Source organism: Canis aureus, chromosome 27, assembly GCF_053574225.1.
Source record: "Canis aureus isolate CA01 chromosome 27, VMU_Caureus_v.1.0, whole genome shotgun sequence".
In the NCBI taxonomy this organism is placed as follows: Eukaryota; Metazoa; Chordata; class Mammalia; order Carnivora; family Canidae; genus Canis; species Canis aureus.
The window spans coordinates 33,552,741-33,696,919 of record NC_135637.1 but is presented as its reverse complement, the minus strand read 5'-3'; the positions used below and the strand labels follow the sequence as shown (position 1 = coordinate 33,696,919).

General features: G+C 46.7%; 2 long non-coding RNA genes and 2 pseudogenes across 3 annotated transcripts; all 4 read right to left on the bottom strand.

Moving 5' to 3' along the window:
• Window positions 1-33,308: 33,308 nt before the first annotated feature.
• Window positions 33,309-34,810, bottom strand: LOC144299559 (uncharacterized). 2 transcript variants are annotated; one of them, XR_013366250.1, is made up of 3 exons: window positions 34,731-34,810; window positions 34,351-34,491; window positions 33,309-33,815 (listed from the first exon to the last, which is right to left on the bottom strand). It is a non-coding gene; the product is annotated as an uncharacterized LOC144299559 (long non-coding RNA). The 2 variants fall into 2 exon arrangements; XR_013366251.1 differs by having other exon boundaries at window positions 34,351-34,420.
• Window positions 34,811-46,722: 11,912 nt separating this feature from the next.
• On the bottom strand, window positions 46,723-118,531 carry LOC144299609 (nebulin-like; annotated as a pseudogene).
• Window positions 118,532-120,314: 1,783 nt separating this feature from the next.
• On the bottom strand, window positions 120,315-128,754 carry LOC144299181 (uncharacterized). Its single transcript, XR_013365941.1, has 3 exons — window positions 128,267-128,754; window positions 127,530-127,624; window positions 120,315-120,644 (listed from the first exon to the last, which is right to left on the bottom strand). It is a non-coding gene; the product is annotated as an uncharacterized LOC144299181 (long non-coding RNA).
• LOC144299558 (peroxisomal trans-2-enoyl-CoA reductase pseudogene) lies at window positions 122,820-124,347 on the bottom strand (annotated as a pseudogene).
• Window positions 128,755-144,179: the final 15,425 nt, after the last annotated feature.

The window sequence follows — 144,179 nt, the reverse complement described above, 5'->3', positions numbered from 1 at the left end:
CAGAAACCTGGCACCGGGGAATGTCCACCACTGATTGTCAACCACTGGGTTGCCAGGCCCTCATCAATTTCCCCATCCCCAATTGCCAGTCAATTCCTGTATCCACATCTGATCCTAGAATCTCTTCCACCTATGATCAAGACCCATCCTACCTGCCAAACCTACCCGGTTGAAATCCACGGATGCTGCCCTTATCGCTACTGGAATATTCATCGCCTTGGCCACTTGTGCCGGGACCCTTTCGCCGGCACCTGTGCAACCAGTGACCCATGAGGCCGCTTCTACAGAACACACAGTAACTATAGCCTAACTATTCTGGACCCTTGGGATTCCCACTGGGCGACGGGGGTAACCGCAAAATTGTACCGCTGCCCCTTTTCCTCCTACCCTACCGTCTTCTCTCCCCGCATCGACACGACATACACACGTGCGGGTCTCACTTCCACCAATCCAACCCGACCGAAGGAACCAGACTCCCACCATACGTGCACAGGAGCAACTTCTCCAAACCCACCTACAGGCTACCCCAGCTCAGGCCCGGGGCGGGGCCCCTTCTCCTAGATGAAACTTAGCCAACAAGGCACTTCCTTCCCTCTCCAGCCTTTCAGGCATGGGCAATCTGTCCCACTGTTTTATCTGTGCCGCCTGGGGCAAAGCCCCCCTCTTCCCTGGTGGCCGTTCCCCTCCCTAACGCATTGAACTGCGCCAACCTCACACCCGCACCTCCAGGGCATTGCATTCTCCCTCTCTCCTGGACAATGCCTTATTCACGGACCCTCTCAACCACCACTTCCCTTTGTGTTACTCCACCCTTAGGTCTTCCCTGCGTGTAGTCACCCTGTCAAATGTGACCTCTCATCACGCCCCGATCCGTGGTCTCTCTTGGCGCAACGGGCAGCCTTTCTGAATCTCTAGGTACCTCTGCCTCTCTCCTCTGTCTGCCTGTCTCCCTGGTTCCGCGACGAACTCTCTCTAGTCAGGCAGAAGTAGCCCTCCAGGCCAGCCTCCCGGAGAAGCACAAACGAGTGATCTTTCTCCCCCTACTTATCGGGGTCTCCCCGGCTTCAACCCTGGTGGCCGCCCAAGGACACGTCACTGGCGAGACAGGACCCAGGTAGGAAACCTGAACCATACCTTACTTACCCAGACCCCATAGAAAGGCAGAAGCGCTCATCGCCCCGTACCGCTTCCTCCAGTCACATGCCCCAATGCCTATCAGCCCGTACAGACACGAGCCCTTAGCACGCCCCCTTCAAAAGCCGGCTCCCCCGGCTCTGTTCCCTCTCGGGGCCTGGGAACCTCGCCCCAGATGCACCCACTGAAAGCCTCTTTTGACCCACATTTGCCTGGCCTCTCTAGTTCATTTGCCTACCAGTCGCATGAAACCTGAGATTTGGTGCCGAAACCCGGGAGGAGTTCGAGGTCCCGCTCTGGAGGGAGCCCCTCTCCTCTCACCACCAGGACCTGAACTGAACCCCACGCCTCGAGACGCCGGGTAGGTGCCCCCTGATTCCGTGCCCCTGTCCCGGTGGTCCTGCCGGAAGCCGCGGCCGCGCCAGGGCAACTCCACAGAGCCAGCGGGTGGCTCTCCGGTGCTCCCTGGGGATCAGGAGACGTCCTCATCCTTAGGGCCACCTCTGTTTCTCTGGTGACCCTGGGCTGCAAACGGGGACGCCTGTCTTCAGTCTCTGGGTTACCCGGTGCGAATCATGGAACTGCCCAATCCCAATGGGACCCCGAAACTCCGACGGGTTGTCTACTGTCCAATTTCAAAACCCGGGGCCGGGATCCCTGGGTGGCGCAGCGGTCTGGCGCCTGCCTTTGGCCCAGGGTCCGATCCTGGAGACCCGGCACCGAATCCCACGTCAGGCTCCCGGTGCATGGAGCCTGCTTCTCCCTCTGCTTGTGTCTCTGCCCCCCACCCCCTCTCTCTCTCTGTGTGTGACTATCATAAATAAATAAAAACTTAAAAAAAAAGAAAAGAAAGAAAACCCGGGGCCTTTCCCAGGACCTGAAAAGGCGCCGCCTCAGCCTCATTCATTTCTCTACGGTGGCCTGGCCCCAATATTACCTGGACAATCAGTCTCCATGGCCCCTGAGGGTACTTCTGACTACCAAATTCTCACGGCCCAGGACAATCTCTAGACCTCAGGGCAAGCGGACCAAGGTCCCAGACATGCAGGCTTTCTGGGACCTCCGCTCTCGCCCCTCTCTCTGCTCCCAATGTTCCACCACCCAGGTCCTTTCGGCGCGGGAGCCGCTCCCTCCGCCCCCTCCACCCATTCCCTCAGCTCCAAGAGCCCCCGAATCCTTTCCCCCTTCCCCTGTCTCAGGGTCCCCTGACACCCTGGCCCGAACACCTACTAGGGGAACGCCAGCCCTGCCCCCTGCCCCCTTCTCCTCCTCCTGCCTCCCAACCACACACCTCCTTACCCGTTTCTGACCCCCAACCTTCACCCCCCTACCTCCCCTCCGATCCAGGTGCACAAGATCCCACAAGGTCGCGCCTCCCCTGACCTGGCCGGCCCCCTGCGACAGGTGGTGGGAGCTGAAGGGATCGTTCGGGTCCACGCTTTCTCCCTTCAGGACCTTTCCCACATGGAAAAGGGGGCTGGGCTCTTACTCTGCTAACCCGGGACTGCAGCCAAGAATTCAGTATTTGGCCCAGGCAGAGGGCTTGCTTGACTTGGCAGGATTTGCATGTGGTGCAGACCACCCCCCTTCCACCAGAGGACAGGGAGCGAATGCAGGCTGCCGCCCGACAACACGCCGGCCGGGTCCGTTTCACCGACGGGGCTGTGCCAATCGGTGCTCGGGCGGTTCCCGCCGAGGATCCCGCACGCCCTTAGCAGACGGGCCAGGAGCGGGGGGGCCGCCGCCGCCGCCGCCGCCGCCGCCCCACGTCCACTGTCTCCACGCTGGCACGCGGGCGGTCTCTAACAGGGTTGTCTGTCAACTACGCTAGGGTCCGGCAAGTCGCTCAGAACCCAGATGAGAAGCCTGCTCTTTGCCTTCAGAGGCTCGCTGAGGCTGTAACCCAGTACCCTCGCCTGGACCCTGCCTCCCCGGCCCCGTCCAGGGCTATTGTGGTGGCGACGCGTTTTCTCTCTCAGTCCTCCCCGATACCCGGAAAAAAAAATTCAAGAAGGCCGAAGAGGGTCCCCAAACTCCCATTCCCGACCTGCTGACCATGGCATTGAACGTCTTGAACACCCGAGACGAAGAGCGGCTGAACCGCAGGGGCAGGCCAGACTGCAGCTGCAGCTGCAGGTCCAACTCCACACCCCAGCCTCGCTGGCAGCCCTGCGGCCGGCGGGCTCCGGGAGGCACACAGAGGGGCACCCCACCGCATCCCGCCTGGGGCTTGCGTCAGACGCGGCACCGAGGGACACCGGGCCCGTCAATGTCCCAGGATCACGGAGCCGACGCGGCCAGGCCCGCGATGTCGAGTGACGGGCCACTGGAAATCCGCCTGCCCTGGTCTCGGGGCATCCTCGGCGCCTCCACACGGAGGCAACCCTGAGCCGCAAAGTCCAACCTTCCGACTACTCGGACTGGACCACGACTCGCGGGGCCCAGACTCGGACACCCCCTAACCCAGGCCGAGCCTGCGGTGTGGGACCCAGGGAATTGAACAAAAATCCCCTGCCCCTGGACAAGCGGAGCAGGACTAACTCCATTTTCTGCTGCACCCGCCACCTCCTGCGATGACCCCCACAGGACCTGCTTATTGCTTAAGGCGCTGCCCCACCCTAGTCAAGCCACTGAGCACACCCTTACCCGAAATCAGATCATAAAAATGTAACCCCCGCTTGTGCCCCCCAACACTGCGCGCCAATTCTGACCAGAGTGATAGGCCAGTTCAAACGGTCACCATAGGGAGGGTAAACTGGGAGTCAACTGGCCCCCAGTTGCGGGCGGACTCACATGACTGTGCAACCTTCTGTGTGTGTTACAATCCCGTGGGCCACTGGCCCCCGGAAAGCTGCTACGCCTCTGAGCCCCGGGGTCCAAGTCCCTGCTCCGCCGTGTCGGGTATACTTGGACCCAAGCTCGAGCTTGTAAAGAAACCCTCGTGTGTTTGCATCGGTGTCGGCTCCTGGGGGCTTTCTCGGATTTGCTACCTGGGGCACAACGTGGGGTCCTGCTCCCGGGAGCGGGGAAGTCCGTCTCTTTCCTGCTGGACACGGGGCGACTGGCTCCATTCTGCCTTCCACTCGGGTGCCGGGTTCCCCTCTCCAGTGGTGGTGGTGGTGGGAACTGATGGCACCTCCATCTCCTCCACGGACGGGCTCCCCTCTCACCCTCCTTCCTTAGAACTCCTTCCTGCCCGGCTCCTCTCCTCGGCCGGGAGATCCTACACAAACTCAAGGCCACCGTTCGTCTTTCTCCCTCACTCACTGCCTCTGCTCACCTCGTCTTACCCTTCACTTCTCCTGATCCCTCCACTCCACGCCCCCCGTCTCCCTCTACCCCTTAACCCCCAAGTCTGGGACACCTCTAAACCAATGGTGGCCACTCACCACCCCCCAGTCAAAACCCACTTAAAAGATCAAACCCCCCCGCCTCCTCTCCTTCTCAGCCCCAATTCTCCATTTCGGAAACTCACCGACGGGGACTTAAACCTAGTACAGACCGACTTGGCCAGCACGGCCTCCTTATCCCCAACAGCTCCCCGAGCATCACCCCCATTCTCCCTGCCAGGAAACCTTCTGGAGCCTATCGCCTAGTACAAGGTTGAAGACTCATCAACGAGGCTGCTAGCCCTCTCCACCCGCTGGTGCCCAACCCATACGCCCCACTTTCTACTGTTCCCTCCACCGCTACTCACTTCTCACGCTTAGGCCTCAAAGACGCCTTCTTCATTCACTGCTCCTCCACACCCACATTCATACGTTCTCTTGGCCTTCCCATGGGAAGACCCCGACACACATACCTCAGGACGACTGGCCTGGACGGTCCTGCCTCAGGGACTCCAAGGATAGTCCCCATCTCTTTGGCCAGGCCCTTTCTAGACATCTCCAACAATGCTCTTTCACACAGAGCACGCTCCTCCAAGAAGTCGATGACCTTCCCCTTTGTAGGCCCTCCCGACCTTCCTCACAGGAAGACACTGCTCTCCTCCTCAGCTTCCTTGGTTCTAAAGGGTACCCGGTCACTCCCTCCAAAGCGCAACTTTGCACCCCCACGGTTACCTATCTGGGTATATCCTTAACCCCTACACCTCGAAAACACTCACTGGAGACCGCCTCCGCCTACCACAACGCCAGCATCTCCGGCCTCCCCTCTCCCCGCCAGAACGCCGACAACCTTCTCTCTTTCTTGGCTCTCGTGGGTTTCCTCTGGTACTGGATGCCTGACTCCGCTCTCCTGGCACGACCCCTCCACAGGGCAGCCAAACCAACCCCACGGGGGCCACGGACAGACCCCTCCCCTGTCAAACACCTTTTCTCCAAACGGGAAGACTGCCTTACTTTGGGACCCGTTTCAGCTCTTCCAGATCCCCCAAAGCCTCCCTACTTATTGACTGATGAACGTTCCCGCTCGGCCCCTCGCCTCCTGGTACAGCCAACAGGACCGACGGAGCGGACACGGGCGTACCTCTCACAACAGCTAGATGTCGCCGCTCAGGGCTGGCAACCATGTCTCAGAGCCCTGGCTGGGGCCGCCTCCCTGACAAAGGAGGCCCTTAGACTCACTCTACAAGGCCCCTCACCGTTTTCTCCTCTCACCGCCTGGGACACAGATCTACGGAGCCAGAAATCTGTTTCTCATCTGGACCCCTCTAGACTCCAACTTGATCTTCTCCTCTTCACCGAAAACCCGGACATCTACCACCTACCAACCTCTCGTCTAAATCCTGCTCCCCTCCCGCGGGTGGGTACTCCCCCCGCGACTCACTCAGAACCCTCCCGTTCCTGCCCTCAACTCCTGCAGGGGCTGACTCCTCCACGTCGGGACTTTCCTATCAAGCCCTCCCGAAGCCTGACCGAATCCTCTTTGTGGATGGTAGTTCTCTCATCGCCCCGGACGGCCAGAGAGAGACACGCGGCCTACGCCGTACTTGCTTACCCTCGATGCCGTCCTGGAGGCGGCTGCCCTCCCCCTCGGGACACCACATACACTGCCTCCAAATACGCCTCCCTCATCACACACACACATTCTGTCCTCTGGCAAGAGCGAGGGTGTCTTACCACCAAGGGTACCACCCATAATCAATGGGCACCTCATTTCACAACTACTGGAGACCCTCAGCCCAGACCCTCAGACCCCACAACCTCACTCAAGTAGCCACTGTCCACTGTCGTGGACCGACCCTCCAAGGACCTGGTGTCCCGAGGCAACAACAAAGCCGACTCTCCACTGCCCGACCCACTGCCTTAGACCCCCACCAGCTCCCCTCCGCTTCCTCCACACACCACAGTCCCCCTCTTACACACACCAGGAAACTCACACAGACACCCAAAAGGATGGGAGGAATCGCCAGGGACAAAGGCCGCATCTTCATTCCAAAGAAACTCGCTCTTCCAGACCATTCAGCCCCCATGATCGTTTCAGACATACGGCAGTCCCTACACGTCGGGCCCAAGGCCTTACACCAGTTCCTACAACCCCTTTTCCACCCTCCACATGTGCCACAGGTTACCGGAGAGGCGCCGAAGTCTTGCAAACCCTGCTCCACGGTCAACGCTCGAGGGGGAATTCGCAGGCCCGGCGGGGCCCAATCCCCAGCTCTGCGCACACCAACCTGGCGAGGACTGGCAGCCTGACTTTTCCCACGTGCCACGCCATAAATCCTTTCCCTACCTGTTAGCCTCAGTGGACACCTTTACACGGTGGATAGGGGCTTTCTCCATACCTCGGGACACCGCGGAGGCGGCGGCCACCATAGCCCTCCAACACATCATTCCGAGGTTCGGCCTCCCGCGGACCCTACCATCCGACAACGGCCCGGCCTCATCTCCAGCATCACCCAGCAAGTCTCCGAGAGCCTACATATTACCTGGAAACCCCATATCCCATACCAACCCCAGTCTTCGGGTAAGGGAGAGCGGGCCGACGGCCTTCTCGAGGGACGTCTCACCAAACTGCCCTTGAAGCCCGCCCGTCCTGGCCACCCTCCTCCCGCTGGCTTTAACAAGGCTCAGAGCTTCCCCTAGAGGGCCGTGGGGTCTAAGTCCCTTTCAGCTTCTCGTGGGCGGCCCTTCCTGCTCACTCAAAATCTTCCCGTCACCGCCTCCTCTGCTCCTATCTTGCCTACCTTACCTAACTCTTCTAAGAGCCCTCCTGCGGGCCCATGCGACTCAGTCAGCCCGACTCCAGGGGAACCCACAGCAGATACTCCCCAAGCCCTGGCCCCAGGGGATAGCGTCCTGCTACAAGAACTATACCCAAAAACCTTACAGCCTAAGTGCACCGGTCCCGATACGGTGGCCCTTATGACCCCCACGGCCGCCAAACTCCTAGCACACCACCCGCGGGGTACACAGCTCTAAGTGAAAGCGAGGCCCCTCACGACACGGATGCGCAGGACCACCTTTGGGACCTACTCCAATACTGCTATCGCTCCATCCTCCTCCTCCTGGTCCTACCTCCTGGTCACTCCACCACTGACCCTGGGTTTAGGTGGACGTTTACATGACAGAAACCTGGCACCGGGGAATGTCCACCACTGATTGTCAACCACTGGGTTGCCAGGCCCTCATCAATTTCCCCATCCCCAATTGCCAGTCAATTCCTGTATCCACATCTGATCCTAGAATCTCTTCCACCTATGATCAAGACCCATCCTACCTGCCAAACCTACCCGGTTGAAATCCACGGATGCTGCCCTTATCGCTACTGGAATATTCATCGCCTTGGCCACTTGTGCCGGGACCCTTTCGCCGGCACCTGTGCAACCAGTGACCCATGAGGCCGCTTCTACAGAACACACAGTAACTATAGCCTAACTATTCTGGACCCTTGGGATTCCCACTGGGCGACGGGGGTAACCGCAAAATTGTACCGCTGCCCCTTTTCCTCCTACCCTACCGTCTTCTCTCCCCGCATCGACACGACATACACACGTGCGGGTCTCACTTCCACCAATCCAACCCGACCGAAGGAACCAGACTCCCACCATACGTGCACAGGAGCAACTTCTCCAAACCCACCTACGGGCTACCCCAGCTCAGGCCCGGGGCGGGGCCCCTTCTCCTAGATGAAACTTAGCCAACAAGGCACTTCCTTCCCTCTCCAGCCTTTCAGGCATGGGCAATCTGTCCCACTGTTTTATCTGTGCCGCCTGGGGCAAAGCCCCCCTCTTCCCTGGTGGCCGTTCCCCTCCCTAACGCATTGAACTGCGCCAACCTCACACCCGCACCTCCAGGGCATTGCATTCTCCCTCTCTCCTGGACAATGCCTTATTCACGGACCCTCTCAACCACCACTTCCCTTTGTGTTACTCCACCCTTAGGTCTTCCCTGCGTGTAGTCACCCTGTCAAATGTGACCTCTCATCACGCCCCGATCCGTGGTCTCTCTTGGCGCAACGGGCAGCCTTTCTGAATCTCTAGGTACCTCTGCCTCTCTCCTCTGTCTGCCTGTCTCCCTGGTTCCGCGACGAACTCTCTCTAGTCAGGCAGAAGTAGCCCTCCAGGCCAGCCTCCCGGAGAAGCACAAACGAGTGATCTTTCTCCCACTACTTATCGGGGTCTCCCCGGCTTCAACCCTGGTGGCCGCCCAAGGACACGTCACTGGCGAGACAGGACCCAGGTAGGAAACCTGAACCATACCTTACTTACCCAGACCCCATAGAAAGGCAGAAGCGCTCATCGCCCCGTACCGCTTCCTCCAGTCACATGCCCCAATGCCTATCAGCCCGTACAGACACGAGCCCTTAGCACGCCCCCTTCAAAAGCCGGCTCCCCCGGCTCTGCTCCCTCTCGGGGCCTGGGAACCTCGCCCCAGATGCACCCACTGAAAGCCTCTTTTGACCCACATTTGCCTGGCCTCTCTAGTTCATTTGCCTACCAGTCGCATGAAACCTGAGATTTGGTGCCGAAACCCGGGAGGAGTTCGAGGTCCCGCTCTGGAGGGAGCCCCTCTCCTCTCACCACCAGGACCTGAACTGAACCCCACGCCTCGAGACGCCGGGTAGGTGCCCCCTGATTCCGTGCCCCTGTCCCGGTGGTCCTGCCGGAAGCCGCGGCCGCGCCAGGGCAACTCCACAGAGCCAGCGGGTGGCTCTCCGGTGCTCCCTGGGGATCAGGAGACGTCCTCATCCTTAGGGCCACCTCTGTTTCTCTGGTGACCCTGGGCTGCAAACGGGGACGCCTGTCTTCAGTCTCCGGGTTACCCGGTGCGAATCATGGAACTGCCCAATCCCAATGGGACCCCGAAACTCCGACGGGTTGTCTACTGTCCAATTTCAAAACCCGGGGCCGGGATCCCTGGGTGGCGCAGCGGTCTGGCGCCTGCCTTTGGCCCAGGGTCCGATCCTGGAGACCCGGCACCGAATCCCACGTCAGGCTCCCGGTGCATGGAGCCTGCTTCTCCCTCTGCTTGTGTCTCTGCCCCCCACCCCCTCTCTCTCTCTGTGTGTGACTATCATAAATAAATAAAAACTTAAAAAAAAAGAAAAGAAAGAAAACCCGGGGCCTTTCCCAGGACCTGAAAAGGCGCCGCCTCAGCCTCATTCATTTCTCTACGGTGGCCCGGCCCCAATATTACCTGGACAATCAGTCTCCATGGCCCCTGAGGGTACTTCTGACTACCAAATTCTCACGGCCCAGGACAATCTCTAGACCTCAGGGCAAGCGGACCAAGGTCCCAGACATGCAGGCTTTCTGGGACCTCCGCTCTCGCCCCTCTCTCTGCTCCCAATGTTCCACCACCCAGGTCCTTTCGGCGCGGGAGCCGCTCCCTCCGCCCCCTCCACCCATTCCCTCAGCTCCAAGAGCCCCCGAATCCTTTCCCCCTTCCCCTGTCTCAGGGTCCCCTGACACCCTGGCCCGAACACCTACTAGGGGAACGCCAGCCCTGCCCCCTGCCCCCTTCTCCTCCTCCTGCCTCCCAACCACACACCTCCTTACCCGTTTCTGACCCCCAACCTTCACCCCCCTACCTCCCCTCCGATCCAGGTGCACAAGATCCCACAAGGTCTCGCCTCCCCTGACCTGGCCGGCCCCCTGCGACAGGTGGTGGGAGCTGAAGGGATCGTTCGGGTCCACGCTTTCTCCCTTCAGGACCTTTCCCACATGGAAAAGGGGGCTGGGCTCTTACTCTGCTAACCCGGGACTGCAGCCAAGAATTCAGTATTTGGCCCAGGCAGAGGGCTTGCTTGACTTGGCAGGATTTGCATGTGGTGCAGACCACCCCCCTTCCACCAGAGGACAGGGAGCGAATGCAGGCTGCCGCCCGACAACACGCCGGCCGGGTCCGTTTCACCGACGGGGCTGTGCCAATCGGTGCTCGGGCGCTTCCCGCCGAGGATCCCGCACGCCCTTAGCAGACGGGCCAGGAGCGGGGGGGCCGCCGCCGCCGCCGCCGCCGCCGCCCCACATCCACTGTCTCCACGCTGGCACGCGGGCGGTCTCTAACAGGGCTGTCTGTCAACTACGCTAGGGTCCGGCAAGTCGCTCAGAACCCAGATGAGAAGCCTGCTCTTTGCCTTCAGAGGCTCGCTGAGGCTGTAACCCAGTACCCTCGCCTGGACCCTGCCTCCCCGGCCCCGTCCAGGGCTACTGTGGTGGCGACGCGTTTTCTCTCTCAGTCCTCCCCGATACCCGGAAAAAAAAATTCAAGAAGGCCGAAGAGGGTCCCCAAACTCCCATTCCCGACCTGCTGACCATGGCATTGAACGTCTTGAACACCCGAGACCAAGAGCGGCTGAACCGCAGGGGCAGGCCAGACTGCAGCTGCAGCTGCAGGTGCAACTCCACACCCCAGCCTCGCTGGCAGCCCTGCGGCCGGCGGGCTCCGGGAGGCACACAGAGGGGCACCCCACCGCATCCCGCCTGGGGCTTGCGTCAGACGCGGCACCGAGGGACACCGGGCCCGTCAATGTCCCAGGATCACGGAGCCGACGCGGCCAGGCCCGCGATGTCGAGTGACGGGCCACTGGAAATCCGCCTGCCCTGGTCTCGGGGCATCCTCGGCGCCTCCACACGGAGGCAACCCTGAGCCGCAAAGTCCAACCTTCCGACTACTCGGACTGGACCACGACTCGCGGGGCCCAGACTCGGACACCCCCTAACCCAGGCCGAGCCTGCGGTGTGGGACCCAGGGAATTGAACAAAAATCCCCTGCCCCTGGACAAGCGGAGCAGGACTAACTCCATTTTCTGCTGCACCCGCCACCTCCTGCTATGACCCCCACAGGACCTGCTTATTGCTTAAGGCGCTGCCCCACCCTAGTCAAGCCACTGAGCACACCCTTACCCGAAATCAGATCATAAAAATGTAACCCCCGCTTGTGCCCCCCAACACTGCGCGCCAATTCTGACCAGAGTGATAGGCCAGTTCAAACGGTCACCATAGGGAGGGTAAACTGGGAGTCAACTGGCCCCCAGTTGCGGGCGGACTCACACGACTGTGCAACCTTCTGTGTGTGTTACAATCCCGTGGGCCACTGGCCCCCGTAAAGCTGCTACGCCTCTGAGCCCCGGGGTCCAAGTCCCTGCTCCGCCGTGTCGGGTATACTTGGACCCAAGCTCGAGCTTGTAAAGAAACCCTCGTGTGTTTGCATCGGTGTCGGCTCCTGGGGGCTTTCTCGGATTTGCTACCTGGGGCACAACGTGGGGTCCTGCTCCCGGGAGCGGGGAAGTCCGTCTCTTTCCTGCTGGACACGGGGCGACTGGCTCCATTCTGCCTTCCACTCGGGTGCTGGGTTCCCCTCTCCAGTGGTGGTGGTGGTGGGAACTGATGGCACCTCCATCTACTCCACGGACGGGCTCCCCTCTCACCCTCCTTCCTTAGAACTCCTTCCTGCCCGGCTCCTCTCCTCGGCCGGGATATCCTACACAAACTCAAGGCCACCGTTCGTCTTTCTCCCTCACCCACTGCCTCTGCTCACCTCGTCTTACCCTTCATTTCTCCTGATCCCTCCACTCCACGCCCCCCGTCTCCCTCTACCCCTTAACCCCCAAGTCTGGGACACCTCTAAACCAATGGTGGCCACTCACCACCCCCCAGTCAAAACCCACTTAAAAGATCAAACCCCCCCGCCTCCTCTCCTTCTCAGCCCCAATTCTCCATTTCGGAAACTCACCGACGGGGACTTAAACCTAGTACAGACCGACTTGGCCAGCACGGCCTCCTGATCCCCAACAGCTCCCCGAGCATCACCCCCATTCTCCCTGCCAGGAAACCTTCTGGAGCCTATCGCCTAGTACAAGGTTGAAGACTCATCAACGAGGCTGCTAGCCCTCTCCACCCGCTGGTGCCCAACCCATACGCCCCACTTTCTACTGTTCCCTCCACCGCTACTCACTTCTCACGCTTAGGCCTCAGAGACGCCTTCTTCATTCACTGCTCCTCCACACCCACATTCATACGTTCTCTTGGCCTTCCCATGGGAAGACCCCGACACACATACCTCAGGACGACTGGCCTGGTCGGTCCTGCCTCAGGGACTCCAAGGATAGTCCCCATCTCTTTGGCCAGGCCCTTTCTAGACATTTCCAACAATGCTCTTTCACACAGAGCACGCTCCTCCAAGAAGTCGATGACCTTCCCCTTTGTAGGCCCTCCCGACCTTCCTCACAGGAAGACACTGCTCTCCTCCTCAGCTTCCTTGGTTCTAAAGGGTACCCGGTCACTCCCTCCAAAGCGCAACTTTGCACCCCCACGGTTACCTATCTGGGTATATCCTTAACCCCTACACCTCGAAAACACTCACTGGAGACCGCCTCCGCCTACCACAACGCCAGCATCTCCGGCCTCCCCTCTCCCCGCCAGAACGCCGACAACCTTCTCTCTTTCTTGGCTCTCGTGGGTTTCCTCTGCTACTGGATGCCTGACTTCGCTCTCCTGGCACGACCCCTCCACAGGGCAGCCAAACCAACCCCACGGGGGCCACGGACAGACCCCTCCCCTGTCAAACACCTTTTCTCCAAACGGGAAGACTGCCTTACTTTGGGACCCGTTTCAGCTCTTCCAGATCCCCCAAAACCTCCCTACTTATTGACTGATGAACGTTCCCGCTCGGCCCCTCGCCTCCTGGTACAGCCAACAGGACCGACGGAGCGGACACGGGCGTACCTCTCACAACAGCTAGATGTCGCCGCTCAGGGCTGGCAACCATGTCTCAGAGCCCTGGCTGGGGCCGCCTCCCTGACAAAGGAGGCCCTTAGACTCACTCTACAAGGCCCCTCACCGTTTTCTCCTCTCACCGCCTGGGACACAGATCTACTGAGCCAGAAATCTGTTTCTCATCTGGACCCCTCTAGACTCCAACTTGATCTTCTCCTCTTCACCGAAAACCCGGACATCTACCACCTACCAACCTCTCGTCTAAATCCTGCTCCCCTCCCGCGGGTGGGTACTCCCCCCGCGACTCACTCAGAACCCTCCCGTTCCTGCCCTCAACTCCTGCACGAGCTGACTCCTCCACGTCGGGACTTTCCTATCAAGCCCTCCCGAAGCCTGACCGAATCCTCTTTGTGGATGGTAGTTCTCTCATCGCCCCGGACGGCCAGAGAGAGACACGCGGCCTACGCCGTACTTGCTTACCCTCGATGCCGTCCTGGAGGCGGCTGCCCTCCCCCTCGGGACACCACATACACTGCCTCCAAATACGCCTCCCTCATCACACACACACATTCTGTCCTCTGGCAAGAGCGAGGGTGTCTTACCACCAAGGGTACCACCCATAATCAATGGGCACCTCATTTCACAACTACTGGAGACCCTCAGCCCAGACCCTCAGACCCCACAACCTCACTCAAGTAGCCACTGTCCACTGTCGTGGACCGACCCTCCAAGGACCTGGTGTCCCGAGGCAACAACAAAGCCGACTCTCCACTGCCCGACCCACTGCCTTAGACCCCCACCAGCTCCCCTCCGCTTCCTCCACACACCACAGTCCCCCTCTTACACACACCAGGAAACTCACACAGACACCCAAAAGGATGGGAGGAATCGCCAGGGACAAAGGCCGCATCTTCATTCCAAAGAAACTCGCTCTTCCAGACCATTCAGCCCCCATGATCGTTTCAGACATACGGCAGTCCCTACACGTCGGGCCCAAGGCCTTACACCAGTTCCTACAACCCCTTTTCCACCCTCCACATGTGCCACAGGTTACCGGAGAGGCGCCGAAGTCTTGCAAACCCTGCTCCACGGTCAACGCTCGAGGGGGAATTCGCAGGCCCGGCGGGGCCCAATCCCCAGCTCTGCGCACACCAACCTGGCGAGGACTGGCAGCCTGACTTTTCCCACGTGCCACGCCATAAATCCTTTCCCTACCTGTTAGCCTCAGTGGACACCTTTACACGGTGGATAGGGGCTTTCTCCATACCTCGGGACACTGCGGAGGCGGCGGCCACCATAGCCCTCCAACACATCATTCCGAGGTTCGGCCTCCCGCGGACCCTACCATCCGACAACGGCCCGGCCTCATCTCCAGCATCACCCAGCAAGTCTCCGAGAGCCTACATATTACCTGGAAACCCCATATCCCATACCAACCCCAGTCTTCGGGTAAGGGAGAGCGGGCCGACGGCCTTCTCGAGGGACGTCTCACCAAACTGCCCTTGAAGCCCGCCCGTCCTGGCCACCCTCCTCCCGCTGGCTTTAACAAGGCTCAGAGCTTCCCCTAGAGGGCCGTGGGGTCTAAGTCCCTTTCAGCTTCTCGTGGGCGGCCCTTCCTGCTCACTCAAAATCTTCCCGTCACCGCCTCCTCTGCTCCTATCTTGCCTACCTTACCTAACTCTTCTAAGAGCCCTCCTGCGGGCCCATGCGACTCAGTCAGCCCGACTCCAGGGGAACCCACAGCAGATACTCCCCAAGCCCTGGCCCCAGGGGATAGCGTCCTGCTACAAGAACTATACCCAAAAACCTTACAGCCTAAGTGCACCGGTCCCGATACGGTGGCCCTTACGACCCCCACGGCCGCCAAACTCCTAGCACACCACCCGCGGGGTACACAGCTCTAAGTGAAAGCGAGGCCCCTCACGACACGGATGCGCAGGACCACCTTTGGGACCTACTCCAATACTGCTATCGCTCCATCCTCCTCCTCCTGGTCACTCCACCACTGACCCTGGGTTTAGGTGGACGTTTACATGACAGAAACCTGGCACCGGGGAATGTCCACCACTGATTGTCAACCACTGGGTTGCCAGGCCCTCATCAATTTCCCCATCCCCAATTGCCAGTCAATTCCTGTATCCACATCTGATCCTAGAATCTCTTCCACCTATGATCAAGACCCATCCTACCTGCCAAACCTACCCGGTTGAAATCCACGGATGCTGCCCTTATCGCTACTGGAATATTCATCGCCTTGGCCACTTGTGCCGGGACCCTTTCGCCGGCACCTGTGCAACCAGTGACCCATGAGGCCGCTTCTACAGAACACACAGTAACTATAGCCTAACTATTCTGGACCCTTGGGATTCCCACTGGGCGACGGGGGTAACCGCAAAATTGTACCGCTGCCCCTTTTCCTCCTACCCTACCGTCTTCTCTCCCCGCATCGACACGACATACACACGTGCGGCTCTCACTTCCACCAATCCAACCCGACCGAAGGAACCAGACTCCCACCATACGTGCACAGGAGCAACTTCTCCAAACCCACCTACAGGCTACCCCAGCTCAGGCCCGGGGCGGGGCCCCTTCTCCTAGATGAAACTTAGCCAACAAGGCACTTCCTTCCCTCTCCAGCCTTTCAGGCATGGGCAATCTGTCCCACTGTTTTATCTGTGCCGCCTGGGGCAAAGCCCCCCTCTTCCCTGGTGGCCGTTCCCCTCCCTAACGCATTGAACTGCGCCAACCTCACACCCGCACCTCCAGGGCATTGCATTCTCCCTCTCTCCTGGACAATGCCTTATTCACGGACCCTCTCAACCACCACTTCCCTTTGTGTTACTCCACCCTTAGGTCTTCCCTGCGTGTAGTCACCCTGTCAAATGTGACCTCTCATCACGCCCCGATCCGTGGTCTCTCTTGGCGCAACGGGCAGCCTTTCTGAATCTCTAGGTACCTCTGCCTCTCTCCTCTGTCTGCCTGTCTCCCTGGTTCCGCGACGAACTCTCTCTAGTCAGGCAGAAGTAGCCCTCCAGGCCAGCCTCCCGGAGAAGCACAAACGAGTGATCTTTCTCCCCCTACTTATCGGGGTCTCCCCGGCTTCAACCCTGGTGGCCGCCCAAGGACACGTCACTGGCGAGACAGGACCCAGGTAGGAAACCTGAACCATACCTTACTTACCCAGACCCCATAGAAAGGCAGAAGCGCTCATCGCCCCGTACCGCTTCCTCCAGTCACATGCCCCAATGCCTATCAGCCCGTACAGACACGAGCCCTTAGCACGCCCCCTTCAAAAGCCGGCTCCCCCGGCTCTGTTCCCTCTCGGGGCCTGGGAACCTCGCCCCAGATGCACCCACTGAAAGCCTCTTTTGACCCACATTTGCCTGGCCTCTCTAGTTCATTTGCCTACCAGTCGCATGAAACCTGAGATTTGGTGCCGAAACCCGGGAGGAGTTCGAGGTCCCGCTCTGGAGGGAGCCCCTCTCCTCTCACCACCAGGACCTGAACTGAACCCCACGCCTCGAGACGCCGGGTAGGTGCCCCCTGATTCCGTGCCCCTGTCCCGGTGGTCCTGCCGGAAGCCGCGGCCGCGCCAGGGCAACTCCACAGAGCCAGCGGGTGGCTCTCCGGTGCTCCCTGGGGATCAGGAGACGTCCTCATCCTTAGGGCCACCTCTGTTTCTCTGGTGACCCTGGGCTGCAAACGGGGACGCCTGTCTTCAGTCTCCGGGTTACCCGGTGCGAATCATGGAACTGCCCAATCCCAATGGGACCCCGAAACTCCGACGGGTTGTCTACTGTCCAATTTCAAAACCCGGGGCCGGGATCCCTGGGTGGCGCAGCGGTCTGGCGCCTGCCTTTGGCCCAGGGTCCGATCCTGGAGACCCGGCACCGAATCCCACGTCAGGCTCCCGGTGCATGGAGCCTGCTTCTCCCTCTGCTTGTGTCTCTGCCCCCCACCCCCTCTCTCTCTCTGTGTGTGACTATCATAAATAAATAAAAACTTAAAAAAAAAGAAAAGAAAGAAAACCCGGGGCCTTTCCCAGGACCTGAAAAGGCGCCGCCTCAGCCTCATTCATTTCTCTACGGTGGCCCGGCCCCAATATTACCTGGACAATCAGTCTCCATGGCCCCTGAGGGTACTTCTGACTACCAAATTCTCACGGCCCAGGACAATCTCTAGACCTCAGGGCAAGCGGACCAAGGTCCCAGACATGCAGGCTTTCTGGGACCTCCGCTCTCGCCCCTCTCTCTGCTCCCAATGTTCCACCACCCAGGTCCTTTCGGCGCGGGAGCCGCTCCCTCCGCCCCCTCCACCCATTCCCTCAGCTCCAAGAGCCCCCGAATCCTTTCCCCCTTCCCCTGTCTCAGGGTCCCCTGACACCCTGGCCCGAACACCTACTAGGGGAACGCCAGCCCTGCCCCCTGCCCCCTTCTCCTCCTCCTGCCTCCCAACCACACACCTCCTTACCCGTTTCTGACCCCCAACCTTCACCCCCCTACCTCCCCTCCGATCCAGGTGCACAAGATCCCACAAGGTCTCGCCTCCCCTGACCTGGCCGGCCCCCTGCGACAGGTGGTGGGAGCTGAAGGGATCGTTCGGGTCCACGCTTTCTCCCTTCAGGACCTTTCCCACATGGAAAAGGGGGCTGGGCTCTTACTCTGCTAACCCGGGACTGCAGCCAAGAATTCAGTATTTGGCCCAGGCAGAGGGCTTGCTTGACTTGGCAGGATTTGCATGTGCTGCAGACCACCCCCCTTCCACCAGAGGACAGGGAGCGAATGCAGGCTGCCGCCCGACAACACGCCGGCCGGGTCCGTTTCACCGACGGGGCTGTGCCAATCGGTGCTCGGGCGGTTCCCGCCGAGGATCCCGCACGCCCTTAGCAGACGGGCCAGGAGCGGGGGGGCCGCCGCCGCCGCCGCCGCCGCCGCCCCACGTCCACTGTCTCCACGCTGGCACGCGGGCGGTCTCTAACAGGGCTGTCTGTCAACTACGCTAGGGTCCGGCAAGTCGCTCAGAACCCAGATGAGAAGCCTGCTCTTTGCCTTCAGAGGCTCGCTGAGGCTGTAACCCAGTACCCTCGCCTGGACCCTGCCTCCCCGGCCCCGTCCAGGGCTACTGTGGTGGCGACGCGTTTTCTCTCTCAGTCCTCCCCGATACCCGGAAAAAAAAATTCAAGAAGGCCGAAGAGGGTCCCCAAACTCCCATTCCCGACCTGCTGACCATGGCATTGAACGTCTTGAACACCCGAGACCAAGAGCGGCTGAACCGCAGGGGCAGGCCAGACTGCAGCTGCAGCTGCAGGTGCAACTCCACACCCCAGCCTCGCTGGCAGCCCTGCGGCCGGCGGGCTCCGGGAGGCACACAGAGGGGCACCCCACCGCATCCCGCCTGGGGCTTGCGTCAGACGCGGCACCGAGGGACACCGGGCCCGTCAATGTCCCAGGATCACGGAGCCGACGCGGCCAGGCCCGCGATGTCGAGTGACGGGCCACTGGAAATCCGCCTGCCCTGGTCTCGGGGCATCCTCGGCGCCTCCACACGGAGGCAACCCTGAGCCGCAAAGTCCAACCTTCCGACTACTCGGACTGGACCACGACTCGCGGGGCCCAGACTCGGACACCCCCTAACCCAGGCCGAGCCTGCGGTGTGGGACCCAGGGAATTGAACAAAAATCCCCTGCCCCTGGACAAGCGGAGCAGGACTAACTCCATTTTCTGCTGCACCCGCCACCTCCTGCGATGACCCCCACAGGACCTGCTTATTGCTTAAGGCGCTGCCCCACCCTAGTCAAGCCACTGAGCACACCCTTACCCGAAATCAGATCATAAAAATGTAACCCCCGCTTGTGCCCCCCAACACTGCGCGCCAATTCTGACCAGAGTGATAGGCCAGTTCAAACGGTCACCATAGGGAGGGTAAACTGGGAGTCAACTGGCCCCCAGTTGCGGGCGGACTCACATGACCGTGCAACCTTCTGTGTGTGTTACAATCCCGTGGGCCACTGGCCCCCGGAAAGCTGCTACGCCTCTGAGCCCCGGGGTCCAAGTCCCTGCTCCGCCGTGTCGGGTATACTTGGACCCAAGCTCGAGCTTGTAAAGAAACCCTCGTGTGTTTGCATCGGTGTCGGCTCCTGGGGGCTTTCTCGGATTTGCTACCTGGGGCACAACGTGGGGTCCGGCTCCCGGGAGCGGGGAAGTCCGTCTCTTTCCTGCTGGACACGGGGCGACTGGCTCCATTCTGCCTTCCACTCGGGTGCCGGGTTCCCTTCTCCAGTGGTGGTGGTGGTGGGAACTGATGGTTTTCTGGAAAACCACAAACTACCAAAACTGGAGCAGGAGGAAAGAGAAAACCTGAAGAGGTCGATAACCAGGGAGGAAATTGAAGCACTCATCAAAATCCTCCCAAGACACAAATACGAGGGCCACATGGCTTCCCTGGGGAATTCTATCAAATGTTTAAAGAAGAAACCATGCAGATTCTACTAAAGCTGTTTGAAAGATAGAAAGAGATGGGATACTTCCAAACTCGTTATATGAGGCCAGCATCACCTTAATTCTAAAACCAGACAAAGACCTGTCCAAAAAGGAAATTACAGACAAATATCCCTGACGAACACGGATGCAAAAATTCTCAACAAAATACTAGCCAATAGGATCCAATGATACATTAAGAAGAGTATTCACCATGACCAAGTGGGATTTCACCGCGGAACGCAAGGCTGGTTCAGCACTCCTAAAACAATCAATGTGATTGATCATATCAGCAAGAGAAAATCAAGAACCATAGGATCCTCTCAATAGATGCAGAGAAAGCTTTTGACAAAATACAGCATCCATGCCTGATCAAAACTCTTCACACTGTAGGCATAGAGGGAACATTCCTCAGCATCTTAAAAGCCATCTATGAAAAGCCCACCCCAAATATCATTCTCAGTAGGGAACCACTGGGAGCCTTTCCCCTAAGATCAGGAATACGACAGGGATCCTGAAGTGGGATTCAAATCCAGAACCCGAGGATCATGAACTGAGCCAAAGGCAGATGCTTAACCGCTGAGCCACCCAGGCGTCCCTCATCTCTCACTTTCAACCAAAAGCTAGAAACAATTAAACTTAATAGGCATGTTGAATCCCTAGAGAAGAGGTCAAAAGCTTGGTGTGTTGTGCCAGTGAGCCAAATTGTGAATGTAAAGGAAAAGTTCTTAAAGGAAATTGAAAGGGCTATTCCAGAGAACACATAAATCCTAAGAAAGCAAAAGAATCTTACCACTTATATGGGGAAAATTTTAGTGGTTTGGATGGAACATCAAACCAGCCACAATATCTCAACGCAAAACTTAATGCAGAGCAAGGCCCTATCGCTCTTCAATTCTGGGAAGGCTGAGAGATATAAGGAAGCTGTAGAATAAAAGACTGAAGCTAGCAGAGGTTGGTTCCTAAGATTGAAGGAAGGAAACCATCTCTATAACATAAAAGTGCAAAGTGAGGCAGCAAGTACTGATGCAGAAGCGGTAACAAATTACCCAGATCAAGCTAAGACAACTCATGAGGGTGCCTACACTAAACAAATTTTTTTTAAGATTTGAGAGAGACAGCACCCACCCGCACACTCGTGAGTGCACAGTGGGGAGGGGAAGAAGGAGAGCGAGAGAGAAACTACAAGCAGACTCCACGCCGAGCACAGAGACCAACACAAGGCCCAATCTCACAGCCCTGAGATCATGGCCTGAGCAGAAACCAAGAGTAGGATGCTTAACAGACTGAGCCACCCAGGAGCCCCACAATAAATTTTCAACAGAGACCAAACAGACATATGGGAGGAAGATGTCATTTGGGACTTCATGGCTACACAAGAGAAGTCATGGCACGCTTCAAAGGAGGGGATGACTCCCTTATTAGGAGCTCATGCAGCTGATGACTTGAAGTAGAAATCTAAGCCCATTTACCATTCCAAAAATCCTAGTGCCTTTATGAATTATGCTAAGTGTACTCGACAAATGGAGCCTGGATGACAGCACACCTGTTCACAACATGGTTTACTGCGTATTTGAAACCCACTGTTGAGACCTACTGCTCAAGGGGGAAAAAAAAGATTCCTTTCAAAATATCACCGCTGACGATACACTTGGAGACACATTCTGATGGGAGTTGTACAATGGCATTAATGTTTTCCTGACTGCTACACATCTGCTCTGTAGTGCATGGATCAAGGAATAAGTATGCCTTTCAGGTCTTATTATTTAAGAAACAAATTTTGGAGGTGCCTGGCTGGCTCAATTGGAAGACATGTGACTTGATCTCAGGGTTGTGAGTTCAGGCCCCATGTTGGGTCTAGAGATTTCTTTAAAAAACCTAAAAATAATAATAAATAAATTTGTAAGGCTACAGCTGCCACAGTGATTCCTCTGATGGATATAGGCTAAGTAAACTGAAAACTTCTGGGAAGGGTTCACCATTCCAGATGCCATTGAGAACACTCTCATGGTACCAATGCAGGAAAAAAATCCAGAATAGAGACACAAAAGATGAAAGCAAATTACTATAAAAAAAATGACCAAATAATAAAGACAGCAAAAGACAAAGAAAGGAACACAATAGCAAAAGAAAACAACCAAAATGGCAATACTAAGTCTTCATCCATCAATAATTATTGAAATGTTAAAAATTAAACTTTTTTATTTTATATTTTAAAGATTTTATTAATTTATTCGTGAGAGTTAGAGAGAAGGGGGCAGAGATACAGGCAGAGGGAGAAGCAGGCTCCATGCAGGGAGCCTGACATGGGACTCGACCCTGGGTCCCCAGGATCACGCCCTGGGCCGAAGGTGGCGCTAAACTGCTAAGTCACCGGGGCTGCCCATAAACTCATTAAAAAAAACAAAAAAAAAGAAAGAAAGAAAGAAAAAGATGTATTTTTCCAGAGAGAGTGCACATGCATGTGAGCAGGTCAAGGGCAGAGGGAGAAGAGAGAGAGAATCCCAGCAGACTCTCTCCTGAACGCGGAGCCAGACATGGGGCTTGATCTCCTGACCCTGAGGTCAAGATCTAAGCCAAAACCAAGAGTCAGATGCTCAACCGACTGAGCCACCCAGGTGCCCCAGCATTAAACTCTTTACTCAAAAGCCATAGAGTGGCTGAATGGATAAATAAAACCAGAACCAGTAACATGCTGCCATAAGAGACTTGTGGTATATTGAAGAATACACACAGACTGAAAGTGAAGGAATGGAAAATATTCCATGCAAATGGTAACTAAAAGAAAGGGTGGCTCTGCTTATGTCAGACAAAATGGACTTTAAGTTAAAAATGGTCTCACGAAACGAAGAATGCCATTATGTAATGATAAAAGGGTTAACCCAGAAGTAAAACATAAGACTTGTAAATACACATGCACCCCACATCATAGCATCACAGTGATAGACAGTAATCCCCCTCACCCACGGTTTTGCTTTCCATGGTTTCAATTACCTGTGATCAACTGTAATCTGGAAGCAGATGACCCTCCTCCTTCTGAGGTAAGATCAGAAGATCAACAGTAGCCTAACACTACGTCACAAGGCCTACGTTATTCACCTACTTCATCTCATCACACAGGCATTGCGTCGCCTCACATCATCATAAGAAAAGGGGTGCGTACGGTACAATAAGGTATTTTGTGAGAGAGAGACATTCACATAACTTTTTTTAGGCCATGTTGTTACAATTTTTTGTATATTAGCTTTATCGTTAATATCTCACGGTACCTAATTTATAAAGTAACCTTTATCATAGAAATAGATGTTTAAGAAAAAAACAGGATATGCAGTTGATCTGTGAACACCACAGGGTTGAACTGCATGGGTTCACTTAAATGTAGCTTCTCAAAGAGCTGCCAACATTAAGCCACAAGGCATTTATTTACAACCGCATAGGACCAAACTGAAGGCCTTTAGCACAGACGTCCCATCTGTTGTTGCCTTCTGAGTACCTAGAGAGGCTCAGTGAGGCTGCCAGCATCCGCCCACCACAGGAGGTCCCAGGACTGGGCAGGTCACATCATGTACTAATGGGGTGATTGGGCTGAACTCCTGGGGCTGGCAGGTAGAAGGCTGGGCTAAAGTAGAAAGTGCCCAGAGGGCAGAGACAGTGCCGCAAAGACAGCCCCACACCCCTGGTGCCCTCATCCCTCCCAAGTCCTCCATGCAGTAGGTGTGACTGCAGGCCTTGGGCCCCTCCTGGGCTGGGTGTGGACTCCTCCTCCTAGTGGTGCCCTGGCCCCATGGCCTCCTGGAGGCCAGCACACTCAAGTTTGGCTACAGTAGCTGTTGACCATGGCTTGTGGTACACCAGCAGGCAGATGGGGCAGCTATACTGAACCTCCAAGATACTGCTGCCACCTTTAGACCCACCCAGTGACCTACTGATGAGCCAAGGCTACCAGGCTGCAGGACATGGCCATCTCGGGGCCACCATTCCTGTCACGAGCCAGTACACTCACGTAAGTATGTATACAGTACCCTGACCCTATCTTCTCTTTTTTATTAGAGTGCAGGTGGGCAAGTTGCGGGAGGGAGTGGGAGAGAGGATCTTAAGCAGGCTCTATGCCCAGCATGGAGTCTACACTGGGGCTTGAATTCATGACCCTGAGATCATGTATGGTCTACGTTGAAATCAAGAGTCAGATGCTTAACTGAATCATCCAGGTGCCCCCACACCCTTGAAGGTAGACTCCATTGGGCGTGGAGCCCAATGCAGGGCCTGAACTCATGACCCTGAGATTGAGACCTGAGCCGACATCAAGAGTTGAACTCTTAACTGAAGGAGCCACCCAAGCACCCCTATTTTCTCTTCTTTGTGATTTTTTTAATATTTCCTTTTCTCTAGTTTACTTTACTATATAAATACAGTATATCATACATATAACATAAAATATGTGTTATTCCTGTCGGTAAGGCTTCTCACAATAGTATGCCATTAGTACTTACGTTTTGGGGGAAGACAAAAGTTATATACAGATTTCTCACTGTTGGCATCCGTATCCACCATGCTGTTCTCAAGGGTCAACTGTACTAACAAACTAAATTCAACAGCACATCAAGAGAGTCCTATACCCTGACCAAGTGGGATTTATCCTTGGGATTCAAAGTTGGCCTCACACATGCAAAATCAATGCAAATCAATGTGAGACACAATACAAACAATGAGACACAAATATTACATCATCATCATTTCAACAGACGCAGAACATGTGACAAACTTCAACACCAACTCATGTTCAGTAAAACTTCTAAAACCTCAACACAATAAAGCCCATCTATGAAAACTCTACAGCTAATATAACCAGTGCGTTAAACCTGAAAGAACAAGGCAACGATCTCCACTCTCACTACTGCTACTCAACACTGTTCTGGAAGTCCTAGCCTGAGCAATCAGGCAAGACACAGAAACACAAGGTATAGAAGTCATAAAGAAAAAAGTAAAATTATCTATTCACAGGTGGAAAGATCATATATGTAGGAAAGTGTAAAGACTTTCCACAAAAACCTACTAAAATTCAGTAAACTTACACAATATAAAATCAACATTTAAAAATTGGAGACATTTCGAAAGACTAACAATGAAATACCTAAAAAAGAAATTAAGAAAACAATTCCATCTACCATAACAACAGCAAGAATAAAATACTTAGGAACCAAAAGAGGTGCAAGACTCGTATGCTGAAAATTATAAACACCGATGAAGGAAATTTTCAAAGACACAAATAAATGGAAAGACATTCCAAGTTCCTGGATTGGAAAAATACTGTTAACCTATCCATACTACTCAAAGTGAAGCCTCCATCTCCTTGACTCCTTCTCACCGTCTCTCTCATTTCTCCGCCTGGGAGGGGTGTCCCCAGCTCTCCTCATATCTGGGTGCTTCTCAACACTCACCTATGAGTCATCAGAAGGTTCACACAGAAGCCTCAATTCCCTGATCTTCCCCACCACAACCCCCCTCAAAAAGAATAGGGGCTATAAAGGAAAACCCCAGTTCTGTCTACCTCCTTCAAAGGGAAAAACCTGGGGCTTCCCTGCTGGGAGTCTCTCCTGTGTCTCCGTTACTCTTCACACAAGTGACTTCTGACACTTTAGGCGTGAGGCGATTTTTCCCTGCAATGAGAACTCAGTCACATCACATCTCTGATACCATCCACCTGGAGATAGTGGCGGATCCCAACTTACCCGCCCAGTCCCACAAGACCGCCCCCGCCCTACTTCAGATGCCAATAGTAGTTAAGTCCCCAGGTTATACAACTTGTCTGATCTGGATGCAAATCAGAGGCTCCCATGAGCACCCCCTCGGGTTGGAGTAATTTGCTACAGTGGCTCACAGATCTCAGGAAAACACATTTACCAGTTATAAAAGGACAAACAATACAGATGAAGAGCCGGATGAAGACTTACACAGGGTGAAGTCCTGGCGGGGGGAGGACGTGCAGGAGTTTCTGTCCTTGTGGTGTTGGGGTACATCTAGGTGGAAGCTCTCCAAATCCCCTATGACTGGGGTTTTAGGGAGGTCTCCTCACATAGGCATGATCAATCATTCCATTTCCAGCCCCTCTTCCCTGCTCTGGAAGATGAGGGATGGGGCCTAAAATTCCAAGCTCGTAATCATGGCCTCATCTTTCTGGGGACCAGTCCCATCTGGGAGCCATCTGAGAGCACAGCCTGAACCACCTCATTAGAACAAAAGATGATCCTAGCACCCTTATCACTTGGGAATTTATAAAGCTTTCAAGAGCCCTCTGGGGACTCCTGGGTGGCTCAGTGGGTTACCCTGCCTTTGGCCCAGGGCGTGGTCCTAGTGTCCCAGGATCCAGTCCCACATCGGGCTCCCTGGGCGGAAGCCTACTTCTCTCTCTGTCTGTGTCTCTGCCCCTCTCTCTCTCTCTCTGTCTCTCTCATGAATAAATAAAATCTTAAAAGAACAAAAGCCCTCTGTCAGGGATGGGGGTCAAAGACCAAATGCTGGAACAGAGGATGTTCCTAGTGTTATTACTTAGGAAATGACAAGGTTTCAGGAGCTCTGTGCCAGCAACTGAGGGCAGAGACTGATGCATATTCTCAATCATCTCATAGTGCTCCTAACTCCAATAAGCCCTCATCAGACTGGTATTCCTTCTGTCATTCTTACAGCGCTCCTTTGAAACCAGCTTTCTTACGGGTCTGCTGACTTGGTTTAGTGGGCCCCATCCTCTTTCAAAGCTAAGTTCTTGGAGAGCAGACACCCCGAATGTTTACACCGTCTTCCCGGTGAGAGCAGTTTCTGAACAAAACAGGAAGTCAACAAATATTTGAATAAATAGTTGAATGAACGCTCCGTGTTGATCGTATCACGTTCACCTATTCCTTTGATGAACATTTCATTGACCTCACTTTATAAACTAACGTTTTGAGAATTCACTCACCCAACTGCGTGTTGTTCAAAGTGGGAACACTGAAGCATAATGAAAGGGAAACTGGGTAAACAGACTAGAAGTACCAGTGTCAGGCGAAGTTGTCCTTTTATACGCAGCATCAGAACACTTGCACAGTGTCCATGTTTGACCAGTGCTTGTCGATTTCATGAAGAATTGAGCCCCAGCTGGATCCAGAAACAGCAGTCCCCACTGGAACGTTGGTTGTGTTTTCTTGTTTTGATAGTTTTCCTTGAAGCCACACCATCCGGGAAATCCACAACCACAGCTCCAGGACAGATGCTGCTCCTCTTCCCCATCAGGTCAGCTGTGCGTTTTCATTGTCAGGCCACTGAGGTAGAATTAGTTGACTCCATGTCGGCCCGCTGGGGTGGTTGCAACATTTCCTGCAACTTGGCGTGCACCCGGGCAAGTTCCACTCTGTTGAGCTTCCCCCACCTGTATTCATCCAAGTATACAACACATTCAGCAGGAACAGGGGACTGCACACGCTTCAGCTCCTTCATCCCTCCTAACTGTTGAAGCACGTTCGTGATGCCCGATGTGGAGATGACATTGTCGTAGAACACGAGCGAGGGGAGGCTCGAGCAGCAGCACAGAGCAGGCAAGCAGGGTTCGGAGCTGGGCTTCCTTCAGCCGGCAGCTGCACAAGTTCAGGTGCTGTAGAGTGCCAGACACCTCCCCCAGCAGAACCTGGAGGGGCCCAGGAACCGTGTGGGACAGGTTATTGCCACAGAGAACCAACTCCTTCAGGCAGGTGGCACGAATGCTCTGGGACAAGTAGGTGATGTCATTCTCAATGAGCCTGCATCCATTGACCACCAGCGTCTCCAGTGGTTTTGCAGGCCATTGTGGACAGACAGACACAGTCACTTCTTGGAAACTCGAGTGTCCCACTAGATACATTTGGGAAAGATCCAGAAATCTGGCCTGAGAAATTGGCACAATGCCTACCCGAGTCTGGATGCACATGGTGGGAGCCAGGCTTCTGTAGTGGTTAAGACCACAGAGTGTGGAGTGAAACCCATCCCCGCTGGCCATGGGACCTCTCTGTTTGCAGACTATGGAGTCAGGCACCTCTCAGCCTTAGCTTCCTAATAAGCCCCATCAACACAATTATCGCACATGCTCCACAAAGTGTGGCTGAATTAATGAAATTTAGCTATAGCTCCTACACATGGTAAAGCATAGGTTTTACTGGCTGGAGAATTTGGGAAGATGGTTCCCCATGCTTCTATTTACTCAAAGACCAGGCCCCAGGAGAACAGCTCTGTATTCGGGGGGGTGGGGGGGGGCAGGCTACAGAGAAGTCTGTGAGACACAAAAGAGAGGAAGGAGTTCATCAAATCAGCTGAGCTTAGACATTGGTGAGGGGGCAGTTCCCTCCCTCAAACACCACCCTGACAACCTACCATCCTGGTTCACTTTCTCTACATAAGCTCTAGGAAGACGAGACCCTGAGTTTGGTCAGAGTTTCATATCCATTCTTAGCTGTCTGCTTGGCACGGACTGAGTGCGTGAAAATGAATGAAAGAGTGAATGACAGGCCAATTTCAGACCTGCATCTTTCTCTTCTATAGCAATCGACAGCCACTGGCTGGTCCAAGACCTCAGCCTTGCAGTCTGTGTCCTCAGTGACTCTGCGGCCTCACAGGATTGGAAATCCAGGCTTGTCTCTGCTCCGACGCAGCGGGGTTCAGGGACGACTCCAGGGATCCTGGCCCCTGGCCCTTCAGAGGGACTTGTCGCACACTCACTCAGCATCTTATGCAGCTGGCCCGAGAGACAGCCAAAGATGAGATGGAGCTTCTAGAGGCGGCCCAGTGGACTCAGCAAAAAGAAACAGTCTGCAGGGAAATCCCAGGGGATGTCGTTCATGATGAGGTTGCCCAGGTTGCTCATTTACCCTTGCGCGGGTAAAAAAACTGGATTAGGTCAGAACGGGAGCAGAACGTACTCCTGTAATGAAGCCTCAGCTCCCGGATGGTCTCCAGCTCCAGCATCCCCAGGATCTCGACAAGGCTGAGGAATGGCACTTGGACAATGACCAGTGTCTGACAGTGGAGGCGCAGACCGCCATGGTTCTTCTCGACTCTCTGGAGTATGTACGAGGGGAACCCAGACAGGTGGAAGAAGCCGAACAAACCACCTAGGAAAAGGTCTCTGTGTATTTCCTCGGGTTCTCGGTGATGCTAAGGCTGTTCTTTGTAACTGGGTGTCAGCTTGTCCGCCTCCGGCTCTTCTAGCATGTGAGTGATGACAAAGGGTGCAGGAGTAGCCTCCGAGCACTCCTCCCAGTTGGAGTGCTCAACGTCATGGGTAAAATCCAGCACCTTCAGCTTTGATCTCCTGTGGGGAATGAGGAGGAGAGCAGACATGAGGAATTTCAGGCCTGTAGAGCGGGGCCGGCAGGAGACCAGCAGCAGCGGCAGACCCTGGGGACCCACCACTGTGCCAACCAGCAGCCCTGCCCTCTGCCGTCCACTACGCCTTCTAGGTGCCCTCCTTGCTTCCCCACATTATACGTTGCCGGGATACCACCCAGGAACCCAGCCACACTCTTAACCACCTCAGTAGCATGATCAGCTCTGAACTATGCCAGGACTCTCTTCACGGAGGGACTCTGACAATGGCCTCAGGGCCTCATGATGACAGATGCTGCACCACCAGGAGAGGCTAGCACATGCTTGGACTCCACATCCCTGAATCCAGCTCCCACTTCTGCAATTCACTGTGCCCCTACCAGCACCCCAACTCTCCAGTTACCTGGGCCAAACTGCGTTAGGAGGAACCAATTCCAGCCCATCCAGGACGGCTTCCAAGAGGTCTTGAGTTCTTGACTGATCTCTTAACGGTCCCAGACGGAGGCAGGGAAAGGGCCAGGCCTGCACCATTGCTGTCACAGTCTTCGTGTGTCCCCCACCAAAGGCTGCTGTGGACAGAGTTGGGAAAAGGCCCACAGGGAGCTCTTCCAGGTCACGTACAGCTGAGGCCTTCTCATTCCGCAGGCTCTGTGCTGCAAGATCCAAGAGATTGAGAGGGTCTTGTCCACTCATCTCCACCAACCTGGCACAAGGTTAAGGGAAAAGCCTAAGTAGATTTTCACAGTGCTCAGCCTCCTCCTGTTGGCACAGGACACTCAGCCTCAACCACCCATCTTAGCAGGAAGTGAGACCCTAGGCGGTCCTCCACCTCTCCTGCCATCCTACAACTTCTAGTCCTAAATCTTCAGCTCTTTCTCTGCTAGGTTCACCCAGTGTCCCTTAATACCAGCTAAGTGAAGGAAAACAATTATGGCTTCATCTCCATTCTTTATTGGACTTCAGAGAGTATAAATTGTTCCAAACCTAATTTCCTGAACTTTCCCAAAGATCATCACCATCTCCAAGGTGATTTCAAGGAGCCGGACAGAATAACCCATCTCTTACCCCAGTCCAGTGGTAAGAGGTCGGGTCCTGAGGTTTTGTTTGCCTTCTCTGGCAAGCAGAGCTTCTAAAACAGTAATGGCAACTTTCCACAAGTTCAGATCTGTCCTCCTTCCTGCTCTATGGAATACGTTCCTATTCACATTCTACCAAGCTCAGAGCAATTCAGAGACTAGAAAATTATTTTTTAAAAAATCAAGAAGACATAAAAAAAACCCCTCTTATGGGGCTAGTGAATTTTTGACATAAAATGTCAGAAAAAGACAAGAGAAGGGAACATTAAAGCACCATCGTGGGGTGCCTGGGTGGCTCAGCTCTGCGGCTGCCTTCAGCTCAGGTCATGATCCCAGGGTCTTGGGATTGAGCCCCGAATGGGGCTCCCTGCACTCAGCGAGGAGTCTGCTTCTCCCTCTGCCCTTCTTTCCCCGCTTGTCCTATCTCAAGTAAATAAACCTTCTTTAAAATGTACCATCTCAAGTATAAGTAGATACAAAGGTCGTTACTAAAACATTACTAAGAAGAACTAATTGGCGTTCTTTGAACAGAATCACAAAGCATTTCTTCTAGGAACAAGAGCAGACTGACACATTTGAGAATCTCTCAGTGAACTTCTGATGACACATGGACAACTGAGCCTGAGTGCTCTCAGCTGCCTCCTGAAACCCTAAATGAAGTAAAGGAATAGCTAAGACCAGAAAGTCAAGGAGAATGAATTAGCCCCACTCTTCAAGAAAAGCCAACTTTTAGAATCTGAAAAAGGTGGATTGGGAAACTAGTGTGCAGACTACAGAAGCCAACACCTAAGCCTATACAGGTGGTGAAATCAGAAATCAATTGCAGAACCCACGAGGCCTCAGGAGCAACAGCCACAGGCAGGGCCCCAGGCGAGGGCCAGAGCCACCCGCCAGCACTGTGGTACTCGAGGAGGCTCTACAACCACATGCGTTTACCTCCACCACCAGCACGGCCAGCAATCCACACCCGGGCCCGACCTTCTTCTACTTCCCACCCCGACTGCTCTGCTGCTCCCTGGAGCAGTGCTCAGCCCTCACATCCCATGGCAGGCTGCTCTTCTGTGGGGCACAAGGGGAATGCGCTGGGGCAGGTTTGGTACATGAGCATTTAGAACCACCAAAACACTGGACTATGACCCAACTGAGCATGCTCCACTTATGTATGAGCAGGAAGGGGCACCTGCTCAGAGCTGAGGCCCGGGAGGCAGCTTATGGAGCAGGCAGGACAGGAGGGCACACCAGGCCCCTGTCACAACCACCAACTGTTCTGATGGCAGAGCTCCTCGGAAGCAGGAGGGCCCTTGCTGCAGAAGTGGCTGTGTGTGAACCCTCCCCTGTGCTTCTGAAATGTCCCATTTCTCTGAAGGAACAGCCCAAGAAGAGCCACATGCCTGGAACCCAGAGGGGTGTCTCTGCCCTTGCCCCTCCCTCATGCCCCTCTCACTCAGCAAAAAAGTCAGTCCAACTACTTGACTCCTCATGAGTGATGTATATCCTACTGATGGCTGCAGAGGACACAGAAAAGAGGTTCTCCAAAGGTCGGCAGTGAGAACTCCCACACTCTGAGGCGACCTCCATTCCCCTCCCCCTCAGCCTGTCAGCCTTCCTCCCAAATGCCTTTCTGAGGAGGAGCCATTCCCACCTACAGCTGCTCCCACCTGAAGCCACTAAGCATCTCCCCGATGCGCACCTGCACCTGAACGATCCTCATCAACCTCCCTCTGTAGTTGAGGTGGCTGTTTAAGCACAGTCTACTTGTCACACTGACTTCTGCTTTCTCCCTTTGTGGAGATTCTCAGCCCAAGGCCTCGGGCCTCTGCCCAGCAGGTAGGAGGAGATGAGGCCTCTGGCTTCTGAGTGCAGCCAACAATGGGTCACTCCTCTTCTTCTCCACAAAATCCAGGATCTATTGCTGGCCAACTGACCACGTGCACCGCCTGAATGCACTTCACCTATGTGGGAAGGGTCTCCCCTGAGATTCCAGTGGCCTCTAATCCTGGGGAAGACTCAGAAGAGGAAGACCAGTGAGTAAATGATGGCCTTGGCCACTGCAGCTGGTCTTGGGCTATGATGGATACTCATCTTGTCCTCCCTGCATTATTTGTTGCAGATTCCCCTCAAGGTCCCTACAAACTCTGCTGTCCTCCTCGCTAAGTTGCCAGGTGGCCTTCCTCACACCTTCATCTCTAAAATTTCTGAGCCCCAGCTCACCAGGCCTCTCTTGGCAAGGGTTGTGGCACTTGTCTTTTTACTGTCACAACGGGGCAAGGGAATACCAAGAGGGTCCTGGATGAATCTCCTGGGAGTCAAACTTATTGCTCTTTATGCCCTGGTTTTAATTTTTTTTCCGATTTTATTTATTTATTCATGAGAGACACAGAAAGAGAGGCAGAGACAGAGGCAGAGGGAGAAGATTTCCCTCGGGGAGCCCGATGTGGGACTTGATCCAAGAAGTGCAGGATCACGCCATGAGCTGAAGGCAGGTGCTTAACTGCTGAGCCACCCAGGCGTCCTTCTTTGTCCCGGTTTAAAAGCAGCCCTATCCTTTCCTAACCTGGGTCATTCACTCCAACCAAGAATGGGGGCTCCTTTGCTTGCCAACTCGGTGCTAGACACAAAGAGGATAAAGTCTTCAGGTGGCAGCCGTGGCTTCTAACTCTGTGGGACTCCTCCGCTCACCAGTGGATAGTTGTGGAACCTAACCAACGTTATCACTTGGTGGGTTTGACAGAACTTACCTCACAAGATGCAGTTCTGGGCATGCGGTCATGTCATGTCCAACGGTCTTCCACCAGGGCCCAGCAGCATTACAGGAACGGCTTTATGAAACATATCCGAGCCACCTCTGTGGACAGCATGGGTTTGCTCCAGACTCCTGGAAGGTATCGTTCCCTACCCATGATACACCCAATCTTCTGAGATCTGCTCAGTCTTATGCCCAAGTAACAAGGCTGCTTTCAACTGCAGCTTAGACTCTGCTGCTCTGCTCTGTACTTTCCTATTCTGGGATACACTCAAAAGTCGAAGTCTTTTTGGGTTCAGTCAGTTAAGAGTCTGACTTTGGTCAGGTCGTGATCTCAACGTCCTAGAATGGAGCCCTGCGTTGGGAACTTTGGCTCAGGTTGTGATCTCAATGTCCTGGGATCGTGCCCTGTGTTGGGATCCGTGCTCAGCAGGGAACCCGCTTCTCCCTCTCCCTCTGCTCCTGCCCTGTGCTCTCCTTCTTTAACAAATAAAACCTTTTTTTTTTAAGTGGCAGTCTTTTGTGTCACCTGGTATACAAGGCAGAGAAGTGTTCTGAGATGTGGAATATGTTGTCTCCAAAACCTGAAAAGTCCTCTCAGGCATTGTGCTTCCTTCTCTGCAGGAGATTCAAGTGGTAAAACTCATGTTTTACTTTGGATGATAGGACCCAGCATGTCCCCAACTGTTGGGGCACTCAAAATTGTTCTCATGTGGCAGATAATCGAATCTTCACAGGCATCTTCTCCAACAATGGAATGCACGTTTCTTACCAAGGCTTCCAATGTGCCAGACATTTCCTGTAATCTAACTCCATTGACAAGCTATCAGAGGAGCAAATCGGCACAATGTTCTTCAGATACCCAGGTGGTACGTGAACTATGACAGACTGGAAAGGTACAACCCTGGAGCAATGGGAAATGCATACTGTTGTCTGCTCCATGTGAATCCAAACGGTATCTGATAGGGATAGAAAGAAACACATTTGCCAACTAATGTTTGTATACCATGTACCTGAGAAGTCATGAATCTGGCTTGAGCGAAGAGACTACATCTGGCATAGCAGCCTCAGTTGGGGCTACTATCTGGGTGAATTTATGGAAATTTCGGCCAACCTCCAGGATGAATCTGGTTTCTGCAGGGGTAGACAGGTGAATTAAATGGAAATGTGACAAGGACCATCACTTGAATCCTTTATATCCTTAAGAGGAATAAAATTAGGGATGCCTGGGTGGCTCAGTAGTTGAGCATTTGTCTTAGGGTCAGGGAGTGATCCTGGGGTCCCAGGATCCAGTCCCACATTGGACTCCCTGCATGGAGCCTGCTTCTCCTCCCTCTGCCTATGTCTCTACCTCTCTCTCTCTGTCTCATGTGAATAAATAAAATCTTTTTTAAAAACAAAGGAATAAAAAAAACACCAAACAAAACAAAACAACAAAAGAGTAATAAAAATATCCGTCATTCCTCCTAGATTGTGATATTGTTTTATACTTACTATTTTGACCAGGGATGGAAACAGGTACAGAGGCCTCCACTTGGCCTCCACAATCATGATAGTTCTGATCCTACAAATGAAAGACGCAATGTGTGTTCTGCATGGATTTTCAAACATTCTATTCCATTACACATCTGCAAACTGAGTAATGTCACACGGTTACCATTGTGAGCTGGATCCTGACCTGGGATTCTATTTATTTGGCTCCCCATAGGCCCCATCCTAACAGTGAGCCACGATTATGTTTTGTATATCCAGAAACTAATGTTAACTCTGACCCTACATCCAACAATATTAAAATTCTTGGTATATTCCCCCTTCCCCAGTCCACTCCTCAAATTACTCATAGAGTCCAATCCCCCTTGTTTATTTACATTTACCCAAATGTGGTAGGCAGCCTCCCAAATGGCCACAATGATTCTAGCCTCCTGGTATTCAGTCATTCCCTTGTGAAGTCCCCTGCCTCACTGAGTAAGGCAGACCTGTGACAATCTGTGACAATTACAATGTGTGACTTCCAACGTTAGGTCATAAAAGGCATTGTGACTTCCGCTTTGCTTCCCCTGGATCACTTGCTTTCACGTCATGGAAACACCCAAGTAGCCTTATGGAAACATCCATGAGGCAAGGAATTGAGGCCTCTGGTCAAAAACTTACTGGCCGGGCACCGGGGTGGCCCAAGTCATGATCCCAGGGTCTTGGGGTCAAGCCCCACATCAGGCTCTCTGTTCAGCAGGGAGCCTGCTGCTCCCCCTGCTTGTGCATGTGAGTAAGCTGCCTTGGAAGTGGACATCCCAGGCTCAGCTCAACCTTCAAATGACTACAGCCCCAACCCACATCTTGTGTGCATTCTCAGAGACACCATGAGCCAGCACTATCTGGCTAAGCTTTAACTAGATTTTTGACCCACAGAAACCACGTGAGATAACAAAAATAGTCAATTATGCTACTAAGTTTTGGGGTAACTTATTGCACAGCTATAGGTAAAAGATATGCTGAATAACTGTATGAAAATTCCGGGAAGAATATTTATCCCCTTGCCATACATACATGGTCCTTTGTTCTGGGGACCTGGCCTCCTCTTCAAAGACTAGACAGTCCCAGGCCTGAACACTGACTAGAACTTGGCAAGGGATCATGCCTTTGTATTGAGCCGTCTTCAGCCTCCCATCATCCAGCCTTGATTTCTTTTGATAATAAGAGTACTACTCCTGGTGGCTGACCTTCCATTTTGTACGAAAAACACTGGGCTCTTCAAACCATTTCTGGAACCCTTTGTGGGTTGGTGCCTTGGCTGCCACTCCAACCTCATGGCTCACAGTAAATGGTGTAAACCTGGCCTCTGATGGTTCAATGCCACCGCCTGACCTCAAGTGCTGCAGGGTCCTGTCATCCGTTTCTATGACAGCCACTCTTACTGTTTGTCAGCACTGGCCTATGCACGTACCCCACCACTGAACTGTTTAACGACGCTGCTGTCCCTCTCATCAGCATATTCCTAGAGCCTTGGTAAATGATGTGTTTGTCGGTGCTTCCTGTGGAATATATCCATTTGCTTGGGTTTCTTACCTTAGAAAGTCATCACATGTATCCCAGCTTCACAATCCCTGAGCGGTTTAGCCTTCAGCTGCCATCTGTCAGGGGTCCAGCAATTTCAACCTCACTGAGCACGGGCCGTAGCTTCCTTTCATGCTTCTAGAAGCCATCCTTGTAGCAAGTTCACACAAACTCCTGCGGTCCCTGACAGAATGTCAAACCTTGTATCTCAGAAGAATACTCCCAAAGCAGTAAATTCACCCTACCCAATCTGAATCCCCCTCTCCTTTATCAAGCACCTATAATCCAGTCCCAAACACAGTCCCCAAGCTGGTACTTGCTGGTTAGGTCGTTCAGCCTCCTTAGGGTGTAGTACCTTCATCTGCCTTCTCAGCCTGAGCGCATCTCCTGCTCTGTTATGCTGGAACATAGCCCCAGTTACACACAAGGGGAGAAACTGGAGAAGAGGGCAAGAAGAGCAAATTCTGTCTTAGTGAAGGATGGCTCTGCAAGTATTCAAATAAAAGACTTTGATGGGGTTTTTGTTTCTTAGGGGGATGGTTTTTTTTTTTTTTTTTTTTTTTTTTGGTTTTGTGTCTTGTTGTTTTCTTTTTAGGTAGGCCTCATGCCGAGTATGGGGACAGAACTCACCCCCCAAAGTCAAGAACTAAGCCAAGATCAAGTGCAATGCTTAACCAACAGAGCAACCCAAGTGCCCTAAAGATTTTAGCTTTGCTCGTTTTGTTTTTAAGATTTTATTTATTCTTGAGAGAGACAGAGAAAGAGGCAGAGACCTAGGCAGAGGGAGAAGCAGGCTCCGTGCCAGGAGCGCTATGCAGGACTTGATCCCAGGACCCCAGGATCAAGCCTTGAACAGAAGGCAGATAGATGCCCAACTACTGAGCCACCCAGGCGTCCCAAGATTTTAGTTTTTAATAGAGTGGGAGGGCAGCCCGGGTGGCTCAGTGGTTTAGCGCGCCATCAGCCCAGGGCCTGATCCTGGAGACCCGGGATCGAGTCCCACGTCAGGCTCCCTGCAAGGGGCCCGCCTCTGCCTCTGACTGTGCCCCTCTCTCTGTCATAAATAAATAAAATTAAAAAAAAATAGAGTGGCTTGGCCCACTCAGTCCCATGGGCTCAGGCAAGGGGCCTGCCTCTGCCTCTGACTGTGCCCCTCTCTCTGTCATAAATAAATAAAATTAAAAAAAAACTAGAGTGGCTTGGCCCACTCAGTCCCATGGGCTCAGAGGGTTCAGGACGATTTCAGATCACAGGGGCCTCAATGCAGGTAACTCCATCGACACGCCCAGGGGCCAGTCTTTCCCGAACGGGAGGACTTTAGCACAGCAAACCCGCCGTGGCTGGGAGTTGAGGCTTCTCGGGAACTCCGCTTCCCTGGTCAGTAGGTCCCAGGCAGACCCTTAGCTGCTCGGCCCGCATCCCCCGCGGCCACCAGCCGAGAGGAAGGCGTCCTGGCCGCTCCCCAGCAGCTCCCGAGGCGGGCTCTCGATCGCCAGTGGGCTCCCTGCCTCCGTGCGCCCGGCCCAGCACAGCCGTCCAACGCCGGGGTCCCCCTCGCTAACCACTTACTCGTCAGGACGCTCCCCAGAGCGCGTGATGTGCGCGGGCTCGTGCCCTCCGTCCGCGGGCCGCCCTCCCGAGGCAGCGATTCAGCGCCGCTGACGCCCTGACCCTGACCGTGGGGCCTGCGCATCCGCAGCCCGAGGCGAGGCCCGCGGGGGCGGGGGCGGGGCGGGGGCGGCTGCGACCGGGCCTAGCACGTGCCCTCGGGCCTCGGGTCAAGGCTACCAGGCCGCGCAGGTGGTGCAGGTGGCGCAGGCGGCTCGAGCCGGAGAGAACGGCTCCGCCGGCCCGGCCCGTGGTGCCGCCGCCCGCACCCCCGGGGCCGACCGTCCGCCGTCCCGTCACACCCGGGGGCGCGGGGAGCCTGGGCCAGGCTGCGGCACACCCCGCCGTCCCGCGGCCTCGCAGGTGGGCTCGGGGCTCCTGCTCCACGTGGCGAGGCCCGGTGACCCCGGAGCCCCCCGCCGCTGACCATGGCGACGTGGGGACCCGAGTCGTCCCAAGAGCCCGGAACGGAAGGCTCAGAGCCTGACCGCGGCGCCTCGAAGCTTCCTCTGGCTCCCACGGCGGCGCCGGGAGGGGCGGCTTCTCCCTGAGTCACGTGGGGTGTGGGAGGGAAGAGCCTGCGCCCCTCCCCGGGTCACGCGGTCGGCAGCGGGCACAGCCCCGCCCCTTCCGTGGGTCCCCTGCGGGGAGGGCCTGCGCTTGTGGGTTCTTTGGTGGCCAATTAGCCATCATAGAGCGTAACACCCAGTGCTCATCCCGTCAAGTGCCCCCTCAGGGCCCGTCACCCAGTCACCCCCACCCCCGCCCTCCTCCCCTTCCACCTCCCCTAGCTCGTTTCCCGGAGTTAGGAGTCTTCATGTTCTGTCTCCCTTTCTGATATTTCCCACACGGTTCTTCTCCCTTCCCTCATATTCCCTTATACTATTATTTATATTCCCCAAATAAATGAGAACATACACTGTCTGTCCTCCTCCGACTGACTTACTTCACTCAGCATAATACCCTCCAGGTCCATCCACGTTGAAGCAAACGGTGGGTATTTGTCGTTTCTAATGGCTGAGGAATATTCCATTGTATACGTAGACCACAGCTCTTGACCGGAGGCTCCTTCCATAGTTTGGCTATTGTGGACATTGCTGCTAGAAACATCGGGGTGCAGGTGTCCCGGCGTTTCATTGCATCTGAATCTTTGGGGTAAATCCCCAGCAGTGCAATTGCTGGGTCGTAGGGCAGGTCTATTTTTACCTCTTTGAGGAACCTCCACACAGTTTTCCAGAGCGTCTGCACCAGTTCCCATTCCCACCAACGGTGTAAGAGGGTTCCCCTTTCTCCACATCCTCTCCAACATTTGTGGTTTCCTGCCTTGTTAATGTTCCCCATTCTCACTGGTGTGAGGTGGTATCTCATTGTGGTTTTGATTTGTATTTCCCTGATGGCAAGTGATGCGGAACATTTTCTCATGTGCGTGTTGGCCATGTCTATGTCTTCCTCGGTGAGATTTCTCTTCATGTCTTTTGCCCATTTCATGATCACATTGTTTCTTTGTTGTTGAATTTATTTTTTTAAAGATTTTATTTATTTATTCATAGAGACACAGAGAGAGGAAGAGAGAGGCAGAGACACAGGCAGAGGGAGAGGGAGAGAAGCAGACTCCATGCAGGGAGCCTGACGTGGGTCTCGATCCTGGGTCTCTAGGATCACACCCTGGGCTGCAAGCGGCGCTAAACCGCTAAGCCTCCAGGGTTGCCCGCTGTTGAGTTTAATAAGTTCCTTATAGATCTAGGATACTAGCCCTTTATCTGATACGTCATTTGCAAATATCTTCTCCCATTCTGTAGGTTGTCTTTTAGTTCTGTTGTTTCTTTTGCCTGCAGAAGCTTCTTATCTTGATGAAGTCCCGATAGTTCATTTTTGCTTTTGTTTCTTTTGCCTTCGTGGACGTATCTTGCAAGAAGTTACTGTGGCCGAGTTCAAAAAGGGTGTTGCCTGTGTTCTCCTCTAGGATTTTGATGGAATTTTGTCTCACATTTAGATCTTTCATCCATTTTGAGTTTATCTTTGTGTATGGTGCAAGGGAGTGGTCTAGTTTCATTCTTCTGCATGTGGATGTCCACTTTTCCCAGCACCATTTATTGAAGAGACTGTCTTTTTTCCAGTGGATAGTCTTTCCTCCTTTGTCGAATATTAGTTGACCATGAAGTGCACGGTCCACTTCTGGGTTCTCTATTCTGGTCCATTGATCTTTGTGTCTGTTTTTGTGCCAGGACCACACTGTCTTGATGACCACAGGTTTGTAGTACAACCTGAAATCTGGCATTGTGTTGCCCCCAGCTCTGGTTTTCTTTTTTAATATTCCCCTGGCTATTCAGAGTCTTTTCTGATTCCATACAAATCTTAAAATAATTTGTTCCAACTCTGTGAAGAAAGTCCATGGTATTTTGAATGGGATTGCATTAAACGTGTGCTTCTTAGGTAGCCAGAGCGTGGGAAGTGAACCAGGGCCTGCTCCCTGAAGTCCTCTCGGGCGGCCGGATGGGGCCTGATGGCATCACACTGGTCACCTGGGCAGGACTGTGGGCAGGGCCTGGGATCACTTGTCTGCTCAACCCCGTGTTGCGGGTGGCCAGCGTGCTGGGCAGGAGGGAGGAGCACCAGCATGGGCCTGGATACCTTGAGGACTGAGATCGGGCCGTGGACTGGGCGCCCAGACTCTGGGACCGGCTTGTAGCCAGCCTGGTGTGACGAGGAGACGGAGGGGGGGGGTGACCCTGGAGGACCCCAGAGGCAGCTAGACCCTGGGAGGGTCCCTCTGGGAATTGGGCAGAAAGAGCTTCTGAACCCGAGGGAGGGATCCTTGCACGCAGAAGTCCCAGCACTTGGTGTAAGTTAGGGGCTGCAAGGCTGTAGTCTGAGGGATCAACATATAATAGGCAACTGAGGCATATTTTAAGTGCATTACAAGAGCAAGTCTGCACATTGTAAGCTCACCACAATCCCACTGATTGAGCTTAGGGTGACAGAGGATGGAGGTTTTCTTTCTTTTTTATTTATTTATTTATTTTTTATTGGTGTTCAATTTACTAACATACAGAATAACCCCCAGTGCCCATCACCCATTCACTCCCACCCCCCGCCCACCTCCCCTTCCAACACCCCTAGCTCGTTTCCCAGAGTTAGCAGTCTTTACGTTCTGTCTCCCTATCTGATATTTCCCACACATTTCTTCCCCCTTCCCTTATATTCCCTTTCACTATTATTTATATTCCCCAAATGAATGAGAACATATAATGTTTGTCCTTCTCCGACTGGCTTACTTCACTCAGCATAATACCCTCCAGTTCCATCCATGTTGAAGCAAATGGTGGGTATTTGTCATTTCTAATAGCTGAGTAATATTCCATTGTATACATAAACCACATCTTCTTTATCCATTCATCTTTCGTTGGACACAGAGGCTCCTTCCACAGTTTGGCTATCGTGGCCATTGCTGCTATAAACATCGGGGTGCAGGTGTCCCGGCGTTTCACTGCATCTGTATCTTTGGGGTAAATCCCCAGCAGTGCAATTGCTGGGTCGTAGGGCAGGTCTATTTTTAACTGTTTGAGGAACCTCCACACAGTTTTCCAGAGTGGCTGCACCAGTTCACATTCCCACCAACAGTGTAAGAGGGTTCCCTTTTCTCCGCATCCCCTCCAACATTTGTGGTTTCCTGCCTTGTTAATTTGCCCCATTCTCACCGGTGTGAGGTGGTATCTCATTGTGGTTTTGATTTGTATTTCCCTGATGGCAAGTGATGCAGAGCATTTTCTCATATGCATGTTGGCCATGTCTATGTCTTCCTCTGTGAGATTTCTCTTCATGTCTTTTGCCCATTTCATGATTGGATTGTTTGTTTCTGTGCTGTTGAGTTTAATAAGTTCTTTATAGATCTTGGAAACTAGCCTTTTATCTGATATGTCATTTGCAAATATCTTCTCCCATTCTGTAGGTCGTCTTTGAGTTTTGTTGACTGTATCCTTTGCTGTGCAAAAGCTTCTTATCTTGATGAAGTCCCAATAGTTCATTTTTGCTTTTGTTTCTTTTGCCTTCGTGGATGTATCTTGCAAGAAGTTACTATGGCCGAGTTCAAAAAGGGTGTTGCCTGTGTTCTTCTCTAGGATTTTGATGGAATCTTGTCTCACATTTAGATCTTTCATCATTTTTAGTTTATCTTTGTGTATGGTGAAAGAGAGTGGTCTAGTTTCATTCTTCTGCATGTGGATGTCCAATTTTCCCAGCACCATTTATTGAAGAGACTGTCTTTCTTCCAATGGATAGTCTTTCCTCCTGTATCGAATATTAGTTGAACATAAAGTTCAGGGTCCACTTCTGGGTTCTCTATTCTGTTCCACTGATCTATGTGTCTGTTTTTGTGCCAGTACCACACTGTCTTGATGACCACAGCTTTGTAGTACAACCTGAAATCTGGCATTGTGATGCACCCAGATATGGTTTTCTTTTTTAAAATTCCCCTGGCTATTCGGGGTCTTTTCTGATTCCACACAAATCTTAAAATAATTTGTTCTAACTCTCTGAAGAAAGTCCATGGTATTTGATAGGGATTGCATTAAACGTGTATATTGCCCTGGGTAACATTGACATTTTCACAATATTAATTCTTCCAATCATGAGCATGGAATATTTTTCCATCTCTTTGTATCTTCCTCAATTTCTTTCAGAAGTGTTCTATAGTTTTGAGGGTATAGATCCTTTACATCTTTGGTTAGGTTTATTCCTAGGTATCTTATGCTTTTGGGTGCAATTGTAAATGGGATTGACTCCTTAATTTCTCTTTCTTCAGTCTCATTGTTAGTGTATAGAAATGCCACTGATTTCTGGGCATTGATTTTGTATCCTGCCACGCTACTGAATTGCTGTATGAGTTCTAGCAATCTTGGGGTGGAGACTTTTGGGTTTTCTATGTAGAGTATCATGTCATCGGCGAAGAGGGAGAGTTTGACTTCTTCTTTGCCAATTTGAATGCCTTTTCTGTCTTTTTGTTGTCTGACTGCTGAGGCTAGGACTTCCAGTACTATGTTGAACAGCAGTGGTAAGAGTGGACATCCCTGTCTTGTTCCTGATTTTAGGGGAAAGGCTCCCACTGCTTCCCCATTGAGAATGATATTTGCTGTGGGCTTTTCATATTTGGCTTTTAAGATGTCGAGGAATGTTCCCTCTATCCCTACACTCTGAAGAGTTTTGATCAGAAATGGATGCTGTATTTTGTCAAATGCTTTCTCTGCATCTAATGAGAGGATCATATGGTTCTTGGTTTTTCTCTTGCTGATATGATGAATCACATTGATTGTTTTACAGGTGTTGAACCAGCCTTGTGTCCCAGGGATAAATCCTACTTGGTCATGGTGATAATTTTCTTAATGTATTGTTGGATCCTATTGGCCAGTATCTTGTTGAGAATTTTTGCATCCATGTTCATCAGGGATATTGGTCTGTAATTCTCCTTTTTGGTGGGATCTTTGTCTGGCTTTGGAATTAAGGTGATGCTGGCCTCATAGAACGAATTTGGAAGTACTCCATCTCTTTCTATCTTTCCAAACAGCTTTAGGAGAATAGGTATGGTTTCTTCTTTAAACGTTTGATAAAATTCCCCTGGGAAGCCATCTGGCCCTGGACTCTTGTGTCTTGGGAGGTTTTTGATGACTGCTTCAATTTCCTCCCTGGTTATTGGCCTGTTTAGGTTTTCTATTTCTTCCTGTTCCAGTTTTGGTAGTTTGTGGCTTTCCAGGAATGCGTCCATTTCTCTTAGATTGCCTAATTTATTGGCGTATAGCTGTTCATAATATGTTTTTAAAATCGTTTGTATTTCCTTGGTGTTGGTATTGATCTCTCCTTTCTCATTCATGATTTTATTAATTTGAGTCTTCTCTCTCTTCTTTTTAATAAGGCTGGCTAATGGTTTATCTATCTTATTAATTCTTTCAAAGAACCAACTCCTGGTTCTGTTGATCTGTTGACCAGAAGACCACAGTTCTTCTGGTCTCTATTTCATTGAGTTCTACTCGAATCTTTATTAATTCCATTCTTCTCTTGGGTGTAGGATCTATTTGCTGTTTTTTCTCTAGCTCCTTTATGTGTAAGGTTAGCTTTTGTATTTGAGTTCTTTCCAGTTTTTGAATGGATGCTTGTATTGTGATGTATTTCCCCCTTAGGACTGCTTTTGCTGCATCCCAAAGATTTTGGATGGTTGTATCTTCATTCTCATTAGTTTCCATGAATCTTTTTTTTTTAATTTTTTAAAATTTTTATTTATTTATGATAGTCACAGAGAGAGAGAGAGAGGCAGAGACATAGGCAGAGAGAGAAGCAGGCTCCATGTACCGGGAGCCCGACGTGGGATTCGATCCCAGGTCTCCAGGATCGCGCCCTGGGCCAAAGGCAGGCGCCAAACCGCTGCGCCACCCAGGGATCCCCTCCATGAATCTTTTTAATTCTTCCTTAATTTCCTGGTTGACCCTTTCATCTTTTAGCAGGATGGTCCTTAACCTCCACGTATTTGAGGTCCTTCCAAACTTCTTGTTGTGATTTAGTTCTAATTTCAAGGCATTATGGTCTGAGATTATGCAGGGGACGATCCCAATCTTTTGGTATCGGTTCAGACCCGATTTGTGACCCAATATGTGGTCTATTCTGGAGAAAGTTTCATGTGCACTTGAGAAGAATGTGTATTCAGTTGAGTTTGGATGTAAAGTTCTGTAGATATCTGTGAAATCCATCTGGTCCAGTGTATCATTTAAAGCTCTCGTTTCTTTGGAGATGTTGTGCTTAGAAGACCTATCGAGTATAGAAAGAGCTAGATTGAAGTCACCAAGTATAAGTGTATTATTATCTAAGTATTTCTTCACTTTGGTTAATAATTGATTTATATATTTGGCAGCTCCCACTTTCGGGGCATATATACTGAGGATTGTTAAGTCCTCTTCTTGGAGAGATTCTTTAAGTATGACATAGTGTCCCTCTTCATCTCTCACTACAGTCTTTGGGGTAAATCTTAGTTTATCTGATATAAGGATGGCTACCCCTGCTTTCTTTTGAGGACCATTCGAATGGTAAATGGTTCTCCAACCTTTTATTTTCAGGCTGTAAGTGTCCTTCTGTCTAAAATGAGTCTCTTGTAGACAGCAGATAGATGGGTCCTGCTTTTTTATCCAGTCTGAAACCCTGCGCCTTTTGATGGGGTCATTAAGCCCATTCACATTCAGAGTTACTATTGAGAGATATGAATTTAGTGTCATCATGATAACTATTCAGTCCTTGTTTTTGTGGAATGTTCCACTGAACTTCTTCTTAAAGGGGAATTTTAAGAGTCCCCCTTAAAATTTCTTGCAGAGCTGGTTTGGAGGTCACATATTCTTTTAGTTGCTGCCTGTCTTGGAAGCTCTTTATCTCTCCTTCCATTTTGAATGAGAGCCTTGCTGGATAAAGTATTCTTGGTTGCATGTTCTTCTCATTTAGGACCCTGAATATATCCTGCCAGCCCTTTCTGGCCTGCCAGGTGTCTGTGGAGAGGTCTGCTGTTACCCTAATACTCCTCCCCATAAATGTCAGGGATTTCTTGTCTCTTGCTGCTTTAAGGATCTCTCTTTATCTTTGGAATTTGCAAGCTTCACTATTAAGTGTCGAGGTGTTGAACGGTTTTTATTGATTTTAGGGGGGGATCTCTCTATTTCCTGGATCTGAATGCCTGTTTCCCTTCCCAGATTAGGAAAGTTTTCAGCTAGAATTTGTTCAAATACATATTCTGGCCCTCTGTCCCTTTCGGCACCCTCGGGAACACCAATTAAACGTAGGTTTTTCTTCCTCAGGCTGTTGTTTATTTCCCTTAATCTATCTTCATGGTCTTTTAATTGTTTGTCTCTTTTTTCCTCAGTTTCCCTCTTTGCTATCAACTTGTCTTCTAGGTCACTCACTCGTTCAACCACCTCGTTAACCCTCGTCGTTAGGACTTCTAGTTTGGATTGCATCTCATTCAATTGATTTTTAATTTCTGCCTGATTAGCTCTAAATTCTACAGTCATGAAGTCTCTTGAGTCCTTTATGCTTTTTTCTAGAGCCACCAGTAGCTGTATAATAGTGCTTCTGAATTGGCTTTCTGACATTGAATTGTAATCCAGATTTAGTAACTCTGTGGGAGAGAGGACTGTTTCTGATTCTTTCTTTTGAGGTGAGGTTTTCCTTCTAGTCATTTTGCTCAGTGTAGAGTGGCCAAAAGCAAGTTGTATTGGGAAAAGGAGAAAAAGGAGAGAAAGAAGGAAAGAAAAGAGAAAGAGAAAAAAAAGGAAGAAAAAGAAACGAAAAAGAAAAAAAAAAGGGAAGAAAAAGAGAAAGAAAAAGAAAGAAAGGAGAAAAAAGGGGGGTGGGGGAAGGAAACAAATCAAAAAGCAAAAAAAAAAAAAAAAAAGAACCACGGGGGAGTATCTTCTGATTCTGTGTACTTTAAGTCCCTTGGCTTCCCCTGGAAGTTGTCAGTCTAGCTGGTCTTCTGGGGGAGGACCCTGCTGTGCTGATTTTCAGGTGTTAGCAGTTGGGGGAGCTGCTCTGCCCCTGCCTGGTGCAGGGCTCAGTGGGGGTTGTTTACCCCGTGAGGCCCCAGGAGCAAGAGCCCTAGTGGCGGGGCAGCTCTGGAAACCTGGATTCAGCCCCCGCAGGAACTCCGGAGCGTCTGCAGGGCCTGAGGCTCCGGGGCGGGGCCACTGATCTGCTCAGCTCGGGGCAGGAGCGTCCTTGCTGTCCTGGGCCCTCCCGGCCTCTGCCTGTCCCGGGGGAGGCTGGATCCTGGGCTGTGTCCCGGCGCCCTGTGCTCCGGAGCCTGCGCTGTTGGATTCGCGCTCCCGGGCCGCGCAACCCCCTCCGCGGAGCCGCCGCCCGAACCCCTCCGAGCTGCTCCGGGCCCCGCCGGGTCCCGCCGTGCGCGCTGCAGCCCTTAGGGAGCTCGGCGCACTCTCCTGGGCGCGCAGTTGCTCTGTTACTGTCCCGGGGAGCCCGAGGGCATCCCCGCCCTCCTGGGTCCTGCTCCAACTCCCTGCGAGCCCCTTTCCCCCGGGAAGGTCGGTGCAGCTCCTGCTCCTCCGGGACGGGGCTCTCCTGTCCTGGGGACACTCCCCCGGCCTCAGCCCGGCTCCTCGCGGGGCCCCACCCCCTTGGAGGCCTTTGTTTCTTTATTTCTTTTTCCCCGTCTTCCTACCTTGATAGAAGCGCGAACTCTTCTCACTGTTGCATTCCAGCTGGTCTCTCTTTAAATCTCAGGCCGAATTCATAGATTTTCAGGAGAATTTGAAGGTTTTCTAGGTAATTTGGTGGAGACAGGTGATTTGGAGACCCTACTCTTCCGCTATCTTGCCCCTCCCTCCACTGTTCCTGTTTTAGACACCAGGAAACAGGTTCCTAGAGAGGTTTGTTGATCCTACCCTGGGTCACGTGGTGTGAAGGGCAGAGCCGGGCTTGCAGCAGACTACACAGATTCAGACGCTGCAGCATCCCCACTGTGCAGTGCTGTCTCCACTGCCTTGTCACCAGTCAATATCTGTCCTATTCACCAGGTGCAAGGAGGTGTGTGCAGCATGACCAGGTGAGTAAGAACTTCAAATTATCTGCCATCTTTGATCCTAATCATTCTCAGGAAGACACACATAATATACCCACACGATAAAAAGTCACCCACTAGGAGATCCATCAAACACATCACCTGGGCACAGCTCTGCTCAAGGAGATCTTGGGGTGGGGGAGGCTTTCTGGGAGGGGGCAAACAGTGCCTCCATCGGAGGAACACATTCAGGGTACCTGGAGCATAGCCTAGGTCATGGCTGGGCCAGGCAGTAAGGGAGACGATGTCTCTTGCAGAGGAGATGGCACTTGGATGGAATCAGGAGGTGGCAATGAAGACCACTTGCCACACACACAGCTGAATGATATTGATGTTTTCAATGGTCTCCAGGAAAACCAGACAAACATCAGCCACATCCTCCTGATGGCTGGAGAGAGCCTTTGGGCAACTGGGGATGATTTGTATGTATTTTAAAGATATAATATGGCTTTACAATGACTGGAAGCTTTACCTCATATCATGGAATCCCTGCATGTGTTGTTTCTTTTTCATCAAGTGCAAGCCTTATCAACATAGTATTTGATGAAACATCCATGACCAAAAATAGTTTTTTAACTGTATCCAAAACAGCTCTTTTCTGTGAAGATTAATTAAATAAAAAAGTATTTACTTATTTATTTTTAAGTAAGTAAATAAATTTTTTGTGGAAGAAGTTGTACATAAACAAAACACCAAAATCCACCACTAAAAAATTGTACCTATAATAAGTTTAAATTTTTTTAAGTTGGAGGAGGAATACAATCCAACATAACTGTGTCTAACTCAGGATGTTTACAGTAGGCTGTTGTCCATATCAGCCAGAGGTGCTATGTCCTAATATTCAGTATACAATTCTTAACACAATTTCTTTTTAAAAGACACTAACCTCGAAATAAGTCAATCGGAGGACAAACATTATATGGTCTCATTCACTTGGGGAATATAAAAAATAGTGAAAGGGAATAAAGGGGAAAGGAGAAAAAATAAGTGGGAAATATTGGAAAAGGAGACAGAACATAAAGACTCCTAACTCTGGGAACGAACTAGGGGGTGGTGGAAGGGGAGGTGGGCAGGGGGTGGGGGTGACTGGGTGGCGGGCACTGAGGTGGGCACTTGATGAGATGAGCACTGGCTGTTATTCTGTATGTTGGCAAGTTGAACACAAACAAAAAAATAAATTTATTTAAAAAATGACACTAACCTCTATTTTTACCATGAATGTCATGTATGTGACCTAACAGTATCATGTGACTGCATGTGGCGTTTCACCTGAGATGATTTTTGTTTACCCCAGGGATCATGACCATGGCCTGAGAATATTCAAATGAATACGGTTTGGTCACTGACTAAGGTGAAAATGGCAGCTTAGAGACCTCCCAAAACTCTCTCTTCCAACAAAGCAATCAACGTACTGGCAACAAGTGCCACCATCATTATTTTCAGAATTCTGGCAATTAAACAAAACTTGCAGCAGTAGGGGAAATACTGAATCCAGGAAACAAAAGTTTAAAAAACCCAGCTAAGCCACAGTCAGAAAGACGCATGAGATTTCTGCTGTTGTCATTTGCTTAGATCCCATTCCCTCCCCTGCAGTCTCTTGACAGTTCAGAAAAATGAGCAGCAATGTTCACAGTGCAAGTCAGCAATGTGGGATACCTGGGTGGCTCAGCAGTTGAACCTCTGGCGTTGGTTCAGAGTGCGATCCTGGAGTCCCAGGATGGAGTCGCACATCAGGCTCTCTGCATGGAGCCTGCTTCTCCCTTGCCTGTGTCTGCCTCTCTCTCTCTCTCTCTCTCTTTCTGTCTCTCATAAATACATAAAATATTTGAAAAAAATTTTTAAAAAGAAAGTCATTCATATGGCAGCCACTGGAGAGAGCAGAGCTGGCCTGGAGCCCCCTCACCACCTCCCTCCTGGAGAATTATAGTAAATGGGCCAATCTGGTGGAAACTGTGTAAGACCCAATCTCTTCAACTGTCCACATTGAGTCTGACTGGGAAGGTGCCCAGAATTAAAAGCCTTTCCCTGGCATAACTGTCAAAAAAGACATAAAAGAGAAAAAGAAGAGGGGCAATTGTTCAACTTGTGATTGCTTAAAGTGATGGATAACAATTTGAGCAAACAATAGGCTAACAAAAGCCTTAAGCGAGCACTAAGGGGCTTTGAGAAGCTCCAACTTCTCAGGAATCCAGAACATGCACCTTGTAGGGCTGTGTGCATGCTCCGCAAACCTGACAAGCTCCCCTACACTGGCACCTCTGGCTGACCCTGATGCTGTGCACAAGCAAGAAGTGAGGGTTGCAGCAGAGTTTTCAGCTGTTGGCTCACTATGAAAGGCCCCTTGGCACAGATGGAGCCACTCCTCTGTTTGAGGCTGCTAATGCATACCCTACCCAGTCACCGACTGACCACCAGCATTCAAGCCAGGCCTACAGTGGCCACGCATGAGCAATTTGCCAGCTTGGAGAATTAGTTTAGAATAGACACTAATATCTTATTAGACAGCAATGACAAAAAGCAGTAACATCAACTCCGGGGGAGGCATAAGGTCTGATACCAAGAGTTTCCAAGTTCTATTATTTATTATTTTATTTATTTTTTAAATATTTTATTTATTGATTCATGAGAGACACTGAGAGAGAGAGAAGCAGTGACACGAGCAGAGACACAGGCAGAGGGAGAAGCAGGCTCCATGCAGGGAGCCGGATGTGGGATTCGATCCTGGGACTCCAGGATCACACCCTGGGCTGAAGGCAGGCACCAAACCACTGAGCCACCCAGGGATCCCGCAAGTTCTATTATTTTAAAGCCCAGCCTATACTTCCCTGCCTCTGGGACAACAAGAGATCTGGAAGGGAAATACAAATTCTGGCTCTATGTAGAAAAGCATTGGCACAGAGGATTGAGATTGCCTTCCTTACACAGGCCTGGCTCTTAGGTTGGCCGCCAGCTATGTCCAGTTGTAGGAGGGGCTCTGTTCCCAATGAAAGAGCTAGGGAATTATCTGTCTTTGCCTTTTTCTAGTTTTTGGTGTTTTCTGGAAACTCAGGGCTTTCCTTGACTTGAAGCTGCAGTATTGCCATCTCTGACATTCCATGCCCTTTGTCTCCGTGTCTGTGTTTCCAAACCTACAACAGCCTACATTGGACAACCTGTAAGGACAACAGCCATTCAATTAGGGCCCACCCTAGTCCAGTGTTAACTGTATCTCAACTGGATTATATCTGCAAAGATCTTATTTCCAAATAAGAACACATTCACAGGCACTGTGGGCTTTGACTCTTCTATATGGTTTGGGGGTGGGGGAGGACACAATTACAGCTATAGCAGGGCTGAACAGCAGACTTGAGCAGGAGGAAGACAGAACCAGTAAATTTGAAGGTAGGTCACTTGACATCCAGTCTGGTAAATGGCACATTAAAAAAAAAATCTAAGAGCACGGGAAGAGAATGAGTGGAGTCCCAAAGCCCAGAGACCTGGGTACTACTATCAAGCATCCCAACACAGGCACTGAGACAGTCCCCAGAAAAATAAAAGACAGGAAGGGATACTGAGAATACATGAAGGAGTAATAGCCCAAATCGTAGCACATTTCATGCAAAACAGTCATCTAAACATTGAAGAAGTTCAACAAAGATAGGATAAATCCATCCCCTAGCACAATGTTTCAAGGCCAAAGACAAAAGCTGAATCACTGGAAGTGGCAAGAAAAAGGAAAGCATCATCATGTAGAGGCTCCTCAATAAGGTGAATGACTTATTTTCATAAACTACAGAGGCCAGAGGCATCAGGGTGACACAAAAAGGTTCTGGAGGGGATCCCTGGGTGGCTTGGCAGTTTGGCACCTGCCTTTGGCCCAGGGCATGATCCTGGGGTCCTGGGATTGAGTCCTGCATCGGGCTCCCTGCATGGAGCCTGCTCCTCCCTCTGCCTGTGTCTCTGCCCCTCTCTCTCTCTCTGTCTATCATAAATAAATAAATAAATAAATCTTTTTAAAAAAACAAAAAGGTTCTGGAGGAGAAAATCTGTCAAGCAACAAATGTGCATCTAGCACAGATATCCTTCAGCAATGAAGGACATGTCAAGACCTTCCCAGATAAATAAAACCTGAGAGAAGCCTCTGCCGTCACCAGCTCTACAAGAAACGTTAGGGGGGAGTCCTTCAATCTGAAAGGAAAAGACAACAGAGTACCTCAATTCTCCACAGAGAAATAGTCACAGAGGGAAACATACAAGCAAGTATAAATGCCTAGGAGGGTAAGATGTATATGGAATAAACATATAAAAATATATTCTTCTGATTTTCAAGAACACTACATAAAGTAAATAAAAATAGGTGTTGATCAGCACACAAGGTAAAATGTAGGGTGTAGGACAATAATGGCACAGGGAAGGGATATCAATTGGCTAAGGTCGATGAATGCCTTGGAAATGAACCTGGTCTTAAGCCAATTAGACTGTCATACATAAAGAAGTTAACTGTAATGCCCAGGAAAGCTACTAAAACTATAAGCCACAACACATGGGAAAAGCAACATGGGGATTTAGTAATTCCTCTAGAATAGAACACCAAGAAGAGCAATAATGTAGGAATGTGAGAACAAAAAGACATAATGCATAGAAAACAGATGGAAAAAATGAGAGTATGCAACGCTACCTGAAAAGTAATTAGGTAAATTTATACAGTCCATTAAGAGGCAGAGACTGGAAGAGGGAATAAAAATCTGTCATCTCTCTGCCATCGTCCAGAGTCCCCCTTTACGTCCAGGACACAAGTAGGATGAGGCTTAATGATGGGAAAATGGGCACCAAGCAGATATTAACCCAAAGAACTAGACCAGCTTTGTTAATATAAGACAAAACTTATGGCATTTTTTACAGAAAGGAGGATGATTTATAGTAACAAAAGTGGCCACTCTTCACGAATTACGAACGTGTCACACTTAACGAGAAGGCTCCAAAATACATGACATGAAAGGATAGAATTGAAGAGAGGTACGGACCCCTCAACATAATGCTTGGAGGCTACAATACTTGACTTCTGACAACTCAGAGACTGTTATTTCTTGTTATGCTCACATCAGCACCATGGGGTGGGCAGAGTGTGGGGCTGGGGGCCATAATTTAAGGTGAAGGGCACAGAAGCTTGGAGAGATGAAGTGACTTGCTCAGGGTTGCAGCACAGATGAGGGAGGGTTCTGAGGTGGGGGCAGCAGATGGTTCCCTGGTCACCTGGATATGAGCTCATACCCTGTGCACCAAACCAAGCCCTGCCCTCACTTCCTTGTCCACATCCTCCTGCCCAGCACTGTTGCAAGGACTGCAGCTGCCCAAGAGAATGGCCCAGATCCCGAGCCATCTCTTGGTTCTGCATTTCAATTCCTGACACAAATGCAATATCTTTCCCCCAAAGAAGACCCCCTAGTGGACTGAGGGGAATCCAAACATGTCTCCACCTCCTTCTCACTTAACTCTGCACCCACACAAGTTGATTCTCTCAGCAGCCCTGCTCTGAGAATTCCTGATTCGGGTGACCACCCTGGATGACCAGTAGTGTTCCTGACTCCCAACTGTCGTAGAACCCAGGACATTCCAAACCAACTGCACACATGACAGTTCCCCAGAGAATTAGCTTGGATCTTCAACTGACCAAACCTCATTGTGAATCCATTAATGAACGAGGACAGGGGCTCCTGGTCAGGCTGGTGTTCGGTGGCTTACTGCTTGAAGTCTACAAGCCCCCATGTCTTCTAGACTAAAATCTGTACAGCCTAGACTCAGGCCTTGTGAGAAGGCCTCGTGCAGGAAGTAGCTGCACTAGCTCTGAGTGGGCACCTTCCCAGCTCCTTCTTTCATCCCAGCGTCTAGGCTCTGCTGCACAAACTAGTTACTTCTCTCGAATCTACATACTGATTTACCCCCACAGTACCTTCAAAGCTGCAGTCAGTGGAAGTGATACTCGTGGCTCTCCCTTGTTGATGGCCAGATGCCCCTGTGGGTGCTGTGGAACCCACTGATGGGGAAATCCAGTAGAATTTATTGGCTGCAGGTGGTTATGCTGTGACTCCCGTGTTTCAACTCTTTATGATCTTTTTCTTCTCATAACAGGAGTCATGATCCTGGAAAATACACCAAAGATAGAACCATTAACATGCAGCTCGGGAAGACTGAGGAGGCAGGTCATCAGGGTGCCTAGGGCACGTGTGTGTGAAGCAGGCCCATCCACACCTTCACACAGGCCTCGAGGTCCCCTGTGTCCATGGAGGGTCTCTAGGGCAGCTGCACAGGGGCCTCTCTTCCACGGAAACACGTTCACACATCAGACTCTGGAGGGGTGTGCAGGCTGGCATGAGCTAAGGGACAGGGGAGCCTATGTAGTGACACCAGAGGAAATATTTGTTAACATCAACTACTCTGGGAGTCGTCTTTCAGGTCCAGCAAACAGGACAGATCCATGAAGTTTTGCACAAAGGCCTGTAAATCACAAAGGGGAGAGTTTACCTCTCCACCATCTCCTGGCTCACACTAGAACTCAGCCTCCGGGTTCTCACATACAAGAGAGGGGGGCTGTGGCCCTCAGGTCACGTCCCCTGTAGGTCAGTGACAAGCCCTACAGTCTCCCCAGCACAAGTCCCAAGAAGCTTCACCAAACAAACCCCACTTGGACATGTGGTAGTGGCAGAGGGAGGGAAGTGCAGACCTGCTGAGACCGATAATTTTCAAATAGCAAGAAAAGATGACTCCAATATAGCACAGTCAAGCTCATGAATCCAGTTCCTCTTACAATTACAGCATTCAGAAACGTGACAGGAGAAAATCAGAGTTCTGCACAAATTTCCACTACCTTTGGGATTTCTTATCCACCTTCCTCAGCCTCCAGAGGACTATGGTCCACCCCACTGTCCCAGAAGTCCTGACCCACTGCCTGCTACCTGAGGGCTCTTCTGATGTTGAGTTAGAATGCACCCTGACTTCTGTCATTGCACTAATGATGCCCTTAATACATTTAAAATTGTTCTTTGAAATAGAAAACACGAGGCAGCGTTTTGGTAGCTTTCTCTGAAGTATACAGCACTGATGTAACGATAGCAATTATCCTTGAAGTGATGAGTCAACCTCCGCAGTACCTTCATCTCTTTCAGTTTATGGGGTGTACCCGGGTGGGTGTACAGAAGCGCATTTTCTTGAATTTCCAACTGGAAGGGAGAGATGTGGCTGTGCAGGACTGCGTGACTTCTGTCTCCACCCCAACACACGTCCTGGGAAATGCACAGCAATAGGGAGCAGTGTTGGCCTACTCACTAGTGTGCTATAAGGAGGCTAAATGGGGTTTGCTACAAGTAGGGCCTGGAGCCCAGGCAAGGATGTGTGCTTCACAATTTCTCTGTAGATGTGTAGCAATTGAATGACTGGTTAAGGAGTTAGACATCTGGTCATGGGTGGATCTAGAAAGCGGGCTTGGATGGCTCCCCAGCACGGGAGGTGAAAAGATTATGAAGTTTTTCCTCTGATCTGTTAAATTGTCCCACTCCAAAAGTTTATCTTCTTCTTGTTTTGTTACTCAAGCTGGAACCCACTGGTCAGTACAGAGGCAGCGTGCTGCTGACAATGCTGCCAACCACCTGTCCTCTAAGTCACTGTGTGTGGTAGAGATCTTCAGGGATGGCCTTGGAGACGATGCTGCTTTTGGATGATGTTTTGAGAGCTGCTGAAAAGACCTCCTACTGCTTCCTTCTGCCACAAATCACACAATTCAGAACATAATCTGTAAACATTGGGGTGCAGGTGTTCCAACATTTCATTGCATCTGTATCTTTAGGGTAAATCCCCAGCAGTGTAATTCCTGGGAATCAGTGAGGGTGACAAAACATGAGACACTCCTAACACTTGGAAACAAACAAGGTGTGGTGGAAGGGGAGGTGGGCGGGTGGTTGGGTTAACTGGGTGATGGGCACCAAGGGGGGCACGTGGTGGGATATGCACTGGGTGTTATGCTATATGTTAGCAAATTGAACTCCAATTAAAAAAATAGAATAAGAAGGGAAAAAAGGGATCCAAGTCATTTAGAATCAGTAACAATTTTGCAGTCTTGTCAAATTTCAAAACAATAACACTTCATTTTTATTTTTTATTTATTTTTAAATTTTTAAAAAAACTTATTTATGATAGTCACAGAGAATGAGAGAGAGAGAGAGAGAGAGACAGAGACCTAGGCAGAGGGAGAAGCAGGCTCCATGCACCGGGAGCCCGACGTGGGATTCAATCTCTGGTCTCCAGGATCGCGCCCTGGGCCAAAGGCAGGCGCTAAACTGTTGTGCCAACCAGGGATCCCACACTTCATTTTTAAAATGAAAAAAAAAAAAAAACCACACAAACTTTTTCAAGTACTGAAGACTTTTCATCCTGAGTTTGTTACAATATGAACACCCAGGATAGAAAGCAGCTGTCATCCAAATATTACCGAGGTGCCCTCCTGCAGCCACTGGGGGGACAGGTGGAAAGACCCGGTGGATTCATCACCACTGGGCCTTGGGGAAGAGCTCACAGCAAGTGGGCATCGCCAATGGCTGTCGACACCTGCTCTGGTTCAGAGGGACAGTGGCTCCTGTTGGACATGGCTGTGAAATTCTCAGGAAAGAGGAGGGGGAAGGCAAAGACATTTGGAACTGGTGAGCATCTTCCTGTGGGATTGATCTTTGTCTTTCCCAAGTGATTTATAATCTGTCCCACCTGCCTCTATGCTCACATGCCAATCACTGTTTTTTTTTAAGGACAGTTAGGATCTTGTACCAAAGCATCTGGTACAATTTCATTCTCCTACATGCCAATGTGGAGACACTGCCCCCTCTCAGACGTCGTGACCCTCTTGCTCAGCTCTTGCTCTGCGTCTGCAAAGTGTGTTGACCACAGTGGGGAAGAAACAGTAGAGCCATTCTGTGAAATGCTTAATTTCCACTTACCATATGAGGGGCACACCTTAGGGCCCTGAAACACTGGCCTATGGTAAACTGTGTACAGACCCTGTCACGGAGATTAGAGCTGTTTACATCGTTAGGCATAAGTTACATCATGACCTAAAGGATGGAACCGAGCCTCTCCTTTGCCTTCCTGGGCTTCGCTTTCAGCCCAGAGGGGCAGTGCCCCCCTCTGACTATGCCTCTAGGGTTCCTTGCTTGGCTAATGGACAGTCAGACGGGCTCTCCATCAAGAACAGATCACACATTCCCTTTGTCACATCCCTGCCTCCTGACATCATCTTGTGGAGTGAGAGACATGTCCTCTTGCCATGCGAAGGGGTTAGCTAGCACTGGAGTCCTCTGGTTCCTTGGACCCCCGTGTTCTTCACCATTGCAGACCTTGAGACATTGGAGCACATATCAAAAATGAGCTTGCCTTTTTAATGTGTTTCCTTTCAGTCTTGGTTAGTCCTCTGGGGTTGGAAAGGAATGTTTGTATATGCCGCCCAGCTAGTTCAAAGACATACAGCATTGTACTTCCTTTGTGGTATCTCACCCCCTTGTGATTTCCTTTTTTCTTTTTAAAAATATCTTTTTATTTATGATAGTTACACACACACACACACACACACACACACACACAGAGAGAGAGAGAGAGAGAGAGAGAGAGGCAGAGACATAGGCAGAGGGAGAAGCAGGCTCCATGCACCGGGAGCCCGATGTGGGATTTGATCCCGGGTCTCCAGGATCGCGCCCTGGGCCAAAGGGGATCCCCAAAAAACAAGTCTTATCAAAGTATGAAGAGATTTTAAATGCTACTGATGATTAAAGAAAGTGAACACAGGGATCCCTGGGTGGCGCAGCGGTTTGGCGCCTGCCTTTGGCCCAGGGCGCGATCCTGGAGACCCGGGATCGAATCCCACATCGGGCTCCCCGTGCATGGAGCCTGCCTCTCTCTCTCTCTGTGACTATCATGAATAAATAAATAAAATCTTTAAAAAAAAAAAAGAAAGTGAACACAAAAGCATACGAGAACATCAGGCCGTGTTCAGCGCGACATCATTTGTTCTTCCAATTTCGATTTCCTAGAGTTCTGCTCTAATATTGTTATTTCTCTTCTGCTGCGTGGTTTTAGCTCCCATCGCTGTTCTTTCTCCAGCTCCCATAAGTGTGCAGTTAGCTTGTGTACTTGAGATTTTTCATTTCTTGAGGCTTCTATTGATATGTCCTCCCTCTAATACCACCCTTGCTGCATCCCAGTGGTTTTGAACCATTGTGCTTTCATTTTCATTAGTTTGCATGAATCTTATACATTCTTCTCAAATTTCCTGGTGGACCTATTCATTCTGAAGGAGTAGGCTCTTTAACCTCCAAGTGTTTGTGTTCCTCCCAAATGTCCTCTTGGCAAGGAGTTGAAGTTTCAAAGCACTGAGGTTTGAAAAATACACAAGGAGAAGTCACAGTCTTGCATCAGTTCATGAACGCTGATTTGTGACCCAGTATGTGATCTACTCTGGAGAAAGTTGCCTGTGCAGCTGAGAAGAAGGTGCACTGTGCTGCATTAGGATGGAATGTTCTGTATCTATCTGTGAAGTCCATCTGGTCCAGTGTGTCATTCAAACCCTTGTTTCTTGGTGATCTTCTGCTTGGTGACATGTGTGTCCCTTGCTGAGTGTGGAGTATTGACCTCTTCTACTATGAGGGTTTCATTATCTGTGTGTTTCTTTAATTTGGTTATTAATTCTATTGGAAAAATCAGGCATCAGATGACCTGAAGGAGGAGGAGTTGCAAAATCTGAATAGACAGAGCTGAAAGTTGGATTATTAGTCAGATCCGAATCGGACAACACGTGTGCCTACGAACAATCTACCTAATTGCCTAAAGGAAAAGGCATAAAGTGGAGAAACAGTTCTTTTTTCTTATACCAATCTTTTTTTTAAATAAATTGATTTTTTATTGGTGTTCAATTTACCAACATACAGAATAACACCCAGTGCTCAACCCGTCAAGTGCCCCCCTCAGTGCCCGTCACCCATTCACCCCCACCCCCCACCCTCCTCCCCTTCCACCACCCCTAGTTCGTTTCCCAGAGTTAGGAGTCTTTATGTTCTGTCTCCCTTTCTGATATTTCACCCCACATTTCTTCTCCCTTCCCTTATATTCCCTTTCACTATTGGAGAAACAGGTTTTTAATAGCATCATTCAAGCTGACAACTTCTAATTTTGCCTCCATCAGGAATTTGTCTACTGAGCCTCTCAAATATCCATCCACCTTCTAGGTTGGTAGGTCCACTTCTAGGTCTCCAAATGTTTCATCTCTGGGTGGTCAGAAGGAAACTAAATTGCAACCCCTTAATAAACAAGGTTTCTCTTCTAGTCTCTCCTACATCAGCAAATGACTCAAAAGTTATCCAGTAATCAAACCAGAGGACTGAAAGCTTCTTTTTTAAGCTCTTTTATCAGGACACCTGGGTGAATCAGTGGTTGAGCATCTGTCTTTGGTTCAGATAGTGATCCCAGGATCCTGGGATGAAGGCCCACTTCAGGCACCCCACAGGGAGCCTGCTTCTCCCTCTGCGTATGTCTCTGCCTCTCTCTGTGTGTCTCTCATCAATCAATAAATAAAATCATTTAAAAAACCCTCTAATACATTACCACCCACATGCAATCAAGACATTTTATAAAATTAATTATAAAATATATATTTCAAGTCCAGGTGCTTCTCTCAACAGCCACCACTTTAATTTTAACCATCATTTTCTAGTCAGGACCACTACTCCAAATCCAGCCAGTACAAACTGAAAGAGACTTGTCAGGCAGGAACTGGGATGGTATGTTGGGAGACACCCTATTTTCTTCTACACAGATATATAAAAGATTAATAAAATATTTTTAAATGATGACACATGGATGGGAGCACAATCATGAGAAATACATGTATCAAAAGGCAAAAGGAAACACCAATGTGAGCAAGGCTTAATCCACGTGCATAATGCCCACTGTATTATGAATAAGGTGAAGTTTACTGAGAGCTCAGGTCTACAGGGAGATAAAACTGAGTGATCCAGGTGAGATAGTCCGTCAGATGCAAGCTCCATGTTTAAAACCAAGGACCACAGGAAGATTCTCACTCTGATGAAAGCAGAGGTGCCAAAATGGATGCAGATAACTTTGCAGGGCTACAGGAGGCTTAGAGTAGCATCCTGGGATTTTTATGGTAACCACTAGAAGCATGATTAAACTAGAAATCCAGCTGATCCAAGATGGTGATGTAGACAGACCTGAACTCACCCTGTCTGTGGACACATATCTCTACCAACAGCAAGAGAGACAGATACATGCTCATGAAGGGAACCCCCAGTCCTGATACAACAATCTACAGTGGGGAGGGATAGTACTGAGGGGCCATGAGCAGATTTGTCAGCACTGGGGTACAGAAGAAAAGCTGGAGTTGAAAAGAGCAACTAGAATATAAAGGAAACTGTCTTACAACCCTGACAAATGGCAGGGTGGTGGCTGGGACTCTCTCCTTGTTGGAGGCGCTGGCAAGTGCTGTGGTTTACAATATCCCTCCCAACTTGACAATGTAGACAGGAGCATGAGCTGGAAGTCCTAGCACACCTACCAACCCGGACTCAGGCTCCCAGCCCACACCAGTCCCTGCCTGTCTAAGAAGGCAGCCTCAGAGCAGCACACACTGAGAAGCCCTGATCAGCACTCACTACATATCCGGCTGTCTTGCCAAGGTGCCACAGGTGGACAACCTCAGAATAGTCCACGTCCACAGAAATTTCTCTCCAAAAGGCTTGCTTGGGCCCTCCTCGTGTGGAGTGCCCTGAGACCTCCTGGCTCCTGCCTGCTTGGCTTCAACCATCCAGGCAGGAAGCTTTCTTCATCCAGCACCTCAGTTTCCTGGCATGAATCCCAACCCCAGCCACTCCACTAGGGTTTCTTCTCTGGGGAGCACACTAGGACCCCCCCTGGCTTTCCAATCTAGCCGAATTCCCACACCAGGGTGACCCTGGTGCTGAGTGCACTGACAGACACCAGTTTGCAGCCAGTTCACCTTCAGCTGCCTTACTAGGGTGCCCTCTGAACAGAGAAACCTGGGACCACCCTGGCTCAGACCCCTTTCAGTTCCAGCTATTCCTCTAGGCAGCCCCAGTACAAAATGCCCTACGCCTCCCAGCACATGCCATCCATAGCTCCATCCAGACAATCAGTCACCAGGTGCACAGTCTACACAGGGAATGACCATACACAAGACCATCCCTTCAAGTTAGGAGAAGATTTTATATTTATTTATTTATTTTTTTTGAGAAGGAGATTTTAGGCCTAATTGTTTTTTTTTTAATTTTTAATTAATTAATTAACTAATTTATGATAGAGAGAGAGAGAGAGAGGCAGAGACACAGGCAGAGGGAGAAGTAGGCTCTATGCACTGGGAGCCTGATGTGGGATTTGATCCCGGGTCTCCAGGATCGCGCCCTGGGCCAAAGGCAGGCAGTAAACCACTGCGCCACCCAGGGATCCCCTAGGCCTAATTTTTAAAACAACAACAACAATGACAACACAGGAAGTCGAAATGAGGAGAAAGAAATATGCTTCAAATGAAAGAACAATAAACTTCAGAAAAGAAACTAAATGAAACAGAGATAAGCAATAGGTCTGTTAAAGAGTGTAAATTAATGATCATAAGAGATGATCACTGGATTGGATAGGAAAGTGGAAGAACTCAGTAAGAACTTCAACAAAGAGAAGGTATAAACTAAAAAAAAAACATTAAAAGGACTCATACATTTGGAGAATATAAAAATTAGTGAAAGGGAATAAAGGGAAAGGAGAGAAAATGAGTGAAAGTATCAGTGAGGGTGACAAAACATGAGAGACACCTAACCCTGGGAAATGAACAAGGGGTGGCAGAAAGGCAGGTGGGCGGGGGGACGGGGTCATTGAGTGATGGGCACTGAGGGGGGCACTTGACTGGATGAGCACTGAGTGATATGCAATATGTTGGCATATTGAATTCCAATAAAAATATACGAATATATAAAAAAATGAAAAAAGAGCTAAAGAATACAAACAGATACAAAAAATACAATGGAGAGAATCTAAACTAGATTTGTGGGTTCCAAAGAACAGATTGGCAGTCTAGAAGACCAAGTGATGGAAAGCTTGGAAGCTGATCAGTGAAAAGAAAAAAATAAGTATACAATATGAGGATAGATTAAGGGATTTCTTTTTTTTATAATAAATTTATTTTTTATTGGTGTTTACTTTGCCAACATACAGCATAACACTCAGTGCTCATCCCCTCAAGTGCCCCCTCAGTGCCCATCACCCATTCACACCCCCCCACCCTCCTCCCCTTCCACCACCCCTAGTTCATTTCCCAGAGTTAGGAGTCTCTATGTTCTGTCTCCCTTTGTGATATTTCCCACATATTTCAGATTAAGGGATTTCTTGGGCATCATGAAGCAAAGAAACTTTCACATTATTGTGGTCCCAGATGGAGAAGAGAGACAGGGCAGAAAACATAGTTGAAGAAATATTCTATGAAAACTTCTTTCACAGACATCCAGATTCAGGAAGAATGAAGAGCTCAAAAAAAGCAATCCAAAGAGACCCACACCTGACAAAATAATGAAAATGTCAAAAGTTAAGGATAAAATAGACTTAGAAATAGCAAGAGAGAAAACAACAAGTGCTATGTAAGGGAAATGCCTTCAGGCCATCAGTTGCATTTTTCAGGAGAAACCTTGCAGCCCAGAACAGAGTAGCAAAGGAAAAATCCTACAGCCGAGACTACTCCACTCAACAAGTTGATCATTCAGAATTGATGGAATTGAAGAGTTTCCCGGACAAACAGGACTCAAAGGAGATTATCGCCCCTAAAATGGCACTACAAGAAATGCGAAGGGACTTCTTTTATGTGGAAAAGAAAAGGTCATCACAGACTTAAGAATATTAGGAATATCTTTTAAAAAGGAGAAAAAATGAGTGGGAAATATCAGAAAGGGAGACAGAATATGAAAGACTCCTAACTCTGGGAAACGAACTAGGGGTGGTGGAAGGGGAGGTGGGCAGGGGGTGGGGGTGACTGGGTGACGGGCACTGAACTGGGCACTTGACGGGATGAGCACTGGGTGTTATTCTATATGTTGGCAAATTGAAAATTATTTTTCCTCCCTGCCACACTCCAGGCACTTGGCTGGTTACCTCTCTAGAATAATCGCAGCCCTGGTCAGCTTTTGATTCATTTCCTCCTCCTCATTTCCCCATGTATCATTGGCTCCAAACTCTTTCATGATCCCTCTTCTCCCTCAAACCTGTCTTGCTCTCCAGTCAACTCTCTGCCTCCTTCATCACTGGATTCCACGGATTCCATGTGCCAACCATCTGTTATTCCCTCTTGTAGCCTTGATCATCAACCCCTGCTACACCTTCATCCAGGATACTGCTGCATCTAGTCTCTTTCAAGAACCATACTGCACATTCCCACTTCACCTACAGAATATCTGTATTTGAGGTAAACAAACAAATATGTAGAGGATTCCCACTCAGCAAAGTTGTGAGAACAAACTAGCTCACTATGTATTTCCTCTACCGAAGTCCATTGCAATACTGAGCTTCTGTTCACATGAGTGAGGTTGGTGCATTACAGATTTTGAAATATGCCACTTAATATTTTCTTCTACATGCCAACTTGCAAAACAGTACAATATGATGGCATCTCATTTGTGTAAAGATGGCATACACATGGTCAGATAGGGGTACAATGATTGAAGGAAACAAAGACTGAAAACAACCCTGTAGAAAACTGCTTATATAGCTAACAGGATTAGCAGGGACATTAACTTTGCTTTAAATGTTGCATATATATCAGTGTTTTTTGGATTCATTGCTTCATAATCTAGATTGCTTACATTTTACGTACTACCTGCACTCAGGTCAGAAATATTTAACAACAGAAGAAAAATATAGAGAATCAACTGAGACCCTATAGTTGTTCACAGGACTTTACCACTGGAATGAAAATCTACATAATTTATCTGCATCTGAGAACTTCACTACTGACTAACATCATTAATTAGAGTATCATGACTAAAGAAATGAAATTAAAAGTGAAAATATTTTATGCAGTGAGAATCACACTTTTCCTTACATTTAAACGATGATGTCCAAATAAAAGATTTCACAGAATGGCAAGACATATCAAGGGCAAAGTCTCAGAACATGTAGCTCAAGGCAGAAATTAAGCATGAGGGAGAGAACCAGGATCCAACAAGTTTGATGGATGCCTTTTCTATTAGCGATTTTAGTTTTTAGCTTCACTGCAGAATAATATATGTGCCAATGCTGCACATTGAATATGTACATATTTAGGAGCGAGAACATAACACACTCTGATGCGCGAGTGGAGAAAGCAGTTTCTCCACAGACCAACGGTTAACGTAGGCAGACATTGGGATATAAAAATTCTGTAAGGCTGATCTAAATGTGTCCACTTCACCAACAGCTCGTAATAGTAGAGGCAGGAGTCCAACCCACCTTGGCCTTCCACTAGGCCCTCATCCAAAGGGCTATATGTCCTGCACCACAGACTTTGGAGGGCTAGCATGGCTGGCGAGAAGCTTTAAGACTTTATATCCATGAGGCAGGATAAATACTGGCTTGTGATTTCTTGGATGTTCCTCCCATTGAGAGGTGGGGATACGCACTTCGCTGTAATCAAAGAGGAAATTGGCGCTTACTTGCCACTGCAAGGTCCCCTGGACACAACATGGTGTAACATTCAAGTTTATGCTGCAAAAGCTCATCGTTTCCATTGGCCACTTGGGTCACTGCCCTGAGGAGCCCTCAGCCATCAAGTTAGAGGTTGGCTTGCTCTGAAGAAGCCCTGACAGTGGCAGGGCTCCTGTAGGCCTTCTAGCCAAATGCAGCCTCAACGACAGACATGGAGGGAGTCACCTCCAGAGGATTCCAACCCATAGCCAGAGAGTCTTCCTTACTGAGACTCCCCCAAATCATAGAACAGAAATCATGCATTCCCAAACTATGCCCTGTTTGATTTCCTCACCATGACCAGAGTAAAGTGGGTGTCTCATGCCACCAATTGGAAGGGGGGATACGTTAAAGCACACTTTTTATAATAAGGTCGACAAAAATAACACACATCTAGAAAATATAAATGCTATCATAGACCATACACTGACATCACAGTTTCCCTTCTGCTCCTCTCTGCTGCCTTCCAGGTTCTCCTGCTGGAAGCAACAACCATTGCCCTTCTGGACATCCCTCCAGATGTATGAATTCAGAAATTAGTAGCTATGACACCACAACAAGTATTACCTAAAAGCCTCTGCTTCATTGCGACTGTTCCCCCCAAATGAGAGTAGAGTCTGAACATTTTTTCATTGCTCTTTTAATGCTGCTCCTCTGGTCAGATGATTACACTTTCTTAAGTTTCCTGTAATTGATTTTCGTTTATTCCCTCAAGTTCTCTACACAGGCACACACTTTTTGATCTAGCTGAAGATCATATAAACTCCCTCATTCCTTTCTTTCATTCATTTATCTTTTCAGTCATTTATAAAGAATTTCAGGTAGTCCTAAAAATATTCTAGCACTATGAGTCATATAATAGATGCAGAGTATATATATTCCATGATATAACCAATTGGAATTGAGTTAATTCCTCGCATTACCTAACTGGAAGTTTGCTCATCTGATAGTACTTCAGATGGCAGTGTGGCTGCGCTTGCCCTTACTCCTGTGTCCCGCTGCCACCCTTTGTCCTTCACTCAGATCCGTATGCCTGGCTCAGTTGTCATGAGATCGTCCTTAGAGGGCACTTGCAATATCGAATCCAGCTATGGGAACTTGGGCAGATTGCCTGTGGAGAAAGAAAAATGCCCTATTCTGGATTCTCCTACCACATGTGGCTGCCACAGTGGATTTTACCATCGACACCCCGATACAAGAGTGGTTTGTGTGTGTGTGTTTGTTGCCCCTGTTCTGGCTCTTGTGTCACATTTACTCCATTCCCAGAGACCAGCACAGGGTCTGCCTAGGGCACATTAGCAGATGGGTTTTCAGTGAGTGATTCATACTATCCTCATGTGGAATACAATGTAAGCACAGCATTCCTTCTGCCATACATGGGATACTATTTGGAACCAATTTTGCGACTTACTGGCAGCTATGAAGAACCACGTCTCCTACAATAGGTCAGTTCAAGCTCATATCGGCCCATGCATCTTGGCTCTTTGGCTGGGGACCAGGCACTGCCCAATGCTGCCACTCCGTTGGATGGGTGGGGAAAAATCAAAAGACTTGAGGCCGTGGCATCATCAGGTATTAGGTACAGAGAAGCTCCCTTGCAAATTTTAAAAAAGAAAACCGTATCTGGGGGCATCACAATGCCAGATTTCAAGTTGTACTACAAAGCTGTGGTCATCAAGACAGTGTGGTCCTGGCACAAAAACAGACACATAGATCAATGGAATAGAATAGAGAACCCAGAAGTGGACCCTCAACTTTATGGCGAACTAATATACGACAAAGGAGGAAAGACTATCCATTGGAAGAAAGACAGTCTCTTCAATAAATGGTGCTGGGAAAATTGGACATCCACATGCAGAAGAATGAAACTAGACCACTCCCTTGCACCATACACAAAGATAAACTCAAAATGGATGAAAGATCTAAATGTGAGACAAGATTCCACCAAAATCCTTGAGGAGAACACAGGCAACACCCTTTTTGAGCTCGGCCACCTTAACTTCTTGCAAGATACATCCACGAAGGCAAAAGAAACAAAAGCAAAAATGATCTATTGGGACTTCATCAAGATAAGAAGCTTTTGCACAGCAAAGGATACAGTCCACAAAACTAAAAGACAACCTACAGAATGGGAGAAGATATTTGCAAATGACATATCAGATAAAGGGCTAGTTTCCAAGATCTATAAAGAACTTCTTAAACTCAACACCAAAGAAACAAACAATCCAATCATGAAACGGGCAAAAGACATGAAGAGAAATCTCACAGAGGAAGACATAGACATGGCCAACACGCACATGAGAAAATGCTCTGCATCACTTGCCATCAGGGAAATACAAATCAAAACCACAATGAGATACCACCTCACACCAGTGAGAATGGGGAAAATTAACAAGGCAGGAAACCACAAATGTTGGAGAGGATGTGGAGAAAAGGGAACCCTCTTACACTGTTGGTGGGAATGTGAACTGGTGCACTGTTGGTGGGAAAGGGAACTTGTGCCGCCACTCTGGAAAACTGTGTGGTGGTTCCTCAAAGAGTTAAAAATAGACCTGTCCTACGACCCAGCAATTGAACTGTTGGGGATTTACCCCAAAGATTCAGATGCAATGAAACACCGGGACACCTGCACCCGATGTTTCTAGCAGCAATGTCCACAATAGCCAAACTGTGGAAGGAGCCTCGGTGTCCATCGAAAGATGAATGGATAAAGAAGATGTGGTTTATGTATACAATGGAATATTACTCAGCCATTAGAAATGACAAATACCCACCATTTGCTTCAATGTGGATGGAACTAGAGGGTATTATGCTGAGTGAAGTAGGTCAATCAGAGAAGGACAAACAATGTATGTTCTCATTCATGTGGGGAATATAAATAATAGTGAAAAGGATTATAAGGGAAGGGAGAAGAAATGTGTGGGAAATATCAGAAAGGGAGACAGATCATAAAGACTCCTAACTCTGGAAAATGAACTAGGGGTGGTGGAAGGGGAGGAGGGCAGGGGGTTGGGTGTGAATGTGTGATGGGCACTGAGGGGGGCACTTGTCGGGTTGAGCACTGGGTGTTATTATGTATGTTGGTAAATTGAACACCAATAAAAATTATTTTATTAAAAAAATAGAAAGATGAATGGAAAAAAAATAAAATTCTATGTTTAGAACAATGTCCTATTACCTGCTCTTTCCCACCCAATCACCCCTCAATGAGGTAATTGTTAGAGAAAATAGAGAGCCATGAGTACTAATGCAATTTTCTGTGTACTTCCTAAATGACCCAATGATTCCTTAGTTCTAGATGCTTGGAATGAATCTGCAATGTCAGAGATTTGTCTCATAGCATTCTGTAGTGTCGTGTATCTCCTTCATTTTAAATTATGGCAACTCCCTCGGTGTATGCTGCAATGTTCACTTCTTCTATTTTTTGGGCACTGGTCACTTACATCTGTATGGCGGGGACTTGTGACCACAACACGAGGATGGGGTTACTTTCTGATGCATGATGAGTGTGAACACAAAGATAACCCTAGAGTTTCGTTAGCTAACATGCTTCGATGAAAGAAAGGACTGACCCTGTGTTTTCATGGAACCCTCCAGTGAGGCTGTTTGGAGTCTCGTTTTCTTACTCGCTCAGTGAATAGTAGGTCATCAATAGGCATAGCACCAGGGAAATACTCAAGCAATTCATAGCGATTGAGATAACTAAGTGTACAAGTTAAGTTACATACTAAGGAAAAGGATAAAACTTAATAGAATAGGGGACTTTATCTAATTTGATAATTATGTGTTGAGAGGGAGAAAATGGCTTTTTAGGTTTTGAAATTCATTTATTGATTTATAATTCAAAATTTATTTTAAATTCTAGTTAGTTAATGTATATATAGTGTAATATTGCTTTCAATTGTAGAATTTAGTGATTCATCACTTAGATTTATCACGTAGGACTCATCAAATGGAAAGGATTTTAAAAACTCAATTCAAATTACTGTTCTCTATTGCTCTTACAGCAAATGTTAATGTTGTCTCTAAAAGTGTCTGATAACTGAGGAATAGCAGATATGGGAGGAAGGAGGATTTCTAATCAAGAAAGGAACCTCTTTTGATACCTAATATGATTGATCCCTCTTGACCTTGCAAGTTTTTACTGTCACCTCTATTAGAGTGTGGGTCACTTTCTCTGCTATCATTGTTCTCACAAACAGGGAACAGGGTGTTGGCCACCTTCCATTTTTGAGAAAAGACATGTCCTCTTAACGCCACACTTGGTCTGTGAGGATACCACTGGGCCAGACAGCAGCAGCTGGAGCAGCACGTGCAGACCTGCCTTCACTCTGAAAGTTCTATCATGACCCATCACCACGGTGATGTGATGATGCTCACCTTTAATTCCAACTGTCACTCTCTGAGCCAATCAAGTGCAGTTTTGTAGCAGGTGAGACGCTCCCTACAATGGGAAATCTGAAATGCTGTTTTAAAGGTATGTTCATTCTGATTTTCTGAATTCTGTTCTCTCAAGTTGGCTTGCTGACTGGTTCAGAAACTCTTCTTCTTCTTCTTCTTTTTTTTTTTTTTTTTTGCATTTTCATTTCCACCGTCCCATTTGTCCACATTGTAAGATGAATGTATTTTTCTGGTTTTCCTGCATTACTTAATTTTGATTGTTTGATGAAGCTGGCTTCCTTATATATCTTCTACATTTAAAAGAATGTCTACTTCTATATGTCAACTTTGTCCATATTCTTATAAAGAACACACTCAGGAAACACACCACACTGCTCTTATGGATCACCTGGCAACATATGACGGGGAAAGGTCAGCTCTTCTCAGTGTAGATGTCAAAATCTGAAAGCAAATGTGAGCAGTCTAAATCCAGACATCTTCAGATGGAAGGAAACTGGGATTCCCTGTGGTATTTTCAGGGGTTGATGTGGATGCTTTCAGTGGCTGTCTGAGCAATGCCTTGGAGTGAATGAGAAGGGACCTGGCCATCGGGGAGGTGGAGTGAACATCTGTAGGCGAGTCATGGATGGTTGGATGGTCCTCAAAGAGAGTCCTGGGATGGAGTCTCGAGGCCGTGCATAGGCAGGGGACTGTCTAAGAGGAGACAGGAGCCTGTCCCCTGCCCTGACAGGGTCTAGAGAGGATGAAGAGAGCTGGGAGTAGAGAGAAGGTGTGAAGGAGGGAAGAAGGAAGGAGCAGGGAGGCACTCCCTCCAGCCAGGGTAGCTACATTTACCCTTGGACAGGCTTTATTCCAGGTCCCTAGACCATACCTTAGATCAAATGCAGAACAGTCAGCATCATGAGTTTAATTCCTGTCCATGATCCATCACACAACAGTGTGGCCACTCTGGAAAGTTCCCTCATTTCCCTATCTATCAAAGCCTACATTGTAAACCATGAGTTATCCCCCTGCTTCCCCTCCTGATGGTGCTACTATGGGCATTCCAGCAGCGGGTTGTCACGTGGCCTCCATGAGCTCTAGAGCGTCATTTCCATATGAAGGCTAAAGAGGGAACTTCCATCCTTCCATGCTGTGGAGCCATCTGAGTCCCCTGTCTAGATCCACCCAAGACCAGACCTCTAACTCATTCTGTAGCCATTTGAGTGCTGCATACCTACAAAGCAATTGTGAAGCATCCAACCTTCACTGTGCCCAGGGCTCTACTTGCAGTCAATCCCATTTCGCCTCCTAACAGCACTCCAGTGAGTAGGTGGTATGGACACTTCCACATCTCAGAACAGGGAACCGAGGCACATTGGGCTTTCTGGAACTCTGTCAGGTACGTGCACCTTCTAAGTAGGATGAGAACCCAGGACATAAGGCCTGCTCATGGTGCTTTGCTGCGTTGCTTTTTTGTTTTTTTAAACTTTTATTTATTTATGATAGTCACACACACACACAGAGAGGCAGAGACACAGGCAGAGGGAGAAGCCGGCTCCATGCACCGGAAGCCGGACGTGGGATTCGATCCTGGATCCCCAGGATCGCACCCTGGGCCAAAGGCAGGCGCTAAACCGCTGCGCCACCCAGGGATCCCTGCTGCGTTGCTTTAATGTCTCTGATAAATCGGGGTATTTGCCCACAAAACCTGTCTATGGGGGTGGTTCAGTGCACACCTCAATGCAAAGTCTTCCTAAGTCCAAGTTGGAGGCATGACACTCCATGGGGCAACAGTTGTGTAGGGGGAATAGAAGGCTGAAACAAGAGTCAATTTGGACTAATTCCCCATGGACTTCTGCCCACAAGATGCCAACACTGCTTTCTATTGCTATGCATTTCCCAGGAACCTGTGGGGAGGATGAGACAGAAGCTGCCCAGTCCACTTCGAGAAAGAAGAGATTTAAGAAAGTGCGCTTCTCTCTGCACAACCGGGTATACCCGATCAGTGACACAGAAGAAGGTATTGTGAGAATTTACTCATTAAGTGGATTTAAGAATAATTCTTTCACTAGTGACATACAAATAGCAGAACAGTACAAAATGCAGTGACACATTTTTCCATGACTTCAAATGTACAAATTTAACTGTTTCAAGTCGATCACCTTACTATAACCATGGAAGTCAACATGCATTTCCAAGTGTAATCTGGGCACCCATGTTCGCGACAGCAGTCTTCCTAAGAGCTAGAGATAGGCACAACCCCCCAATCCAGCATGGGATGAAAGGACACCTAAAATGTGATATGCACACAGGACAGAATGTAACTCAGCCATAAAAAAACCCCAAATGGCTCAATATGCTACAAAACGGATAGATCTTGAATAACCAATATGCTGTTTGAAAGAAGGCATAGGGAGAAAGAAGTAAATTACTTGACCCCACTTAAGGGATCAAATTACAGTAGGCAAACCCATAGACCCAGAAAATCGACACTCGGATGGCTGGAGGCAGGAGGTGAGGGGAGGAGGAACATTCATCTCTTTATGGGGACAGAGATTCCTTAGGATGGAAAGGTTTGGATGTAGATCAGATGGCAGTGCTAAGTACACAGCACCATGACTGTAAACAGGGCTGCAGAGCATTACTTACTTATTAATAATAGCATCAACAACGTCTATTTCATCACACAAAAATAACCATCCAAAGGAATAGAGGACACGTACGTAGCAGTATGTGTGAAGGCATGGAAGCTGAACTGGTCCTCTGACAGGTGAAGAAGTGGGAAGGTGGCTGGCCTTTACAGTGGGAAGGATGACTCAGGGGACACAGTCATGAAATGCAGAATGCATCGAATGTTTTGCATTTTGAGACTGACAATTGCTCACTATATAGATCCATTAAGCTTGAAAGCAAAGTCCAGATTCCTTTTCCTTCTTGCTCATCTGCTCTTCATTTCTTTGTCCATCGAGGAAGTTAGCCCAACAGCAGGTCGGGTCTTGCTTGCTCACTGTTCACACCTGAGCACCGTGTCCCCGTGTTCACCTCAAGCAAAACTCCCTAGGCCATTCCTGGGCAGCAAAACCTATTTCCTGACAGATACCCTGTGTCCTTAGATCCCACGGAGGGACCAGCCGAGGACCTTCCCACGGACGAGGCAGAGGAACGTGCCTCATCTCTCCCTGAGGTAAGCTTGCCTCTCTTTCTCTGAGAAGGAAGGTTGCTTCATTGGTTTCTACTTCAAGGAACACAGGACCAAATTTGGATAATACACCTGAGGGATGAGACAAGCAGTCTCCTTTGTGGGGAGAATGGTGAATGAAAGACTATTGCCAATGACAGCAGACACAAAAAGGGGGGTATAACAGGGCAGCCTGCCTTACAAATTCTGTGGCATCCAGCACCCTCAACAGCAGAAAGTACTTCCCTCTCAAAAAGAATTTTGGATCAGTTGATCAGATTGGATTTCAGAGATCTGTTATTGAAAGCTCAAGCATCTTTAACAGGGTCCTCTTTCACCGGAGCGGGGGAACACTGACCCAACCTTTGTGCTCCACCCAGTCTCCTTCAGTTCTCACCAAACAAAAGAGCTCTGCAAACAGGGTACATGATGGTGTGATCCTCACTGTTTTTCTCTTTTCTCCAATCGCAGGTGGATGCTGAGACTATCCAAAACTGTATGTATTTTAAAGTAACATTTTTGGCAGTGAAATCTCGTGTCAATAGAAGTGTGGCCTCTGATCCCGGATTCCTCCTGGGAATGAGGGTCCGGGTGTGGTGAGAGAAAACTGTCCACTAAAGCTGTGAGACCATGTTGTACAGGGCCTGGAGGAACTATGGCATGTAGGAGGTGATGGTTTGTGTGCATGTGTGTCAAAGGGCGTCTGTGTCCACACTAGCGAGTATGTGTGTGTCTGTGTATCTATGTGGTATGTGAACGTGAGTGTGTGATTTCCCAGGAGGTATTCCCACACTTGCAGCACAATCGAGGGGTCAGCTTTCCAAAGTCATCTCATCACTGTGACACCCCTTACATGCTCATCCCTCCCTCACCACAGCTATATCTGGAGGATGCTTCCATTTACTTTCCTGAGAAGGAGATGGGGCAGAGATGAATGACCCAAACCCTTGACCCCCCCCACGTTGACAGCCAAGGTGGGAACCCAGGGGTTGGTCCGAATGTGGCTCTGGGCTATTGATGCTCACTAATCACTCAGTCATGGTGTCATTAGCTCTCAAAGTAGGCAGCAAAGGAGATCCAGCAACTGGGTCCTTCTCTCAAAACACCGATTCTACCAAAGCCCCCTACACGGCCCAACATTACCCAGAGGCCTCCATGGTCATGTAAACAAGGGCAGCTATAGGTGTACATATCAATGATTTGGGCCTGTCACTGGTGTTGAGTGCATATAGGAAAGGCCACATATTCCTGGAGAGCCCACAGATCCTGGACAGGGTGAGGCCCCATAGAGGGGAGCGCAGTCCGTACTTCCTAGCCACCCACATGCACACACTTGACTCCTGTCCTCATCCTTCCAAACTCCCTGACAAGTTCCCAGGCAGCCCCTCCAGCATCCTCACGCTGGCTCTGTGTCCTCCTAGCTCCAGTTGAGTCCCTGACTCAGGAAATTCCCAACTCAGAGGCGGAAGAAGAAACCTCAGCTCTCTCAGGTAAAGTCATTTTCTGCATAGGAAATGCAATTGATGCTTTCTTTCCATTTCCAAGGAATTAATTTCCTTGGCACTGCCAGTTAGTCCCGAGTTTCAATCACCCACTGATACCAAATTTAGAGGGGCTTTTAGAACCATCACCATTGGTTACACAACAAATGGCATCAAGCATTTTCTAGGAGTTGCTTTTCCTTCATGTCACATAGCTTGTTTGCTGAACAAAATGGAGCTATGAGATCTGACATTCAAATTTGGAGCCTTTCCTGCAGGTCACATTTACTACTTTTTTGTGATCTTTGACTCGAGGACTGTACTCCAAGTCACTTGCTAATGTCACCAAGAGAACAAAAGTCATGTGCAGATGTGCACAGAGGGATGTGATCCTCATAGTGTTTCCCTTTCACTAACTGCAGGAGGAGGGAGACCAAGATGGTTTCTTTATCAGACACTTCTCGAGGAGGAATGTGACTGATGCACAAGGTGGGTCTTTCCCCTCTGCTTTGGCCTGGAGAGCCTCCCTGATCCTGGGTTCCTACTGCGATGGAGGGTGGGGTGGTGGGAAAAAATGACTGTCCAGTAAAAAAAAAGGTTGACTATGTTCTACAGACTCTGGAAGCAAGCAGGTCATTTAGGTATTGTGGCTTGTGTGTATGACGGCTGGGGGTTGGTCCTATGTGAGTGGATGGGACGTGACTGTGCCGGTCAGTGCGTTGAGTGTGTGTGTTCCTTCACGAGACATTTCCCAATTATGCAAATCAACCCTAGTGTCCAGTGATCAAAAGTAAACCTCACCCCCACCGGGCACACTGCTTAGGATGCCACATTCCTCCCTCACCACAGCTGCACCTGGAGGTTTGCTTAGTATTCCTTTTCCTCAGAGGGGGATGAGTCAGTAACAAAGGGCACAACATCAGTCCTAGCTGGGGATGTGTCTCATGCAGGGTCCAAGCAGAGAAGATTCAGGAAGATATTTCAGAGTATTTCCTAAGAGCTTCATTATCCTTAAAAATAATGCTTTCAACTTATAAGCCCACACTGAAGTGTGAGGGGCAAATAGGAGCTCAAAGTAAAGCTTTGTCATTAACTTGGTGCCCAACACCAAGTTGTTGCAAATCGCCTACATGGCCTGGGCCAGGGCCAGGTAAAAGTACGCCAGTGCTCATGACAGGTGCCCCCACACCCAGTCACACACTTGCCACTGGCTGGGTGGCTCCTGAGTGAAGGGATCCCCAGTGACCTGAAGGACACCGGCATTTTGCAGAGAAAAGGACTGGAAAGAAATAGGATGTAGGCCTTGTTAAAATGCAGGGATGTCGGTTGGTTGAAAGCTTATATACTTAATTTTCCTTATGATGAATGATTAATGAACAATTATAAAACTCAGCGGAGGTTTCCTTGGATTGAATGAGCCTGCAGCAAAGTGTCTTTGAATCAATTCCCATCTTATGGATGAGCTGAGATGCAGGTAGGAACGGTGCCTGTTGAACCGGAGCAAAGCAACGGTCTTGAAGAGGTCCGCAACGCAGTGGAGCTTTGCTGAACTTCAAAGCGGCGCCGGGCTCACAGGACTCTGTCCGTAACAGGCCCTGTGCGTTTGGGGTGTACCCTCTTTCAGACAGACTATTTCATAAGGATTCGATTCCCTGTAGGAAGGAGTCAGAGGCAGTGTTTCTACGCACTTTCCTGCTCCTCTCCTCGGACCTCCTTCCTCCAGCAAAGATCGCCTGGCATCAGCTCGGTCCATCTTGATGACCTCCCTGCCTAATAACATACAAAGCCTCAAATTATCTACATCCTCAGGAGCATTGCTGTGGGGTTCACTTTCGGGATGCCTTTTCATTCTGTTCCCTGTTGAAGAGGGTATCCTTTCCCCATCCTGTGGTCTCCTCAAGGATTAACAAGGCATGAACGAGTGAATTTATTCTGGAACTCTCTATTCTGCTGCAGTGTGTCCCTACTTTTATGCCAGCACCGTGCTGCTTGCCTAGTACAGCTGTCTCAGGTACTTTGAAATCTGCAATAACCAAGCCACCACCTTCTTCTTGTTTCTCAACAACGTTTTGGCTATTTGTGTTCCTTTGTGGTCACATTTGCATTTTAGCAGGTTTTCCATTTTTTTAACGTGACATTGTGACTGAAGGCTGTGACATCGCCTCTGGGGCCCATTTATCCTAGAAACGAGGTGTTCACCTCAGCCTTTTAGTGTTCAGTGGGCTCACATAGTGCCTGGCACCTGTGTGTGTGACCAGGACAACCTACACATGGATGTTGCTAACGGGCCAGCAGTTAAAGCAGGAGGAATGAGCAGGGGTTATGTCTTGCTCGTTGTTGGACGCTAGTGCTCTGCAGTCCAAGGGGAGTCTGTCTATACTCCATCTGTCACAATCATTACCTCGATAACTACATGAAAACGATTACAGAAAATAAACCCTCCAATGCTCACTCACCCTAGCCACATGTCAGGGGTCTCCATAACTGGTGGAATTTCACATGCCACATTTGGAGGGGAACAGTGTAAAGGGCGAGTAGAATGGACATGATGAAGTGGATTCCACAGCTGCTTGGTCTCACTGCAAAATTCGAAACTGTGATCTCTGCCCCGTTGAAGGTCTCTGACTCCCCTAAGCACAGTGCACATCTGAGAACACACCAGAAAGGTCAGGCAGGTAGATGCCGCATGACCCGCAGAGAACTCAACTAGAGTAGGATGAATGGGTGAGCCCCTCCCTCCAATAACAGGATTGCTCATGCTTGTGTTCCTACAGATTTGTGTCTGGAGAGCATAGACGGCTCCAGCAGTGGGGAGGAAGACTCGGCAGGTAGGGAACAGGGCTCAGGTAGGGAACAGTGGCAGAGGGCTCCTGGGAACCTGGGGTTGCATCTCCTACTCTGGAGAATGCAGAGGGTGGGCAAGAAATCAAAAATGAAAGGGAAATACTGGCTAGCAATCTGATTCGTTCATCTCCTATTTTACTGACGTCATAGGACCAGAAATTGTGTCCAGGGGCCTTCGGTGTGTGCCGCATTTCTAATCCCCCTCCCTGGGTTTGCTGTCTTATGATCTATCCCATACAATGTGCACTTCCCACCCTTCTCTGCTGCCAAACGTCAAAGCTTGGTTTTGTTGCCCAGCACCACTCAGCAGTCGTGTGGCAGAGATTGGGTATCGTTCTTGTCATTGCCCTATGATGGACATGACCTGGGTGCCAGAGCAACCCTCTCCCAAATCTGAGAACCAGGAAACTAAGTTGTCATGTGAGCTCAGAGGTGGATGAGAAGGAAACTCTGTCCCGTGTAAGATACATGACGTGTAATGGACCTTCATGCTCCTGACCCATTTCCCATACCTTAAAGTCGACTCCCAGAGTTGGAGATGTTAAGGGGCATCTCCCCTACGGTCACTACATACATGCCTGGGTTGCTTAGGTCATGCCAGCTTCACCACACAAACCAGTCTGTCATAAACATGCTTCCATGAGTGAGAGGCCACATACTGAAGACCTGGAGATGCTCCTTGGCCACAAGGCACCTACCGGCCTGTGTGAAGGTGTGGCTGGGCCCGCTTCTCTCTCTCTCTCTCTCTCTTTCTCTCTCTCTCACACACACACACACACACACACACACACAGTCTTTCCCAAGCATCCCTCGGACCTGTCACCGAGAACGGCCGAGGCTGAGGACAGAACATATGCTAGCAGGGCTACAGGGTCACTGTTCTTCTCACCATCCAATTCTCCAGCCTCACAGCATAGGCCTTGTCCCCCTACACCCTCCTGATGCCCACCCCGTCACCTGTCCTCAGACCTGCACCAGGGCCCTACCACCCTACCCTCCCTGTAAGGTTCAGCGCCAGGCCTGGCTGGCACCATGTGTTCAGTGGGCTACCCTATTGGATATTTTCCAGCACTTCACTTGAAAATTCAGGGGGAATTTTGAAAATTGACTACCCTCTCATTTCCACTTCTGCTCTATAACACTTCTGGGAACAGATGAGGTTGCTTAAGGCGGGCTCGTGTGCCAAGAAAGACCATCTTGTCCCAAGAGCAAACACTGGATATGTGGACACGTGTGGCACCGTCTCATTCAAGTTCCCCAGCCATCCCAGACCAAGATAGTTTCTCCTCACACAGAGGGTTCAGGGGATTGACTGAGTGGGTGCCAGTATATCTCCTGCCAGTCCTTGGCTACCAATATTTAAGAACAATATGATTGTTGGAGGATGGAAAGGGGAAGGAAATGGAGAGTTGTTAGGAAAGGAGGAAGGGGAGTAGGGAGAGAGAAAGGTCATGTCCTGGTCACACTGTCACAGGGACAGTACCTCCCAGAGGAGGGACAGGATGACACACACATCATTCCTAGGCATGGAGAGAACCTACGGGTGGGACACGCAGCTGGGAGACGAGAGACCCACTTCCACCCTGTAGACATGAAGGGACTAAGTGCAGGGAGGCCCCAGGGCTGAGGATCCATCATCTTGAGGTCAGAGTCCCTCATCCCAAGAGGAGCAAGCCATGGGTTCTCACCCCTGCTAAGTTTCCATTTCCTTTCCCATGGCCATGCCAACCTCATTGCTGCCCTGCGCACTGGAAGACAACTCCACGGATACCGGGGATTCACGTGAAAGGAGCAACACTGTGCCTGTAATTAATTCTTCTCCTCCACTCTCTCTTTCACCTCCTCGCTCTGCTGCTCATAAGCACTTGTTCCTAGCTCTTCCCCAGCTCCCACCTTGATGATGCCCACCCTGAAGACCATTGTCTGCTGCAGGCATTGGGTCTTGGCACCTGCTCCGTCTATGGAATGATGCTACAGCCCTCTTTACCCCTCTTTCAGCATCACACTGACCCTTCACCACTGAGTCTGGGGATCAGACCTGAACAGCCCAGCAGGGAGTGGGGCTGGGGTCAGCAGGATGGAGTCCACCCTGTAGGAGAAGCCTAGGGAAGGGTACCTGCTGGGTGACCCCACTCAGTGTCCCCACTCCCTGCTTGGTTATCTATCTGTGGTCATGCCCGATTCTGCCTCCCTTTCAGCTCTCAAGAAGCATCCCTTCCACGGACATCAGGGAAGCAGCGAGGGAAGAAATATTTAAGTTGGAAGAAAAGGAGGAACTAGGAACAAGGTGAGTTTGGCAGAAATAGAGGAAGCAACACAGGCACATGTTCTCTATCACCTCCCTGACCTACTTGTTGGCACCTCAGGAAAACCACCCAAAAAGCCTGGGTGCTGCCCTTCTGGGCTGAGCAATAAGAGGAGACAAGAGGAAGGCCATGATCCCTACAGGCGCTGAAGGATGACCTGAGTACATCTTACAGGGAATGGGACACAACCCATAGAGGCCCTGAGGGGGCTGAGCCATGACCAGCAGAAGCTGCTGAACCTGGAGGGACAGGACTCAAGAATGTCTGTGCACTGCGCCCCTGTAGCAGAGGGCCCCCAGAGTTGTGCACCCCCTTGTTGTGCAGGACCCAGCCCTGCCCTTCCTACTGCTAATGGCAGCAGACAGGTTGCCCCAGAACATCATTAGTTGGGGTGGTGGCCTGATCCCACACTTCAGGTGTCTGAGGAATGAGTGAACATCACACAGAGCCCCAGGGCCATGCGAGCAGCACAACTCAACTCGACTAGGGGTGCATCCCTGGGGCACAGAGCAGACCCGGGCATCAAGCAGGGACATGTGGATTGCCACTCAATTGGGAGCTGCCCATCTCCCGGGGTCTCCTGAGCCTCAGCGAAGCCTTGGAGGATGTTGGGGGGTAACCTCATGCACCGTTTCACCATGTGAGTGTGAGGCTCTATCGATTGTTCTCAATCTGCAGGCGGCCATCGGGGTGAAGGACCCGCCGTCCACTCCCAATTTCACCCATGTCCATCCCTCAGTGTGAGCACCGTGCAAAGTCACTTCCTGTGCGAGACCAGAGCACATCATCCCTGCCAGGCTGCCTGCAATGCTCATGGGCACAAAGTCTCCTCCACAAAATGGGCAGGTTGAGGGCTCCCCGAGACAGTGGGAAAGGCACAGCTAAGCAGGAGGAGGACCCGGCAGTCACAGTGGGCCACAGTCAGGGAAGGGGCCCCCGGGACACTGGGGATATAGCCTTCATTTAGCCCCGGGGGCCTGGAGGCTTCACTTTGCTCATGCCACACATGCGTCTTGCAGGCAACCTCCACCCCCAAATCCTCAGAAGGCAGGTCCAACAAGAAACCCTAGACTCCTAGGTAGAGCTGCCCCAAACAGCACAGCACCCCATCTCCTACAACTGCCCCTGATGTTTCCCGCAGCAGCACAGCAGGACAGTCTGACCTCATCCCAGAAGCTCCAGATTCGCCTGAGGTCCTCAGAGACGGCGAGCCACGAGATGCCTCGGCCTAGGTATGCAGCTTCGGTGGGGACTCAGAGGCTGGAAAGGCGTGAACTGGATGCACCTGGACAGAAGGAGAAGAAACACGCCTGGAGGATCTGTTCCCCTGGACGTGACATGGCAGGCCTCCACAACAAAAGACCTTTGTGCTTCTCACAAGCAGAATGGATCCCAGAGGACATGACAAAGGGACCCTCGGAGATGGACACCACACCCAGAGCGGGGGGTCCTCATCACTGCTGATGATGGACACTCTGAAAAGGAAGCAATGATACAGGCTGTCAGGCATGCATTTTTGGGGTGAGACTGGCCACCTGGAACTGCGTTCAGCAAGCAGCCCTCCTGGCTTTCCGCCTGTCTGCTGGAGGGGCTGTTCCTCCTCCAGCTCTCCGGTCCTCCCCTGGGGGGACCTGTCCTCGCAGTGAGCGGCGGCCTGGCTCCCATGGTCGAGGGCCAACCTGTTTGCAGGGTGGCCACTAAACGCCTCCCGTCTGGGACACATGTCTGCCTGCCTTGATTCCAGAGGCTGTCCCAGGATCCTTCTCATAACCATCACTTACCTATCCCGATACAAGCTGGTATTTTGGCAACTAGTAAAAAAGATCACTGGCTAACTCATCGGTTGGGAAAAGAGCGTGCAATACAGTGGAAGCTGCTGGACAACAAGTCTTGTCTGACCCCACACCCCCGTTGGAAAGTCCCGAGTCTCTGACAGTTTGGGTAACTCCTCACCCTTACTTTCCTTATTTTCTTTGACAATGTCACAGCAGGGAAAATACTATCATTTTCAATGTTTATTAATGTATTCCTCACACAATTTTAATGATTATTAATAGAACTATGAGTTAATACACTTGATTAATGTGATTGTTTCTGCTTTTATTTGTAAGGCCTTTTAAATAATAAGAATATCCCAAATTGCAAAAAAAAAAAAAAAGGCGGCAGGTGGGGGTGACTGGGTGGCGGTCAGTGAGGTGGGCACTTGGGATGAGCACTGCGTGTTATTCTGTATGTTGGCAAATTGAACACCAATAAAAAATAAATTTATTATGAAAAAAATAAAAAAAATAAAACCCTTAAAATAAATAGATAGATAAAACTCAAGCAAGCAAACGAAAAGCTGATTGGGAGGAGAAAAAAAGTAAACAATCTTGTGGAGCCAAAGACTTATTAATGTACATGGAAAGAGGACAAAGATTTAGTTTCTAACTCCAAGTATCAAAATACCTTCTCCATGAGGCAGTCCTGAAATTTTATTTTATAATCTTGATCTTTGTGGTATTTCAAGAGATGACATCTCTTAACTTTAAGAATGTCACAGAAGATTAATCCCATTTACACAAGATGAGTACTTCTCTGAGCAGTCGGTTTTCAACCTCAAGTCTTTTGGGTAGCTGAACCAACCCATAATTAAAGCGGTCTTTTCTCTGACATCGTAACTTTAGTTTTCACATGAATAATCCCATAAAGTTGCTTAGCTCCACTTGGGGAGACAGACACCGTAGAAAAGCCAAACTCAATGCCAGATACCATCCTTGTTACATTGGACTATTTTGAAGGTTAGAGTTATCAGTACTGGTAGGAGAGAGGACTAGGAGTAGGGTCGGGCTGTCCATTGGGGTGTAAGGAGCCCTGGGGCCAATTTCACTTAGTGACCACCCCAGAGAGGGGTGATGTAGAGAAGGCTCGTTCAAATTATCCTTGAAGTGATAAAGATTGGGGATGTCACAAGAAGACTAAAATTATCCTAGGGGATGGACTTTGAGGGTAGTATACAACTCTCTCAGCTTCTATTTGAAGCAAAATGGTCTGCCCCTGGCCCCCAACAATAGAGAACCAGTGCCTTGGTGTGTTGGTACAGTGCAGCTTTGAGCAGCACACATGCGCATTATACATTTAGGGAAGAGCATGCTAACTACCTTGGATGTTTCGGGAGATGCCAGCACTATGTGCTCAGCCCACTGGATCTCACGCCACTAGACACCAGGGGTGGGATCTACATGTCTCACAGGGTCAGGGGACAAGGTGCTAGTCCAACTAGCAGACTCCTTTCAGCTCCAAATGAAAATTATGGAACTGAGATACTGTTTCAATTCTGCTGTTTCAATTCACATTTCTCTTTAGAGATCACTCTAATGACTTTAAGATGCCTTGAAAGCCTAGAGCAGTATATTCTTAAATTGAGGGGTTATGAGAGGTTGATTGGTCTTTTGTCCGAGTTTAAGTCCCAGTGTGCAGCCAGTCCTCTAGGGATTCCAGTTCTGGTAATGGGTGTAGTGCATCTGTAGGTGGGCTCTGAAAAATATGCTGCTAAGAACGGACTGTCTACCCTGAACTGATTCATTTCATATGTTTTTAAAGATACTATTTGTTTGAGACAGAGAACAAGAGAGAGAGAGAGAGACCTTGAGCACAGAGGGGGAGAGAGAAGTAGACTCCCCACTGAGCAGGAAGCCTGACTCAGGGCTTGATGACCCATGATATTATGACCGGAGCCACCCAGGCTCCTCTAGTTTCAGATCTTTACCAACAGGTAATCTCATTATCATTAAAAGCCAGCTGCGTCCTTGATCATGTGGTATGGGAGATGAAAGCCCGTCCCCTCCTAATTCTAACCAATGTGTCATTCTCACGATTTAGGTGGTCAAGAGAAGAAAGGGAACGAACTTTTTCTGAGTGTCCACTAAGAGCCCATCTCTGTGCCAGGAATGTTATATATGATACCTTGTTCCACCTAATTTAATTATCGTGATTTTTAACCATAGTCCACATATAAGAAAACAGAGGCTCAGAGATATTAAGTAAATCATATAGAGTCATAGTGGGCAGGTGACAACAACAGGATTTGAAACCATGTTTGGCTGACTCCAAGACCATGACTTTATGGATAAATAGCAATGACTTCTCAGGAGTCCCTAGCAAATGCTACCAAGGAATTATAAGAAGGGGTCCTAGCTTTGCTAACTGAGAGGACCAATGAGAAAAACAACAGGCTTTTAGCATCTCTTAGCATCATTCTTGGCTCCCGTGCCCGACTGATACTGTTGGTGCCTTTTGTTGTTTCAGTGGTGTTGTTTCCACGATCCATTTGAGCCACCCGGGCACCCCAGGATATTTTTCTTTAACCCAGTGTACCTCGGTGCCAAATTCCCAACTTACCTCACTGACCATATATCCTTTACGTCTTTAGCGTGTTTCAGGGCTTTGGTCTGTTTCCCAGCATGATGGTGGGGTCTCTCTTTGGTGGCAAGTTCAACATAAAGATACTAAATGATCAGAGAATAGGGATCAGATGTTATAGAGACAAAACATTTGTTATTTAGTATTCAGTCATTTTCATTCACTTCTAACCCTTAAATGGGAGTGTCTCCTTGTTTTCGTCCTGATGTTTTCACGTATGATATGCATTTCTTTTCATTTGTTTCCCTCTGTTTCACATTCGGAAACACATACACACACATCCGAGTCACCTAATACCCTTACTGTTGAGTGTGGCCTGATCTAAATCCATGTGATAAAGAATGCTGATGGAAGAATGAGAGGATTCTAACAAAGCTCTCAACACATTCTCCCCCCATTTTGTCTGAATGCATAAAAGTGGTCACGAACAATAGATGGGTCCTACAGAAGGAATCAAGCAGTTCGGTCCACAGACCGTTCATCCACCCAATGACGAAAGTTGTACACGATTTAGAAAGACAGACGTGGTATTGCTTGCTTAGGTAAAACACAGCCACAGTTATGATGGCCCCAAAGAGAACTGCTTGAAGTTAAGGGCCACGAGGCTGCATCAAGGACAACCCAGTGTGACAATCTGTTGCTGGGCTGCAGTGGGCAAGTATACATAACCACCCACTGTGACGCCAGCGCTGCAGGTTTGTGAGGCTCTGCTTATGAATCTCGCCTGACTCTGAAGCTTCTGCCCTCGCTTGGCTCTTCAAAGATCAGGAGTATCAGGAACTGAGGTGAAGACTGACTTCTGCTTTTTGCCTGCAGCCCTGTACAATACCTGGACATAAAATAGTCATTATCATTATTTCTGCTTTATTTGCATGTTATGGTCTCTGCTGAGAGATGCCTTTACTGCTTACTTCATAGAGAAATCGGGGATTGTCCTACTGTCCTACTGCAACAATCTTGGTTGCTGCTCAAAAAACCAATAATATATTTACCTCCTTAGCCCTCCCTTTCTTTTATCCTTTTTTTTCTTTTCTTTTCTCCTTTGTGTCAAACGAAGACACATTCTGTAGCTTGCCCATGATTCAAGCCTCCTACTGTGTTCTTGGGTCCTGCTCTCCCCTGTCCCATTCTAGGAGCCTCTGCCAGCAATTATCCGCTTCCCCTCTATATCTTCTCTATATCTTCGACCTTCCTGTTTCTTCAGTCCTTCATCTGCAAACAAAGTTTGCTCCCTTCCTTCACTAAGCCTTTTCCAATCTCTACCAATGATTTTGTTTCTTTCTACCTTTCACAGCCAAGCCGACTACGTATTTCTTCTTTTTCTCCTTAATTAATTTCTCAAGGTAACAGTATGGCTTCCGTGCAACCACACCAAGGTAGTCACTGTCCTTAGGACTGCCAAAAACTTCACAACGACCAAATGCAAGAAAGGTTCTCTGTAGCAACTGAAACTGCTCAGCTGTTTCATTCCTGAAAATGTTCTTCCCTGCTCCCCATCCTGGTGCTCTCTCCTAAGTGGCCTTCCTAGGAACTCCTCCATCTATGGTTCTGCCCTTCCCCAAGGTTGCCACTAGCTGGAGTCAGGGTTGGCTTCTTTTACCGGATACGTTCCCCTTGGGTAATCTCGTCTGTTCCTGTGACTTCAATCATTAATGTGAGATGGAGGATTTCCAAATGGATATATCCAGTGTTTCTCCTAAGTCAGGCCCAAATTTTCTTTTCTTTTTTTTTTATTGGTGTTCAATTTACTAACATACAGAATAACCCCCAGTGCCCGTCACCCATTCACTCCCACCCCCCGCCCTCCTCCCCTTCTACCACCCCTAGTTCGTTTCCCAGAGTTAGCAGTCTTTACGTTCTGTCTCCCTTTCTGATATTTCCCACACATTTCTTCTCCCTTCCCTTATATTCCCTTTCACTATTATTTATATTCCCCAAATGAATGAGAACATATAATGTTTGTCCTTCTCCAACTAACTTACTTCACTCAGCATAATACCCTCCAGTTCCATCCACGTTGAAGCAAATGGTGGGTATTTGTCATTTCTAATAGCTGAGTAATATTCCATTGTATACATAAACCACATCTTCTTTATCCATTCATCTTTCGTTGGACACCGAGGCTCCTTCCACAGTTTGGCTATCGTAGGCCCAAATTTTCAAAAATGTTCTGAACTTAACCATGTTCAATGCAGAATTTTTTATATTATCTCCATCTCCAGCCCAAATTTGCTTCCTTATCTATTTTCTCTACCTTGCTAAAAGACTCCTTGATCTCCCCGTCATGCAGACCAGACACTTGGGGGAGTCATCCTAGACTTTTCCCTCATTCCCACAACAAATGATCACGAGTTCGGGGCTCCTAACTTTGTGACAGCCTTTAAGTCTGACCCACCTTCTCCTTTTTCACAGATACAGCCCTAGTTCGGCCTCTTATATCATTTCTTCTCAACACATCTTCAAAAGCCTCCCAAAACACCTCCTCCGTTGGACCACTCATTCATCTTTCACAAGTCTGAGAAGGAGATTTTCTTAAGGCTCTGATCTAATCATATCTTAATGCTCAGAAAGAATTCTTTTTTAATTAATTAATTAATTAATTTATGATAGTCACACACACACACACACACAGAGAGGCAGAGACATAGGCAGAGGGAGAAGCAGGCTCCATGCACCAGGAGCCCGACGTGGGATTCGATCCCGGGTCTCCAGGATCGCGCCCTGGGCCAAAGGCAGGCGCCAAACCACTGTGCCACCCAGGGATCCCGCTCAGAAAGAATTCTAATTCCACATATGAGAAAGGTCATATGATATTCGTCTTTTTCTGTCTGCATAGTTCACATTGCTTATGCCCTTGAGGTCCATTCAAGTTGTCACAAAGGGCAAACTTTCATTCATTCTGATATTTGTAGCTGCCTCCTACAGGACACCTCTTAGTCACTTGGCTCTGAAGGTCAAGGAAGCTTGTGCTCTTGATCCCATGAAACTCTTATAACAAAGAACACCCAGAAAGGAGCTCATAGCCCTGTCTGGGGTCTGATTTTTAAAACTGTAACCAGGAGACACCCCTCTAAGATCTAGGTCTGGTGGCTGGTATGGCTTACTCTTGTGGGTCCCCTAGGACTGTAACCAATGGAGAAAGAGTTCTTCAATAGCAACCACCCCCCAGGGCATAGCTAGAGAAAACAGAGTCAGGAGCTCAGTCTTCCTGTAAAGGAGGCGTGTTAGCTAATCGTTGTGACTGCAGCTTGAGGGGCAGGCTTCTAATTAAAAATGCATCTTGGGGTGGACTATAATCCTTTTCAGAGAATTTAGAGGACATATTCTATCATCGTCTTTAACCCTCTGGTGTGCTTCACAGTGCCAATATATCCTGGAAGGAAGATTTCTACACACCTGGTCCCTGGTTTATGCAGCTGCCACAGGGGATACCCCTTGATTGCCTGTCACTGGTAGCCTGGGGGGCTTGTATTCCTGAGTTCCACAGGACTATGGTAATTGGAAGGACAGTTTTTAGCAGGCTACCACCCCAAAGGCACTGCACAGACAGCATACTCGGGCAAATTCCCAGTCTTTCTGAGCAGGAGGCCTCTTTTCTTGTCCTAGATCTTTGGCCTGAGGGGTAGGTCTTAGGTCTGACACACATCTAGTGGTCAATAGAGCTGCTAAAAAGGAACGCAGGTTGTTGAATGACCTACAGTATTCATTCATGAATGAATGAATGAACATAGTAAGAATGTCACAAGAAGATGGAAAATATAGGAAACTATGGAATAGAAGACACAGAGCTGAATAATACAAAACTGAGCTGAAAAATACACTAGAGGGTTTCAACAGAAAATTATAGATAGGGCAGAAGATCAATTAACTTGAAGATAAGACAGGGAGCTCACCTAATCAGAACAGCAAAGGAGAAGGAATGAAAAAAAAAAGTGAAGATAGCCTTATAAACTTGTGGATAGCATAAAATGGACTAACATTTGCATCATAGGGCTTCCCAAAGTAAAAAGAGAGAAAGGGACAGAAATCTTATTTGAAAAAATAATGGCTGAAATACTAAATTCCCTAACCAGGAGAAAAAAAACAGACATCCAGATCTAGGAAGCACAGAGGGTTTCAAATTAGGGGATCCCAAAGAAATAAACACCAAGACACATAATAATTAAAATGTTAAATTTAAAGACAAGAAGAAACCATTAAAAGTACCAAGAAAAAAATAATTCGTTACATACAATAGAACACACCCCTCTCCCTGCGGCCCCCCCCCCCCGCCATAAGAGTATCAGGTATTTTTCAGCAGAAACTTTGCAGACCAGAGGGAGTAACACAATACATTCGAACGGCTGAAAGAGAAAATCTTCTGACCGACACTAGTCTACTTGGCAAAGTTATCATTCAGAAGTGAAGGAGAGAGACTTTTCTAAACAAGCAAAAGCTAAAGGACTTTCTCACCATTAATACAGCCTTACAAAGGATGTTAAAGAAAAAAAAAAGCAGAAACAACCCAAGAGATGCTAAAGAGATTTCTTTCAATTGAAAAGAAAGGGTGCTAATTAGTGTTTAGAACACATATGAAGAATAGTTCTCACTGGAAAGGTGCATATGTGGTAAAAGACAAATAATAAAAATAACTGATTACAATTAAGTAAGGGATACACAAAAGAAAAACATGTAAAATGTGACATCAGGAACATAAAACATGGGGGGAAATAATGTTGAGCTTTACAATGGGATCAAACTTAAGTTGTTATCAACTTAAATAGACTGTTATAGAAGTTGCTTCACGATAGCCATAAAGGAAAAACCTATAGGAAATATGCAAAAGATGAAAAGAAAGAAATACAAGCATACCACTAAAATAAATCAAAGCACAAAGGAAGAGAGCAAGAGAGGAAGAAAGGAAGAGATCAAGACTATACGAACAGCCAGAAAACAATTAATAAAATAGCACTAAGCCTATAATACATAATCAATAACTAGTTAAAATGTAAATAGACTCAATTCCCCAATCAAAAGACAGAGTGGCGAAATGGATTAAAGAACAAAATCTACCAGGGCACCTGGGTAGCAAAGTCAGTTAAGCATCTGATTTTTGGTTTAAGCTCAGGTCATGATCTCAGGGATGTGGGATTGAACCCCAAGTCAGGTTACATGCTTGGCACAGAAACTGCTTGAGATTCTCCCTCTCCCTCTGCCCCTCCTGCTCACGCTTGTTTGCTCTTTCTCTAAAATAGGTGAATAAATCTTTAAAAAATAAAATAAAAATTAAGACCTATCTGTATGCTGCTTACAAGAGACTCACTTTATATGTAAGGACACAGAGAGACTAGAAGTGAAGAGGTAGGAAAAGATATTTTGTGCAAATGAAAACCAAAAGAAACGTGGAGGAGTAGCTATACTTATATGGACAAGACAGACTTTAATAAGAGACAAAGATGGGCATCATATAGTGATAAAGGAGCCAATTCAACAAAACATATAACATTTGTAAATATGCACCCAACATAGGAGCACCTAGATATATAAAGCAAATACTAACAGACCTAAGCAGAGAAACAGCAATACAATAATAGCTGGAGACTCTAATTTCGCACTTATGTCAATGCATAGATTATCCAGACAGAAAATCGATATGGAAACATTGGCCATACAGTAGACCAGATACTTAAAAATATTCCATCTAAAAGCATCAGAATACACATTCTTTTCAAGTGTAGGATACTGAACAACAACGGGACAAAGAAGAAATCAAAAGAGAAATAAAAAAAAAATCTTGAGACAAATGAAAATGTAACATACCAAAACTTACGGAATGCAGTTCTAAGGCGAAAGTTTATAACAATGCCTACCTCTAAAAACAAGGACATTTTCAAAAAGCAGCCCAACTTTACACCTAAAGGAACTTGAGAAAGAAGAATAAATAAGCCCAAAGTTAGAGAAAGGAAGGAAATAAAGATCAGGGAAGAAGTAAAATACAAACTAAAAATACAATGGAAAAGATCGATGAAAGAGCTGGTTCTTTGAAAAGATAAACAAACTCGACAAACCTAGACCTAGACTCACCAACTAAAAGAGAAAAACTCAGAATGAAAGAGGAGATGGAATACTGGATACCACAAAAATACAAAGTATCAAAGAGATTCCTATAAACAATGATGTGCTACACAAACCGGACAACTTGAAAGAAATAGATAAATTCCTAGAGGCATACAACACCCCAACACTGAATAATGGTGAAATAGAAAATCTAAACAGACCAATGATGAGGAAGAAGATGGAATCAATCATCAAAAACCTCCTAACAAACAGAAGTCCAAGATCAGAAGGCTTCATTGCTAAATTCTACCAAACATTCAAAGAATGAATACCAATCCTCTCAAAGTCTTTTAAAAAATAGAGGAGGTGGCTCAGTATTTTATCATGCTCACATCATTGTTCCAGTGAGGCAAGTGTGGGAGAAAAGGAATGACTAAAGGATAGCCAGTCTTATTCCTCAATGTGGATGCACAAGACACACAAAATCCTAACAGGAATTGGGAAAAGGAGAAATGGAAGATTTAAATAATTCTGAATCCAAATAGCCAAGAAAAATAAAGGTATTTCAGAGATCCCAATAACCATCTCAAGTTACCATACAATGTTTTACGACGTGGTAGCTGGAGGACAGGCGTGCTACTTAAAGCAGTGCTTTCCAACACTGGCTGCATATTAGAATCATTATTATAATCATGGAGCAGCTAAAAGCACGCAGATGCCTACATGCAGAGAATCAGAAAGTCTGCTGTGAGGCTGGGGAGTCAGAGCCCACTCAAGGGGAGTTTAGAAATACTTCCCAGGTGGTTCTAATATATGGCCAGTGCAGAGAAGCACTTTGCTGAGATACAAGAACCTAGGCATTCCTGGCTAAGTCCTGGTGCCAGGGGAAGGGACGCAGGTAAGCTTTCAGCAAAGCAAATGGGCTCAATTTAGCATTTATGAAAGCTAAAGAACTTATCACCCTCTGCCGCTAGCTCACTAGGAGTGTAGGAAGCTGCACACCCCCACCCCCTCACTGCAGGCAACCTTTGGTGTGCCAGGACATCTTTAAGTCTAAGAGCATAAGTGATTCCTAATAGGCAGCCACTAAAACTATTGAAAATGGGGAGTCAGTCAAGTGGCCTGACTGCCAATGTGTGGCTTCGCTCAGTGAAGTCTGATGAAGCTACACGACAAAGATGAGTTGAACGAGAATAGCCAACTCATCTGTAATAAGAAAAGCATTTACATTTGTGGAACGCCCTTACCTTTAGAAAGCACATTTAATCACTGGCCAACATGGACATCTATTACAGCCAAGGCACTATGGGACACACATCTAAATAAGACGGGGTCCAACCCTCAAGGAACGAGGAATGGAGGGGAGAGCACAAGATCTATACCCAACTAGCTGTGATAGACTGGAAGCCCCGAGGCCAACTGACAATGAAACAAAATAGTTCAGAATTTGGTGTGTGGGCTGCAGAGCAGGGAGCCATGAAAGACTTTTCAAATGGCACCACCAAGGTTAGGGTTTCTGATGACAGGGATTAAAGAGCAAGTTTTGAAATAAATTAAATAAATTTGGTTTGGAGACCACAACAATAGTGTAACATAGGCCTTTCCAATTTATAAAATTAACTCTCTGCAGCTCCAGTCACAGGTAGTCAAGTACCAACATCCTTATCTTACCAAAAGGGGACAAAATAAGGAAACTGAGGCAAAACAAGGTCAACTGACTTGCTTAGTTAGACACGGTAGGCACTCCATAATTACATCAGAGGGGAGACTTTTTTTTTTTCTAAGCGCAGTTGCCTGTTTGACAGAGGAATAAGTCAGTTGCAGTGACAGGTTCAGCATCCTTACCTCGCTCAGCTGTGTCTTCAGTTCCTGTACTTTTCTGTATTCTGGAGTGTCAAGCACCACTTGGTATCTGTCTCACATCTTCCTCGCCTTATCAGTGTACAGGTAGTTAGACCTAAAGAAAAAAAAGAAAACAGAAGCACAAGTTAATCAGTCATTGAAAGAATTATATTGAGGCTGGTGACGTGGTAATGGAAGCTGTGCCAGGGTAGCTATGTGTCATGAAGATGTGCACTCGCCCAGAACTTGCGCACGTGCCGGCAGCGGACCATGTCAGGAATGTCACACAGGAAGCAGCCCAGTCCCGAGGATCTGCAAGTCCTCCTTATATTAAATCTGTGTGGCAGAAACAGAAATAAAGCTGGCCAGGATTAAATGCAAACCAGGAACCAATAAGAGTAGTGAGACCTTCATGTTGATACAGGTTTCATTTTGGTTGAACACGTCCACCCTATACTCTTAGTTGGCTTGCACTCAAATGAATCACAGGTTTTTAAATTTAATCCTGAGCTAAGGAAAATATTGCTATTTGTTGTTCTTATACTGATGGGAGGAAAGCATGGATTGAATGGAGTGGCCTTTCAGGAGATGGAAACATTTAAGGAGAAACAAACATGGGAGGAGGAAGTTGCTAATGAGTATGGGCGTGGGGATGAGCAGGAGAAGGATACTACATGGGACCCAGGACGAGACGAGGTAGGGTGAGGGGCCGGTCATGGTTCAGTGTTGAATTCAGAGTGGTGGCCAGCAATGCTTGTAATTCCTAAACGTTCTTCCTACTACTGTTTCCGTGGTTGGAGAAATGCGGGGTCCCGCTTCCACACAATTTCACCTCCAAGCTGTATACCCAGTGTAGAAGGACTCAATGCAGCAGGCAGTTCAAAGATCACCAGTTGGCTTACATGTACACAGCCCCTTGGTATGAGCTTTTCTGAAAGACCCAGACGAGATGCTTACGTCACTGGTGATGTCTCCCACGTAGCGGCAACGGATCACTTGGGGTGTGTAAGGCAGTGAGATCACGTGGCCTTGCATCTTGAAGAAGTCTGATTTGTAGATCAACTGAAAAAATGGCCCAAAACACACACATCAGAGACCACATGGCTGACATTCCTCCCGGGGTGCCACAGCCTGCCCTCTCTCTTAAGAAAATACTCACCTCACTGACAGCCTCTTGTGTCTTCTTGACTTGGCGGATTTCAGGTGTATCAGGAGTTGTGTGAATCTTGTCTTTCAGTCTGTGGTACAATTGTCCATACACGTGGATGGAACTGGAGAGTATGATGCTGAGTGAAATAAGTCAATCAGGGAGGACAAACATTTTATGGTCTCATTCATTTGGGGAATATAAAAAATAGTGAAAGGGAATAAAGGGGAAAGGAGAAAAAAATGAGTGGGTCATATCAGAAAGGGAGACAGAACATGAGGGACTCCGAACTCTGGGAAACGAACAAGGGGTGGTGGAAAGGGAGGTGGGTGGGGGGTGGGGGTGACTGGGTGACAGGCATTGAGGGGGGCCCTTGATGGGATGAGCACTGGGTGTTATGCTCTATGTTGGCAAATTGAACTCCAAAAAAAAAAAAAAACTGTCGACACTATCTCTACACTGGAAGCAAAACCACTGCAGGTATTTAGTGTGGGAAGATGAGGGCAACTGTTGACTAATCAATAATCAAATATTCTACACAAAGAGCCATTAGAGGAGCAATTAAGGATCAAGGAAGTGTCTGACAGGAAAAAAGAGGAAATGGTACTTATTTTAGTTAGGTGAAGAATTCTGAGCATAAAGTCTTCCACATTCTATCAGATGGTTGGATATGGTCAGATATACAGGCCAACCATGTATATAGAAAACCAGGGTCACGAATTAGACTAAAATGCAAATTCATTAGTAAATGTTTCATAACGAATCTCAAAAAAGGAATTAATTTACATCATAATCTGTGAATTGGGATTGACAATGGCATTGCCAAATACAAAAAGACGTCACCGATGGATACAAACACCAAAATGGTAACAAAAAGGACCCTCTCATTCCTTGATGATACAGAGATTTCTAACTAACATATAGTACAAAGCCATGGCCTCTGAAACTCAATACCCCCCCGCCCCCCCCCGCAGAATCAACATTCACTGTACCTCACTGGTAACATTGTTCACCCTCTGGACATGGACAAATGGGATTTCTTTAGGGCCAAGTGTGTATCTGTGTGCCTTGATGTGTTCCCACTCTTCTCTGTATTTGTACTGGGAAGGCAGAGTCAGAACGAGTTCGCTGCTGGGTCACAAAGAGTAGCTGTACATTCCTCACACAGGAAGGAGCTGCTGCTTACATTTGAAAATCACTCTCCATGGATTAAGTACAAGAAAAAGTCAGGGACAAAATGTCACCAGTAAACAGGACCTTGGCAATTATTTTCTTGGCTATATAAGCCAGGTGCAGAGAGGAATAAAATTCAGTGTTGCCTAGAAAAACCTGCTGGCAGGCAGCTATGAAAATAAAAGGGAAACCGTGTGTTTTTATGTTTTTTAAAAATTTTTTCTTGGTGTTAAATTTGCCAACATAGAGAATAACACCCAGCGCTCATCCCATCAAGTGCCCCCGTCAGTGCCTGTCACGCAGTCACCGCCAACCACCGCCCACCACCCCTAGTTCGTTTCCCAGAGTTAGGAGTCTCTCATGTTCTGTCTCCCTCCCTGATATTTCCCACTCGTTTTTTCTCCTTTCCCCTTTATTCCCTTTGACTATTTTTTATATTTCCCAAATGAATTAGACCATAGGATGTTTGTCCTCCTCCGACTGACTTAATTCACTCAGCATAATATCGTCCAGTTCCATCCACGTTGAAGCAAATGGTGGGTATTTGTCATTTCTAATGGCTGAGGAATATTTCATTGCATACATAGACCACATCTTCTTTATCCATTCATCTTTCGATGGACACCGAGGCTCCTTCCACAGGTTGGCTATTGTCGACATTGCTGCTATAAACATTGGGGTGCAGGCATCCCAGCATTTCACTGCTTCTGTATCTTTGGGGTCAATCCCCAGCAGTGCAATTGCTGGGTCGTAGGGAAGATCTGTTTTTCACTCTTTGAGGAACCCCACACAGTTTTCCAGAGTGGCTGCACCAGTTCACATTCCCACCAAGAGTTCAGGAGGGTTCCCCCTTTCTCCACATCCTATGATTTGTAGTCTCCTGCCTTGTTAATTTTCGCCATTCTCACTGGTGTGAGGTGGTATCTCATTGTGGTTTTGATTTGTATTTCCCTGATGGCAAGTGATGCAGAGCATTTTCTCATGTGCGTGTTGGCCATGTCTATGTATTCCTCTGTGAGATTTCTGTTCCTGTCTTTTGCCCATTTCATGATTGGATTGGTTGTTTCTTTGCTGTTGAGTTTAGGAAGTTCTTTATAGATCTTGGATACTAGCCCTTTATCTGATATGTCATTTGCAAATATCTTCTCCCATTCTGTAGGTTGCCTTTTAGTTTTGTGGACTGTATCCTTTGCTGTGCAAAAGCTTCTTACCTTGATGAAGTCCCAATAGTTCACTTTTGCTTTTGTTTCTCTTGCCTTCGTGGATGTATCTTGCAAGAAGTCACAGTGGGCGAACTCAAAAATGGTGTTGCCCATGTTCTCCAGGATTTTGATGGAATCTTGTCTCACATTTAGATCTTTCATCTGTTTTGAGTTTATCTTTGTGTATGGTGCAAGAGAGTGGTCTAGTTTTGTTCTTCTGCATGTGGATGTCCAATTTTCCCAGCAGCATTTATTGAAGAGACTGTCTTTTTTTCCAGTGGATAGTCTTTCCTACTTTGTCGAATATTAGTTGACCATAAAGTTGAGGGTCCACTTCTGGATTCTCTATTCTTTTCCATTGATCTATGTGACTGCTTTTGTGCCAGGACCACACTGACTTGATAACCACAGCTTTGTAGTACAACCTGGAATCTGGCATTGTGATGCCCCCAGCTATGGCTTTCTTTTTTAATATTCTCCTGGCTATTAGGGGTCTTTTCTGATGCAACACAAATCTGAAAATAATTTGTTCTAACTCTCTGAAGAAAGTCCATGGTATTTTGCTGGGATTGCATTAAACATGAAAATTGCCCTGGGTAACGTTGACATTTTCACAATATTAATACTTCCAATCCGTGAGCATGGAATATTTTTCCATCTCGTTGTGTCTTCCTCAAATTATTTTAGAAGTGGTCTGTAGTTTTTAGGGTGTGGATCCTTTATCTCTTTGGTTAGGTTTCTTCCTAGGTATCTTATGCTTTTGGGTGCAATTGTAAATGGGATTGACTCCTTAATTTCTCTTTCTTCAGTCTCATTGTTAGCGTGTACAAATGCCACTGACTTCTGGGCATTGATTGTGTATTCTGCCATGCTCCCAAATTGATGTATGAGTTCTAGCAATCTTGGGGTGGAGTCTCTTGGGTTTTCTATGTAGAGTATCATGTCATCAGCAAAGAGGGAACGTTTGACTTCTTCTTTGCCAATTTGAATGCCTTTTATTTCTTTCTGTTGTCTGATTGCTGAGGCTAGGACTTCTAAGACTATGTCAAATAGCAGTGGTGAGAGTGGACATCCCTGTCTTCTTCCTGATCTAAGGGGAAAGGCTCCCTGTGCTTCCCCATTGAGAATGATATGTGCTGTGGGCTTTTCGTAGATGCCTTTTAAGATGTTGAGGAATATTCCCTCTATCCCCACAATCTGAAGAGTTTTGATCGGGAATGGATGCTGTATTTTGTCAAATGCTTTCTCTGAATCTATTGAGAGGATCATATGGTTCTTGTTTTTTGTCTTTCTGATATGATGAATCACATTGTTTTATGAGTGTTGAACCAGCCTTGCGTCCGGGGATACTTCCGTCTTGGTAATGGTGAATAATCTCCTTAATGTACTGTTGGATCCTATTAGCTAGTATCTTGTTGCGAATTTTTGCGTCCATGTTCATCAGGAGTATGGGTCTATAACTCTCCGTTTTGGTGGGGTCTTTGTCTTGTTTTGGAATTAAGGTGATGCTGGCCTCGTAGAACGAGCTTGGATGTATTTCATTTCTATCTTTCTGAACAGCTTTAGTAGAATAGGTATGGGTTTTTTTTTTTTTTTTTGGTTTCTTCTTTAAACGTTGGAATAAATTCCCCAGGGAAGCCATCTGGCCCTGGACTTTTGTGTCTTGGGAGGTTTTTGATGACTGCTTCAATTTCCTCCCTGGCCTGTTCAGTTTTTCTATTTCTTCCAGTTCCAGTTTTGGTAGTTTGCGGCTTTCCAGAAATGCGTCCATTTCTTATAGATTGCTGAATTTATTGGCGTATAGCTTCTCATGTTTTTAAAATTGTTTGTATTTCCTTGGTGTTTGTAGTGATCTCTCCTTTCTCATTCATGATATTATTAATATGAGTCTTCTCGCTCTTCTTTTAATAGGGCTGGCTAATGGTTTATCTATCTTACTAATTCTTCAAAAGAACCAACTCCTGGTTTTGTTAATCTGTTCCATAGTTCTTCTGATATCTATTTCATTGAGTTCTGCTCGAATGTTAATTTGTCAAATCTCTTCTTCTGCTGGGTGTAGGATCTATTTGCTCTTTTTCATCTAGCTCCTTTAGGTGTAAGGTTAACTTCTGTATTTGAGTTCTTTCCAATTTGTGGATGGCTGCTTGCATTGAGATATATTTCCCCCAAGGACTGCTTTTGCTGTATCCCAAAGATTTTGAATGGTTTTATCTTCATTCTCATTAGTTTCCATGAATCTTTTTAATTCTTCCTTAATTACCTGGCTCACCCTTTCATCTTTTATCAGGATGGTCCTTAACGTGTTTGAAGTACTCCAAACTTCTTGTTGTGATTTAGTTCTAATTTCAAGGTATCATCCTCTGAGAATAAGCAGGGGATGATCCCAATCTTTTGGTATCGGTTCAGATCTGAGTTGTGATCCAGTATGTGGTCTATTCTGGAGAAAGTTCCATGTGCACTTGAGAAGAATGTGTATTCAGTTGCATTTGGATATAAAGTTATGTAGTTATCTGTAAAATCCGTTTGGTCCAGTCTATCATTTCGAGCTCTCGTTTCTTTGACATGTACTTAGAAGACCTATTTAGTGTAGAAAGCGCTAGATTGAAGTCACCAAGTATAAGTGTATTATGATCTAAATATGTCTTAACTTTGGTTATTAATTGATTGATATATTTGGCAGCTCCCACATTCGGGGCATATATATTGAGGATTGTTAAGTCTTCTTCTTGGATAGATCCTTTAAGTATGATACAGTGTCCCTCTTCATCTCTCACTACAGTCTTTGGGATAAATTTCAGTTTATCTGATATAAGGATGGCTACCCCTGCTTTCTTGTGAGGACCATATGATTGGTACGTGGTTCTCCAACCTTTTATTTTCAGGCTGTAGGTGTCCTTCTGTCTAAAATGAGTCTCTTGTAGACAGCAGATAGATGGGTCCTGCTTTTTTATCCAGTCTGAAACCCTGTGCCTCTGTATGGGGTCGTTAAGCCCATTCACGTTCAGTTACTATTGAAAGATATGAATTTAGTGTCATCATGATACCTATTCAGTCCCTGTTTTTGTGGATTGTTCCATTGGACTTCCTCTCCAAGAGGAATTTTAAGAGTCCCCCTTAAAATTTCTTGCAGAGCTGGTTTCCTGGTCACATATTCTTTCAGTTCCTGCCTATCTTGGAAGCTGTTTATCTCTCCTATTGTGAATGAGAGCCTTGGATAAAGTATTCTTGGCTGCATGTTCTTCTCATGTAGGACCCTGAATATATCCTGCCAGCCCTTTCTGGCCTGCCTGGGTCTCTGTGGAGAGGTCTGCTGTTAATCTAATATTCATCCCCATAAAAGTTAGAGATTTCTTGTCTCTTGCTGCTTTAAGGATCTTCTATTTATCTTTGGAATTTGCAAGCTTCACTATTAAATGTCGAGGTGTTGAGCGGTGTTTATTCATTTTAGGTGGGGGAAGGCCTGTGTTTTTAGTCCCAGCACAGCTTGGAAGTTAGGACCTGCAGGGAAGAGAGGAGCGACTATTTTTGAGGCCAACAAGTGGCTTTCCAGATGGATTTACCAGAAAAAAAAGACATATTAGGTGGTTGGATCTGCAAGTGTCTGATTTGGATACTGTAGGTTTGGGTCTTTGGTTTTGTGTACTGGCTGGCCGGCAAGCTTGGGTCCCAAGACTCCGAAGGCAGCAGAAGAGGGCTGCAGGCTGTGTGCAGCGCCCCCGGGCTCTGCCCTGCATGGGGCTCCCTAGCATCCCCAGCATCCCTGCAGGGTGGTGGGAGCCACTGGGCTAGGAAGCCCCAGATAGCAGGAGCCCCTTCACCCCCAGCTTTCTGCTCAGTGTGCAGAGGGCATGTGGTGGGGCCAGTATCGGAGCCAGCTAGCCCACAAGCAGTCCTGTCTGCCCAAGGGACGCACACAACATCCTGTCCCCAGGCAGCTGCAGCCGCCCATGGGGTGCCTGGGGTCACAGGGATGCTCCTACGCTTCTTGAGGCAAAGGCGCCGTGATGACCACACTCAGCGGGGGCCTCCACACACACCCCCGGCCCCCAGGGGCCCAGGTCAGTGCCCCTCCCCTGGCAGGCCATGGTGCGGGGAGGCACCTACATAGGTGATCTGGTAGTGCTTTTCCCTGGAATGCTGGAAGGCGGCTGTGTCACCAGGGAGCCGGTATCCTGTGCGCTGGTCACGTCGGCCGGCACCTGGGTACAGGTCCTGTGGAGGGCGAGGGGTCAGGCTGCGCCGGGGCCCATTGAGTCATGCGCATCGCACGCGGCCCATGCCAGGCTTTCGGTCGGGATGCAGCGTGTTCTTGTTTACCAGGCCGATGTCATGAGGAGTCAGAGGAGTTCAAAGGGCCAGGTAACTAATGCATCATCCTTGACCCCCTGCTTCGAAACCGACAGGTGCCTGCGTGCTCCACTGCCCAGGCCTTGGGCTCAGGTCACATCTCTGAGCCCATCAGTCTCCCTGCTCGACCCCCACCCTCCTCGCTAATGCTCCCTCGCTTCCACTCTGTCGAGTAAATAAACCAAATCTTTAAGAGAGAGAGACAGAGAGTGAGAGAGATGCCTGGGGGTGCTCAGGGTGTGACGCTGGGTCATGGGATTGAGTCCCCAACGGGTTCCCGCAGGGAGCCTGCTTCTCCCTCTGCCTGTGTCTCTGCCTCTCTCTGTCTCTCTCATGAATAAATAAAACCTTAAAAAAGAGAGTGAGCGAGTGAACGATGAGTGAAGGGGCCCATAGGAAATAATTCTTCTATGTTTTGAACGTATGCCCAATTACCTGCATGGAATCGAGCAAGAAAACGGGAGCAGTAGAGAGAACAGGCAGTCAGTGCCGCCTGTGTCGTGAACCCTTAGGTGGCATTCACATCATCACAGTCCCGGAGACAGTCATAATGATAAGGCACATCCCTGGAACCCCATTCCTCCAATAAACACAGTGTCAGGCCATGAAGAGGTCACGATTCCCCAATCCCTGGCAGATGGGGGAAAGGAGTTTCTGACCATGATCCTAAATAGCCTGTCTTTGGGGGGGAGATCCAGGAGTAGGAATAGTATCAGAGACATCAAAGAGCAAATGTTTTTCAATATTCAGTACAGGAGAGTGACATCAAAGAGGGAAACCAATGTTGCCTGAGCAGGTAACACCCAAAAGGGATATTAAGTACGTGAGTGGAATCCAGGTCTTTCTCTTCTGAATTCCAACAGTAATTTCTAGCCCTTTCTCTTACTACTAGTAGTCCCTTATGATTATGTGTCTTCTCTTTGTCATCTTGGTTTTAAGTTGTTTGAGAAAGGTTGGCTTTCTTTCTCCCTCGTATCTTGTAAATGTAAATGCAATGTTGCTCTAAGAATGCCCATTGCTTGCGTGGTGTAAGAATCCCACCAACCAGGAGGGAAGACAGACTGTGTACTGTTTGGGTTTTTTCTTTGTTTTTTAACTCAGGTGAATGGAATAGCATTGACAACTGAGAAGGTCAGGCTGAGATAAAGCACAAGCCAAGGAGGTTTCTGCAAAAGCCAGTGGCCTGGCCCTCGGAGGCCGCCGCTTAGACTTCTGCTGCCCCCTGCACTGGGTTCTCACTGCTCACCTCACTCTGGAGCTTGTGTGCATGAAGGGCCCATCCAGTTCCATGGTTTTCATAGTTGCAGCCACCTTGCCTCTGACGCTATCCATGTAGTCATGGTGGTAGATGGCCTGTGTCAGATAGAAGAGGGGTCAGCTGATTCTGATCACAGCAGCATCATTGGAAAGAAGCAAAGTAAATGGAAACCTAAGTCTCTCTTAAAGGAAGGAAGGAAGGAAGGAAGGAAGGAAGGAAGGAAGGAAGGGAGGGAGGGAGGGAGGGAGGGAGGGAGGGAGGGAGGGAGGGAAAGGGGAAGGGGAAGGGGAAGGGGAAGGGGAAGGGGAAGGGGAAGGGGAAGGGGAAGGGGAAGGGGAAGGGGAAGGGGAAGGGGAAGGGAAGTAGGTAGGTAGGTTTCCCTTTGCCTCAACAACTGATCCATCATTGTCTTGTCCACAGGCTCGCAGGCATGTGGACCCCGCAGCATGAGAGAAGCAGAGGACATGGCTCAGCAAAGGGAGGGAACAGCGGCTATGGTACGGCTCTAAGTTTCAAAACAATGGGTTTTTACATTCTAACTCGCTGGTGGGATTTGATATTTACTTACTAATTTGCGGGCTTAGTTAAAAGAAAATAAAAGAGCAGCCGTGTGCTGGCTCTGCCCCCCAAGTCAGAGAGTGGATGTGGCATGGGGCCGAGGCTTGGGCACCGGGCCTTCCCAGACCACGGACGAGGGGCCCCACGAAACCCACACCGCTCACTGCACGGCCTGCCCCCTCCTCACCCTGCCATGACCAGCTCTAATTTTCCAGAGGGCTGACCAGCAAGATACAACTGCTGCTCTTGACACGAGGCCTCAAAAAACAACTTTAAAGCAAAAAACTCTAAAACACTGAGTATTCCATAGTTATAGCATTTCTACCTCCACCTTGGGAACTGATTGAACACACCAGGTTTTAGGAAATATGAGCAGAACCATAAGTACTATCTAGGACACTAACTCTGGTCTCCCAGTTAGCAAAAGCCACTTACTTTTTCTTTTCTTTTTTTTTTTTTGCCACTTCTGTTTGAGTGGTGGCCCCATTTATTACTGTCCACACGACTTCCCCACGGGGACTTACATCACTCAGTTGTTTCCCACTTTTCACAGCCTGCACATAGACTTGTGTGTCTGTGACCAACTTGTAGCCATTCCTGGTCTTCTGTGTGTGAGATTTGTACTTGATCTGCCAAGAGGAATAAAAGAAGCCTGTGGTAGACCGTTTACGGTTCTAGAAATTGCTGCTTTCATGGAGGGTTTGGTTGCTTTTAACTCATGACATTTACTTTCATTAGCACATATTCAATCGACCAGGAGGCATTTGAATTTTAGGACAATCTGCATAATCGATGCTTATAGTCCTATGGAGCTTCTAGAGCCTTCTAGCAGGCTTGACAACTGCTCTTCTAGGAACATTTACGCATTTTTACTGAAACCTTTATTACAGTGTTAATTTGCTTAGCAAATTCTCTCTTTATAAATAGGTCCTGTCTATAGCGTCACAAACACCTCACAAGTGAGATTTCCCTAATAGGAGAATCATGTGCTTGATAGATCTGAAATAGTCCAAATGTAGAGAGAGGTTCCAGGGAAGGACAACAGGACAGCTCGACCGTGTTGTTGAATAGAGAGCTACGCGCATTCCAAGAAACAGCCGTTCCCTGCTCCTTAGCATTCTTCTCCAGATCAGCCATCCTCAACACCATTTAAGACATAGCTGGTCTGTGACAATGTACATAACTCCCCCTTTGACTTAGACTACGTAGAAAAGGAAATACACTTTAAAAAAAAAAACCATAAGATAGGGCAAACTCACATGGTTACATAGAACATAAGCATGCTTGGCATGAAGAATTTCAGGAATGTCCAAGATGTAGCATCCAATGCCTTTTAGCCAGTTGAGGTCATCCTTGTATACAATCTAAAGATTGCGGTGGATAGAGGGAATTAGAAAAAAGAAACTGACCGTAACTCAAACACCAAAAACACAGACACCCAGTGGGCCTGGGAGGACTTTATCGAATGACATTCGAAAGGTGTTATGCAATGAGGCTGTGGGTGCCATGAAAACACTGGCACACAGAGCCCTGCTTCCAGGGACAGACCCATGGGTACAGAGGACAGCAACGCTGGAAGAAGGCCAGGGTACATGCAGGTGGGTCTGCTTCCCCTCAGGATGGGCATGTGGAGGCAGCGCGGGGGACCTTCACAAGCAGTGGGCTTACGTTGCTGTAGATCTGATCTGTGACTTTCCTGATGTGGCTGTTGACTTGCAAGTCAGGGTGGCAAATCCACTCACAGAGGTGTAGGCAGTAATCAATCTCACTGCCTTTCTTCTGAGATTCCTTAGCAGTAACCATTCCACCATGTCAGGCACGATGTGGATTCTCATCTTGTTCTTTTCATAAACTGATTTATATAGGCGCTGGGAAGATAAAATAATATGCCAATTATGTAGGAAATTGTGCAAGGTCTCAAGGCAATCTGGTTCTTAAATCCTTCTTATACACCAGAGAAGTCGAGGTAAAGAATGTATGGCAATCAGGTGGGATCTGGTAAATATTAAATTAATTCCGTATACTGTCTAACAAAGTCTTTTACTAAATACGCATCTCTAGGCCAGAAGGCATTGAAAAATTTTATTGGACCACTAGCATTTAAACGAATGGAATAGAATTGAAAAGATCAGAGTGTATTGTCTTTAGTTTGGCAGTACATAGTCTTCTGTCATATGTCAGAAGGAAGTCACATAAACGTCAGCTGTGTGTGTGTGTGTGTGTGTGTGTGTGTGTGTACTTGATACAACATTCTCACTGGTAAAAAACAGGGTTTGAGAAATACTGATCTAAAATGCTATGTAAGGGACGCCTGGGTGGCTCAGCAGTTGAGCATCTGCCTTCGGCTCAGGGTGTGATCCTGGGATCTGGGATCGAGTCCCACATCGGGCTCCTTGTGGGGAGTCTGCTTCTCCTTCTGCCTGTGTCTCTGTCTCTCATGAATAAATAAAATCTTTAAAAAATAAAATAAAATAAAATGCTATGTAAAAGGTTCACAATTAAGAGGTAAAAGTCTCTAAAGGAGGTTAACTTCTGAAAGAGAACTAGCTTCTTAGGACTGCAATGAAGGTTATAGGTAATTTTACAATAAAAGGCTTTACTTAAGAACATTCTGGGCATAAAGGGTTGAAGTTCATAAACTTTTTTTAAATATATTTTTTATTTATTTATGATAGTCATACAGAGAGAGAGAGAGAGAGGCAGAGACACAGGCAGAGGGAGAAGCAGGCTCCATGCACCGGGAGCCCGACGTGGGATTCGATCCCGGGTCTCCAGGATCGCGCCCTGGGCCAAAGGCAGGCGCCAAACCGCTGCGCCACCCAGGGATCCCCGAAGTTCATAAACCTTAATACGATATCTAGATAGCTCATTGTAATTTTAGATTTTCTTTTACAATATACACAAACATATAATATATAAAACACATGTGGATGGAACTGGAGGGGATTATGCTGAGTGGAATAAGTCAATCAGAGAAGGACAAACATTATATGGTCTCATTCATTTGGGAAATATAAATAATAGTGAAAGGGAATTAAAGGGAAGGGAGAAGAAATGGGTAGGAAATATCAGAAAGGGAGACAGAGCATGAAGACTCCTAACACTGGGGGTGGTGGAAGGGGAGGAGGGCGGGGGGTGGGGGTGAATGGGTGGCGGGCACTGAGGGGGGCACTTGACAGGATAACCACTGGGTGCTATTCTGTATGTTGGCAAATTGAACACCAATAAAAAATAAATTCATTAATAAATAAATAAAACACATGAATCAGTAGAAAAATTCTAGGAGCGGAGAACTGGGGAAGGTAGAGGGTGGGTGAGAGGCCATCACAATGCACTTGACTTACATTGCTAGCCAGATGCTTCTGGTTCTTAGCATGCATCAGGGACATGGTACTGGTAGGCAGGATGTAGCTGGTGGCTTCACTCCATCCCAAGCTTCCTTGTACGGGTTCTACAGGGGTTATAAACCATTTTGTGAGTACAGAAAATGCACTCTGGTTGGATCTTTAGAAGGGGATTTTTCCTGTATCTTTTTTCAGACACTGCTTAACAACCCCTGATCTTCATACTCAGCAGGACCCAAGTCCCCCTCAGTAAATAATGGGTTTAATGCTGTGACCATAATTTTCTGGTCCATTATTCTGTTCTCTTCCATAGTACTTATTTCAGTTTGGCAGTTATCATGGAGCACTGCATCTTGACAACAGTGGTGAATGTATGAATATGCATTTGTACAGCTATAGTACTGTAGGCCACAAAGAGTGACATTTTACTGTATGGAAACGAAAACAAAGTTTTTGACGCTGTGTTCCTTTGCTCTAGGTCTAGGAATTCCTGAAGGGTGAAAACCACTAACTTAAAATCTATTTATCCTATCTTACATTTTTGTAGCTAGTGGGAGCTCAAGAAAGATTTCCACTCCTAGGTATTTATTTACTCAAGAAAACAAAAATTACATATGCACAAAAACCTATACTCAAATGTATATAGCAGCTTTATTCATAATTGTCACAAACTAGATACAATCCAGGTGTCCTTGGACTGTGAATGAATAAATTGTGGTATATTCATACAATGGAATATCACACTCTGCAATAAATCCAATAAACTACTGGTTTTTACAGCAATGTGTAGAGTACACAAGTGGATTTTACTAAGACAAAGAAACAGACCTGACGGCTGCAGACTTCATAATCCCATTTGCAGGACATTCTGGAAAAGGTTTTTCAAAGTTTGTTTCTTTAAAAATAGGTCCAGAAAATGCTTCTATGGGTCTCAAAGAAGGAAAAGGAAGAGGGTAATTTTGAGGTGATAGATTTTCTGTGGCTTCACTGGGGTGAATACATGACTTTGCATTTGTTAAAAGCCATAGTCCAGAGGCACCTGGGTGGCTCAGTGGGTTAAGCATCTGCCTTCAGCTCAGGTCAAGATGAGCTTGGAGAACGCTGCTCAGAGGGAAGTCTGCTTCTCCCTCTTCCTCTGCCCCTCTTCCTGCTCATGCTCTCTCTCTCTCTCTCTCTCAAATCAATAAAATCTTGTTTTAAAAAACATCCTGTAGTACTATATACTACAAAGAGTGATTTACTGTGTGTAAATTAAAACAGAATCAAGCTGAATGGGGAAGAGGACGCCAATGGAATAGAAATCATAACAAATAAACCTAACTGTGTTACAAATGCATAACAAGACTATGCTGAAGGAAGTGAGTTAGAAAACAATTTAGTTTATTTTTGAAAATGGTATTTTGACTCATTAAGCTATAGACAAAAATAACCAATAAGATACTGTAGTTACTACATTTGTTTCTCACAGGAATATGGGTTAGCAATTCTCAAAACTATGTGCCGATAAAAGTTGAACAAATAGGAGCGCCTGGGGGGCTCAGGGGTGAGTGTCTGGCTTCAGCCCAGGGCGTGACCCTGGGGTCCTGGGATCGAGTCCCGCATTGAGCTCTCCGCAAGAAGCCTGCTTCTCCCTCTGCCTGTGTCTCTGCCTCTCTCTGTCTCATGAATAAATAAATACAACCTTTAAAAAAGTTGAACAAATAAGCAAACATGTCATAGGTAATGAGGGCCAGGCTTTCTAGGAAAAAAAAAGCCACAAGTTGGAAAAATAAAAGATAGAAGTCTAAAGTCTGTAGTGTTGAATGATATAGGAAGCATCAATAGGAACTCATGGTTCAAAGCACACATATAATTAGACAAATATAGAAATAAATACTGATATGTATGCATATAGAGGTTAGTATCCATAATATATTTCTAAGCTCTGTCCATAGAAGGGTCCCAGCAGCAGTGAGCACGCCTAGTGCTGAGATTTTTGCCTTTGAAATGCCAATCCTTAATACATAAACCAGGGCTCCTTGGAGAGGGGGTATCTGGAGCAGGTAAATACAAGATGAACATCTTGTGGTGCCAGAATGTAAGGAAGCACTCAAAAACAATGACAGAGTATGTTAAGTTCTTATAGGAGCCACCCTGAAAGGCACCCAATGGGGAAAGGTGAAATGATTTGAGCAACAAAATAAATAGCAGTATTAGACTACATCACGTAGAAGAAATTAAATATCCATGAGTTCAGATATAATTACTTACTGATACAAGTAAAAAAAAAAAAACCCAAATGGTAGGAAGAAAGAGTGGTTTCTTACCGAAGAATTCCAATTGATAAATGTAGGAGGGATGAAAAAAAAAAAACAGAAAATCACCAATAGGCATATTTTATACTAAAAGTTGTTTCAGGCAAGACCCATCAATAGATGGTAAAATACATGAGAGAACATTTGAAGAGAAACAGGCTATCTGCAAAGTCCCAAAATATCTCCCTCCATGATATGTATTAACAACAAAGGGAAAAATCACGACATTACAGTAGAGAAGCTCAGCAGCCAGCCACCTAACCAAGTCACCACGTTCAACATCACCAGTTACCGGCATCACGTCCCACCTGCCATGATGCCGGAGAGAAGCTTTTGTGTTAAACTCGCCAAAAATGGACTGTCTTGATCTAATCATAAGAAGACATCATATAAAACCAAATGGAGGGGCATTCCACAAAATAACCGGAAAGTATTCCTCAAAAGTGTTACAATCAGAAAAAGACAAGGGAAAACTGAGAAATGATCAGATTGAAGAAAGCTAATGAGTCATATGAATTAAATGCAAAATGGGATGACAGGCTGGCGCCTGACATAGAAAAGCACATTAGTGGAAAAACCCTGGTGAAATCTGGATGAAGTCTGTAAGTTACACTGCAACAAGGTTAATTTAGTTTCCATGATTGTATTACAGACAAAACTATGCTGGAATTCTCTGGACTCTTTCTGCAAGTTTTCTGGAAACCTAAAAGAGTTTCAAAATAAAGTTTTAAAAAGTTTGTTGAATTAACCAATTCAGAGGAGACAAAAAAAAAGTGTCTTTGTAGGCTGTACGCCCCTTGTCCCTGGAGAAGCCAGGGAAGGACAAGTCCAGGGTGAGGGTAGCCTAGTTTCAACAGTGCTCACCTGCAATAAGGAAGGAGCTCCCAAATCTGTGCCAATGCACAGCATGGTGTGATATTCCACTTCGGGCTCAATGAATTGTCACTAGGACTACTGAGGAGATAAAATAGGAAACTGGAAGTGCCTGAAAAAACCTGGGCGGTAAGGTGCTTATCCCAACTATTCCGTTATTGTCTCCAGGGAAGAAGAGAAAAATAACTCACTCTGCTGTAAAGATTCTTCAGGTTCTTGGTTCTGTCATAATCCACTGTTTCTAGGACTGTTGTATCTTTGTCCTTAATCTGATGATAATTTTCTTTACATTTCACCTACACACAAAAAAGATGGGTTATTCTTTTCTGCTGTTCAAAAATACAGAAGGACAGGAATGGCTTGTGTCGGGAGAGAAGTCCAAGAAGACGCACCTCACTGGCATTAATGCCACTTTGAAGAGCAGTCACCTAAAGTGGTGTATCTGTGACCAGGTTCTAATTCTGCAGAGTTTCTTTACCTGCTGCCATGTACCCGTATCTGTAAAGAAAAACCAGGCACCGGAAATGGTAAAATACACGTCTGCCATCAGCATGAGCAGTTTGTGCCAACTTAGATGAGCCTTTACTTCATTCTGGGTTCCTGCTTTAATACTAACAGAGACACAGTCGTTCTGTGTTCCTGCCAACTTTGTAGGGTTGTCAAAACCTGGCTCTTTGCCAGATCTTCTTCACCATTTTGTTGCCTTTTCCATGCATGCACCCCCATCCCTGAGTGCCTCAACCGTCCGTGAACCTGCCCTAGGAGAGCTAAACCATATCCTGGGGACATTTTCCAAATATCTACTTTTTTACTTCAGAACTTACCTCCCAAAGGTCAAAGCATGCATTTGCATTCTACTCTCTGCAGGCTAACCTAAGCAACTTCCGTATAGATGCTTGAGGGTGGTTCACTCTGAAACACCTCACAGGAAACGTTCTGGGTAAACCTCAAATGCTTAAACCCCTGGAGAGACCAAAACCGAGAAGGTCCCACACCAGAGCAGGTCACCAGGAGAGGCTGTATCAGGCAGGGGCCTCTGGTTTCTGTGGCTCACGTACTGTTAGAGCAGCTTTCTCTAACCCGGGCACAGGGCTGGCCTGGTTGTCACCCCACTGAAAGCACCACGATTTCACTGATCCACAGAGAGCCAGTCCTTCTGGGAAGATCTCACCTGACTCTGGAGATCACAGGATTTCTTGGCCTGGAGGATCTGAGGCATATCCCAAATGTAGCATCCCATGCCTTTCAGCCGATTCAAGTCATCCTTATACACGTTCTGCAGGAAAGAAGGGATGATGAGAGGTGACAGGTACTAAGTGAATTTACAATCGGGCATTTTGATAATTTCCCATCAGCCATTGGCTGTGCTGAGTGCTTAGCAGTCATAGGGTGGGCCCCGCACCAGCTGGAGGGCTTTCCCGCTCCGACCTAAAGAAGCCTAGGAGGAGAGGAAGAGCTAAAGTTTTGTCTGGAGTAAAAAACAGGTTAAATATTTAACACAGGGGTCACATGGCTCAGAGGGGATTCTCACACCAAAAAGTGGTTACGCGTGCCACTGTGCTTTAAAAAGCAGTATAATTTATGAAAACGGGGACAAGTGGAGCATAGGGGGCCAAGACACGGTTGAGTGAAGGTGTAACTAAGTCAAGCTGCAGAAAGGGCATCGTACATTGCTCAGGATGTCCTGCATGCTGTGGGCCCGAATTACGCCGGGTTCTTCCGGGAGAGACATCCACTGGTGGAAGTAGTGTTGGTACTCTAGGTCACGGAGGATGTACTGACAGTGTTTGGCCAGCCCGTGATTCATCATATCGATGGGGATGTGCACATTTGCTTTGGTATCCGCATAATCTCTTCTGTAGTTCAATTAAGCCCCCTTTTTTTAAAGACAAAAAGAAGGATCAAAATGTTAATTATTCAGATCCATCTCTCTCGGGGTCTTATCCCTAGTATAGATCAGTACCTTTAGGATGAACAAAGGCTAGAGAAGATACTTTTTAAATAGATTCTTCATTCCCAATGTCCCTTCCTTTCAAAACACAGGGGTAAGTAGTCACCTTGTTGCTTTCTCCTTTTTCCAAACACAGGTACTTCACTGTGGGTTTGGAAGTGCAGAAGGGAAGGAAAGGGAGGAAAGCCCATAGTTACCAATGGTAACTGGCAGGGGTGGGGATGAATCTCAGGGAAGGAATGACTCCTTCCTCACCACCCCATGCCTCTCTCAACCGAAGAACGGGTCACAAACAGACCCCCTAATAGCACCCTCCAGGGTACAAATCCTCCGTCACAGTGAGCTTTGCTTTGCTTACTGCACTACTCGTCTTTTGGAAATCCAGGCACTGGACCACACCAGGGAACTCACTGATTTCTTTTCCAGCCAGGTAGTGGCCCTTCTGCTTCTCATATGTCTCTTTGTATTTAAGCTGTGAAGTAGGCACAACTTAGTTGAGAATCTCTGGGATTTTTGGACCAGCTCCCCAGAGAAGACTCTTAAATGCACGGAGGAAAAACCACCACTGACCTCGCTGTTCACATAGTTGGCATGCTTAGCTCCCACGATGGGAATGTAGCACCTATGCAAGGTGCAGCCGTAAGCGTTGGTCCCTTCTCAAGCCCCTTTGTACAGTATCTGGAACAAAGGAATATGTGTCAGCAAGTTTGCAGTCAACTTCCTTCAGGTATTGCTAAAAAGAAAATGGTAAAACCAAGGTAAAATATTTATGTTTAAAGGCCAAGAGCCCTTACTGCGTCTACCTAAGAGTATGGGAGAATCTTCTATCTTACTGCAGATTGAATCTACAAACACCAGGGTGTTCTAGGACATCTATAACAGAGAATAACTGTATTTAAAGTTATGGTAAAAGTGGAAATACATTTTCACATAGGTAGAGAATCACCAAAGACTGCTTCCCATTGAGCATACACACAGACACAGGGCACGCGCGCACACACACACACATCATCCTTAAATCAGCTGAATTAAATTAGTCTTCCGTCTGTTGGCTGGAGATATTTATACATGACTGCCAGAGAGGGACTGGCCTTTCCTCTCTTTTCCCTGTTAGTGGGTGTTCAGTCCTCTGCGCACCTACAGCTGGTATAGCACCTGCTACCTTATTATCTATTTGCCTGTCCATCTCCCTCATTGGCATGGGCTCCTGAGGGGCTTCTCTTACTGAGTGTTAGCCCCGTAGCACTTCCTCCAATGCCTGGCCCATTACTGGAGCTCAAAAAGAAAAATACCAGCTGAATAAATGCTACTTCTAATAAACAACAGCAGTTATTTCTAAGAAGATTAAATGCAATGATAGGTCTTTTAAGTTCAGTTGTTCACAAAATCAGCCAAGAAGATGAATTAAGAGCTTAAAATTAAGAACTGAGTTGTAAATCAAATAAAATAGAACTGACAGTACTGTAGAGTTTTCTCATGTCTTTGGAGTGGGTGATATATGGTGTATCTGGAGAAAATAGATACTTGCCCTTCAATACTTTATTAAATGTTTCTTTATGTTTTACCTAACAAGAGAAAACAAGACAAAACCAATCCACATCTTTGGTCAATATAAATGCATATTTAAAGTTTCATAGTTTCGGGGCAGCCCGGGTGGCTCAGCGGTTTAGTGCCGCCTTCAGGCCAGGGCATGATCCTGGAGACCCGGGATCGAGTCCGGCATCGGGCTCCCTGCGTGGAGCCTGCTTCTCCCTCTGCCTGTGTCTCTGCCTCTCTCTGTGTATCTCTCATGAATAAATAAAATCTTTAAAAAAAATAAAAAAATAAAGTTTCATAGTTTCTACCCAAAAAGATAATAACCAGTCTACATTTGGAGATTTAAAACAAACTAATTGGTTAGATTTCAGTTCATTTTGCCTAATACAATAATTTGGACAAGAATATGGATGCTTTTTAAAAGAAGAAATGGGTAGGAAATATCAGAAAGGGAGACAGAACATGAAAGACTCCTAACTCTGGGAAACAAACTAGGGGTGGTGGAAGGGGAGGAGGGCAGGGGTTGGGGGTGACTGGGTGACAGGTACTGAGGTGGGCACTTGATGGGATGAGCAATGGGTGTTATTCTGTATGTTGGCAAGTTGAACACCAATAAAAAATAAATTTATTATTTAAAAAAATAAAAAAAATAAAACCTGCATTCTCACTCTGAAAAAAAAAATGTTCGTACAGTACATCTCTTACTAGGGACTTTAAAGACATGCCCACCAGAGATGATCTTCTAGTTTCCTGCCCCACTGTCCATTTTCTTACAAGCAGTTACCTGGAGGTGAGCAAATGCAGTCAATGACACACAATGAACTCCCCAGTCCATGCACACATCACTATACACAAAGAAAACTTACATCACTTTGACTGACTGAGTTAATCTTCACCAAAACAATCTCTGGAGGATCCACCACACTTGTGAAGTTAGGACAGTTGTCGAGATCAGCCTTCTTGTATTTTATCTGCAAGGAAACAGAGATGATTAAGACTGGTCTCCTTCCAGTGGGTACCTGCCCCCACATGACAGGCAAGGCGGCCAGGCATTAGGTAAGAACAGGGTTTGTGTACCTGATTCACCATTTCCTGGTTCTTCGTAACCCTCACGTAGTCCACAGAGTCCACGGGTATCCAGACAATGCCACGGAGCCACTCCAGGTCAGCCTTGTAGACATCCTGAGAGCAGGAAGAGAGATACAACGCAGGCATAAATGACTCAGGCACAGGATTCCAGACTGTAGGTCTGAAGCAACTTTTTCAGGAGCTTTTTAAGGATTTCCCTCTAGTGACTGTCATCTCTTGATGCAATCATGATTTCACCTGTTCACCAGAGAGGTATCCTGTGAGCCTATTATTATGAGCAAAGTACTGTACTAGGTGCTTTCAGAGATAAGTACAAAGGAATCTGGTGTGAAGAGAAGTCCTTTATAAGTGGAGAGTGTAACAGCAAGAACACTCAAGGGCTATGGGAGCTACGGGCAGGGAGCCATTGTATCTAGCATTGAGTCCAAGGAAGGGTTTTACCAGGGAGGGTGGGTTTTTAGAAGGATTTATATGTAATTACTTGGTACGTGGGAAATTTAGACTAACTACACAAAGGAAGTGATACAACTAAATGCTCCTGTGTGGTAGAGTAGGGGACACATGCCCCTGGCCAGGCCTAGCTCTCCCCCTCCCCACCCCACATCAACCACAATGGAGCTGCTGATCTGGTTAAATGTCCATGACCATCGTTCTGCTGCAGCAACAGGGAGGTGGCAAGTTCAAGCTCACCACCTGGTGGCAGGCAGCCTCTGATTTCCTGTTTCCAAAGTGGTAATGAGAAGACCAGGTGGGTTAGCTCCAGGGTATGTCTGAGCATCAGGTCGATGCATGGAGTTTCTGTTCCTTAGGAACTGCTGGCGGCAGCTACACGTCTGGGCTCAGGCCTCACTGCAAGGTGGCCTAGGTCATGTATTCTCTTCCCTACCCTCACCCAAAGCTCTGTGCAAGCAGATTCTGGGCCCTCAGGTAGTTTATCAGGATTTTGTTTCTCTTTTGCTTTGATTCTTTGCAAGCAAGTCCTACATCAACGCCTGAAGAAGAGACGCTTGGCAAAGGGCATACCCAGGTCTTTGCCTACACTAACTACAACCCCCATTTACTCTCCATTCTCACCCCAAGCCATTTATTATTTTAAATCAGCTGATAATCTCCCAGGCCAATGTGAGATGTTGGTGATGTCAAAGATGATGCAAAAACAAAAAAAACAACCAATGAAAAAAATTGGCTTTGAACGATACTCGGAAATAAGTCGTCAAAAAGGCAAAGCTGTCAATCACTGCTCCTGGTTTTTCTCTACAAAAGATTCAGCCTCAGTTCCCTTCTGGGAACAAATTCAGTATTTATGGCTCAAAGTTTCAAAGCCCGGTGCTTCCAGAGTACTGCCTGTAACTCTCTGAGTACACCATACATTCCTAGGTCATTAAGAAACAAAAATTACTTACATTGCTCTGTAGGTCAGAGGCCTTCCTTGCCTGGATAATGTCATTTTGGTCAGGATGACACATCCATTGGTGCAGGTAATTACGGTAATCAATATCACTGACGAGGTCCTGCCCATGCTTGGCAGCCAACACCGACACCATATCAGCGGCTATATATTGATCTTGGCCTTTGTTTTATGGTAGTCCTCTCTGTATAGTCTGTCATTCTGAATCTGGCCTGTGCGCTCAAACCAAACCAGTTTAGGATCATCTCTCATCGTCGAACACCAACATAATGACCTCTTTGTTTTACATGTTCAGCTTTGTAGTTCAGCTGGTGGGAGAAAAAAAAATAGAGATTCCATCGGTTGTGACAAGCTCTCAAGGAAAAGGGGAGCTTGAAACATCAGCACACACAGCCCCTCAGCCTTTTGTCACCTGCCTCCCCGAGAATAAAGAACAAAAAGCACTGACATAATAAATATGAAGAAATACCGATTTAAAAGTAGGAAAAATACATTCGTTTTCTAATTCTGCCTATGTTTTATTGGAAAGCTTAGAGATTTTAAGGAAGTGAGGGAATAGAAGAGAGTAAACACTCAGACCATAGCTTTCAAAGAAGCCAACAAAACAAACACTCTCAAAGCCCAGAGAGGACCAGAAGGGTAGAGGACTCCAAACATCCCCAGGCCTCCTAGCTCCAGGAGCCCCCAGCGTGCGCTCCTAGAAGGATAAATGACCTCGCTCTGAATGTCACCAGAGTGATGGGCGTGAACAAATGGTACGCGTCTGGAGGCAAAATGTAACCCGTAGCCCGTAGCTTTTTGTTTCTCCCAGCCTTCCTTGTAGAGATAGTAAAAGACAGAGAGCCACAACAGAGCTTAACCTAAGGAGTCAGAAGGGCGCTGGTCATGTGCATACATCTCCCCACTGTTACATTCCGGTCCTCGGTTCCCCCGCCCAGGAGTATCAGGCATCTGGCTGAAACCCATACCTGGTCCAGCATCTGGGCTGTCTCCTGGGCAGTGTGCAGCAAGGGGGTCTCGGTGAGGGTGTACTGTGATTTGGCATCATTCCAATCTTTCTGGTATTTACTCTGGAATTGAGAAGCCAGAGGTTTAACATACTTGATATTAAGAAATCATAATGTTGCTCGGGAAAATGCTAGCATCATCTCATGATTACAGTCTGTGTCTCAGACAATGACTGCACGCTGAGCTAAAGTAGGTGAAAATCTTTGGAAATGACATTTCATGATCGGGTAATTTTAGAATGACAGGTACTCACATCATTTAGGATCTCACCGCTTTGTTTTGCAGTCTCGTAATCAGCTCTATCATCCACGGGAGTAAAGTTGAGAGTTTCTATTTTTGGGCGGTATTTTTTCTATTGGAAAGAAAATATCTTTCCTCTCAGGCAGGACAAAGACACACTAGATTTAAGGGTCTTTCTCTACTAGAAGCACAGAGAGCCATATCTGAACGGCACCCTTCGAGACAATTTGACCTTTTTCTTACCATTTTATTTTATTTTATTTTATTTTATTTTATTTTATTTTATTTTTTAATTTTTTATTGGTGTTCAATTTACTAACATACAGAATAACCCCCAGTGCCCGACACCCATTCACTCCCACCCCCCGCCCTCCTCCCCTTCCAACACCCCTAGTTCGTTTCCCAGAGTTAGCAGTCTTTACGTTCTGTCTCCCTTTCTGATATTTCCCACACATTTCTTCTCCCTTCCCTTATATTCCCTTTCACTATTATTTATATTCCCCAAATGAATGAGAACATATAATGTTTGTCCTTCTCCGACTGACTTACTTCACTCAGCATAATACCCTCCAGTTCCATCCACGTTGAAGCAAATGGTGGGTATTTGTCATTTCTAATAGCTGAGTAATATTCCATTGTATACATAGACCACATCTTCTTTATCCATTCATCTTTCGTTGGACACCGAGGCTCCTTCTACAGTTTGGCTATCGTGGCCATTGCTGCTAGAAACATCGGGGTGCAGGTGTCCCGGCGTTTCACTGCATCTGTATCTTTGGGGTAAATCCCCAAGAGTGCAATTGCTGGGTCGTAGGGCAGGTCTATTTTTAACTCTTTGAGGAACCTCCACACAGCTTTCCAGAGTGGCTGCACCAGTTCACATTCCCACCAACAGTGTAAGAGGGTTCCCTTTTCTCCGCATCCCCTCCAACATTTGTTGTTTCCTGCCTTGTTAATTTGCCCCATTCTCACTGGTGTGAGGTGGTATCTCATTGTGGTTTTGATTTGTATTTCCCTGATGGCAAGTGATGCAGAGCATTTTCTCATGTGCATGTTGGCCATGTCTATGTCTTCCTCTGTGAGATTTCTGTTCATGTCTTTTGCCCATTTCATGATTGGATTGTTTGTTTCTTTGGTGTTGAGTTTAATAAGTTCTTTATAGATCTTGGAAACTAGCCCTTTATCTGATATGTCATTTGCAAATATCTTCTCCCATTCTGTAGGTTGTCTTTGAGTTTTGTTGACTGTATCCTTTGCTGTGCAAAAGCTTCTTATCTTGATTAAGTCCCAATAGTTCATTTTTGCTTTTGTTTCTTTTGCCTTCGTGGATGTATCTTGCAAGAAGTTACTATGGTCGAGTTCAAACAGGGTGTTCCTGTGTTCTTCTCTAGGATTTTGATGGAATCATGTCTCACATTTAGATCTCTCATCCATTTTGAGTTTATCTTTGTGTATGGTGAAAGAGAGTGGTCTAGTTTCATTCTTCTGCATGTGGATGTCCAATTTTCCCAGCACCATTTATTGAGGAGACTGTCTTTCTTCCAGTGGATAGTCTTTCCTCCTTTATCGAATATTAGTTGGCCATAAAGTTCAGGGTCCACTTCTGGATTCTCTATTCTGTTCCACTGATCTATGTGTCTGTTTTTGTGCCAGTACCACACTGTCTTGATGACCACAGCTTTGTAGTACAACCTGAAATCTGGCATTGTGATGCCCCCAGATATGGTTTTCTTTTTTAAAATTCCCCTGGCTATTCGGGGTCTTTTCTGATTCCACACAAATCTTAAAATAATTTGTTCTAACTCTCTGAAGAAAGTCCATGGTATTTTGATAGGGATTGCATTAAACGTGTATATTGCCCTGGGTAACATTGACATTTTCACAATATTAATTCTGCCAATCCATGAGCATGGAATATTTTTCCATCTCTTTGTGTCTTCCTCAATTTCTTTCAGAAGTGTTCTATAGTTTTGAGGGTATAGATCCTTTACATCTTTGGTTAGGTTTATTCCTAGGTATCTTATGCTTTTGGGTGCAATTGTAAATGGGATTGACTCCTTAATTTCTCTTTCTTCAGTCTCATTGTTAGTGTATAGAAATGCCACTGACTTCTGGGCATTGATTTTGTATCCTGCCACGCTACCGAATTGCTGTATGAGTTCTAGCAATCTTGGGGGGGAGACTTTTGGGTTTTCTATGTAGAGTATCATGTCATCGGCGAAGAGGGAGTGTTTGACTTCTTCTTTGCCAATTTGAATGCCTTTAATGTCTTTTTGTTGTCTGATTGCTGAGGCTAGGACTTCCAGTACTATGTTGAACAGCAGTGGTGAGAGTGGACATCCCTGTCTTGTTCCTGATCTTAGGGGAAAGGCTCCCAGTGCTTCCCCATTGAGAATGGTATTTGCTGTGGGCTTTTCATAGATGGCTTTTAAGATGTCGAGGAATGTTCCCTCTATCCCTACACTCTGAAGAGTTTTGATCAGGAATGGATGCTGTATTTTGTCAAATGCTTTCTCTGCATCCAATGAGAGGATCATATGGTTCTTGGTTTTTCTCTTGCTGATATGATGAATCACATTGATTGTTTTACGGGTGTTGAACCAGCCTTGTGTCCCAGGGATAAATCCTACTTGGTCATGGTGAATAATTTTTTTAATGTACTGTTGGATCCTATTGGCCAGTATCTTGTTGAGAATTTTTGCATCCATGTTCATCAGGGATATTGGTCTGTAATTCTCCTTTTTGGTGGGGTCTTTGTCTGGTTTTGGAATTAACGTGATGCTGGCCTCATAGAACGAATTTGGAAGTACTCCATCTCTTTCTATCTTTCCAAACAGCTTTAGGAGAATAGGTATGGTTTCTTCTTTAAACGTTTGATAAAATTCCCCTGGGAAGCCATCTGGCCCTGGACTCTTGTGTCTTGGGAGGTTTCTGATGACTGCTTCAATTTCCTCCCTGGTTATTGGCCTGTTCAGGTTTTCTATTTCTTCCTGTTCCAGTTTTGGTAGTTTGTGGCTTTCCAGGAATGCGTCCATTTCTTCTAGATTGCCTAATTTATTGGCGTATAGCTGTTCATAATAGGTTTTTAAAATCGTTTGTATTTCCTTGGTGTTGGTAGTGATCTCTCCTTTCTCATTCATGATTTTATTAATTTGAGTCTTCTCTCTCTTCTTTTTAATAAGGCTGGCTAATGGTTTATCTATCTTGTTAATTCTTTCAAAGAACCAACTCCTGGTTTTGTTGATCTGTTCCACAGTTCTTCTGGTCTCGATTTCGTTGAGTTCTGCTCGAATCTTTATTAACTCCCTTCTTCTCTTGGGTGTAGGATCTATTTGCTGTTTTTTCTCTAGCTCCTTTATGTGTAAGGTTAGCTTTTGTATTTGAGTTCTTTCCAGTTTTTGAATGGATGCTTGTATTGCGATGTATTTCCCCCTTAGGACTGCTTTTGCTGCATCCCAAAGATTTTGAACGGTTGTATCTTCATTCTCATTAGTTTCCATGAATCTTTTTAATTCTTCCTTAATTTCCTGGTTGACCCTTTTATCTTTTAGCAGGATGGTCCTTAACCGGAGGTTTTCTTTCTTCACTCATGAAGCATCAGGTTAATTTCAGGTCACTTACATTCTTTCCACGGCCTAAACCCTCCTTTCTTCCTAGGCTTCCTAGGCTTTCTTCCTACACTTCCTAGGGAAGTGTAGCCCCATCCCATTACCCTCCAAGGCCACCCAGGCTACAGAGCAGATCTTTGTGCTGTGACAGAGATTTTCTAGACCCGTGCTGTCTGATGTGAAAGCCATGAGACACATGTGACAACAGACCACTTGAAATGTGGCTCATGGGACTAACTCAATTTTTAGTTTTATTTAATTTCAATTAATAGCTACATGTAGCTACATGCTACATTTTTGGACAGTACAAAACTAGAATCTATAGAAGTCAGAGACAGGAAACATTCATTCGTAATCTCACCAAGGTATGAAATCCACTCCTATGATGCTATTATGGCGTTGGCAAGAAAACTGAGAAATATAATATGTCCCTTTTTAAGGAACAGTGAATATTGGCAATTATTGGCCAATCTCACTTTTTTATAAAGATATTTATTTATTTATTTATTCATTCATTCATTCATTCATTCATTCATTCATGAGAGACAGAGAGAGAGAGAGAGAGAGAGAGAGAGGCGCAGAAGCAGGCTCCATGCCAGGAGCCCGACACGGGACTCAATCCCAGGACTCCAGGATCACGCCCTGGGCCAAAGGCAGTTGCCAAACCGCTGAGCCACCCAGGGATCCCCTCACTTTTGAAGCTGGATGTAAAAGTCCTAAACAATGAAACACTGACAAATCGTTCTCTTAAGAAGGGTTAATGTCATTAATTATTTAACTGTGTCAATGGCGACAGGAAAATCAAGTAAGGGATAGGAAGAAAATTCCTGAACCTGATATTTAGTAGTGGTGTTCTATATACACTGCCTTTAAAGTCAAATAAGAGCCACCATTCACATCCTGCACACCTGATGCACCCTGCACGTCCAATTCAGGGAGTGTCACTGATCCAGGGCCCACCCTGTTGCCCACAAGAATCCCTGGCAGCCTGGAGCAAGGGCCACACCTCACATGTGTTGCTCTGCACCAAGGACTGCGTGCAACAGACTAGCTCCTGGGAGACACTTTGGTTTGAGGACTTGCCAAGGACTTTGCTGAACCTGCTTGAGAGTGCCTGGTGGATCTGGCACACTTCCACCTCACCTTGCCTCCCTAATTGCCTCATCGCCTATGTCCATCTGTAGCTCTCCAAGCCTTCCTTGGCTCCTTCCTCATTTTCCTTCATAGACAACTCCCCTAGTAAAATCCTTGCACATTTTCCTATCTTAGCATCTGGTTCCTGTGGGGCCTGGACTAACTCAGATGTCATATCGCCGCTTCTATTCAACACTGTACTGGACATCCTGTCACACTTTTACAAGGAAAAAGGTTGTATGAGAACAGGAAAAGAAGAAACAAAAGTGCTAATAAATGTAGATCATATGACTCTTTACACAGGAAATCCAAGACAATCCTAGACAAACCTACAGAATAATAGAGTTCAGCCAGGTTGTGTCACATAAGATTGACATATAGACATCAGTGGTGCTAGTATGTATCAGTAACAACCATTGGAAAAATGTAATCGTCATGATTATAAGGTCCCAATCACAAGTGTACTAGATGGTCCTTAATAAAAGCAACAACAACAACAACAACAACAACAAAATAAATAAATAAATAAATAAATAAATAAATAAATAAAAGCAACAAATGTTTCTCAAGATGTCTTTAAAAGATTTCAAAATTTTGGACCAGAGTATATATAACGTGACAATCACTTAAATTGACTTTTAACTTTCTTATAAGTTTTAGATAATAACAACCATAACACACAGATTGTTAAGACAGCAAAAGGACACTGCTGGGGGGCTGCATGGTGGTGCAGTCAGTTGAGCGTCCAACTCTTGGTTTCTCCCAGGGGTTGTGGGATTGAGCCCTGCAGAGGGCTCCAGGCTCTGCGCTCTGCATATAGTTTGCTTGAGACCCTCTTTCCCTCTTCTTCTGCCCCTCCCCACCACCCTCTTGGGCTCTCATAAATAAATAAATAAATAAATAAATAAATAAATAAATAAAGTAATTAAAAAAGTACACTGTTGGGAGAAATAATTTTTTTTGGGGGGGGGGAGAAATAATTAAATAAAATCTCCTGTCAGGGGATCCCTGGGTGGCTCAGCGGTTTAGCACCTGCCTTTGGCCCAGGGCGGGATCCTGGAGTCCCGGGATCGAGTCCCACGTCAGGTTCCCAGCATGGAGCCTGCTTCTCCCTCCTCCTGTGTCTCTGCCTCTCTCTCTCTCTCTCTGTCTATCATAAATAAATAACTCTTTAAAAAAAATCTCCTGTCAACCCAGTACAACCCCTTCACAAAATGTAGACAAGAATGAAAGTTTTGTTATTAAGCATTAAACCAGACCATGATGCATATCACAGGCATTCAGCTAAAGAAATTGGAATGATAAAGAAATCTCACCCTTTTAGATAGCTAGGCAGAAACAATCCATTACATACATACAACTGTCTTAGTCCAAAGGAAAAATTAAAACTTGGAGCCAAGTGCTTGGACAAAACTTCCACAGAGTTAGGGAGACAGAACCCCACACTCCTCTGTGTTCACCTTTCACAGAGGTGGCTCCAGAAAGACACACCTAGAATGCAAAACTGGCAAAAGGCTTGTTCAGCTTTTTAAAAGATTACATATGTGTGAAAAGAACAAAGAAGATTAGGATCACAAATTTTCAAAAGGAAATGCTGGAAAGAAAAGCAGGGGAAGAAAGTGTTCTTTCCCTTTTGGCACGAGGGACACATCAAAGTTCTTGAGACTAAAGCAAAGTTATTTGTTTTGTTTATTTTGTAATTGGAGTTCAATTTGCCAACATATAGTATAACATCCAGTGCTCATCCCGTCAAGCGCCCCCCTCTGTGCCCATCACCCAGTCCCCCCGTCCCCCCGCCCCTTCCACTACCCCTTGTTTGTTTCCCAGAGTTAGGTGTCTCTCATGTGCTGTCACCCTCTATGATATTTCCCACTCATTTTCTCTCCTTTCCCCTATAATCCCTTTCACTATTTTTTATATTTCCCGAATGAATGAAACCATATAACGTTTGTCCTTCTCCAAATGACTTACTTCACTCAGTGTAATACCCTCCAGTTCTATTCATGTTGAAGCAAATGGTGAGTATTCATTGTTTCTAATGGCTGAGTAATATTCCATTGTATACATAGACCACGTCTTCTTTATCCATTCGTCTGTCGATGGACACCGAGGCTCCTGCCACAGTTTGGCTATTGTGGACATTGCTGTAAAGTAAAGGTTTTAGTTAGAGGCAAATTCATAGTCAGATTCTTCAATTACTAAAGAACACTGAACATATTAAACTCTACAATTCATTTAATAAGAATAAAATCAACCACAAAGGCAGCAGAAGAAAGGGCATAATTACGAGCACTTGAAGATAAAATAATTAGCAGAAAAACAGCATTAGGAGAAAAATAGGCAGACTGTAAAGAAGAGAAAAAGAACTAATCAGAATTAGAAATGGCAAAGTGACTATACCTATGGACACGGATCATATCATGAGAACCAAGAGAAACAAAGACAGAACGAGCAGCACTATCAGTATTTTGTTGATGTTTGAATTAGGACAAGCATACACACTATCAACATTGGGAAAGCTGTGGCCAATGCAATATGACATGTAATGCTGGTGCTCTCAATAGCAATTAAAAGAAAAAGAGATAGAAAAAAACCCATGTATTTCAGTGGAAAACTATGCATCCTTTATAATGTATATCCTTTTAGATTATCAGATTCTAGATTATCAGCTCAGATTCCTGTTCATTATCTTTGTGCGATTTTGTAACTCCTTGTATGTTGTAGGTAACTGATAGATATATAATTCTATCTAGCCTGGTAGTGACTTTCCACTAATTTCCACCTGTGGAAAAGCAGTTTTATCTTTATTCATAATTCATCTCACCATCCCTTTATGTCATATAACTGCACTGTTTGGATTCTTCTTTTGAATTGGCTAGAACATCTGCCTCACATATTCACTTTATAACTCTATATGAGAGTCATGATTCTACCTTTTTTACCAATAGAAAGCTAAAAGAAAAAAATTTTTTAAAGGCTAATATAATAAGAATATTTTTATTGATGTGACTGGATGGGAATGTTGAGTATATCCAGCAAGAACTGAATAGTAAATGTACAATGGCAAAGTAACTTAGACACGTGAAAGAAACCACACCCTAACCAGGCTATCACTAGGGATGACATTAATAATAAATATGTGAAATAAAATTAAGAATAGCAAATTATTGATGTAATGGAATAAAATTAACAAAACTAAAGACTTGTCAATGGGCAGAAAGCAAATATTGAAAAGATATAAATTCTTAACTTATTGTTATAATCAGAATATTTTTGGTAATCTGTCTAAATAATTATAACTTTAATCTAGAAGAAACAACAAAATAAGAGAATGCTAAAAGATACTAACTTTACCAGATATTTGCATAAAGTAATATTGACCCAAGAACAAAAACCAACTGATGAACATAAATAAAGGAAGCTCTCCCAAGAGCTCACTGTATTATTGAAGGATCTAGTCTTCAGGGGATCCCTGCATGGCTCAGGGGTTTGGCGCCTACCTTCAGCCCAGGGCGCCATCCTGGAGTCCCAGGATCGGGTCCCGCATCGGGCTCCCTGCATAGAGCATGCTTCTCCCTCTGCCTGTGTCTCTGCCTCTCTCTCTGTCTATCATGAATAAATAAATAAAATCTTAAAAAAAAAGAAGGATCTAGTCTTCAGTATCCAGATTGTTGACTACAGATAGCTAAGACAAAAAGACGAGCTTCTTTGGAGAAGATTCCACTGAAAGGTGGCTCAGCAAAGTGAGGGAAACTGCCTGTCACGGTTAAGGTTTAGGCAGCAGGAGAATCTGGCAGCTAACTCTTCGTCCTCCAACCTCCACTCTCAGAGCTTTCCCACAAATCCAGCAGCAACAAACCCTCCGCAATGCTTCCCTGTCTCAGGGACACCTGGGTGGCTCAGGGGTTGAGCGCCTGCCTTGGGCACAGGGCATGATCCCGGATTCCCCGGATCGAGTCCCACGTCGGGCTCCCTGCATGGAGCCTGCTTCTCCCTCTCCCTCTGCCTGTGTCTCTGCCTCTCTCTCTGTGTCTATGAATAAATAAATAAAATCTTAAAAAAAAAAGAATTTGTAAGATGCATCACATAGGAAAGAAAAAAATCCACTACCAATAAAACACCCAGTGAGGGTAAGGCCCATACTGATTACTGAGATGCCAATCCCTGATGTATCCATGATGCACAATGAATAGGACTTTTTGGTAGGTGGACGTATAGCGTGAAAAAATAATTTTCTAGAGGGACACCTGGGTGGCTCAGCCGTTGAGTGCCTGCCTTCGGCCCAGGGCGTGATCCTGGAATCCTGGGTTCGAGTCCCACATTGGGCTCCCGGCATGGAGCCTGCTTCTCCCTCTGCCTGTGTCTCTGCCTCTCTCTCTGTGTGTCTCTCATGAATAAATAAATAAAGTCTTTAAAAAATAATAAATAAAGTATGTTAATTTCATTCATAAAAAAGTCTTTAAACACAGGCTAAACAACATTGGTTGGGGCTTAAGAATGCATTTATTTCAGGAATAGTTTCTGCTTGGGCATAACTGATAACATTCAAAAGGCAGAAAGTGATTTTTCCGTACAAATTATTATAACTCTAAAGTACCAAAGGGCATTCTGGAGATACTAAGACATTTGGGGATAAAAAACATATGTAGTTTCCATAGCTTGGCTTTATTCCTGAAAGACTCCCTCATCCTTTTGACAACAGAAATATCCCCCGCTCGCTAAGGCCAGTTGTATATCAAATACTCCCATATACAAAGACTGGCCCCATCCCCATCCACCAATTTTCCAGTGATAAGAGAAGCTACAGGAGACAGCAGGAAGCAGACCAATAGGGAGATCTCTCAGGAACTCCAATTTGCTTCGCTGGAATTTTCTTAACCGTCCAAATACGTCTTTTGCCAAAGAGCCATAGTTGTCAATAGCAGTCAGGGAATAAATGACGCCAGGGGCAACACAGTTGCTCCTTACTCCGTTCTGGCCTATTCTACAGCCAAGGATTTGGTGAGATTGTAAACACCTGCTCTGGCAGCTGCACTATACACAAGTCCTGGAAATCCATTTTAAACAAGGATAATATTATTCAGAATGGATCCTCCATGCTCTTTCATCCAGGAGTTGTAAACTGCTCTCCACATGTAGAAGGTGCTCATCAATTTGGTTTCGATCACAGCATGCCATCCCTTTGCACTGATGTGTTTTGCAGGAGACCTGAACTGACCTCTTCCATTGTTTACAAAAAATTGATCTTACCATAAATATCTAAGGTGGATTTGACCAAATTGTTCACCGCCTTTTCTTTGCAGATGTTGCATTTTATGGGAGTGACCTGAGCCTGGTGGGCTCAGTTCATCTGCAGTAGATTTTAGTCAATCAAAGTTACGTGACGCAATGACCACATTACACCCCAGCTGCAAGATCTTGGTCATGATGGCCTTTCTGATACCTGTGTCCCCTCTGGTGATGATGGCCAGTTGGTCTTGCAGCAAGCCAGCAACCAGCCAGCTCTTGCCCTTGTCCCAAGTGCCCATCTCCACCAAGCATCTGAGTCTTAGGAGTGCTAAAGTCACTTACATGGTAAAAAATAATAATAATAATAATAATAATAATAATATTTTTTACTTTATTTATTCTTGAGAGACACATACACAGAGAGGCAGAGACATAGGCAGAGGGAGAAGCAGGCTTCCTGTAAGGAACCCAATGTGGGACTCCATCTCTGACCCCGGGATCATGCCGTGACCCGAAGGCAGAAGACACTCCACTCCTGAGCCATCCGGGTGTCCCTACAGGAAAATTTTTATGTTTAAAAAAAAATCAATAGCCTGTCTAAATTATCTCATTTTATTAAAAATAGATTATCATTTTAAATACTGATATTCCATCAGAAGTCTCTTATTGACAGTTATTTTGAATTTCAAACTATAAATATCCCAGAAATAAATTTTGTTAAATGCCTTTATCCAAATTTCAGGTTATTGAGTATATGCTTCCTTTACATCTTTTTCTCCTTTATGGAGATGATCATGTGGGATCTCTTCCTCTCTTTTGTGTCAATATGGTGAGGTTTGGTTTTGTCTTTTTTAAAGACTTTATTTATTCATGTCAGAGAGAGAGAGAGAGAGAGAGAGTGACAGGCGGAGGGAAAAGCAGGCTCCATGCAGGGAGCCCGATACGGGTTCGATCCTGGGTCTCCAGGATCAAGCCCTGGGCCGAAGGCAGGCGCTAAACTGCTGAGCCACCCAGAGATCCCCAATATGGTGAGTTTTATTAAAAGATTTCCTCATATTGGACTATCCTTGCATTTCTAGTATTTCTCACGTAGTCACATGCTATTATGACTATCAATGCCATTGCACCAGTATTTATCAATGAGATTCGTCTGTAATTTTCTTTTAGAGACCGTTTTGTGAATTTGTGTTTGGGATTTTTTTTTTTAGTGAAATACCTCTGTCAATTTTGATCTGTGTTGGACTTTGACTTGAATCTAGTGTGGTCTGGGGTGAATGAGCTGGCTGAATGACAGACCCTATCCTGTGATAGGTGGAAAGAGGATACTTCCGTGAAAAACTATGCATTGCTCATATCTTACTTGTTCAGTCTAGTCTTCACTATTTCCTAGTCTTTCATGGTTTTTAAGCTACTTCAGAAGACAAGTGATAGCAATGCAAAATAATTCTTGTCTCTGGACATGTACATTCTGTCCTATTCAATTGACTTCTCCTCACTAGCCGGTTAAATAAATCTTTAACACTTGTTCGTTTTTGTATCTGCATGAGTCATGATTTTATCATTTTTAAATAATCTATTTTTATTGTAAAAATATATTTATATTATGTATATTTATGTAAAATATACATAAAATTGCCATCTTAACCATTTTTTAAAATATGCGGGTCAGTGGCATTAAGCACATTATTGTGCACCCACCACCACCATCCATCCCCAGAACTCTTTCATCCTACTAAATTGAAATTGTACCCAGTAAATAATAACCCTCCATTCCTCTATCACCTAAGCTCCTGGGAAACCACCCTTCAACTTTCTGTCTTTATAAATTGGACCGCTCTACATATCTTTGTAAGTGTGCTAGGAGGAAACACTTCCTACCAATTCAGATGCAGTGATCTAGAGACTATTAATTAACTGACAGATTTGGGATCCCTGGGTGGCGCAGCGGTTTGGCGCCTGCCTTTGGCCCAGGGCGCGATCCTGGAGACCCGGGATCGAATCCCACATCAGGCTCCCGGTGCATGGAGCCTGCTTCTCCCTCTGCCTGTGTCTCTGCGTCTATCTCTCTCACTGTGTGCCTATCATAAATAAATAAAAAAATTAAAAAAAATTAACTGACAGATTTACAGGAGAAAAGACAAGATTAATTTACACACTCACGCAGGAGCATTCAGATGAAGAGGCTCCCTAAAGAGCTGGAGATAGACGTTTATATACCAACTGAACAGGGGAAAGCGATGGAAAGCAAAGAAAGAGCTTCTCTGGAAAAGACTAAGGAGCTTTTAGGAAAACAAATGGAAAGTATGATATTGTCATGTTTGCCACTTCTCAGATGCAAGTGGTCCAGGCTGAGAGTGAAACTACCCCAAAGAGGGATTTATGGCAGCTTCTCTCTCAGAAGGATAAGCCTTTAGTCAGATACATGAGACCCAGAAAGGCTTCTGCATTTGCTGTGTCATAAATGACTTCAGTTTAAAATAACCTTGCTCCAACTCAAGGGGTATAAGTGGATCCATACAAGTGGAATCATATAGTATTTGTCCTTCAGTGACTAGCTTATTTCATTTAGCATAATGTCCCCAAGGTTCATCCATGCTTACAATGTGTTAGGAATTACCTTCCTTTTAAAGACTGAAATAAAATTCTGCTGTACTTATATATTACATCGTGTTTATCCGTTCATCCATTGATGGACACTTGAGTTCCTTCCGCCTCTTAACTATTGTGAATAAATGTGCTTATGAATACAGCTGTACAAATTCTTCAAGACCCTCCTTTCAATTCTTTGGGGTATATACCCAGAAGTAAAATTGCTGGATATATATTTTTTAAGATCTTATTTCTTTATTCATGAGAGACACACACACACACAGAGAGAGAGAGAGAGAGAGAGAGAGAGAGAGAGGCAGAGACACAGGCAGAGGGAGAAGCAGGCTCCATGCACCGGGAGCCCGATGTGGGATTCGATCCCGGGTCTCCAGGATCGCGCCCTGGGCCAAAGGCAGGCGCCAAACCGCTGCGCCACCCATGGATCCCCCAAAAGGTTTTAATATTTAATTGTAAAGGTGGGCAATAAATCTAAATTGTGGTATCATTATGATTTTTTCTTTTTTAAAGAGTTTACTTATTTCTTTTAGAGAGAGAGAACACAAGTTGAGGAGGGAGAGGGACAAGCAGTCTCTGCACTGAATGTGGAGCCTGATGTGGGATTTGACCTCATGACCCTGAGATCATGCTCTGAGTCAAAATCAAGAGTTGGATGCTCAACCGAGACACCCAGGTGCTCCTCATTGTGATTCTTAAAACGAGAGATACACAGTGACTTATTTTTCATGGCAAATATTTTTAGATCCATAAAGCTTTATGGTAATTATCCATGTGTTATTTGTTTTGGTCATGCTGTCAAATTTGTAATAAAGCTTCTTAACCCAAAGGAAAAATAAAGTTATGTGTAGCAAAAAATTTTTTTCTCTCTGTAGTGTGTTTGAATCTATTAAGATATATATGCTCCAGGGGCATCTGGGAAGCTGTCAATTAAAATGTTTGCCTTTGGCTCAGGTCATTATGCCAGGGTCCTGGGATCAAGTCCCGTGTTGGGCCTGCCTGCTGCTCCCCCTACTATTCTTTCTCTGATAGATAAATAGATAGATAAATAAATAATCTTTTTAAAACAGATATATATGCCCCAAACAAACCTTAAAGAAAAAACAGCAAAATGTTATTGTTTTCACTCTTCACACACTGCTATAAACATTCTCATTAGCTCACACAGTCCTTCCAGCTGGCTTACGTATACTTACTTCCCTTCGGCTTCAGGGATTGGGGGAATGGCTGGAAGTGCACACGAGGCTCTTTTTGTGATAAATTGTAAGCAGGCATACATTCAGCCAGAAGCCTTCCAGATTGGTCATATAAAAACATGGAGAGCAAAAAGAAAATGGAACTGAATGACTACCAAATTTCTACTCAGTACAGAACATTTTAGACTTACAACAGTAACTCTAAAAGCTCCCATTAAGCACGTTCAATATTAGTTTATAACCATTATCTCATTTAATCTTCACACACATACAATTTATGTGGTATATAGCATCTTAATTCCCATTTCAGAGCTGAGGAATGCTCTGCTTGAGGTCATGCAGCTAGTAATTGGAGCTAGGGGTTCTTAACATTGCATACTCTTTTCACCCTGGGGATGCTACTGAACTCAAAGGGCAGTTCTGAGGATTAGATGTGCTGAGGCACATTGTTTCCTTAGCCTCCTGCCTGCCATGGAGTAAGTAGTCATTATATGATCGCCATTAGTATTGAATCATTACTATTTAATATTAAATTATATTAATACAAATAAAACAATTAAGTTATTAATTGTGCATATCTGGGTCCTATGTATAGGTTTTCCAACCGTTTTATTCAATTCCTGTACTTCAAGATCATATAGCACACAAGTGAGAATATCTCCAACTTTGTGATTATAAATTAATAAAGGGTTAAGACTAGGAATACAGAAGTACTCACAGTTCAAATTTTAACTCACCATTTGTGAAATTGTGGGTCAGGATGATGTTGTAATAGGTAATAGGGCCATCCTAGTTGCTGGACAATGTTCTGGTCAGGAGTCCATCGGCAGCACTTTGGGATGGGTACTCCATTCTGGAGTCTGACTTTCAACACTTGCAGTCCAGAAATTCAACTTAGTCAGTCTATGGAAAATTACTGAGGCTCTTGGAAATTATTAAAATGAACCAAACTAACCAAATAAGTAATCTTTAAATCATATTATCAATTGTGTATATATAATTAGAGACATACCTCTCCTAGAAGGGGCTATTCTATCCCCTTATTGTCCTAGCAATGAGAACAAATTCTTGCTCACAGGTGGTCCATTGGAAATCACTTCCCTAACCAGAGTTAGGGAATCTCCCTAACCAGAGTTCTTCCTCCCCAAATCTCTCCCCTATTATGTGTTTTGTTTTCTGGTAGCAGTTATCACTACCTAAAATTATCTTACTTCCTCCTAGATTGTCTGCCTTCCTTCATTAGAATGGCAGGTTCTCTGATGTTTGTTCACTGCCATATCCCTAACTTCTAGAACAGAGCTTGATACATAGCAGGAACTCAATATATGCTTGAATGAATTAATGTCATCTGGAGGTTGTAAACCCAAGTTAGATGCAAGTCAACTTAAGCTTCTTTCCCTCAACAGGAAATAGTTGCCCTGTCACTGAACTGAGTTTAGGGACAGTCCTCAGAGATGGGTCGGCCCCCTCGGACTCAGACCCCAGAGCAGGTGGAACCTGGCCCAGCCCAGTGATCTGTGTGTCTGCTCTCTCAGCTGCCCTCCAAAGCCCTGGGATCGACTTGCCACACTCACTTGCACCCTGAGCCACAGCTTCTGGTATAAGCAGAAACCACGGAGCCTCCCAGTTTCTCTTATTCCTTTCTTCAGGTTCAAGGACCCCTAAGGCTCTGGGTCCCTAGGTGGTGTTCTGGACCTAAAGATATGGGCATCTGCTTATATCTAACTTTAACCTGTTGTGGCCCAATGATCTCCTCCCTGCAACAAAGAAGGACTGAGATATGTAGATTGAGAACTGTGATCCTTCTTGGTTGTTAAAATAACTTACAAGTTATTATGGTACTAATTTTGGGGAACAGCAATGGATACTGAGTTTGTGCTTAATGCTCATCGACTGTTCCCCTCCCATATTCCCATTAAATATGTTTGAGAACTCAAAAGGCTAACTCCCAAGACCACCCTGAAATAGAGTCCTCCAGTCTTGTTTCTTTTTTTTTTTAAGATCTTATTTATTTGAGAGGGAGAGTATCTGCACACAGGAGTGGGGGGTAGAGGAGACGGGAGGGAGAGGGAGAAGCAGGCTCCCCGCCTGAGAGGCTGCAGCGCCTGGCATTCCAGTAGTGCTTTGTGTGGACTCAGGGGACCATTCCCCCGGTGACTTTGAAGGGAAGCCTTCTGAGAAGCTTGGGACCAGAAGAGTTCAGGTGCAAGAGGAATAGGGATGGTGTGGACCTTGAAGACCCTGATCCCATCATAGAATGTTGTGGTGTCCTGGGGGTCTCATGCAGGACTGGGGTGCCAAAGTAGCAGACACTCTGTTCAGCTTTGTCGGGGCACGATGGCACTGTGTATCCAGGCTCCAGCTGTTTTCTTTTTTTTTTTTTCCAGCTGTTTTCTGAGAGCCACTTGTTATTGTCTTCTCCTCATAAAAGTGAGGGGAACTGATTCTTCAAGTTGGTTTTATAAGATCACTTGAACTACTTCTCAAATGACTGAATTCACAAGCCAGGTCACAGACTATCCTAGTTCAGGTAACAATGACCTGCAATGCACACGTAAACCTCTTATCCACCAAGTCCACTGCGTACTCCTAGCCACAGACTCTTTTACTCTGGACATCACCCTGATCCTGGGTGGCTAAATACATGTCCATCGTTTTCACCGGATTGTCCCGTCTTTTCATGGTTCTACTTCTGGTTTCTTCTGCATCCTGTTCTGTGCAGTTCCCTGCTGCTCTGGATCTATGCAGTCCCTTTAGGGGAATGTGCTGACCTCAAGATGCTCCTGGCACGAAGGTGGTAAGTGACAGCATCCAAAACCTGGTTCAAAGTTCATGCTATTCCATGATGTCACAGGAGCTGAGGCCTGTCTACACAGTGGCCTACTTCACAACTCCCATAAACAGCCTATATTCCATAAAACGCAGGGGTTGGTCACTATCAGGAGATTGGAATGAAACTTAAAATAACTCCACCAATCCAAATAGGAGGGGTCTGCCCTCAGTTTGTTTTGATCTTTTTTAATCTTTTTTAATAAAATCTTTATTTTATTTTATTTTTTATTTTTTTGAGAGAGACAGCATGACCAGAGGGTGAAGGGCAGAGGGAGAGGGAGAGGCAGAGAATCCCAAGCAGGCACCACACCCAGCTCGGTGCCTAACTAACATAAGATCTGATCTCACGACCCTGAGGTCATGACCTGAGCCAAAATCAAGAGGAGGGCACTTAACTGACTGAGCCACCCAGGTGTCCCTCAGTTTCTTTTTCTATTAACCCTTTAAGATAGAGATCTTTTGTATAAGTGAGCAGTAGGTAGAAGAATTGGTGGCACCAACAAAGACCAACAGGACTCACAGCAGGGTCGTCTGTCTTCAGTGGTGCTGGGAGCAGGTCTCTGCGGACTTAACACTCCCTGCATATCACGGGGAGATGGCCACCTATCGCTCAGGTCCTTAAAAATGTTTGTTAAATTCGTTTAGGCAGGGGTAGAAGTACTTTCTAGAAACTGAATTTAATAGCACCTGTCAGGGAGAAGAAAAGCCTATTGTTCAGATCGAAAAGGCTCACAGAGTCAGAAAGTCTGAGGAACTCAACAAAATAGCCTCTGATGTGCGGCACCATGGGGGGAAGGGTTCCAAGGTCCTGGGGGAGACAGGAGAACCGGAAGTCAGCATCTCTGTTGCCTGAGACCTCAGCCAGCTCACTCCTCCTGCCCCTTCCCCATCCTGGGCAAGTGGCGCCTCTAACAGTGAACCCAGGAAAGGAAAAGACAGCAGGAAAGGGAAAACAGGAATAGAAAAATGGAAGGAACAAACAGAATAAAAATAGTAAGATGAGAAGAATGTGGTTTTTTTCCTCGGATACCAAATATGTGTTGTTTTCCACACCAACCAATTCTGACACTAACTGGGTATCTAAAAATTCAATTTAATGACACCGCCTAGCTGGAGTTACCATCACATTCCACACAGGTTAAATGGCTCAGTCCCACAAGACTATGTGCACTTCAGATGCCAGATAGGAATGGGGGGGGGTGCTCAGGCTACCTGTGCTTCTGCCAACTGCAAATGTGGGGGCTCCCCTGACCCCTCAGGTATGATTACGACTCACCTTAGGAATGCACTTTACTTACAATGACTGGTTATAAAGGATCTACCTCAGACACAGCCAAAGGGAAGTGATGCATAGGACACTGTAGAGGGTGGGTGCAACAGAACTTCCAGGGCTCCTCCAGGGTGCCACCCTACCAACACATCCATGTGCCCACCAACCAGAAACTCTCTAGAACTTGTTTTGAGGGGTTTTATGGAGGTTTCATTACACAGGCGTGATTGGCTGAATCAGTGGCCATGGTGATTGAGCTCAATCTCTGATGCCTCTCCCCTCCTAGAAGGTTAGGGATGAGGCTGAAAAATTTAACCCTCTCATCACCAAACCTTCACACAGGCAAAAATCTACATATACATTTGGATTTCCCAAAATGTAACTACTAATAACCTAATAGTCGATTAACACACATTTGGTATGTTACAAGTATTATATACTGTATTGTTAAAATAGAGCTAGAGAAAATAAAATCATTAAGAAAAATCACATTTATACTATTGTACTGTATCTGTCCAAAAAGAGAAAATCCACCCTTGCGTTAAGTGGACCTTTGCAGTTCAAACATGTTGTTCAAGAGCCCTGCTGTGGGGCACAGCTACAGCAGTGCTTAGAAAGAAATTAAGAGATAAGTGCTTAGGTAATAAATATACCATAGACAAAATGACCTTACTGGATGTGAACTCCATTCTGTGGGAGATTGACTAGCCTTCTCTTGAGGAATAGACACCCACCTATGAGCCTGGCTACTGGGTTCCTGAACTTTTCCCATAACTACCCAGAAGAGTTGCAGTAGGAATGGCTGGACAGAGACAGAAACTGAAAGCTATGACTTTATGTGGCCAGAAACCCAACATAATCTTTGTACAAAGAGAAAAGAGAAGAAAAAATGGCATTGGCAGAAAAAGCAGGATTGTAGCACAGGATGGTCTTGATCCATTGACCATTGGGTTAGGGGTCCAGCACCCTTCTGCTACCTTTTCCTCTGTTGTAACAAAGATCCCTATTGTCGGGGCTATAGGGAAAAAACACTTACGGCATGCCTGTAGCACAGTGAAGGGGTTGATTCAAACTAATTGGAAGCCCAGGGTCCTTAAGCACTATAAAGCCATCATACCATGAGGGAGGCTCCTAACCCTGAGGGTGCTAACTGGAAAATTTTTGGAGAAAGAAATTTATACAGATGAGAAGAAATGTAGGAGAATCACTGAAGTGTATACTGAGTGTCTAGAGGAAGGAAGAAACCTGACAGTGAGGAACTGAAGCAAAGCTAAAATAAGGATCCACCACTTGATCCAATTGGAAATTCAAAATCTACTAAAAATTTCATATGATAACTGTGGGACCCAAGGAATTTAACAAAAATCCCCTACCCCTGGACAAGCAGAGCAGGGCTAACTCCATTTTGTGCTACATCCGCCATCTCATGTATGACCCCCACAAGACCTACTTATTGCACTCCCCCCACCCTAGTAAAGCCACTGAGCACACCCTTACTGGAAACGGGCTCATATAGGAATGCGGAACCCCTAAACCGCAAAGAATGTAAACCCCGCCTTTTGCTTGCCAATCCCGCGCGCCAATTCTGACCAGAGTGATAGGCTAGTTCAAATGGTCACTGTAGGGTAAACTGTAATTCAATTGGCCACCTGCGTGTGGACCGACATGACTGTGCAAGTCTGTGTGTGTTACAATCCCGTTGGCCACTGGCCCCTATAAAACTGCTACGCCTCTTACCCTCGGGGTACAAGTCCCTGCTCCACTGTGTCGGGTATACTTGGCCCAAGCTCTAGTTTGCAAATAAACCCTCATGCGCTTGCATCAGTGTTGGCTTCTAGGTGGTTTCTCGGATACGCCATCTTGGGCACAATAACAAAAAGACACACATTGGCTTTGTGCCGCTATTAACACAGATTCTTTTTTTTTTTTTTTGATTCTTTAATATTTGCCTTAAATGTGTCAGTTGGTAAAGCTTCACAGCCTTAATCCTGAGGCTCAAGTTATAGTTGTATCTGGAGACCCCAAAAATTTAACCAAGGTACTCATTATAACCCTTTAGTAGAGTTACTGAATATGAAGTGGAGGACAAATAGGTAAGTTTTACCTTAATCATCCAAACTATTACTGTCCTGCGTAAATCTTCACAGTCATAGCACCCATTGCCTCAAAATATCCCACATTGGGTGAGAAAGCTCTGTCCAAGTGAGTAATAAATTAAAATTAAGACTTTGGGGGCAGCCCGGTGGCTCAGTGGTTTTGCACCGCATTGGACCCAGGGCATGATCCTGGAGACCTGGGATGGAGTCACACATCGGGCTCCCTGCACGGAGCCTGCTTCTCCCTCTGCCTGTGTCTCTACTGCTCTCTCTCTGTCTCTCTCTCTCTGTGTCTGTCATGAAAAAATAAATTTTAAAAATCTTAAAAATAAATAAAAGACTTTGGTAATTACAGGGGCACCTGGTTGGCTCACTTGGTAGAGCATGTATGTGACTCTTGATCTCAAGGTCATGAGTTCGGGCCTGATGCTGGGCATGGAGCTTACCTTAAAAATAATAATAATAAAAAAAGACTTTGGTAGTAACAAATTGGCTTGACAAAAGTGAATCCCCATGGATGCCCCTCATCTATTAAAACAGTTAATATAGCCCAGTGCAAAATAAAAATTAAAAATAAAATAGGGAAGATGGCGGAAGAGTAGGGTCCCCAAATCACCTGTCTCCACCAAACTACCTAGAAAACCTTCAAATTATCCTGAAAATCTATGAATTCGGCCTGAGATTTAAAGAGAGACCAGCTGGAATGCTACAGTGAGAAGAGTTCGCGCTTCTATCAAGGTAGGAAGACGGGGAAAAAGAAGTAAAGAAACAAAGGCCTCCAAGGGGGAGGGGCCCCGCGAGGAGCCGGGCTGAGGCCGGGGCGAGTGTCCCCAGGACAGGAGAGCCCCGTCCCGGAGGAGCAGGAGCTGCACCGACCTTCCCGGGGGAAAGGGGCTCGCAGGGAGTTGGAGCAGGACCCAGGAGGGCGGGGATGCCCTCGGGCTCCCGGGGACAGTAACAGCAACTGCGCGCCCAGGAGAGTGCGCCGAGCTCCTAAGGGCTGCAGCGCGCACGGCGGGACCCGGCGGGACCTGGAGCAGCTCGGGGGGCTCGGGCGGCGGCTCCGCGGAGGGGGTTGCGCGGCCCCGGGAGCAGCTCGGAGGGGCTCGGGCAGAGGAAGAGGCTCCGTGCGGAGGGGGCTGCGCGGTTCCAGGAGCAGCTCGGAGGGGCTCGGGCGGCGGCTCCACGGAGGGGGCAGCACGGCCCGGGAGCGCGAATCCAACAGCGCAGGCTCCGGAGCACCGGGCGCCGGGACACAGCCCAGGATCCCGCCTCCCCCGGGACAGGCAGAGGCCGGGAGGGCCCAGGACAGCGAGGACGCTCCTGCCCCGACCTGAGCACATCAGCGGCCCCGCCCCGGAGCCTCCAGGCCCTGCAGACGGAGTTCCTGCCGGAGCTGAATCCAGGTTTCCAGAGCTGCCCCGCCACTGGGGCTGTTCCTCCTGAGGCCTCACGGGGTAAACAACCCCCACCGAGCCCTGCACCAGGCAGGGGCACAGCAGCTCCCCCAACTGCTAACACCTGAAAATCAGCACAACAGGCCCCTCCCCCAGAACACCAGCTAGACTGACAACTTCCAGGAGAAGCCAAGGGACTTAAAGAACACAGAATCAGAAGATACTCGCCGGTGGTTCTTTTTTTGTTTGTTTGTTTTTGTTTTTGTTTTTGATTTGTTTTGCTTTTTGATTTGTTTCCTTCCCCCACCCCCTTTTTTTTCTCCTTTCTTTTTCTTTCTTTTTCTTCTTCTTTTTTTTTGGGTTTTTTTTTCTTTTTCTTCCCTTTTTTTTTTCTCTTTCTCTTTTCTTTCCTTCTTTCTCTCCTCTCTTTTTCTCTTTTTCCCAATACAACTTGCTTTTGGCCACTCTGCACTGAGCAAAATGACTAGAAAGAAAACCTCACCTCAAAAGAAAGAATCAGAAACAGTCCTCTCTCCCACAGAGTTACAAAATCTGGATTACAATTCAATGTCAGAAAGCCAATTCAGAAGCACTATTATACAGCTACTGGTGGCTCTAGAAAAAAGCATAAAGGACTCAAGAGACTTCATGACTGCAGAATTTAGAGCTAATCAGGCAGAAATTAAAAATCAATTGAATGAGATGCAATCCAAACTAGAAGTCCTAACGACGAGGGTTAACGAGGTGGAAGAACGAGTGAGTGACCTAGAAGACAAGTTGATAGCAAAGAGGGAAACTGAGGAAAAAAGAGACAAACAATTAAAAGACCATGAAGATAGATTAAGGGAAATAAACGACAGCCTGAGGAAGAAAAACCTACGTTTAATTGGGGTTCCCGAGGGCGCCGAAAGGGACAGAGGGCCAGAATATGTATTTGAACAAATTCTAGCTGAAAACTTTCCTAATCTGGGAAGGGAAACAGGCATTCAGATCCAGGAAATAGAGAGATCCCCCCCTAAAATCAATAAAAACCGTTCAACACCTCGACATTTAATTGTGAAGCTTGCAAATTCCAAAGATAAGGAGAAGATCCTTAAAGCAGCAAGAGACAAGAAATCCCTGACTTTTATGGGGAGGAGTATTAGGGTAACAGCAGACCTCTCCACAGAGACCTGGCAGGCCAGAAAGGGCTGGCAGGATATATTCAGGGTCCTAAATGAGAAGAACATGCAACCAAGAATACTTTATCCAGCAAGGCTCTCATTCAAAATGGAAGGAGAGATAAAGAGCTTCCAAGACAGGCAGCAACTAAAAGAATATGTGACCTCCAAACCAGCTCTGCAAGAAATTTTAAGGGGGCCTCTTAAAATTCCCCTTTAAGAAGAAGTTCAGTGGAACAGTCCACAAAAACAAAGACTGAATAGATATCATGATGACACTAAACTCATATCTCTCAATAGTAACTCTGAATGTGAACGGGCTTAATGACCCCATCAAAAGGCGCAGGGTTTCAGACTGGATAAAAAAGCAGGACCCATCTATTTGCTGTCTACAAGAGACTCATTTTAGACAGAAGGACACCTACAGCCTGAAAATAAAAGGTTGGAGAACCATTTACCATTCGAATGGTCCTCAAAAGAAAGCAGGGGTAGCCATCCTTATATCAGATAAACTAAAATTTACCCCAAAGACTGTAGTGAGAGATGAAGAGGGACACTATATCATACTTAAAGGATCTGTCCAAGAAGAGGACTTAACAATCCTCAATATATATGCTCCGAATGTGGGAGCTGCCAAATATATAAATCAATTATTAACCAAAGTGAAGAAATACTTAGATAATAATACACTTATACTTGGTGACTTCAATCTAGCTCTTTCTATACTCGATAGGTCTTCTAAGCAAAACATCTCCAAAGAAACGAGAGCTTTAAATGATACACTGGACCAGATGGATTTCACAGATATCTACAGAACTTTACATCCAAACTCAACTGAATACACATTCTTCTCAAGCGCACATGGAACTTTCTGCAGAATAGACCACATATTGGGTCACAAATCGGGTCTGAACCGATACCAAAAGATTGGGATTGTCCCCTGCATATTCTCGGACCATAATGCCTTGAAATTAGAACTAAATCACAACAAGAAGTTTGGAAGGACCTCAAACACATGGAGGTTAAGGACCATCCTGCTAAAAGATAAAAGGGTCAACCAGGAAATTAAGGAAGAATTAAAAAGATTCATGGAAACTAATGAGAATGAAGATACAACCGTTCAAAATCTTTGGGATGCAGCAAAAGCAGTCCTAAGGGGGAAATACATCGCAATACAAGCATCCATTCAAAAACTGGAAAGAACTCAAATACAAAAGCTAACCTTACACATAAAGGAGCTAGAGAAAAAACAGCAAATAGATCCTACACCCAAGAGAAGAAGGGAGCTAATAAAGATTCGAGCAGAACTCAACGAAATCGAGACCAGAAGAACTGTGGAACAGATCAAGAGAACCAGGAGTTGGTTCTTTGAAAGAATTAATAAGATAGATAAACCATTAGCCAGCCTTATTAAAAAGAAGAGAGAGAAGACTCAAATTAATAAAATCATGAATGAGAAAGGAGAGATCACTACCAACACCAAGGAAATACAAACGATTTTAAAAACATATTATGAACAGCTATACGCCAATAAATTAGGCAATCTAGACGAAATGGACGCATTCCTGGAAAGCCACAAACTACCAAAACTGGAACAGGAAGAAATAGAAAACCTGAACAGGCCAATAACCAGGGAGGAAATTGAAGCAGTCATCAAAAACCTCCCAAGACACAAGAGTCCAGGGCCAGATGGCTTCCCAGGAGAATTTTATCAAACGTTTAAAGAAGAAATCATACCTATTCTCCTAAAGCTGTTTGGAAAGATAGAAAGAGATGGAGTACTTCCAAATTCGTTCTATGAAGCCAGCATCACCTTAATTCCAAAGCCAGACAAAGACCCCGCCAAAAAGGAGAATTACAGACCAATATCCCTGATGAACATGGATGCAAAAATTCTCAACAAGATACTGGCCAATAGGATCCAACAGTACATTAAGAAAATTATTCACCATGACCAAGTAGGATGTATCCCTGGGACTCAAGGCTGGTTCAACACCCGTAAAACAATCAATGTGATTCATCATATCAGCAAGAGAAAAACCAAGAACCATATGATCCTCTCATTGGATGCAGAGAAAGCATTTGACAAAATACAGCATCCATTCCTGATCAAAACTCTTCAGAGTGTAGGGATAGAGGGAACATTCCTCGACATCTTAAAAGCCATCTATGAAAAGCCCACAGCAAATATCATTCTCAATGGGGAAGCACTGGGAGCCTTTCCCCTAAGATCAGGAACAAGACAGGGATGTCCACTCTCACCACTGCTATTCAACATAGTACTGGAAGTCCTAGCCTCAGCAATCAGACAACAAAAAGACATTAAAGGCATTCAAATTGGCAAAGAAGAAGTCAAACTCTCCCTCTTCGCCGATGACATGATACTCTACATAGAAAACCCAAAAGTCTCCCCCCCAAGATTGCTAGAACTCATACAGCAATTCGGTAGCGTGGCAGGATACAAAATCAATGCCCAGAAGTCAGTGGCATTTCTATACACTAACAATGAGACTGAAGAAAGAGAAATTAAGGAGTCAATCCCATTTACAATTGCACCCAAAAGCATAAGATACCTAGGAATAAACCTCACCAAAGATGTAAAGGATCTATACCCTCAAAACTATAGAACACTTCTGAAAGAAATTGAGGAAGACACAAAGAGATGGAAAAATATTCCATGCTCATGGATTGGCAGAATTAATATTGTGAAAATGTCAATGTTACCCAGGGCAATATACACGTTTAATGCAATCCCTATCAAAATACCATGGACTTTCTTCAGAAAGTTAGAACAAATTATTTTAAGATTTGTGTGGAATCAGAAAAGACCCCGAATAGCCAGGGGAATTTTAAAAAAGAAAACCATATCTGGGGGCATCACAATGCCAGATTTCAGGTTGTACTACAAAGCTGTGGTCATCAAGACAGTGTGGTACTGGCACAAAAACAGACACATAGATCAGTGGAACAGAATAGAGAATCCAGAAGTGGACCCTGAACTTTATGGGCAACTAATATTCGATAAAGGAGGAAAGACTATCCACTGGAAGAAAGACAGTCTCTTCAATAAATGGTGCTGGGAAAATTGGACATCCACATGCAGAAGAATGAAACTAGACCACTCTCTTTCACCATACACAAAGATAAACTCAAAATGGATGAAAGATCTAAATGGGAGACAAGATTCCATCAAAATCCTAGAGAAGAACACAGGCAACACCCTTTTTGAACTCGGCCATAGTAACTTCTTGCAAGATACATCCACGAAGGCAAAAGAAACAAAAGCAAAAATGAACTATTGGGACTTCATCAAGATAAGAAGCTTTTGCACAGCAAAGGATACAGTCAACAAAACTCAAAGACAACCTACAGAATGGGAGAAGATATTTGCAAATGACATATCAGATAAAGAGCTAGTTTCCAAGATCTATAAAGAACTTATTAAACTCAACACCAAAGAAACAAACAATCCAATCATGAAATGGGCAAAAGACATGAACAGAAATCTCACAGAGGAATACATAGACATGGCCAACATGCATATGAGAAAATGCTCTGCATCACTTGCCATCAGGGAAATACAAATCAAAACTACAATGAGATACCACCTCACACCAGTGAGAATGGGGAAAATTAACAAGGCAGGAAACAACAAATGTTGGAGAGGATGCGGAGAAAAGGGAACCCTCTTACACTGTTGGTGGGAATGTGAACTGGTGCAGCCACTCTGGAAAACTGTGTGGAGGTTCCTCAAACAGTTAAAAATATACCTGCCCTACGACCCAGCAATTGCACTGTTGGGGATTTACCCCAAAGATACAAATGCAATGAAACGCCGGGACACCTGCACCCCGATGTTTCTAGCAGCAATGGCCACGATAGCCAAACTGTGGAAGGAGCCTCGGTGTCCAACGAAAGATGAATGGATAAAGAAGATGTGGTTTATGTATACAATGGAATATTACTCAGCTATTAGAAATGACAAATACCCACCATTTGCTTCAACGTGGATGGAACTGGAGGGTATTATGCTGAGTGAAGTAAGTCAGTCGGAGAAGGACAAACATTATATGTTCTCATTCATTTGGGGAATATAAATAATAGTGAAAGGGAAAATAAGGGAAGGGAGAAGAAATGTGTGGGAAATATCAGAAAGGGAGACAGAACGTAAAGACTGCTAACTCTGGGAAACGAACTAGGGGTGGTAGAAGGGGAGGAGGGCGGGGGGTGGGAGTGAATGGGTGTCGGGCACTGGGTGTTATTCTGTATGTTAGTAAATTGAACACCAATAAAAAAAATAAAAAATAAATAAAGAAAGAAAGAAAGAAAAAAGAAAAAAAAATAAAATAAAATAGGACTTCCTTCGGGCACCTGGGTGGCTCAGTCAGTTCAGGGTCCGACTGTTATCTCAGCTCAGGTTTTGGTCTCAGGGTTCTGGGTCCAAGGCTGGTATTACGCCTTCCTTCAATGATTGAAACTTTGGGAAAACCTAATGATTGAAGAAGTGATTATCCCTACTACTGCTCCGTTTAAAATGTTAAATTTGCCTATTAAACTTTGCCTGTTAATAAACTTGGAAAGAAGGCAGGCACCTCATGGTGGACTACTGCAACCTTAATTCTGAGGTCCCATTCCCTAAGGCTCCATTACCAAACATTATTGAAATTTCCAAGTCCATCCCATCAGTAACAAAGAAATATTCTGAGATTACAGATTTGGCTAATAAATTCTGTTCGTTGTCTATTTCAATGCCTCTCAGCCATAGTTTGTCTTCACCTCCCAAGGGATACAATACACCTTTACCCATGGGGGTACCTCATGGGTACCTCAACAGCTTTGGGATCCATCACATACAATCTTTGAGGGCAAGCCCTTAACTGGACCCAACTTTCTTGACACGCACAGGTATGACATTATATTGATGACATACCTCCTCCAAAGAGAGTCTTCTGACACACTCGTTATGAAGATATGAATCCCAGAGCTCACAAAAGGAGGATGGGTCCTCAATGTTCCATACACAATGCAAGTCCCACCACATCATTTTCAGTTAAAGTACCTGAAAATTATTTGGTAAACCGTCCCTGACACTGTCAAGAAACAGTTGTTAACCTTCTCAGCACAGAAGTCGAAAATCTTTTTGTCTTTTTGGGTTCTCAAAGGCAACATATTCCCTATTTACTAATTTTACTCAATTTGATTGATGCTGTTATTTGCAAATTGACCTCCATGGAATTGATGTAGGAACGAATTAGTGGCAGATGGGGGCCTAAGCAGGGAAAGATCAAGGAAAGGCCCCAGAGTCAGGCTCCTACCCATCCCAAGAAAACAGACATAAGACAGCAAAAACAGAAGAAATAAACGTGGCTCCCTAACTCCAAAATGCTAGGGACTATCCCCCCTTGCATGGCTACTAAGTAATCACAGAAACTCACCAGACTAAAAAGAAATAGGTCATTAAGATGTTTTCAATACAGTCCCTGCTCAAACCAAGACATCACAAGAATCGCAAGCTCATGGGCTACCTGACCAGGCTCACAGATATCCCAGATGTAGAGAAATATTATGGAGGAGGGATCAACCAGAGACAAAGGAACACCTTGCTCATGATATTTATAAGAACATCTTGTTATTACGATAGTTACAAATCCACCACTTTTGTTCTAAATATCCATCCAGATACTGACAAGAAATTTACCAAGTTCCCTGAGCAGTTTCCTATAAAAGACCATAAAAAGCCCTCAGTGGCACCCCTGTCAGGGGGGCCGTCTCAATTCTGAGAACTTTCTCTGCATGTCTGCTTAAAAAACTTCTATCACTTTGCTCACTCTGTGTCGTCTGTTCTAGATTCATTCCTTGACTCCTTGAGACAAGAACCAAGCTCTCCTGTATCATTTTGGTGCCCAAACCGGGGGCCACTCCCCTTAAAGGGTGAGTAAATGTGGATTCTATCCTTTCTTTCCTGGGTGACATCTCTCCCTTCGGTAACCGCTTCTTGTAACAGAAAGCAAAACCAGGTACTTGTCAGCCAGTTAAAGGCAGATAGCGAGGCTGCTGGTCTTAAAGACTCAGGTTGACAGGCTTCTGGAGAAAGGTTTGCTCAATCCCCCTTCCCTAAAGGAAGGGAATGTTGGCCTAAGCCTAACCAGCTCCACTTTCTGTTTTCTGGCTTTCTGCATTGGCTTTTCCCCCCGCCTGAGGGCCTTCGCTTATTGTGGGGTCATGCTTGCAAACGGGGCCCCAGGTACTGGAACAGAGAGAAGCAAGGGTGAGGCAGGAAACTTAACTGCAACTGATCATTGTGGAGTCCGAGAAAATTAAGGCCATTCACCTCAAGTTCAGCATTAGCACAAATACAGCCATCTCAGGCCCTGTGAAGAAGAGCTGAACTTTACCTTCCTTCAGTTAAGCCCCATATTAGAATGAGAACAAAGCTCAGAACGCCCTTGGCAGGAAGTCCCATATCAGAAAGACTACAGAGCTCAGAGAATCCCTTATCAGATCTTAAGAAACTCCCCCACCCTTTCCCCTCATATTGGAATGGGAAAAAAACATTCCTCCACCCCTTCTGAAAATTCCCTAGACCAGCCCATGAAAAACCCAGCTGTAACCCACTTCAGGGTCCAAGCTCCTGCTCTGTTGTGTGGAGTATACTTGGACCCACGCTCGAACTTGTAAATAAACCCTTGTGTACTTGCATCGGTGTTGGCTCCTTGGTGGTTTCTCGGATTCGCAATCTTGGGCACAACAATCATGATCGGCCTGACTCATCAGGCACCATGGGGCAAGGGATGCAAGTGAATTTATGTGACCAAAGGATGAGGTCTCCTGTAGGAGAGCCCAGGAACATAAGGTCATTTATAGGATTCCATGTTCATTGATTGGAAGAATTAATATTGTGAAAATGTCAATGATACCCAGGGCAATTGGCACATTTAATGGAATCCCTATCAAAATACCATGGACTTTCTTCAGAGAGTTGGCAAAAATCATCTTGACATTTGTGTGGAATCAGAAAAGACCCCAAATAGCCTGGGGAATATTGAAAAAGAAAACCAGAGCTGGGGGCATCACAATGCCAGATTGCAGGTTGTACTACCAAGCTGTGATCATCAAGACTGGGTGGTACTGGCACAAAAACAGACACATAGATCAATGGAACAGAATAGAGAATCCAGAAATTGTCCCTCAACTCTAGGGTCAACTAATAGTCAACAAAGCAGGAAAGACAATCCACTGGAAAAAGGACAGTCTATTCAACCCAATGGTGCTGGGAAAATTGGACAGCCACGTGCAGAAGAATGAAACTAGACCATTCTCTTACACCACACACAAAGATGAACTCAAAATGGATGAAAGATCTAAATGTGAGACAAGATTCTATCAAAATCCTAGAGGAGAACACAGGCAACACAACACCTCTTTTGAACTTGGCCACGGCAACTTCTTGTAAGATACATCTATGAAGGCAAGGGAAACAAAAGGCAAAATGAACTATTGGGACTTCATCAAGATAAAAACCTTCTGCACAGCAAAAGAAACAACAGAACTAAAAGACAACCCGCGGAGTGGGAGAAGATATTTGCAAATGACGTATCAGATAAAGGGCTAGTATCCAAAATCTGTAAAGAACTTCTTAAACTCAACACCAAGGAAAAAAACAATCCAATCATGAAATGGGCAAAAGACATGAACAGAAATCTAACAGAATAAGACACAGGCATGGCTAACAAGCACGAGAGAAAATGCTCTGCATCACTGGCCATCAGGGAAATACAAATCAAAACCACAATGAAAAACAAAACAAAACAAAACAAAACAAAACCCCAATGAGGGCAGCCCCAGAGCCTCAGCGGTTTAGCGCCACTTTCTGCCCAGGGTGTGATCCTGGAGAC